General features: G+C 35.7%; 1 protein-coding gene across 9 annotated transcripts; it reads right to left on the bottom strand.

Annotated features, from left to right (window-relative positions):
* Positions 1 to 20,205: 20,205 nt before the first annotated feature.
* Positions 20,206 to 78,668, bottom strand: LOC149801482 (uncharacterized). Of its 9 annotated transcripts, XR_016420658.1 has the most exons (14): positions 77,783 to 78,483; positions 71,891 to 72,073; positions 71,103 to 71,187; positions 67,496 to 67,569; positions 59,951 to 60,010; positions 52,676 to 52,840; positions 49,408 to 49,593; positions 39,428 to 39,526; positions 38,838 to 38,966; positions 34,956 to 35,057; positions 34,038 to 34,107; positions 27,219 to 27,316; positions 22,072 to 22,279; positions 20,206 to 22,010 (listed from the first exon to the last, which is right to left on the bottom strand). XR_016420658.1 is itself a non-coding variant. In XM_089955632.1 (13 exons), exons 2-13 carry the CDS (start codon positions 72,059 to 72,061, stop codon positions 22,148 to 22,150), a joined length of 1,371 nt encoding a protein of 456 aa, XP_089811758.1. In that variant the 5' UTR covers positions 72,062 to 72,073; positions 78,601 to 78,668; the 3' UTR covers positions 20,206 to 22,147. The 9 variants fall into 9 exon arrangements, 8 of the variants coding, with proteins under 8 accessions (XP_089811758.1, XP_089811757.1, XP_089811759.1 ...); XM_089955632.1 differs by lacking the exon at positions 77,783 to 78,483 and adding an exon at positions 78,601 to 78,668 and having other exon boundaries at positions 20,206 to 22,279; XM_089955631.1 differs by lacking the exon at positions 77,783 to 78,483 and adding an exon at positions 78,527 to 78,636 and having other exon boundaries at positions 20,206 to 22,279.
* Between the last annotated feature and the right edge of the window lie 30,931 nt (positions 78,669 to 109,599).

Raw genomic sequence — 109,599 nt, 5'->3', positions numbered from 1 at the left:
CAATTTTCAGGCGAAAATGACAAAAAGCTTCAGGGGTTGATGTGTTAAACAGTGGATTTTGATGATGTCACCAAATTTGAATATCCCTTGCGTATTTAATCACTTGTGCATCGACACTGCACATAAATTACAAATTTAGCAATTCCTTGACGATTTGTAAAAAAAATATAAGAATCCTTGTTAAGATGTAAACAATTTTTTTTATGTTTTTTATTTCTTAGAGTAAAATGATTGGTTTTCGTCAGGGTCACACTGGGTAGATGTGATCTTTAACAAGTATGTAGTTTCTATAACCTTCCAAAAGATGATTATGTGACCCCTTGTTTTATGTTTTAGGATAAGACATAATCTCTATTTTGGAAAATTATTCTCAGTTGCAGCTGGGCCTTTTCCTACACTAGAAGTTGTATGTTGTGCTGTTTGGCGTTATTTCAGATTACATAGATTTAAAAGGATTAATTCAGTTATTTTTCTGGAAAATATGTGTGCTCATGTAAAACTGTTGAACAAGGACTTTTCAGCTATCAGAAACTGGAGTGATAATTCTTGTTTCTACAAGGAACTGTAGACTTCAACACTACAGATTGCAGCATACATCATCGTCTTCCATCTTGGATTCTTCGTCAGGATTCAAACGTGAAATCAGTAGAACATTTTATTACAAAAGGAACAAATAAAGTTACAATTGAGAGAGAGAGAGAGAGAGAGAGGAAAGAGAGAAGGAAAAATAAATGCATTTACAAGCGGAAGAAAGAGAAAGAAAGACAAATGCAGTTACAAAAAGAACACATGCAATAGGAAGAAAGAGAGAAAGAGAGATGCAAATGCAAAGAGAGAAGGAAGAGAGGGAATATCAATGTAGAATGAAAGAAATGGAACTGGCAAGTGAAAATCACATTCATACTTCAAATCCAAGTTTAAGTTTTGATCTTGCTAAGAATATTAGATTAGTGCCCCCTTTCAGAGAAAAAGAAGTAGACAAATATTTTCTTTATTTTGAAAATTTGAAATGGCCAGGGGAGCATTGGACTCAATTATTACAATGTGTACTCACTGGTAAAGCTAGTGTTATTTACCGTTCACTGTCAGTTCAACAAAGTGGTAACTATGATACAGTCAAAGAATGCATCTTAAGGGGTTAAAAGTTAGTCCCTGAAGCTTATTGGCAAAAATTCAGAAACTATAGAAAAGAAGCTGGACAGACTCATGTCGAATTTGCTGGAGAAAAAGAGCAGTTATTTGTATGATGGTGCTTAGTAAAGAAAGTTGAACAAGATTTTGAAAGTCTTAAACAACTTATATTACTTGAAGAGTTCAAAAACTGCGTACATAGTGACATTAAGTCTTATATTGACGAGCATCAGATTGAAACCTTGGAAAATGCTGCTCGAGCTGCTGATGAATATTCTTTAACTCATAAAGTTTCTTTTGTAAATAAGACTTCTATTCAACAGTCTTCTGGCAGAAACGTATTTCAGCCTAATAGAAGCCCTTCTAAAACTCAAACTGGCACAACTTCAAAAAATCAAATTTCAGAGAAGCTTGATTCAAGATCCTTTTTCTTCCTATGTGTACCTATTTCAGGAAAAAAGGACACATTATTTTCTGATTGCCACAAATTGAAAAATAGGCATCAGAATCAAGTCAGACCTATTTCAAATACTCTTATTTCTGAAAGGTCAAGGTCATGGTCATGTATTGAAAGCAATACATTTGTTGGGTTTAATAAACCCCAGTCTATTTTATTATGGAGAATTATGAACCATTCATATAAAAGGGTTCTATATACTTCTTGGGTGATTCAGCCAATCATATCCCTATTAAAATTTTAAGGGTCACAGGAGCTTCTCAGAGTCTTTTATTGTCAGGTACTTTGCCTTTTTCTGAGAAATCTTCTTCTAATGAGTGTTCTTATTCAGGGAGTAGAGTGCGGCTTTGTTAATGTTCCACACCACTGTGTAAATTTGTCATTAGACTTAGTCTCGGGACCCGTGACAGTCAGAACAGTCTCTGTTTTACCCGTTGAGGGCATTCATTTATTAGTAGGCAACAACCTAGCTAGAGACAAGGTTGTGGTTAATCCACTTGTAACTTACAAGCCTTGCTTGGATCAGAAAGTAGATCCAGTTGAAAAAGAATTCCCTCATGTATTTCCAGCTTGTGCAGTTACCAGAGCTATGGCAAAGAAAGTTCTTGAGAATGATGTAGATAAGGAAAGTTGACACATGTATTGGTCAGGCTTTTGATGAGGTCACTTCCACTCCTTGTTTTGGATCAATCAGAAGGCACTGATCACAGTTTTCCTCTTTTAACAACTCAATCTCTTTATCAGGGTGATAAACGACAATCACTTGTCATTGAACAGGAAAAAGATCCTGAGATCTCCTGTTTGTTTCAGAAGGCCATTAGTGAAACTGAAGCAACTGAAGTTCCTATTATTAAACATGGAATTCTTATGAGAAAATGGAGACCTCTGAGCTACCTGCTGATCATGATTGGTCAGTGAACTATCAAACTGTAGTTCCAAAACCTTACAGACAGGAATACTTAGCCTGGCCCATGAAACTCCATTGGCTGGTCATTTATGGGTCAATAAAACTTATCACAAGATCTTAACTCACTTCTATTGGCCAAAATTCAATAGTGATGTTGGTAAATACTGTCGATCTTGTCATACCTGTCAAATGGTAGGAAAACCAAATAAGAAAATTCCCAAGGCTCATCTAGAACCTATTCCTGCCTTTGTCGAACCATTCAGTAGATTTATGGTAGATTGTGATGGTCCCTTACCTAAGACGAAGTCAGGTAACCAATACCTGTTGACCATTATGTGTGTGTCAACAAGGTTTCCAGAGGCAATTCTCTTGAGGAATATAAAATCTAAAACAATAGTTACAGTGTAAAAGCTTTGATAAAGTTTTTCACTCAGTTTGGCCTTCCCAAGTCTGTACAGTCTGATCAAGGCTCAAATTTCATGTCTGTAATTTTCCAGCAAGTTTAGTTATGTATGAATTAGGCATTCAACAATTCCAATCTTCTGCCTATCACCCTGAGAGCCAAGTAGCATTATAAAGATTCAGTCGGGCTTTGAAAAATATGATTTGATCATATTGTTTTGATATGGGTAAAGATTGGGATGAAGGCATTCATTTACTATTGTTTGCTGTTAGGGAATCGGTTCAAGAATCTTTAGGTTTCAGTCTCTTTAAACTGGATTTTGGACACACTGTGCATGGACCATTGAAGTTATTGAAAGAGAAACTTCTTTTTAATGAAGATTCTGAAATTAATCTTCTTGATTATGTTTCTAATTTTAAATATATGTTGTAAAAGGCTTGTGAGGTTGCAAGAGCAAATCTGCACTCTACTCAATCCAAAATGAAGTCAATATATGATATAAACTAGAAGGAAATGAGCTTTCAGCCTGGTGATCAGAGTCCTGGCTCTCTTGCCGATACCACAAAATCCTCTTCAGGCCAAGTATTATGGTCCCTACACAGTTGACAGGAAAATAAATGGTTTAAATTATATCATAAATACTCCTGGGAGGCATAAACAAAAACAACTCTGCCATATTAACATGCTAAAAGAGTATATTGAAAGAGATAGCTAGGTTAAACATGCAATGAATTTAGTTGTACCTATCCCACTCAGTGAAGATTTAAGTGAAAGAATAGCATCGGATTCTACTGAGTCACATGGGAGTGACAAATCTTTGGAATTCAGAAATTATGAAAGATCTGGACCAGAAACTTTCACATTTGCAAGAGCAAGAAAGAAATGAACTTAAAGTTATTATTTGAATATGAGCACTTCATTCCAGATGCTAAAATAGATAGCATTATTATGATTATTATTATTGTAGATTTCATCAATGTGTAATAAATAAGTATTACAGCAGCAAGTTCATAAACATTTCTAAGCTGTCTTTGTCTGTTAGTTTACATAAGTATTATTACACTCTTTGTCTGTTAGTTTATATTAGTATTATTACACTCTTTGTCTGTTAGTTTATATTAGTATTATTACACTCTTTGTCTGTTAGTTTATATTAGTATTATTACACTCTTTTGTTTTAATAAATGTGTAAGCAATTATATAGTTCATAATTTATGTTTCATTTCATAGGAATTGTATTACAAATTGTAAATCCATGAATTGAGCAAGTGTTTTAGTTATATAATGATAAAATATAAAGAGTGTACACATAGTTATTATTCTAAACATCAGACCCCTATTAAAAACAGTTTCAATGAAGTAATTTATTTGTATGTAGTAGTATTTTACATCATCCAAGAACAATAATATGGTAATTTGTAGAAATGATCAGGTACTGACCAGGTTTCACGATATGAAGTACCTGCCCAGCTGGGTTTTAAGATAAAAATTTGATGTTACTGGTTTGGTCCCCCCACCTGTGCAGTAATAAAATATTTTTAAAAAATAACAAAGTTAATTTTATGATTGATGAAAATAGAGCAGTGAGAGGAGATGTGTGGGGAACAAAATGTAAATGAAGAAACTTGACCCTGCCGGGTACCTGGCAAATATTTTCCAACCTGTCGATCTCCAGTAATTTGTTACATGGGAGTAAAGATTTTAGGACATAGCACCAAATTTAGCACTACTTGACACAGACCAGGTGGGCTTATGTATGATATGTTGTACATTGTCTGTCCATCTGATAACTCTAGCTTGTTATTACTACTTCTCTTCAATTACTTAGACTACTGCATTGAACTTTTAACTTTTTTTTTAACCATTCTGGTGGCCTAGTGGTTAGAGCATCTGCCTTGGATGCAGGAGGTCGTGGGTTTGATCCCCGGCCAAGTCATACCAAAGACTTACAAAAATTATACTAACAGATGCCTCGCTTGGCACTCAGCATTGAGAGGTAAGTGTTGGGACAGGTCAGCTTGGTGTCGGGAGACTGTGACTGGGTGGGACATCATGCTACATGTCTGTGGTATGATGCCCCAGTGCTAGACATCACTATAAACTGCCACACTGCAGACATCATAGCGATATGACTGAATTTTTTTTTAAAGCCAGTTAAAAATCCAAATCACACACACACACACACACACACACACACACACATTGAACTTTTATGCATACACAAACACCCTATGGTCTAGTTGGTCCCAAAAATAATGGCATCCTGAAAGGCCTTTTTGAAATCTTGTTATTGCTACTTCTCCTGTATGGATGATCCTATCAGCATGAAGCTTTCACTTAAAGTGTTCTTATGATGTCCATCTGGTCCTAAAAAAGTGGTGCTAATCTCATGTCCAATATGGCTGCCACAGCAGTATCTTTAAAGTCTTGTTATGGCTAGTCCTTCTGAATGGTAACACACATTGCCATGGGAGTTTTACCAGAAGACTTATGATGTTGAGCTGAATGGTCACATCAGCATAGGGTTTTCACTGAAAGACTATGAAGTCTAGTTGGTCGTAAATGAAAATGGTGCCAATATGATATTCAGTATGGCCACCATGGCAGCCATCTTGAAAATAGAAAGTCACATCAACATGGAATTTCCATCACAAGACTTTTCATCTTGTCTTGTTGGTCCTAAATGATAATGATGCCAGTCTGTCTTCCAATATGTCCAACATAGCAGCTAAATTAAAAATCCTGTTATTGCTGTAGTATATCAGAGGTGGTTTCAACATTCAGTAGTTAAAATAAAGAAATGATCTTATCTTGAATTTCAGACCAAAATTGTCAGCATAAAAGGTGTTGTTGCCTTTGAGGGAATTTTGTTCTATTCTATTTACACATTTGTTTCCCTTTCGAAAATAATAATTTTTACAACAATGCTCTGGTGGCCTAGTGGTTAGAGTGCCTGCATCAGATGAGGGAGGTCACAGGTTTGAACCCAGATTGAGTCATACCAAAGACTAATAAAAAAATGTACTAACAGCTGACTCACTAGGTGCTCAGCATTAAAAGGTTAGTGTAGGACTGGTCAGCCTGGTGTCAGGATAATGTGATTGGGTGGGACATCATGATACATGTCTGCAGCATGATACCCCAGTGTTAGACATCACTATTAACTGCCACAATGCAGATATTTTAGTGATTTGATTGAAAAATTGTTAAAGCTTTGTTAAAAATCTGTATTACACATACACACACTTTTTAGAAGAAAATATTTTAGCTAGGTTAGTCAAAAAGAATTTAATTTTTTTATATTTTAAAATCCTTTTCAAATAATGTATTCTTAAATAAATTTGTTGCTTTGCTGGCTTTCAACTATCTGACAAAGAAAGCTTAAAATGAGATTAGTATCATTATTATTATTATTAGCAGTACCGGTAGTTGTAGTAATTTAAGTAGCAGACATATTATGTCATTTATATAATGCAACAAAGTTTTCCAACAACAATCAAGTCCTTTCACATTGTTTTGCACATGCACTGATGCCTTGAGGTTGTATGTTATTGTATCAGCTTTTGTGAGACAAGCATTGTGGGTGCAGTCAAGTCACTCTTACTACAAACATCAGTAAACTGGTCAAATCAAAACTATGGTATAATATATTTTTCAGGCTGAATAAAATAGGTGGGCACAATCATTGTGCAGCATATGGATGTAGACATCGACACGATTCAATTAATAACACTTGTGGATTTGATAAATTTCCCAGTCAAATCTTAAATCACTGTGGAGTCATGCCTCAAGTCATAATGATCTGATCTTGAAAAATGTCAATTCTGTATGACTGTCATATTGTATATAGAAAACCAAACAGGACAAATGAAGAAAGTATAGAATGTGTGCCAGGTGTCAAATTGCTCGAGATACATCTATGTTTTAGGAAAAAGTGGAAAACTCAAACAAAACAAAAAAAATATTGCATGACCATTACATTATATTATTATAAACTGTTTGCAGTCACATAGCTTATTATAGAAATTACATGTAAGATGTTTAGTGTTTATTTTATAAATTGTGTATTTTTCACTGCATATCCTTGTGTTCTTATCTACAATATGTGCATTTTCATAGGACATTGGGCAATATTATTTGGGCATGTTTTTACCATGTATGTATTTATGCAAAAAAAAACGTAACTAAATTGGCGAAATCAGTTTATTATATGACCATGATTATCTTGTTTCTGTAACATTGCTATATGAGCCATTGTAAAAGCCAAAACAGATATCTGTCTCAGGTTTGCAACCTTATGTTTTCCTTGCATGATTTTGTTTTGGTACAAACGAAGTAAATATGAACAGTCTCATTATATATCCCCGTTTGTTTGTATGCCCCCCCCCCCCACAGATTTCAATAACGAAAACGTTTAATGTGATAAAAAGTGACATAACTAAGTAAATTGATTTATAATTTCTAACCTGACTGTGACCAGAATGGCACTAATACTTGCATCCCCTTCACATTTCATGCTTAACGGACTTTCCATACAAACACGGCACCATATTACATACACTATGGGTTAGTTTATTTCCATCCGACAACATGTAGTCCATCCTGTAATTCCGTAAATTACCAGAACATTGAAAGTTTGGAATTATATCCCTTGGCCTTTGAACACATGAACATAAAAATAAACCCGCTTGTTAAATCCAAGTGAAAAGCAAATCTTTTGTTGTCATTCTATTCAACATTGTAAATATCGGAAGCAGACAACATATGAATGTGTCGTGTACACACCCCTTTGCTGAAAATGGGCTTGTCCAGGAACTGGAAATGTATATCCAGCATGTCTGTCTATTATATTGAAAACTTCTGTTAAACATGAAACGCGCAGTGGGTGACGGTGTTAGGGCCATTCTACTCAGAGTCAGGTTAGACATTATAAATCAGTGAATGAATTGACTAAGTTCCTTGCACTTTTTTTTATCACATTAAAGTTTTCCAATATTGAAATCGGTAGGGGGGTAAAAAACAAACGGGGATGTATAGTCAGACTTTTTTTTTTTTATTTATAATTTTTATTTGTCCTGATTACTTTCACTTACTGAACCTGAAACAAATATCTGTTTATGGACCTCGCATAAATATCATTTTCAAAAGCTGCTTGTATAAAATATTTTTACAACAAAAATGTGAACTTAAATAAAATGAAATTTCTTCTTGTAATATTGCCCTTAATCAACATAATTTTCATGGTACTAAATTCATATATATATATATATATATATATATATATATATATATATATATATATATATATATATATATATATATATATATCTTTATTTGGGCAGGTAGATTTGTATATTTGACAGTCATCAGTTTACAAATGGTGTGACTCCAGAAGTCGATTCATGACACTTAAGAGCGAATGAGTGTATAGAATGAAGAGAACAGGGCCGAGAAAGAGAGCCTTGTGGAATACCAAAACATAGATCAACTGGGCTGGAATGTTTTCCATTTATGGACACAAACTGTGTCCTGCTGACTAATTAGGACTTGAGCCATAGCAAGGCTGCATTTTAAATACCAAATACATGATGGAGATGATGAAGTAATATATCATAGTCTATGTTGCTGCAGACAAGTCAAGGAGGACAAGGACTGGCAGTAACCTGACTATCTTGAGCAGAGAGAAGGTCATTAACTACACTCAGAGGTGAAGTTTCAGTACTATGGTGAGGGCAATATGTAAAATGTACATTGCTAAAAAGATACAAGTTGGAATACAATATATAAGACATTGACCTGGCAAGAATATTTTAAAAATGACCTTTGGCTAAATTTTTAATGGTTTGGTCTAAAATTCTTGAAAATGACAATACATTAATCGCAAGTGCTGTCCGAGTCAACCTGGTATAATGCTAAAATCATGATTATGGTAATTTAGATGAGATACATGCTGGGATAGAGTAACCTTTTCTGAGATTTTTTAAATCAGTGAGAGGTTAGAAACAGGGTGATGGTTCTTTAAATCATTAGGGTCAAGTGTCAATTTTTTAACAGAAGTTTTACAATGGGAATTTTGAAAAATGATGAGAATTTCCTGGATGAGAGAGAAGTAGCAGCTGCAGTTAGTGAAGGCAATTTTGAATCTAAGCACTCAAGCATCAGTGGTGTCAGAGTCTGATTGAGTTCACATGACTTTGGGGCACTCTTCGTCACAAGGATTTTGGGTCCTCTCCATCGCATGGCCAAGAAATAAAAATGTTTCCGGTCGGGTGACTGTCCCTGTTGTTCATTGCTGACACAAGCACTTCTATCCTCCCCTTCACTGAGGTAAAAGAAAGTTTCCCAAAATTGATTTGTGCATCTAATTAAGCTGGTTTGTCCCAGTATTTAATGTGTTTAGTTCATTACATATACTACTCATTAATATATATATACATATATATATATATATATATATATATATATATATATATATATATATATATATATATATATATATATATAATGTTTAAGAAAAATATTGAAACAATTTTACCCCAAAAATCCAGATAATCATTTGTGCATCTAACTGAGCTGGTTTAGTCCAGTACATGAAGTGCTTAGAGTATTTTAAATACTAATCATTATAATATTTTTAACATTTAAAAACAAAAAATAATTTAAAAATATATAAATTCACAAGACTGATTTGTGTATCTAATTAAAGTGATTTAACCCAATACTTGAAGTACTTAGTACATTATAGATGCTAATCATTATATATATATACACACACCACACACAGACACACATATATATTATGTATATTTGATTTAATTGTGTCTGATTTGACATATATTTATTTCAATTTAATTGTTTGTTTGTCAGTTTAAATTTTTTTTATATTTTTCATTACATGCTATTGTAATGTAAATTTATTCACTGGAAGTGATACTTTTTCCAGAAAATAGTAGATCTTGACTGTTCATTTTGTAAACACCTGGTGTTGATCTAGATCCTGACCTTGATTCAAAATTAGTAGCAACCACGTAAATAAGTTCTATTTCTATTTTAAAATGATCGATTGTTGTCGAGGTCATGATGGGACTACAGGTTTAAGATGTAAACCATTTTTTAAAAATTTTATATCTTGGAATAAAATGTTTGGTTTTCATCAGGGCCACATTGTGTATACGTGATCTTTAACAAGTACATAATTTCGACAAGGTTCTTGAACATGATCATGTGACCCCCTTTTTGTGTTTTAGAATATGATATAACCTTTGTTTTGGAGAGATATTCTCAGTAGTAGTTGGGCTCTTACTCGGAAAGTTGTATGTTGTGCTATTTGGAGTTATTTCAAATTACTTGGATTCAAAAAGGATTAGTTTTTTTTTCCTGGAAAACATGTGTGCTCATGTGAAATTCTTGAACAAAGACAGCTCTTATAAAAAATTTATTCAGATTTCTAAAACCTTAGTGATATTTCTTGTTTCTACAAGGAACTGTACACTTCAACACTACAGATTACAGCATACATCATCATCTTCCATCTTGGATTCTTCGTCAGGACTCAACCTTGAAGTCATTAGAACATTTTATTATTAGGATTCCTAAAATTTTATTGGTGGATTATTCTTGGATTATTTTTGGATTTGATTCTTAAAACTGTAAGTTCATATATTTTCATTTTTTTCAGAATTTTTCCAGGGAAATAAATAATTTTATTTTTCAAAGCTTATCATTTTCACTCTTTCTTGTGTTTTTGTTTATTCGAGCCTAAACACATAACATAAATCTACCTACCTACCCTAATTTTAAAAACAGTGCAAAAGGAAACACGTCTTTTGGGTCAACTGTATGTACCAACTCCACAGAGACAGATTCAAATGCTGTTAAAGGTTGCTGTGTATAGTCTGTGTCACAACTGTATGGTGATAATGAGTCAACTGAAATTGTGTTGTCAGGCTTATCTCTTTGTCGTGAATGAAATGTGTCATGATGTCCTAAAGGTCGACCAGAGAGAGAAGCTTGTTGAAAGTGGTGTACATTTATTCCTTGACATAATCTTGATGTATACATAACCTTTGTCCATTTTGATAAGCATTGTTATTAATAAGCTTTAATAAAAGCATTGTGGCATGTTTTTGTTGGTTTGGGGATAAGGGATATGGTGGAGTTCATTGTACAAGGTGAAAAACCAAATTCTAATTTTCTGATATTTTTCCTTGATAACAGAGCATTATTATAAAAGGATTTTGAGGTTAAGAATGTAGAAATGTAACATTAACAAGTAACATGATAGCATATAGCAGTAAAGTTTGGACTTGTAGTACATGTAATACATGTAGTGACAACTAATGGTTTTGAAGATCAAAACAATGGTACTGAACTATTACGTTTGAAATAGGGTAATATTACTGCTACTATTTGATATGAACAAAGTAGTAAAGCATCATCAGCAAGAAATATTACTACAAGATGGGTTTCTGGAGTAACAATGTTGTTTATTAACAAAAATCATTAATGCATATTATTAAACTTTATCCTTGTCACCAAATTACTCCATCAGGTTTTTGAGAAGACAAAATCTCTCTCGCCTGGAAATGTATAGGGTCATGTTACTACATGGATTTGAGGCAATGTAGTATTATAACTATATCAAGCAGATCACATAATCAGTGATAAATGGTTACCTTGGAGACAGGATAATATTGCTACATGAGTTGTGTGATTACCAATGTAGTGTTAATTGTTACTACATTAGAATTTTGGAGGCCACAAAATGAGTGGTACACTTTCACATGGAAATAGAGAAATATTACTACATGATTTTGGTGTTTACCATTATGAAGTATTCTTACTACAGTAGGGTTTGGAGATCATGGATCACTGTAGCATTGTTCCCTGGGAACAGAACAATTTGTTTTACATGGGTTTGGCAATTAGCAATGCAGTATTGTTACTACATCAGGTTTTGGTGATCACAAAAGCAGTTTTACACTGTCACCTAGAAATAGAGTAATATTTCTACATGGGTTTGGGAGATAGCTATATAGTATAAGCAGATTGTGGAAATTGCAAATAATATTTTCACTGTCACCTGGAAATAGCAAAATATTTCTACATGGATTTGGGGGGATAACTAAGTACATGTATTGTTACTACATCAGGTATTGGTGGTCACAAAAGCAGTTTTACAATGCCACCTGGAAATTGGGTAATGTTACTACATGTGTTTGGAGGATTGCTATGTAGTATTGTTACCACATCAGGTATTGGTGATTACAAAATCAGTTTTACACTGTCCTCTGGAAATAGGGTATTATTACTATATGGGTTTAGAGATCAATGTAGTGTTATTACTACAACAGGTTTTGAAGATTATAAAATCACCAATTACCTTGAAACAGAGCAATGTTACTACTGGTACAGTACATGGGTTTGTTTGGTGATAGACAATGTAGTATTGCTACTACATCAGGTTTCAGAGATCACAAATCAGTGCCTGGATATAGGGTAATGTTACTCAATGGGTTTGGGGGGATGGCTATGTAGTACATCAATTGTAGCATTGTTACTACATCAGGTTTCAGAGATTACAAATCAGTGCATGGAAATAGGTTAATGTTATTACACGAGTTTTGGGGGATAGCAGGAGAGCAATGTAGTATTGTTACTACATCAGTTGTAGTATTGTTACATCATCAGGTTTTGGAGATTACCAAATCAGTGTCTGGATATATGGTAATGTTACTACATGTGTTTGGGGGGCTGCTATGTAGTAATGTTACTACATCATGTTTTGGAGATCACAAAACGTCCGTGCTTGAAAATAGAGTAATGTTACTAAATGGGTTTAGAATTAACCATAAGTATTGTTCTAGTAAAATTCCTTTAAAAAGGACAAGCAAGCAATTCCTTTTTTATTCTGACAGCCAACTGTCAGTTAAAAATACTTATCTTCTGCAGTTAGGTTGTCAAATAATAATGTTTCAATTGTCAGTGAACGGGAGTGATCGCTAAGATTTGAATATTTAGAATAGCCCAGAAGAAGGTGTTTTGCATTCTCAATTTCACCGCAGGAGCAATACTTATATTTAGATACATGGTTCGTATTTAAATCATAATTTAAATTACTACAATTTGTTCTTGGCTTAGCATACATAATCTGAGACATTCATTCACCAGTGTTAAGTAACATGGAGTGTTTTTTTTAATCATGTTTAAAATTGTGTATGGAAGTGTTGTTTCTTACTTCAGCAGGTAATTAGTTCCATATTCGAATTGTACATGGTAGAATCAAGATATTTTCCTCACACTGGAGATCATAGATCATCTGAAGATCGAGTGGAGTAGGTCTCCTGTTCTACAAATAAAGGTAATCAAATCTTGAAGATACATGTATGTGTAAGCAGTGTAAATAATTAAAGCAGTTTAGGCTCTCCGGGTTGGTTTCATGGTACAGTTGTGAATGTGATGTACTTTTGGTTGCACCTGTTATTATTCTCATAGCCTCAACATTTTTTTTTCTAGGAATTCTTTATCATGCATTGTACAATTGTCCCAAATGTGATCTGCTTAGTCAAAAATTGGAACAATTTAAGATTTGTACATTTTTTCCAATGATAATCAATCTAGTCTGAATTTGAGACATTTTAAACAATCTAATTTCTCCCAGACTTTGTCGAAAATATATTTAATACGTGTGTTCCAAGTAACATAACTGTTTAAAATAAGGCCCAAATGTTTGTGCAGAGTACTCTCTTGTTGGTTTGTTTTGGCCATGCATGGTATAGAATGGTTCTGGTTCCATTTTATTAGCAATGATTGAGTTAAATGTGACTAGCCAAAGTCTGGATCATTCCTGTATCTTTCGAAAATAACTGTTTAAGATTACACCAACTGCAATCTGATCGTTAACTACATGCATTATATATAATGCTGTATTGTCAGCAAAATAGTCTGACTGATGATTCTATGTTTTCTATAATACTGATGATGAAAATTACAAATAATAGGGGTCCCAAAATGGATCCCTGGGGGACTCCAACTTTAACGCATCTAATATCTGAGGATTTGGAATTTATAACTAGTTTTCTTGACAGTAAATAACTTTCTAACCTTAATAACAAATTCCCATGAGACCAATACATTTTAATTTTGAGAGCAAGCCTTTCTGCCAAACTCTATTGAAAGCTTTGCTTATATCGAAGAAAACTGTCCTGATCTCATTTGCTTGGTCTGGCACAGAACAAACTATATTATAAATGTCTCTTAACTGATGTCAAATCACCTGGTGAGAAACCTGACTGAATATGTGAAATTATATTGTGTTGAACAATGTAATTATATATATATATATATATATATATATATATATATATATATATACACACTTCTCAAAAACTTTCGATAAAGTACATAGTAAAGATATAGGGTGAAAGTTTGAAAGAAAAGTTTTAGAGCCTTTCTTATGCAGTGGCACTACGTTTGCTAATTTCCAGCGATCTGGAGTTTTGCAGTGAAATATTGAGCAAGCATCACAGTGGATATTTAATTAACTGTGTAATTTTTTACAGCAATTTAGGATGCAACAATTAAGGGATACATGCTTTCGATGGGTTTAAAAGTATTAAGACAGTATAAAATTCATCCTTGGTTATGGTAATCTCGTGAAGTACAGGATATGTTAAATCTTGTAGAGATAATGCATCATTTTAAGTAAATTTTAAGTTTCTATAGTTAAATGCTCACAAAAGAAATCATCATTTTAAGTAAATTTTAAGTTTCTCTAGTTAAATGCTCACAAAAGAAATCATTGAAAATGTTTGCTGATTATTTCGTCCTCACTTATAACCTTATCATTCACAATCAAATATTCGCACGGTTTCTTTTTAGACCTTCCTTGAATTTCTCTAATTAGTTTCAACCAGTCGCTTGGGTTTCCATGTAAATACCAGATTCTTTCCATCAGAGTGTTATAATAATTACATTTTCACTTCTTAATCCCGTTAATGACCATATTTCTTTTTTTGCCCATAGAAAAACCATTGCCTGCAATTATGTATACGGTTTGCTTGGTCACAAGATCTTTTTCTCTGCCTTATTAGTTTCCAAATTTCATTATGCTTCCAAGGTGGAGCATTATTGCAAACAGTAACATGCTTGTATGGTGCACATTTCCTCACTACATCCTGGATGATATCTATAAAATTCTCAACATCATTTTCGTTAATTATACTGTCCCAAGCAAAAGACATGAGTATTGAATTCAAAAGAGTATAATTCCCATTGCCAGATATCTCTCTCATAACATGGTAGTTTTGAGATGATAAATTTAAAAGTAACATGTATAGGACAGTGGTAACAAACACCTTCTGCATGCAGTGGGTCCAAACCACCTGCAGTGTATATCAAGTGAGGGTTTGATACCAAAACAAGATCAATCATGGTCTCTGAATACTGTAAAAAATTTTGGGTTGGTTATTATCTGACAAAAATTACGGACACAACAATGAAATTTTGTTATTTGGAAGGAGACAGTGTTCATTAAATTCTAGGATTAACCATTTCTTCCCTTTACTGTTTAATTCTATCCAAACACATTCAAAGTAAGGAAGGTCCAAGTTGGACCTTTAGATTGGCAGACGATTTTTTAATACATAAATAGAAACACCACCACCAGGGAGTAGCCCTATCCTTCCTAAATGGTTCCAGAAAGTTCAAAATAGCCATTTCACAATTCAAATTACATGTAGTTTGTTTTAGCAATGTCTCAGTGAATATCAAACTCATTCAGGATTACATTTATCAAATCAATTTTAGGTCTACGACTCTCAACATTAAGGTGCAAAATATTAAGATAATTTTTCCAGGTTTATGGACAGGGTTTGGTTCTATCTCTGATATCAATAATAGGATGCTTAACCAATACATTAATACAATTATTGAAAGCCATATTACTGGTAAATAACAATTTGCAACTAAATGGTGTAATTTAGTGTTACAGTGCATCAATTCATAAGAAGATAATAAACTATAGATAACAGCTGAACTTACATTGTACCGATTATGTCATTTATGTACTTAATAAGTCAAGACTACCACTTATGTTCACACAGAGGATGTAGAAAAACAAACCTAAGGCTAATCTATACTGTATAAATGAGATTGATAATAAGTTATGCCCTCAAGAGGTGAAAAATAGCCCATTTTCCATGGACATTTTCTGAATTTACATGCATAGACTTCATTGGTGAGTGTGAGTAATAGTAAAAAAGTGTAAAAACATCTGTATAAACATGGTGGCCCCGAGTGGCCGAGTGGTCTAAAGTGCTCTATGTTACGGATCACTGCCATCTCACCTCTGTCTGCGTGGGTACAAGTCTCGGATTCGGCCAATGTGGGTATGTGAGAAAGCTTGCCAGTAGCTTCTCGTTGGTCAGTGGTTCTTTCCGGGGGTTTTCCCGGGTTCTTCCTCCACCATTAATACTGGCCGCCATGTATAGCCTATTGTGTGCTGAAAAATGCCATTAAACCCCACAACAACAATAACAACATATAAACATATATGTAAATGACAATCAGCTTACTGCAGGAATATTTGGACTTGGTTATGAATATGTAGTTAACTAAACATAAGCAAACATAAACAAGCATATTGAGACAGTGCCCTTGAAAAAGATTCTAACCATCGTAGTTAGATAAATAAGTGGTAATAAGAGGAAATAAAATCCCACCATATTGGTAAAGCCCTCTTGGGCAACATTTTCTTATGGGATACAATCATCATAACTGGTATATAATTCAAGTCTATAACAGACATAGCTATTCAATTATATAAATGAAATATGTAACAAACATCAATACTTTTAGCTTCTGTCTGCTATCAAGTCTGAATGTATTTACAACATGCAAGTATTATATAGAAAATATTTATAACAACAAATAAGATGAAGCAGCAGGTGATTTATGCAATTCAGGGAGTTACGTCAGTGAGGATGTTGCTGTAGATTGTGTGCTGATATGAACTTTAAGGCTAATGTTGACCATCAAAGCATGCATTGCCACCCAAGATGTAACTCGAGTAACTGTTCATCTTACTTTTTTATGAAGACCACCCCATCCCACACCCAGGTGTCTTTGATTTTCACCATTTTTTTATATTCAGAATTCTTGCTTGTTTTGCTATCTTTGCTCTTGTTTGCATCAAGTCCGCGTTCTGGTATGTCTTAGATGGCAGTTTGCTCTTTTGATATTCTTCATTATCTTCACAATCTTCGTGTACATCGCTTACCGGGTCAGGGTTGAGGTGTGAATACTGATTATACTTGGGCACACCTATATGCGAATACTCTGCCAATGTCAGTATTGATGTAGGTTGTCTTACTGGTTATCGAGAGACTTGATCTTCTTTTTCTTATTTTTCAAGCTCTGCATAAGCTTTAGCAATTGTCAAACTCTGAATTTCACTTGAAAATTCTTCACATATTTTATCCACAACAATCCGCCCCATGGCTGTAGCAATAGATGCAGTAATTTCTGGTGTTTGAAGGACTAGTAACAAAATTATAAACAGAAAGTTTGCATAATGCCTTGCTGGATGCCATTTTAGGGATAATATAGTCAGTGGGAGATTCTAGAAATTTGAGTCCAAAGGTATCTTTAAAGAAATTTTACTTGTCTTATTTGCTTGGCCTTGCACAAGATCATCCAAACTACATCTCTTTTTAGGATCTTTCTTCTGACATGGCATGAATGTATATATGTCACAATAGAATAACATCCTTGCTCGCTTGCACACAACAATGCAGTAAACCAGAAACCTAAATCTCCTTCATTTCTTTTAACTTCAAGTTTGTTCACTCAATAGATTCTACAAAGGTATTTGTCAATTATTCATGGAAAAATGTTGATGATTTATTTTAAAGACATGCTGGAGCTTGTTTATGCTGGAAAATGCAATTTATCCCAAAGGTTTCACAAAACAGCCAGACATAAAAGCCACCATCAATTGCTATGGGCATGTAACTCAACAAATATCTACCATTTGTCTGGTTTTGTTTAAGAGGGCATTAAACAAACTGAACAAGAAATCACAAGTAATGGATAATTTGAAGTATTTTTTACATGCTATGTATAGATGCTTTCTTTTTAAGTATACCTGACAATCATATGACAACTCCATGGGTACTCAGGTTGAGTCACATGACAAAGCAGCTGAAACTTTCAAATGAGCAAAGGTCTCATCTAACAGGCTGCTGGATCTGACGGAAGAACTGGTTGTAGCCATGAAATTCGAATTGGTGACAGACGGTAGGATAGTATTACTCCATATGGATTTACAAGTTTTCAAACATAGGATTTTATCCAAAAATATTCTAAACATGTTGCCAAAAGGTCTTTTCACGAAACTGCAACTTGGATGCCATGAGAAATACAGGTATGTGTCTAACATGTATGCTAAGCCTTGCATACTGCTAACAGATTTGTCTGTGTCATTTTATGTAAAGGTGAGATCAGACTTAAACTATCAGTACAGGTTTGGAGACTGATTTATCGGATTACTCTTTGGCAACAACCTCAGTTGTGTGTAAAAAAGTGATGTGTAAAACAAATGTGTGAGCTCCAGGGTCTACATCGACCTATGACATGTATACATAGCTAAAAGTATAAACTGCTTTACAGTATCACTATGCATAGCCAAAAGGTATAAACTGCTTTACAGTATCACTATGCATAGCCAAAAGGTATAAACTGCTTTACAGTATCACTATGCATAGCTAAAAGGTGTAAACTGCTTTACAGTATCACTATGCACAGCTAAAAGGTATAAACTGCTTTACAGTATCACTATGCATAGCTAAAAGGTATAAACTGCTTTACAGTATCACTATGCATAGCCAAAAGGTATAAACTGCTTTACAGTATCACTATGCATAGCTAAAAGGTATAAACTGCTTTACAGTATCACTATGCATAGCTAAAAGGTATAAACTGCTTTACAGTATCACTATGCATAGCCAAAAGGTATAAACTGCTTTACAGTATCACTATGCATAGCTAAAAGGTATAAACTGCTTTACAGTATCACTATGCATAGCTAAAAGGTATAAACTGCTTTACAGTATCACTATGCATAGCTAAAAGGTATAAACTGCTTTACAGTATCACTATGCATAGCCAAAAGGTATAAACTGCTTTACAGTATCACTATGCATAGCGAAAAGGTATAAACTGCTTTACAGTATCACTATGCATAGCCAAAAGGTATAAACTGCTTTACAGTATCACTATGCATAGCCAAAAGGTATAAACTGCTTTACAGTATCACTATGCATAGCTAAAAGGTATAAACTGCTTTACAGTATCACTATGCATAGCCAAAAGGTATAAACTGCTTTACAGTATCACTATGCATAGCCAAAAGGTATAAACTGCTTTACAGTATCACTATGCATAGCTAAAAGGTATAAACTGCTTTACAGTATCACTATGCATAGCTAAAAGGTATAAACTGCTTTACAGTATCACTATGCATAGCCAAAAGGTATAAACTGCTTTACAGTATCACTATGCATAGCCAAAAGGTATAAACTGCTTTACAGTATCACTATGCATAGCTAAAAGGTATAAACTGCTTTACAGTATCACTATGCATAGCCAAAAGGTATAAACTGCTTTACAGTATCACTATGCATAGCTAAAAGGTATAAACTCTTTACAATATGACTATGCAGCTTAAAAAATTATCAAACCAAGCTAGGTACAAAATTTACATATGAAGCTAGTTGGGAATATGCATACACTTACTAGAGTACTCACTATTTGGTAGACAGTATTACCAGTTCAAAACATTCACTCACAACATTTTCTTTTGAATCCAGTCATGTGGACATCATGGCATTCATCACATTGAATACCTATGAGCTGTAACGAGCTGTTTTCAGTTTAACTGTTATCACTTGCTACTGACTGACTTTTTTATCTGCCACAAGGCATTTGTTCAAAACATTGTTGCAGCTAGCTACATATGACAAGGGTCCAGGTGGAACAAAGTGAATCAAAGTAAAAGCTGTGACTTTACAGAAAGCTTTGGAGCATACAATCAACAGTGTAGGGCTTGTCTCTTCCAGCCATAGAAATTGACATTTGTATGACATAAATTTAGTATCACTATCACAATTCAACACTCTCAAGACTCCACATGGGCCTTCCTAGTATGGACCTTTGTATGCCTGTATAGTAATAACAAATCAGAAACAACCAAGGTCAAAAAACTGAAATAAATTGACTTGCATTTAATAATATTACCAATAATAATAATAATAATAATCATCATCATCTTTATTTACCCAGGGTTACATTGTAAATTAAAAAGTTTTCATTATGGTCCTGCATCAAATATTTGTGGTAAAATTCCCCAGTATTACATGAGTTCATTAAAGAAAAAATTAAACATGCAATACAACAGTATATAATACATACACTAAACTGTACAATACAAAATCATGTCAGAGATATCACAGGGCAATGTCAAAGATATCACAGGGCAATGTCAAAGATATCACAGGACAATGTCAGAGATATCACAGGACAATGTCAAAGATATCAAAGGACAATGTGAAAGATATCACAGGACAATGTCAGAGATATCACAGGGCAATGTCAAAGATATCACAGGGCCATGTCAAAGATATCACAGGGCAATGTCAAAGATATCACAGGACAATCAAAGATATCACAGGACAATGTCAAAGATATCACAGGACAATGTCAAAGATATCAGGACAGTAAGACATTCTGCTAATGTGCTTACTGAGGTACAGCTTCTTACAAGCATAGATATTTACTGCTTTTTAAATTTTTTAAAATCCAAATTAGTCAAAGCTATGCTATAAAATGTTTCAAATGACAAATGGGTCAGCATATGTGTCACAGAATGAATTGTCTTAACTTGAAAATGTGTGAGCATGTGTGTCACAAATGTAATTGTCTTAGTTTGATAATGGGTGAGCATGCATGTCACAGAATTAATTGTCTTAGTTTGTCGGAACTGATGTAGAAGCTCTTTAACTTTCACATTTTAATGTAGGAACTAATGTAGAAACTACCTGGTAGTCACATTTTAATGTGGTATTGATGTAGAAACTACCAGGTAGTTTCTACATTAGTTCCTACATTAAAATGTGAAAGTTAAAGAGCTTCTACATCAGTTCACATTTTAATGTGGGAACTGATTTAGAAATTATCTGACTTTCACAAACTTTAACAAATAATATTAATGCTTCGGATGACACCACTGGAAGAGTAACTGTATCTAAACAGGCAAAGAAAAAATATTTGTTAATATTAATGATCTAATTTTTTAAAATAAAACGTTTCGTAATTTTTTTGTTCCAAAGCAATTGTTGCAAAATAGAAACTGCCTTAATTGAAACAGCCACCATACATATTTGAATTATAATTCATAGCTTTTTTTTTAGAACTTCCTTCTTTTGTTCAAAAATTTTAAAACTCTTTTTATCAGTTAGTATCTGTTTTTTAATATGTCTTTCATGTTTGCTTTTTCTTCCTTGAAACTGATGTATAAATACTTTTAGACTGTACAGAATGGCACTAAGTATATAACTATTTATACTCTTAGACTGTACACACTAAGTATATAACTATTTATACTCTGAAACTGTACAGAATGGCACTAAGTATATAACTATTTATACTCTTAGACTGTACAGAATGGCACTAAGTATATAACTATTTATACTCTTAGACTGTACAGAATGGCACTAAGTATATAACTATTTATACTCTGAAACTGTACAGAATGGCACTAAGTATTTGACAGTATGCAGAGGTAATCAGTGTCTCATAGACAGTATATAACATGGGCTAATCCAATGTGTATCTATTAATTCTCTTGACTATGAACAGTCTAAACAACATATATAAGACAAGTGCTGTCTTTGGAATGCAAACGATACCACTATAGGAAATTTGACATTCTTTGACCCCAACATGGATGTATAAAAAAAAATAATTCACAGTTCAGAAGGATATTTTTCATATCAAGTCCTTTTGTTCGTTCCACTGTGATAAATTATTGGTTCTTTTAGTTGCTATCATAACCATGTCTTCCACTCCAATAACTGAATGGTTCCATCAGCTGACATGGTAAAACTATCATAACCAAGTCTTTCACTCCAATTACTGAATGGTTCCATCAGCTGACATGGTAAAACTATCATAACCAAGTCTTTCACTCCAATTACTGAATGGATCCATCAGCTGCCATGGTAACCACCCTGTTTTCTTTCCTGGCTTTCTCTGCAGCAAATACTAGCAGGTGGCTGGCTAGAGTATCATCTGGACCAGTCAGGATCAGTGAGGGATCATTTTTCTGAAATTAAATTTTTTGCTATAATTCATCATTTCAAATGTGCAATTAATGTCAGAGTGCAAACTGGCAGAGAAAAAAACCCACACAAAACTCATTGCTGACATTATGACAAAAATGGTTAATGAAATTCTATGTTTAATAGGATTCAAACTAGTTAGTAAAAAAGTTACTTGAAATGCTTTTTTGGCAGAGAAGTTAACTTTGAATGGTTTCTATTTGTGATTGGAGATAATTATCCTATGAAAAATGACTTTTGAGTTCAGTTGTTGCTGTTGTTGTTATAGGGTTTAACACCATTTTTTCAGCACACGATAGGCTATACATGGCAGCCAGTATTAATGGTGGAGGAAGAACCCGAGAAAACCCTGGAAAGAACTACCGACCCTTGAGAAGCTACTGGCAAGCTTTCTCACATACCCACATTGGCCGAATCCGAGACTCGAACCTATGCAGACAAAGGTGAGACGGCAGTGATCCTTAACAGAGAGCGCTTTAGACCACTCGGCCACTCAGGGCCCCTCTTTGAGTTTTGAAATCTTACTCTGTACCACATTTCTCTTTGATCCATGGTCCCTGAAGCATCTTGTACAGATAACGATCCATGAGTGAATGCCCCTTTTGGTCCCTGTATAGGGCTCATGAGCTCCCACTAAAAAGCACTGCTGATGGACAGACTCACCTGCTAAACCCATTACAAAACTTGGGTTCCAAACATAACGCTCATGTGCTCTCCTTGATGTGTGTGATTGATGGACTGTTAAATAATCATAACATGTTGCACATGGCAAGGTGTCTTGAAAGATCAAATAGACTGCCACCAACTATGTTTTATTCCTAAAGACAACATGTTAAAAAACTGGAACAGTTGGCCAAATGCATTGTGATCCAGAGGGTATTCCAAAGGCACATCATACTGATTTAAATTAGCAGCCAAAACAGGATCAGGAAAAACCATGCACACAACAAACAAATTTGGGTGACAAGCAAAGAAGAAGAATAAAAAAGTATTAAAATATTAAGTAAATTAACAACAATATGAGGAAAAAATCAGAATAAATTTTGCATGATTCATAATGTTTTTTCTATGCACTGTATTTCTTCACCTGAGATAAACACCATTGTTATGCATACTGGAATCTTTATTAGCATTATAAACACAATTTTTTTTCTAGTAGATTCTCATTCTGGTCAAAAGACTTGAAGAGTACTGACAACTTTGCACATCTCTTTTCTGTGTTACTGTGTGATTCTACTCCTTCAGTAACAAAGAAAAAAGATGTGCAAAGTTGTCAGTACAGTAGTCCCCCTCTTATAAGGCCACCCCTATTGCAGCAGGGCAGTGGCCTTATAATGAGGGTGGCCTTTCTAGAGGGGGATGACAAATGTGAATAGTAAATACATATGAAGAAAGTCACAAGTATATTAAATTCTAAAACATTTAATATTTTCATTAAAACATCACATGCATGTTGTTAAATAAATGTAAAACAAACCATTTCATCATTTTCAAAAGAATGTTATGAATAACCATTGATACAGTTTTAAAACTGTCTTTATAATTATATTACAGATCACATCATCTGTCACTTTGTTGAACAGTCTAAAAAAAAAAAGTCTTGTCAAATTAAAATTATCCATGCTGTCATATCCCCTGCATCTTTGACAACTTCATTATTAACATCAGCTGATTCTCCACTAAGGACTGAACACTTAATATTGTGTTACACTTGAAATCTGTGCAACCATCTGTTACTTGTGGTAAAGTCATCATATCCCAATTCAACTGACAAAATTGTTGCTTTTTCTTGTCATTCAAGTCAGGATACAAACATCTCCTGGCTCAAACAATCTTCCTTTCTCCGTCCAGTTCACCTTCCCACTTCTGCAGAATTGTTTTCCTTATCTTTCACAATATTATTTATCTGAGTCTTACAACATCAGTTTTCTACAAGGATCCTTGCCTCCACCCCCCACCCCCTCTCGGTCAGTTGAATTAATTTCACTTTCTCTTCTAAACTGAGAATTTTTCTTTTCCTCGATGACATGTTGATCTTTTTGCAGTAAGCTATTTATATTGCCAACTAAAATAATGATAAAACAATTTTTCTTATGCATCTAAACAAATTGCAGCATTTTTAAAACAAAGTGATCTTGTCACATGATTCGTTAGTCACAGTCTGGTACCCTATTGTTTTTATACATTTCTTTACACTAAGTGAGAGAAGCCAAAACGGCTTCGATATGTACCATTAACGTCATGCATATCTGACCTTGTGGCTGTTAGGATTTGTAATTTTCACAATTAATGTCAGCAGTAATAGCCACTAATTATCAAAGGGAACAAGCTCAACATCTTACTAAGAGAAGCCATAAAGGCTATCAAACCATTTTCCTGCTGACTTGTGTATTGTACATCGATACTGCCACTTCTCAGCTGTTCAATAATTGTAATCTTAACAATTTTCAGAGTAACTAAACCAGACATCTTATGATAACACAGCAGTAAGGCTAATTGGATTACATGTACTTACCCTTTTGTATGGATTAAAATTTGAGCCTTTCTCGGCTTTATGGAATAAATGTGGCTTCTCATGAGGTGTAAATGATATAATATTAACCTTAGTGGTACATGTACTTTAGTCAACACTTCTTTCAGTAACGAAAACCTGACATGGGGAAACAGAAATCGGATGTCTTAACACACGTTATGAATAAAATACTGGTTCTGGATACATATTAAAATAAAATGCGGCCACATGTGAGGGATAAATTTTATATTATTGCACTAAAATGCTGGCTGCTGGTCACGTTAGCCAGGTGGCCTTTCGTGAGGGGTACTTTTGAACACAAACTCAATGGTGCCAATGGATTCTGGCCGTAAGGATCAGGTGGCCGCTGGTCAGGGGGGCTGTTCAAGAGGGGGACTACTGTACTGTTTTAAGCCTTAAAATGTTGCCAAATTATGAATGAGCCAGGAAATTCCCTTCCGTTGGTCAATGTATATTTATATACACTTTGGGGATCCCAAAGCAGCCCTATTTGGCAGATATGACAGACAAATGAGTTCAACTATGGACATTGGACATAAGTATTTACGTTTCCCCAAGCAACTGCTAAGTATTTACATCTGACAAAGACACTATATACAAAAGCACAAGATAAAAAGAGGCATGAAAGTCTATCTCCTGGACTTATCCCTACAACTAAATGATTGCCCCAAGGTCTGTTCTATTAGACATTACACAAGTCCCTTACATCATGTGATTTTTAATTGCCAAAATGTCTGTACTGTTAGACATTACATCAATCCCTCACATCATGTGATTTTTAATTGCCCCAGTCTTTGTACTATTAGACATTACATCAATCCCTCACATCATGTGATTTTGAATTGCCAAAATGTCTGTACTGTTAGACATTACATCAATCCCTCACATCATGTGATTTTTAATTGCTCCAGTCTTTGTACTATTAGACATTACATCAATCCCTCACAACATGTGATTTTTAATTGCCCAAAATGTCTGTACTATTAAACATGATATCAGTCCCTCACATCATGCATATTTTTAACTGCCCCCACTGTCTGTACTAAGGTACATTTAATAATTATGCAATATATGTCAATGTTCTATGGTACATTTAATAATTATGCAACATGTATCAATATTCTATAATATATTTAATAATTATGCAATCTATATCAATATTCTATAGTATATTTATTAATTATGCATTGTATATCAGTGTTCTATATTACATTTAATAATTATTCAATCTATATCAATGTATCTTATTTCTTACTAAACTGTATACCTCCTTTAAACGTTTCTTTATTAAATTTCACAAGTATCTGTCTGTCGCATTAATTTTAATGTACATATGCCTCACTAAATTTTAACGAACAATGTCTGGCAAGAGCAATTAGAACTTTGGGATCCCTTCTACCTTCTGTGTATAGACACAGATAGACACACACACATGCACGCACACACATAAATATAAAGAATGACTGCATGCATTCATTCTTTATACTACCCTCTTCTGCAAAACAATTTCACATCATATGACATAGTACTGAACTGTGATCAAGCAATGGACACCTGTACTGATTTCTAAAAGCCATCACAGTCAAAACAAAATAGAGAAGGAGCTTCAACTTCAATTAGAATCCTAAAATTAACAAGTGCTATTCTAACAATTGACATTTTGATATGTGATCACATGATACAAGATCACATGATACAAAGTGTACAGTTTTGTAATTGCACACAATAAATTACATTTTGTTATACTTTAAGTTACATCTGCTAATTTAGTGCAATTTAATTAATTACCCAGGGCAGCAAAATCCACAAACGTATGAAAGTATGAAAGATAATAACTTAGATAAATAAACATATCAGGAACTTTAAGGCAAAGGTTTACTTTTGTTCTTAAACTTCCAATATTGCAATCATCTTAATCTTTACAATGACACCAGGTATTAGCTTTGGCAGGACACTAATGACCTTATTCACAGGTTACATTTGATCTATAAATTGAGACAACCAAACAGTTGCAATGAAAACCAAATAGTTCCTGTGGAAACCAAACAGTTGCAATGGAAACCAAATAGTTAATATAAAACCAAACAAGTTCTATCTGAGGAAGATTCGCTCATCCTCATGCTAAATCTTCTCGAATGGCTCCAATGAGTGAGGAACTGACTTGTACTATGAAGACAAGTACCTGCTAATAGATAACTACATTTTAATCTTGTCAAGATATTCAATGTAAGCACAATGAACATAAGTCTGATGATATTACGTACTTTAGATACTGCATACACAAATTATTGTTAATGGATGCAGTAAACAGATGCAAGATGCAAGGTAAATCATAGGCCATATAACAAGCTCATTTGGCCTTTAACCAAGTGAGCTAAAAATTGCCTTACCGCCACGCCACTGACAAAGGTCTCTATCAGATGATAATCTGCACCTCCATGTCCTGACAACATCCCTTTTGGTGCCTCATCATCTACTCTGTAACATTCTGTAAAAAATGCAGCAATTACAATGGAATTCACCATTAATGAAGGAGAACCAATTTTGTGTGGATTCACTATTAATGAAGGAGTACCAATTTTGTGTGGATTCACTATTAATGAAGGAGTACCAATTTTGTGTGGATTCACTATTAATGAAGGAGTACCAATTTTGTGTGGATTCACTATTAATGAAGGAGTACCAATTTTGTGGATTCACTATTAATGCTGGAGTACCTATTAATGGGAATGAAATATTAATGAAGAAGTGCCATCTTCTGCGGATTCACTATTAATGAATGAATATGAGTACCATTTTCAGTGGATGATGGAGTACCAATTTTTGTGGATTCAGTGTTTTGCTATAAACCATGAATTTAAAGACACAACATACAATGGTCCATCTGTGGAGAGATCCAATCTAACCATGTCCAAATTTAAGTACAAAAATGAAATGTCCATTTGTTCGAAATCATGACAAGTGATACCCATGATAAACAGTATATTTATTACAAAATACTTGTTTTAAAAAGTGTTGGTAGTACATCCACTACTTAACAAATCCGGCTCTCAAAATTACAGTTACAGTGTCTTTTGACTTGTTTTAGCACAAAAAGTAACTTATTTGCCAAAGTGTCAGATGAGAGTAATCTCCCCTTGAATAGAGGAATTGGCATCATATCCTGTTAATTGTCAGTTATTACTGCAGCATATAAGCATGCTCTTCCAGGGATGTAAGCTGTGTCTATATTATAATCAGTTAAATGGCAAGCATTATCAACAGAACATTTTATTGTACCATAAAAACTGGTTCACTCGTCAAATTCATGTATGTTATACATCACAATGCATTAGCAGAATAGGCTTGAGGTGGAGGGAGTTATATCCCCTTACTTTAGAGTTTGACCCTGTCTTTTGTCTCCTGTTGTATGTTAATCAGTTTGGAGTTGTGTGATATAGTTTGGGTTAGCACATGGTTTATACATGGAAGCAGAGTGGAGGTGTGCGAAGTTTATACATGAAGCAGACTGGTGTTGTGTGAGATACTGGCTGAGTCAGAACATGGTTGATACATGGAAACAGTTTGGAAAAACAAACAGTTCATTCTCATAGAAAAACGGTTGAAGCTGAGTAACCCATGTAATTATAAAGATGCTGAAGAGTCCTCACCAGGTCAAACTTTGGGATTAAAATCTAGTGAATGTATCTCTAACCTTCATACCAAAGTGTGGGTGTTGTCAGTTTGGCAACATTTAGGAAAACATTATGTGCTAGTGGTAACCACTCTAACCTCATGAGTTGATGTACACAAAAACTTCATCTGGCCTTGGGTTGAATCCTAGTAGGTTGAACAGATAGCCAATCATACGTAGGATAACAGATACTGAGTAGAAATATTCCTTTTTTGAGTGATAAGAACAAGATCTCAGTCTTCTGATTAACAGCCTGCTTAGGTACCACTTCTAAGCCCTTAAGGGGTTCTGTAAACACCATTTCGGCCAATAAGGTCCAAAGAAGACAGCAGCTTCAAGAAAAGGGCTGATTACCATGTTTTTGACAATGAGGGCAGTTGCTGTCATAAATGAAACTGAACCATCATGGCAGAAGTGCAGATAATTTGGGTCAACCAACATAGTGTATCTCTCACTGATTCTGCCTGTAGCCAGAACAATTAGAAACAGGGTCTTTTATAACGTGCGAGTCATGAAGGCTCTGAAAAGTGATTTCAAGGGTGTGCTGTTGAACCATGTAAAGACCCCAGAGAGTTTGATCTGGCTTGTATCCTTCCTTTCATTATGTTGAAACAAGTCTGGAATGGTAGTCCTTGATTGTGATCATAACTAACCCATTCTCCTTAATGTGCTAAAGGATGAAGATAGCTAACTGTAGTAATGAGGCTTTTAAAAGCATGATGTGTTTCTGCTCACATCATTGTGTGGAAACTCACCCCCCCCCAGTTTTGAAAGTGGTGGGCCTATTTGCCAAAGCAATTCTGTCCACCATTTGTTTTGAGAACCATTTTATTTTGGGGGCTTATAAAGGAATGAATTTCCTATATACTAACCACCAGTACATTGTTCATGCCTTAATAATTATTAGCCACTACGATGAGGCCTTGCACGAAAAGCATGCAGCCCACTCATCTGCTTCTACCTGTTTACTTGTACAATACACATTTGACTTGTTGAAAGTAATCTATCCCAATATATAATGCTGTTTAATATTAAAATTTGACCACTAAATAAATATACCTATTTCTACTCTCAAAAAACCTGAACTAACTGGAGAAACTTAATGATGAATTTACAACTAATGTAAAGGTGCAAAGTTAGCTCCAACAGCCCCCACTCACTCCCAGGTAGTAGGTACAATGAAACCCATTCCAAACTGTTGCCTACAATGAAAGAGGCTACATGCATGTATAAGCTTTTATGTGTCTAGACACTAATGCCATCACCCAATGCCAGTGGCATTACAACAACTCTGCTTCCATGTGGGGAACTGAAAATGTTGACTCCTGTCAAGTCAACAATGTTTGGCTGTTCATGGTAAATGATACACCATGAGATGACTGACTTCATCCAAAAGTCTACTATGAATCATATTTCCCCATAAAACTCATATTGTTTACAGGGCAGAAAAAAATTGTTGTAAAATTAGGGAGACCATAATAGTGTGGTTTCCTGTGACCATTACATATATTGTAATAAGATGCACCCTGCTTAACCCCCTATATGCTGCTTTATTTCTGTAAGTTAAAATGAGAAAATAAAATGCAGTGAAACCCTGCAACTCAAACAATGATTACTCAAAACAATGCAGTGAAACCCTGTGACCAAACAATGATCATTCAAAACAATGCAGTGAAACCCTGTGACCAAACAATGATCATTCAAAACAATGCAGTTCAACCCTGCAACACAAACAATGATCACTCAAAAGGGGGAGGTCTTCTTGTATACATTAGGGAAGATGTAAATGCAGAAAGGCGACTTGACTTGGAGTCACATGAAATTGCAAGTATCTGGGTGGAAATTTCTCAAAATAATGCAAAATAATTTCTACTTGGTTTCATTTATAAGCCACCTTCCTCCAAAACAATCTGGAATGATACCTTTTTAAAACAAATGGAAAATGTTCTTGCACAGGAGAAAGAAACATATATACTTGGCAATATAAATAAGGACCTTCTCAATACTCAAATAAAGAACAACTGGATGGAATTTATTGAATCATTAGGCCTAGTCCAGCTGGTAAATAAGACCACAAGGGTAACAGAAAAATCAAGCACTCCTGTTGATCACATTTATACCAACCTACCAGACAATGTGGCTTGTGTTAATGTATCGAATGTTGGTCTTAGTGACCACTATCCTACTTTTTTTGACAAGAAAGGTTAAATGCATGAGAAATAAGAAAAATACACACAAAACTATCACTTACAGATCATTCAAAATTTTTAATGAAGAACAATTTCTCAATGACCTATACAAAGTTCCATAGAATATGATCCAAAATTTGGATGACATAGATGAAGCTCTGAGGGTGTGGACTGACTGACTTATTTATGGATGTAGTCTCTAAGCATGCACCACTGAAAGCACATTAAGTAAAGAATGAAATCCAACCTAATTGGCTTACTACTGAAATCCCTGACACTATGAAAACACGAGACCAATTCAAGGCTATGGGAAACCATGCACAATATCCATGCACAATATAAAGTATGGAGAAATAAGATAGCAAGTATGATTAAAAAAGCTAAAAAAACCAGTAATATCAATCATTGCTTGAAAACAAAAAAAGCAACACAAACTCCATTTGGAAAGTCTTCAATGAACTCACTGGAGAAACACACAGAGACCAGACAAATAAATTTCACTCAATTCTGGTAAATGACACCATAGTCACTGATAACACTGACATTGCAAATGCTTTCAATGATTTTTTTTCACCAATATTACCACAAAGTTAATTAAAAGAATCAGTGATAGAAAACAACTTTAATGAACTGAAAATGTTCTGCAGCAGCAAAATCTCTAAGGAGGTATGTTTCTCTATCCCACCAGTATCAAAAAACTTTGTTAAAAAATGTCTCAGTGAACTTGATACCAAGAAAGCTACACAACTTGATCAGATTGGTCCATGACTCATTAAATCTTCTGCCTCTGCTATTTTAGATAGCATAACATTCATAATCAATTTAAGTATTGCAACCTCATCTGTCACCAAAATATGGAAAACTGCAAAAGTAACTCCTAATAACAAATCTGGTTCTAAGGATGAAGTTGATAACTACTGGCCAATCTCAATACAACCAAACTTGTCAAAATTGATTGAAAAACATGTCCATGACTCATTCATGTCATATTGAACCAAACACTTGCTGTTACACCCTAATCAAACAGGCTTTAGACAGAAACATTCATGTGAGACTGCCTTGATCTCCCTAACTGATAAATGGCTTCTAGCACTTGACCAAGGTTGAATAATAGGATCTGTATTTGTAGATTTCAGGAAAGCTTTTGACATGGTGGATAATGAAATACTTTTGAAGAAACTGAAAATCTACCAATGTGATGAAAGCACAGTTAGATGGTTTACTTCATACTTAAGTGAGAGAACACAACATGTTTTATAAATAATGTTCTGTCTGAACCTGGAACAATCCACATGGCTCAATTCTAGGTTCATTACTATTTACTTTATTAATGACCTACCACTTTTACTAAGGGACTCAATATCATCTACAGATATCTATGCAGATGACACAACATTGTCAGACATCCAAAACACAAAGCATGAACTCGAAATTTCTGTACAGAATGCCCTAAACAAACTGGACAACTGGTGCACATATAATGGCATGATTGGTAAATACTGGTAAAACTAAAATATTACTTATCTCAACACGGCAAAAAAGGGCAAATCCTGATAGTGATGAACTATGTCTGACATGGAAGGATAAAAATTTGCTGTCATGATAGACTACTTGGTGTTTTGGAAGATAATAACCTATCATGGATTGAACATATCAAACATATCAGTAGAAAGTCAAATCAAGTTTATGGCTTCTCAGTAGGATAAGACATTTTCTCCCTGAAAGGCACAGAAAACTATTTTATAACAGTTACATACAACCCTATTTCGACTACTGTAATAAAGTATGGGGTAATTCAAATGATAAAAACATAGCAAAGCTGGCACATCTTCAAAAAAGAGCATTTGGGCTAATATCAATACAGAAAGAAAGCAAACAAAATTTAGCTGATAAGTTAAAATAACTACCAATTAAAGACCAAATCCATCTGAGAAAACCAAATTAATGTACAGGATATCCAATAATAGTACTCCTGAACATTTACAATCACTATTCCAGTATATGCTACCTGGCAGTACTCCCCACCTGTGATCCATGTCTACCAAACAGTATAAAATTCCCAAACCAAATAAGGAATTATTTAAAAAAGTTTCCAATACTCTGGAACTTTGTTCTGGAATAGTATTCCAGTTAAGATTAGAAATGCCCAATCTATTTCCTTCTTCCAAACCCAATATATCAAGTGGCATCAGAGATGCAGCTAAAATAACTAGATTCTTTTGTATGACGGCCTCAAGGTTGATTAGTTCTTAGCTAATTGTGTGGTACCCTCTTTAAATAAAGTCATTATTATTATTATTATTATTATTAAAATAATGCAGTGAAACCCTGTGACTCAAATATTGATCACTGAAAAAGAGGCAGTGAAACCCTGTGACTCGAACAATTATCACTCAAAACAATGCAGTGAAATCCTGTAAATCAAACAATGAATACTCAAAACAATGCAGTGAAACCCTGTGACTCAAACAGTGATAACTCAAAACAATGCAGTGAAAACCTGTGATGCAACAATGATCATTGAAAACAATGCAGTGCAACCCTGTAACACAAACAGTGATTGCTCAAAATGATGCAGTGAAACCCTGTGACTCAAACATTGCTCATTCAAAAGAATGCAGAGAAACTGTGACTCAAATGATGATCATTCAAAACAATGCAGTGAAACCATGTGACTCAAACAATGATTACTCAAAACAATGCAGTGAAAACCTATGACTCAAACAATGATCAGTCAAATAAATGCAGTGAAACCCTGTGACTCAAACAATGATCACTCAAAACAATGCAGTGAAACCCTGTGACTCAAACAATGATCACTCAAAACAATGCAGTGAAAACCTATGACTCAAACAATGATTACTCAAAACAATGCAGTGAAAACATTTGACTCAAACAATGATTACTCAAAACAATGCAGTGAAAACCTATGACTCAAACAATGATTACTCAAAACAATGCAGTGAAAACCTATGACTCAAACAATGATCACTCAAAACAATGCAGTGAAACCCTGTGACTCAAACAATGATCACTCAAAAGAATGCATTGATCACTCGCATATTTTGCATTAACTGCTGTTTTTCATTTGTGTGAATCATTCATTTTACTGCAAATTCAAAAACTTTGACAGCAAGAAATTCCCGCAAACTTTAGGACTTGCAGTTTTCCTGTGTTTAAAAAAATATCATCAAAGACATAAGTATTAAATATATGGAAGTCCCACCCAAATCTTGACTATGTCAAGAAAATGAGATTACACTTTGATTTTACTGAGAACTCATTATCTGTCACCCTATTCTTGATTAAGTCAAGGAAATTACATGACACATTATTTTAGCAAGTACCTGTTTTTCCAGTGACAAAGCTGAATACTTCTATATTCGTGGTATGGTCATTGTCAATTGTTATTTCTCCCTGGAGAAGAAATATTCAGTGTAAAGTTGAAAATGACAAATTTTTCCAAAATTATATAAACCTGTCTACATTATCAATTTATTTTATTTTTATATAGTACTTAAAACTACATTTACCACCTACATAAGATTTACTGATATAGTTGTTGTTGTTGTTGTTGTTGTAGGGCTTAACGCCATTTTTCAGCACAAGATAGGCCATACATGGCGGCCAGTATTAATGGTGGAGGAAGAACCCGGAAAACCCCCGGAAAGAACCACCGACCCACGAGAAGCTACTGGCAAGCTTTCTCACATAACCACATTAGCCGAATCCGAGACTCGAACCGACGCTGACAGAGGTGAGATGGCAGTGATCCGTAACAGTGAGCGCTTTAGACCACTCGGCCACTCGGGGCCCCCATTTACTGATATAGTGTGTAGGACTTAAAATTACTTTTATCATCTCCTTAACACTATATAAACCTTGTTTGTAAATTGCCATTTTACTGTTTTTTCACGTAATACTTACAACTTCATTTATCATCTCTATAATGTGAGAAAAACTTATCTACATGAGCATATTCATGTATTATTGTGTAGTACTTAAAATTACCATCTGAATAACATTCTATAGCTAGATATTAATCAAATTACTCTATTAATGTGTGAACTTTTAATATCACATTTACCATCTTCATAGCACAGGAAATAAAAAGAACCTCTCATTATAACTGATGCTATGATGTTTTTATGTTGATGTTAAATCTGAGGACTCTTCTTGTTGTATATCTTTTTACTTTTTTGTTCTGAAGCTTTCTTAGGAATAAAACCAGCAAGACTAAAGAACATATCATTTTGTAAATTTGCCTTTGTTCCATAGATTTTGGTCTCCCTGCTGCATAGTCGCTTGGTAAATGCCACCATCTGAAGTGTGGCAGTCTGTCCTTTCTCAAACTGCATATTCACAACCTAGAGAAAATTAATTATACAAAATTCATTAAAACACTGGTCTTATCATTCTAATTGTGGATAAATTTATGAAGTTATCATAACTCTCCAACACCATCCTATCACTGACATGTTAAGAGATATATAGGTATAACACTGATATGATCAAACACTATCCTATCACTGAAAGGGTAAGAGATATATAGATATTGTAACGTCCCGAGCTTTACTTCAGCACAAGGTCAGCTTTGACCTGACGTCAACTTGGGATTTTAATCACAAGACAGGAAAGCTATTTAAGTTTCAACAATTTAATAAACGCTAGTAATGCGCAATATGCATAAATGGATCAAGAATGAAATCGCAATGTTTCAGTCAAAACTCTGAAATAGGTCCAAACCAGTCGATAACACTTAAAATTCTTTCTTTACATATATGTGTGGTTCAGTGTAAAGTTAAGAAAGTACATAATAAAATAATCACTGAAAATGATTAATCTATTTCTCAGGGAAGAGTACAGCCCAAAACAAACTGAATTATAAAACACATGAAAAATGATAACACTTGAATGTGTTTCCCAGTGAGTTTAGTATTGTTATGGTCCAGAATGCTCTAATACTTTGAAATATAAATTTAGAATTGTTTTTCTTCTTTATGGCCAACTAAATGTCAAGCTAATGTAATATTGAAATAATTTATACTCCCTGTAGGATTATTACAATGAATGCTCCCTTCTATACATGTTTAGTTATTTACTGTAGCAACAGTACTGATATTTTAATATATGTATACACCGCTCCCTCAATAACTCGCGCACAACGGGGTCCAAAAACATCGACCGCACTATAAGCGAGGGCGCAAGTTACCGAGGGACCTATTAAAAAAACTAATAAAGAGATGGAGATCGACAGAGAGAGGCGAAGGGGGGGGTTGCATTGTTAAATACTCGTTTTATAATCATGCTGAAAATAACTGTGAATAAATATTTCTTTATAAAGGTGTTGTTCATTTTTCTTTATAAATTACCATTAATTTCTGGATAAAGTATCTTGAAAAGATCGTAAAAACAAACATTATTCCACGAGGTATCAGTACTCTTAACATGTGTATCGCTAAACACATTGTGTATTACGTCACTGCTTTTTGTGTTGATTTGGATACATTCTAGTTTTATTGTTTGTTCAAAATGAATCAAGATTTATTTTATCAAAAAAGATAATATTCATATCGAAAAACGACGTCGGAACTTGTGTTGCTCTAAAAAAAAAATCTGCTATCACTAGATAGTTAGATAGATAGATAGATAGATAGATAGATAGATAGACAGACAGATAGATAGATAGATAGAGTAAAATGTAAAAAAATAAATTCACAAAGATAAACCGTTACCAACCATGAATTTAATGGGTCTAAATGTCAGACATGTAAAAAAAAAAAAAAAAAAAAAAATATTTAAATACAAATACACGAGTGAGAATACAACAATATTTGCTGGGCAATTCTCTAATAGCAGTAGAGCTTTCTCCTCTAAGCCCCTGGATCGCAGGTGGTTTCTGACGGCAGGGAACAAACATCTTAGAAAACCACTCCGTAAATATTGTTGCAGTCATCCATGCATTTCCACTATTTCTGTATACAAATGGAAGGGTGTCCATATTCATGTGTTGAAAACAACGGGGAGACTTGTATTTGCCAACACATAATGGTTTCATTTTATGTGTGCCAGTTTTGTTAACACAAAACAAAAGTGTTAATCTCTCTTTGTTCAGCTTGAAACCCTCATTTTTGTGTGTATCATCTCTGGTAGCTAGAGTTTTGTCTGGCATCATCCGATAGCACAGACCAGCCTCATAACAATTATAAACTTGGTCATCTGTATATCCATCATGGGTCAGTATCTCTCGGAGTTGGTTGGGATAACTAGATGCGGCCGCCTAATTTGCTGAGCGTATCTCTCCCGACAACAAATTTTGTTTTATTCCATGTCAGCGCTGGAATCTCCAAAGTCATCCATGGCTTGCCATGAAATCTGAATCAGTATCCATAGCTTTGGCCATTTTCTCTGCCTGGGCCTTGAGAATTGTTCCCGAAATCGGAATTCACGTTGCTGTGTGAACCAGGTGTACACAGCATCATCTAATTCTGTGTCGTTTGCAGTGCGTGCCCATTTCCGTTTAAATCCATCATAAGAATCAACTTTATGCAAATAATCCCGAAATTTCTTCTCATCATTGAGCCAACCTCTGAGTGTCGACTCGGCAAGTTTAAGTTCACTACAAACTTTTGATCTTGATTCAGCATTACGAACCCTCTCTATGACAGTAAGCTTTTCATTCACCGAGTGCGCCTTTTGCTTGATTCCCTTGATCTCCATGATCACATTTACAAATGATTAGGATAAATTACTGATTAGTATATACTTTAATGACAATAAGTACATACTATTTGAAACCATGTTCGATTGGTCCAATTAAATTGATTGATGTTGAGACACGATATTGACCACAAGAGTTTATGCATGTAGGATTTGCATTCCTTTGAACTTTTGTATTTTTGTACGTCTTTTACCTGATTTGATACAAAAGACTGACTTAACGTGATAAAACAAAGCAGGTATATTTTAATTGATTTTTACAATGCAACATACACTTCCCCAAGTCATCGATCAAAACGCAGCCGGCACTTAATTAGGTTCTCACAGATGTGCTCGCAGGCATTGATGTGATGGTCAACTGACTCTTTTCATGTCTGAATAGAAGAGAACATGCAACGATTATACTGCTTACACTGCAACACAATGAAAAGATTAAAACACTAATTTCTCCTGACAAGACATATTTAATTAGTGTTCATTTCATTCAGTGTTTCCACCTGTTAGCATTTACTATAATTCATTGATCGCTGTTTTGCCGTATACATATACAGTATTATTATTTACAGTGAACTGAGAAAATATTTTTTCCGATAAAATCTAACAAGATATGTGATTCCTTATTAAAACCTGAAAATTTCACGATGTTGATTCTAACTTTTCGGGCACTAACTGCCATTTTCGACGATAAAACAGGCGATATATCAAGGTTTCATTCATCAGTTCTGATCATGATTTTCTTCATTTTTTAAAAATATTTTCTTTAAAAAAAAACGGGATCCACGCCGGACACCGCGTTATAAGTGGGTTCGTGAGTTATCAGGACGCGAGTTATCGAGGGAGTGGTGTATATTTGAATTTCCATAGCATCAATTATATAACATTTCATTGGTCACACCTGTCATCTGTGACATGAAACTGTCTCACACTCATACACAGAGTGGTCATATAAACCAGTCTACGATTCCTTGGTCACACCTGTAATCTGTGACATGAAACTGTCTCACACTCATACACACAGTGGTCATAGGGACTCGTCATCCATGTTCTGGTTGTACCTATATGTGACATCACTCTCATAATACAAAGAGAGAAGGTCATTTTGCACCTATATTCAGTCTCATGATCACACCAGAATCTGACCTGATGTAACATTATTACCCACCTGACAATGACCGAAAAGATCTGCATTAGTTATATACTAACCTTATGTGATATTCTCAAAAAACTGCCAAACACTAATGCTTTTCATTCACAAGGATCTGACTGCCTTTGTCACCCCCACCAAATGTGACATCTGTTAAACTTGTACTAAGAGTGGTCACATAATCTTTGATCACTGCTTTCATCACATGTACCTGACAGGACATAATATCATTATCACACTTGTACACACATCAGCCATATGGACAAGTCTTCATCAAACATACCTGATGTGACATGACATCATTGTCAGACTCATACACACAGCGGCCATATGGTCCTATCCTCAATGCGTTGGTCACATTCTCAATATCAACCACATCTGTTATGACACTCACAGGCCAACCTCTGTATCCCTGAAAATGTAAGTTTTAACCAGTTAATTTGCTTGCATCATTTGTTTGATTTGTCTCACTATAACCATAACCATTCATAAACTGAAATATATTTTGGTAGGCTGCATTTGATTCAATACCTATAATTACACCTGGCCACAATCATCAAACCACAAAAAAAAATCCCACGAGCAATAGCCAAGAGCACAGCAAAAGGTTTGTAAAGTTGCAACAATGAGCCACTCTGCCCCTAAAAGTCATCATTATAGTTTCATTTAACTTTCCATAGAACCTTCTACCACTAAAACAAAACAAGAAATGCTCCAAATGCTCATAAACAAAAAGTGTGCAGTACAATGAATCGGCAATTCCAGATCATTCCTGAATTTCTTGGTAGTTATGAACTCTCATTTTATGCAAGAAAATTCATGAATCCTCATTTTTCATTTACCAGTAACGAAATTAAAGAACTTCAGTCTTACTCCTTTTACACGATCCAGGTAGATTTTCTTGGCTGAATATGGGCAATTAGACTCTATGGCGTCTGGACAATCAAGACATCGACTAGCTGATCCTTTTGGCTGAAAAATATGAAGAAGAAAGATATGTAAATTAGAAGTTCCAACAAACATTTTTACATATCAAACCAGAATTTTGAATTTCATGCAAAAGATGTAACAAGAGATTGGAAATTTTCAATGACAAGCAAATTTCACCCATATGTAACAAGAGCTATTTCCCTTTTTTGCTATAAAATATAAGTTTCTTGTCAATACTTTAGACATTTCTTATTGAATTTCAAGAAAATTTAGTATGATGGTGTATCACAAAAAAAATTTCAGGTGCAGAGATGTTTCCAGGAGTTTTCTTAAGCAGAGGATGTCCCACAAAAATACATCTGGGTTGGGGGGACAATGCTTATTAGCAGCTGATGGATGACAACATTATTATAAGGTTCAAGAATACTTAACTTAAGACAGGCATTTAATGACTTTATATCACTTCTTTGACAACAAAGATGACCACTCCGGTGACCTAAGTGGCTTGAGTACCTGCCTCAGATGCAGGGTATGCGGGTTCTAACCCCGACCGAGTCATACCAAAGACTTCTAAAAATGGCACTAACAGCTGCCTCGCTAGGTGCATTAAGATGTTAGTGTCGATTGGTCGGCCTGGTGTCAGGATAATGTGACTGAGTGGGACATCATGTTCCATGTCTGCGGGATGATGCCTGATAACCAAGTGTTAGACATCAGTATAAACTGCCACACTGCAGACATTGTAGCAATATGACTGAAAAATTGTTAAAGCTATGGTAAAATTCCAAATCTCTATCTTCTCTCTATCTCTCTCTACATCTCTTCTCACAATCTGCTGTTTTTAATGGGAGAACCACTGCAATGTTGACCAATTTCAAGCAAACTGGGAAATGGTCTTCATATTTGAACATATTTTTCCACAACTCAACCATGTTGTCCCTATGTTATTTTTATAGCATGATCACATTTACTGAAAGGTTGTATTCAGCCAAAATTTCAGCCTCTGAAGAACATAGGTTAACCTCTGAAGCCATTTGCTAGTGAATGGATTATCTTTCTTGTACTCTTGACAGAAAACACATAGCACCCCTCCTTTTTTGTTTCTTTCCTGATTGAGCTGTAGGTAATTAACAATGTGTCTTGGAAATTTCAGTTCCTTTTCTTCTTTTTTTTCTCAGCCTCCAGTTCCACATGCTATGGACAATGTCATATTTCCATGCCATCAATCGATGCACAGTCTTCAGTTCACATTGGAACATGAGAGCTTTCCTCTTGTTCTATTGTATTAACTGTAACAGATGATCTTACTATAAAGAAATTGGTTACCTTCTGCTTCAACATTCATAAAACTCACTACTTGTCATGCTCTATCTAATTCTGTTAAACTGATGAATGGATCAGTTATACAACTCTAGGTGACAATTTAATTGGAACCCCTGGGTAGTTTCTGAAAACTGCAGCACATCTCGGTCATGTAAATGCTTGTATTCAAACACTAAATCTACCTTAGTGTAGCTTGACTAAGATCACTGGCAAAATGGATGACCAGGACATAATTTGACAAACAATTATTTTTAATTTTCATCTTTAATTCAAAAAAATAAAATAACCAGCAAGCATTAAGGACAACAAATTGTGGGAACCACAATTAAATTTTTTGACCATTCTCTCCTTGGGTTTGTGAAGTTGCATGACTAATGATGTTTTCTGTGAGAAACTCGCAATCCAGCAGCCTGGCAGGATCTCTTACAACCATCAATTCCTGTAACCCGAGTTACAACTCATTTCAATGCACCAAACAGTTCTAGTTAAAGCTTTACAATCCACTTTTCTTACCAGATTTCAATAAAATTTACATGAAAACATATCTTAACAAAATCTTATAGAAATCTGATAGCCAGCAATGTCTGTCAACAGTTACAGCCTTATTTGATACCAAATGCACCCAAATTATGTTTAACTTAACGTTATTGTACCTGTTGTCTGAGGTTATCTGCATGAAGTACATGATTGGATGTTTTCAAATTAATATCCCAACCTTATCAGCATTTTCAGTCAGTACTGGTGTCAATTACCACAGCCGATCAAACTAGTAATGGAAAAACCACATGTTATGGGGCCCCAGGTGGCCAAGTGGCCTAAGAGAGGACTTTACCGATCACTGCTATCTCACTTCTATTCACGTGAGTTTGAGTCACATGCTCTGCCAATGTGGGTATGTGAGAAATCTTGCCAGTAGCCTCCTGTGAGTCAGTAGTTCTTCCTGGCAATATCCCAGGTCTTCCTCCACCACTTATACTGGCCGCCATGTATAGCCTATCATGTGCTGAAAACTGGTACTAGCCCTATAATAACAAATCAACCAATAAGTGACTAAATCTAGTTTAAATCTAACTGTATAGTTTTCTTACATATAAGGATATCCATAAATTTACATCTAGTTTATGCCATGGTTTAGACCTTCAGCTCAAATATAAGTAAACAACTTATTTATAACTTACAAACATGATAGAAAACATGAGAATATTCATGTAGGCCAAACTTCTACTCTCAATTACAGATAAAGGTCAAAACACACAAAGTTAATTATATATACAATATCAGTATAGGGTAAAAATGGAAGTCAAATACTATTTACATGATACACAAATGTTCACTACTATAAGTTAATAGAAACTTTGGCCAAAAGCTATTATCACAATAGGGCCCAACAAAAAATGTCTTCACTCTGATGCACCCAAGGTCAAAGGTAAAAGGTAATAATAATGTGAGATCGCTAAATGGCAGCTCTCATAATATCATCCAAAGGGGATGACTCAAACAGGCCCAAAATATAGTAATAGCCCTAACTTCATGGGCTTTAATCATCATGAAAGATAGGTCCCTCTTAGTGAGGGACTGACAAGCTCTCTTCATAGTGAGGACGATCCACCTGGAAATGGGGCCACTGATATGTCAGAGGAACTCTTAGGAGAGAGAAAGAAATGCTTATGACCCTTCCTTCTCCCTTTAGAGAAAGATATATGAAACCTTTGAGCCCTAACTGAGCAACAGTCTATCTTTATCATTCCCAGTACAGATATGACTAAAGCAGGGAATCTTGGTAGAAGTGGAGTTACAGAAGGTATCTAATTCTTAGAAACCCAGGTTAGCAAAGAAGTGAAATTGACTCATAATTACAGCAATACAGCTAAATTGTCAACAACCCTTTTCAACTGACAAGGCATGAAGCTCACTTGCTGTTGCAGCACAGAGGATCTGTCTATAGATTATCTCCCTTAAGCTGCCTATCAGAAGAGGTTCCAGACTTCCACAGAGAAAAGGAGCATGTGTATCTCCTTGATGCCTCAGGTACACTATTACTGATGTGTTCTCTGAGGCAACCCTAATGTGATAACACTTTGCGAGGCTGCCACATCCATGTAAGACTAGGAACACTGCATGCATTTGCAAGTTGTTTATATGAAGAATCTTTTCTTCCTGGGACAAATATCCCTGGACAGCTACACCCTCTGCATTCAGATAAGCACTCCATCCTGGATACGATATGCTCATGTAAAAAAGAGGGTGGGTTTTGAGTAGTGTAAATTGGGATGCTGGTCAGAAGCCCACCACAATTTAGCCTCCAACTGCAGGTCATGGTAAATATTGAATCAAAGGGGATCCAAGCTGACAGAGGGTCTATGTATCTCCAGTTTACTAGAAGCAGGAACTGGAGAGATGTATATTTAATCTGCATTGTTTCTTAGTTAGTTTTTGTATTTCATTATAAGCTGTGGGTAAAATTGTACCTAACAGCTGACCATGTCTAAAATCAGTGACAGTTTTGTAAACATCATTGGATAATGATTAGGATTAATATCTTAAGCTGAGTCTATGACATTTTAATTTCTTTACATACACCACTCCTTTGATAACTCGCGCTCTGATAACTCGCAAACCCACTTATAATGCAGGGTGAGGCATGGATCCCATTTTTTAAACCAGAAAATACCCCAAACATTGATCCCTATTTGTTGAACTTGAAGAAAATTGCTATCAAATTGGTAATGGAAACTTTGACGTATCGCTCGTTTTATCATCGAAAACGGTAGATAGGACCTGGAAATTTGAATCAACACTATAAAATATCAAATTTAAAAATAGGTCTTACAATTTTTTACATTTTCTTTCCAAACAACATTCCTAGTACACTGCAATTAACGATAAGTAAAGAAATTTTGATCGATGAAAATGACACTTACGCCGAGTGGAGGCAGTACTTTAATAAATACAAATATTTTTTTATCAATTGAAATTTGTTTACTAGTTCTATCTTTTAGTTCCTTTTAAGTGTAATCGTCATAAATGCAATGTGTCCTCTTGTAATTAAACGTAAAATGCGCCAATCTACCGTAATAGCTATGTCCGTGAGTGTTTCTCTGAGAACCTAATTAAGTGCTGACCATTTTGATAATTGACTTCTGGAAATATTTGTTGTATTGTTGCACTGAATTAAAAGCTGGCTTCCTTTGTATTATCATGTTAATTATCTCTTTTGAATCAATAAAAGGAGGTGGAATAAAAGAATAGTTAAAAGGCATGAAAATCCTAAACTTTAAATCTAGCAGCCCTGGTCATATGTGGGATGAACTCACTTCATTTATCAATCAAACACTTTCAAATGTTTTTGTGTATGTAACATAAGCTACCTTAAATTAACTGACTCTTTCATAACTATGATCAAAGATAACAAGGCAGCCAAACGAAATGAATACTTTGCAAAATAAAGAGCTTGATTTCACAGATATGGACCATTGTGGGCAAGCAAGTTTCAGAGAATTCTTGAAGTGGCACTTAGAGATATCCTCAAGGATGACAATAAGTTTCATTATTACTTCCAATGAAATCACGACATTAATATTGTACTAATTGCACAACACAAAAACTGAGTTTCGACGTAGACGAATGTCTCACAAAATAAATGTTGCGTATTTTTGAAAAAAAAAGGAATCTTGTTTGGTGGTGTATAAACAGTTAGTCTAGTTCCCTGCTCTGGGGACTCCCAATTTGGTAGGTTAATATTAAATACCAGTATGGGAACCAGACTTAGCAAGAAAACAAAAAGCAGTGAGTCAGACGTAATACACAGATTTTTTTCACGTGCACGTGATGGTTTTTGAAACCAGTTGGAAAGATCTTTCATATGTTGGACATTCTGAAAATAAATGTTATTTAAACAGAATAATGAACAACTTCATTAAAAAATGTGCGTTATTAAAAATTATTCTCGATGTGATTGTAAAATGAGGATTCAGTCAATAAACAGCCCAGTTCCCTAATGCCACTCCCCCACCCCCAGTTTTCTTGATGTCAAAGCGATTTTTTCAATTTTTGGAGGTCCCTTGGTAAATTGCACCTTGCTTATAGTGTGGTCTATGTTTGTAGACCCCATTGTGTGCGAGTTATCGAGGGAGATGTGTAGCTAAATCTTGCATACGTGAGATATGTCACATACTTTATTGTAATAGACCTTCTAACTGTTCCAGAATAATGAACTTTTACCCTCATCTGGATTTTCTTTTTATGTCTTAGGATTTTATATAAATCTTTTTTATTGGAAAATTAGTCATTTGTGTGATAACATCTGTTAAGAATGAAGTTGTATTATTGTTGTGCATTATTTTCATTTGGGTGAAATTGTTTAATTCAAATTATTCTTCTCTGGAAATACAAAGTCCTCAAAATAATAATATTGGACATAGAAACTTGGATTTATACTGAAATTCAAAAAAGGATATATTCTTGGATTGTAATATTGTGATCCAACAGAAGACTTGGCACATCAACATGGCACAGGCCACACAGGCACATCAACACCTTCAACACTGGAAATTATTTGGAATACCACCAAAGTTTATTCAGAACTTTATTCATTAGGACTTGTGTTAGTAATTCTATGATTATTTGGGATTTAATTTGCAATAGCTTAAGTTTTTTTCTTTTCTTTTACATTTGCCCTTTGTATTCTAAGGAAATAAATTGTTGAATTTTACACAACTTGTAGGCTTTTGCTCTTTTCTGTTACTTTGTTTACGACTTAGAGTCATAACAGAGAACATAAGTGAAGTCTCCATTATGAAACCAAATTAACAGACTGAGTGGAGTTCAATGTTCTCAGGAAAGAGAGGCAAAGGTGAGCTGATGAGGTCTTGGCCAGAAGAGCTGTTATAACTGACAGTATTTGGATGATCTGGGGGAACAATAATCCTCCCTAGGCTGGTGAGGACATTGTTGCCACATATAATTAGTCCTAAGAAAGGATGAGATTTGACTTCTTAAGGTTGGGGATAGGACAGAGACAGGTCACATTCAACCAGCTGAGGGACAGGTCATTCTGAGGAGAATCTTTGCGGATGCTGTGCATCAAACAGTCCTCAAAATACTATCTCCATCACCCTGATAAAGGCTCCTAGGGAAAAAGGTTGGGCCAAACAGAAGAGCATAAAACTGGAATGCCCCCTGAATGAAAAAGAATCAGAGGGAAGGTCAGGGTGCCAAAGTACACTTCCTTTAGAGTGATTCAGACTCCCCAGTTGAATGGTCTTATGGCGTTCTTGACTGAGACAATAGTCTCCATCTCAAAGCATACTTCCTAAAAAAATCTGTCAATTACAAGCCGTGACTTTCTGTCATTAGAAAGATCCAGAAATAGAAAGCCGGAGTTTGGTCCACTTCTGCTGAGGGTTGTTTATCTATTCCCTTAAATGAGCCTTGATGAATTGGACAAGAAGGAGGGGGTCCATTACAGAAGAGGATGTTCCTGGCAATGAAGACCAGTAGCCATTCTTCAAGGCAGAAGGGACCCACACAGTCTAATGCCAGAATAAATCCCTTTAAAAAAGGCTAAACAACTACAATGATGCTGGAATAAGGAAGATGCTGCATGAGAGTGCAACTCCTTATGACCAACAGAGCAGGAGAAAGACCATCTGGCAAACTTTTTCCCCAGGAAAACTTGTGTGTTAGCTCTGAGACCAATGCTGAGTGAGGGAGCAACAGCAGATCAAGATGAAGCAGAAATCCTCTCCAGATTTGACAGAATCTTCTGGTCTTTGAAGCAAGAAGGCTTTAGACACATCTTAACAAACATCCATTTCTCATCTGACACCTGACCCAACAGGTGGGAAGAGCAGGGGACCCAATTTGAATCCATCAAATGGAAATAATATTTCCTGAGTGCACTCTGTAGGCATGACAGGACTGTGCCTTCCAATATCTCTTTCCAGAGACGGAAATGCCCTACCTTGAAACAAGAGACAACCATGTTGTCTGGGGAGGGGGGAAGGGGAGGAAAGGAAGACTCACTATCAAGAATGGGGATTCAATGGGAGCATATAATGGGGGGGGGTGCTGATCGATCAGATGATCTCCCTAGTTGGGTGAGTACAAGCCGACTTGATATCCCCATCAGCAACATAGGAATAGAGTGGGTGAGTATCAACCCAATCCCTGTCCTTAGACCGATAATCTAAACATAGTAAACAGTGTTTCAAGCCTACTGACCAGTAGATAACCAGTGCCCAGTGACAAACACAGGTGCCTGGTGCCCAGTGCCTGCCAACCAGTGACCAGATTGGTCCAGTGATGAAAACCTGATGGACAAGCCCACATCAAATTAATACATACAAAATCACTACTCTTCCAGAAGGTATGAGTCACTAACCTCAGTCAGCAGGACACCAACCTGAAGGCATGATTCACTAACCTCAGTCACCAGGATACCAACCAGAAGGTATGATTCACTAACCTCAGTCACCAGGACACCAACCTGAAGACATGATTCACTAACCTCAGTCACCAGGACACTAACCTGAAGGCATCATTCACTAACCTCAGTCACCAGGACACCAACCTGAAGGCATGATTCACTAACCTCTGTCACCAGGACACCAACCTGAAGGCATGATTCACTAATCTCAGTCACCTGGACACCAACCTGAGGGTATGATTCACTAACCTCAGTCACTTGGACACCAACCTGAAGGCATGATTCACTAACCTCAGTCACCAGGACACCAACCTGAAGGCATGATTCACTAACCTCAGTCACCAGGACACCAACCTGAGGGCATGATTCACTAACCTCAGTCACTTGGACACCAACCTGAAGGCATGATTCACTAACCTCAGTCACCAGGACACTAACCTGAAGGCATGATTCACTAACCTCAGTCACCAGAAAACCAACCTAAAGGCATGATTCACTAACCTCAGTCACCAGGACACCAACCTGAAAGCATGATTCACTAACCTCAGTCACCTGGACACTAACCTGAAGGCATGATTCACTAATCTCAGTCACCAGGACACCAACCTAAAGGGCTCTGCTCATCCTTGAAAAATTGCACACTTGCTCTCTAGTGTTCTTCCTCCACTGAGAGGCCCCAAGGATTGATCCCTCACTGGCAAAGAGGGCATCATAAAAAGTCAAGAATCTTTGGCTCTTACGTAATCTCTGAACCAAGGAAGTCACATATTATATGTGCCTCACAGAGGCAGCAGTCTTTCCCAGCACAAGAAGAGATCCAGACATCTGGAAACCAAACGGTCATCCAGTTAAGATGATGAGAAGAGAGTCCCTTCATCTTGCCTCTGTATGTGAAAACAACTTTCAAGGTATCTCACACCTGTTCAGACCATCAGTCCATTTGTGCACACCCAGCAGGTGAACTGCGAGTCCCATGGGGCTTTACTGTGCCCACACTTGCTCACACCTTGTAACATAAGAAATTCTAAAAGCTATAAATTCACACAAAACAAAAATCCAGAATAAAAAAGGGCAGACAATATATACTCTAACACTGGATCAATAATGGGGGATGTAATTTAATGAAGCATCATTTGCTAAGCAACATGCACAAATTTTAAAATTTACAAAAAGAACACAGATAATACGTTAAAAAAGCAAGAACCGAGGAGATAAATACTCAATCGATACAAACAAGTATGTGAAATGTCAAAAAAGCCATTTAATGATGAAAACAAAGGTAATTTTGATGAGCAATGTATAGCATGAATGCAGACTCAGATCTTCTTCTTTTCAATTTTGGCCCTCCATTACTGATTGGAGGAGATAATAACTTAGCGTGGACTGCAGACTAAGGGTCCCAGAAAGGAAAACAATGCTGTAGAGGCAGGTACTCTATTATTTTTTATTAAAAGATCTTTTACACATACAATTAAAGGTTTTCTGTTACAAACAGTGCTTAGGTTGTCCAATGCAGCAAATTATACTTTTTACTGGAACAGTGAATTTAAACTGTAAACTGGATATAAAAACTGCATGATACAGTGTACCTATCTCTGCAATCCTTAGCAAGAAGATTAAAATTGTTTTCCATAGATGCTATCTAAAAATAGGGGAATTGACACATTTACAAGTAAAAGAAGAAATAAAATATCACTGTCCTCCTATTCCTACTTTGTCTTCCTTTCTAACATTAGAGAGGTAAATGAATAATGACACTAAAATATAATACTGCTTTCCCATTGATGCATTAATTAGGTCAGTATCATGGCAACACTTTGCTAACCAGGAAAACCTCAATCTTCAAAAATGCCAACTATAACAAACACAGAAGTAAGCAATCAACCTGCAATGACATTAGACCATTTTTCCTAAAATATCAATTTCCATGGAATTTTCTTTGTTCTTTTACTCCAAAATGACTCAGGTTCGCAAAGGAGATTAATATGCACTTCTGATCCCCCATCCAAAAATGAATTAGATCAAAATAATGATAACATATGGCAAAAAGAGAACAAGTTGCTCTCATTTTCTGAACACCAATTGCCTCACACATAGGTGTGAGCAAAATGATAGTAACCAACCTGCAATGACTTTAAAAGATTTAGAAAATAAAATTTCTGGGGAAACTTACTTTATCCTCTTTTCCGAAATGACTCAGATTTCCAAAGGAAGAAACTCTTGTGCACTTCTGATCCCCCATCCAACAGCAGATCAGGTCAAAATCATGACAACACTTTGCAAGAAGGGAGAAGGTGCTCTCATTTTCTGAGCACCAATTGCCTCGAACAAAGGAGTGGGCAAAATGCCAATATCCTACCTGCAATTGTAAGCATAATGAAATGTGTCAACAGTAAGCATAATGGAATGTGTCTACAGCAAGCATATCGGAATATGTCAGCAGTAAGTATATTGGAATGTGTCATCAGTAAGCATACTGGAATGTGTCAACAGTAAGCATATTGGAATGTGTCAACTGTAAGTATACTGGAATGTGTCAACAGTTAGAATATTGGAATGTGTCAACTGTAAGTATGTTGGAATGTGTCAACAGTAAGAATATTGGAATGTGTCAACAGTAAGTATACTGGAATGTGTCTACAGCAAGCATATTGGACTGTGTCAGCAGTAAGTATATTGGAATGTGTCATCAGTAAGCATACTGGAATGTGTCAACAGTAAGCATATTGGAATGTGTCAACAGTAAGAATATTGGAATGTGTTAACTGTAAGTATGTTGGAATGTGTCAACTGTAAGCATATTGGAATGTGTCAACAGTAAGTATACTGGAATGTGTCAACAGTAAGAATATTGGAATGTGTCAACTGTAAGTATGTTAGAATGTGTCAACTGTAAGCATACTGGAATGTGTCAACAGTAAGTACACTAGAATGTGTCAACAGTACATATATTGGAATATGTCACATGTAAGTATACTGGAATGTGTCAGCTGTACGTATATTGGAATGTGTCAACTGTAAGCATATTGGAATGTGTCAACAGTAAGAATATTGAAATATGTCAACTGTAAGTATGCTGGAATGTGTCAACTGTAAGCATATTGGAATGTGTCAACAGTCAGTATACTGGAATGTGTCAACAGTAAACATATTGGAAGGTGTCAACAGTAAGTATATTGGAATATGTCAGAATATGAGCCTTAAAAGGCTCCTTAATAGGTCCCAAAATACTGTCAGCATTACTTTGTTACCATGCCTACCTAAAAATTATTAACATAATACTTCGTCCTTCTGTGCCCACCACATTTAGGTGTAGGAAGAAAATAATTTTAATGGATATTAATAAGGGGTGTTCCAGTAAAACTTGCACTAGACTCTGTCATGCATTTTCAAAGTTTAACAGTTACAACAAACAGCTGCAACTTAGAAGTTTCTACAATTTTATTTAGAACTGTGTGTAATCCTGGCAGATATTTAAATTAAACAAAATGCCTTCCTGGATACCATGGTAAAATGGACTGCTTTCTTTGGATACCATGGTAAAATGGACTGCCTTCCCTGGATACCATGATAAAGTAGACTGCCTTCCGGGACACTATGGTAAAACAGACTGTCTCCCCTGGATATCGTGATAAAGTGGACTGCCTTCTTTGTATATCATGGTAAAGTGGACTGCCTTCCCTGGATACCATGGTAAAGTAGACTGCCTTCTCTGGATACCATGGTAAAGTGGACAACACTCTAAGTACTTATAAAAATTTGCTAGCCACATGGAGATCTATTCTAAAATTTTACTGACCATTTCTCCATGCCCTATATAACTGGCTGCCATAGAAATGATGAGAAGAACTCGTCTAGAGAGAAGTATTATAGTGGATGGTTACAAAGTGAGGTTTAATGAGTAAGAAAGTACATTAAAAATCTGAACCATGTAAAAATTAAAACACATGGAAATTTTATATCAGGCTCTAATTATTTAAATTTTTCTGTTAATGTGAATGTCCATATTTAAAAAAAAAACAAACAAGATTTTCTAAAACTTCGGACATGTGTGTCAATCTAATTACAAAATCAGAGAGTAAGAGGACAGAATGAGAGAAAATTTAACTAATCAATTTTAAAAACCTTTGAAATATCTTAAGCAACAGCATGTGTGTGAGACACAGACAGATAAAGAGAATGAGATCATGTGTGAGACTGACAGTAGGAGAATTGGATCGTGTGTGAGACTGACAGACAGATAAAGAGAAAGAGATCATTTATCCATGTGAGATAGAATGAGATCATACATGTGTGTGAGATTGACAAACAGATGAAGAGAAAGAGATCATAAAGAGAATAAACAAAAAGCAAATTCAATGAATTCGGTAGGACCTTCAATGTGCAATCTTGTAGTGATGATACATGTAGCTATATCAAGTTTCATCCCTTCATGTCTAATAGTCCTAAATAAATTTAACAGAAAGGAGGGTGTAACAACAAAAAAATGTATGACACTGATGTTGAAGATAAACCCTGAATTTAGTACACAACACAACTGATAATGATAATAAATATTTATTGATCATGTTGCATACCTTGATCTCAAACAGCTTTAAAATTATGAATTGGAAATGTAAAAATGAATTGAGACATAACCCTGATCTCAAACAGCTTTAAAATTATGAATTGGAAATGTAAAAATGAATTGAGACATAACCTTGATCTCAAACAGCTTTAAAATTATGAATTGGAAATGTAAAAATGCATTGAGACATAACCTTGATCTCAAACAGCTTTAAAATTATGAACTGGAAATGTAAAAATGCATTGAGACATAACCTTGATCTCAAACAGCTTTAAAATTATGAACTGGAAATGTAAAAATGCATTGAGACATAACCTTGATCTCAAACAGTTTTAAAATTATGAATTGGAAATGTAAAAATGCATTGAGACATAACCTTGATCTCAAACAGCTTTAAAATTATGAATTGGAAATGTAAAAATGCATTGAGACATAACCTTGATCTCAAACAGCTTTAAAATTATGAATTGGAAATGTAAAAATGCATTGAGACATAACCATGATCTTTAAGATAGGCCCCTCAATGTTATAAACAACACATGTTCTAGTATTGATGTATAACACTATCTCAAATATTCGTTCAAATTATAAATTGGAAAATGATAAATGTTCATAAATACAAATTCCTAATGAAATTATCAGATAATAATTTCCATCCATTTGATAATGTGCTCAATTTTATTGGCAAGAACACTGATAATGAATGAAATACCAATTCAAGATAAATAAACAAAAGTTAGTGACACCATCTTTTCCTCTTAATTTCTTTTAAATTATTTGATAAGAGCATATTTTTTACTCTATGCAAATATAAACTCTTTATAACAGTCAGAGACAAACTGAAAAGCATGAACAGAATAATTAGAGAACTTACAGGTTCTGTATGGTTGATATTAACAACATCACCAATTACTCCACTGTCAATCAAACTCTTTACTTTTTGGCACCAAGGAGTGTAACGAAGAACATGACACACTGCTAAAATGATGTTGTTTTCTTTGCAAGTAGTAATAATTTCACGACAATCCTCTTCTGTAACCTATATGATTAAAATAAAAGCAACTATGAATGGTTTCAAAAGGCATCACAAATGGTACCTGGTATTGCATTAGAAATGTTTAAATTCAAATGGCTACAATAAAGACAGTTCCTTTTACACTGGCTTTAGTAATTTCATACCATTCCTTTCCTCATTAACATGGATAGTATGCATTCAACTTGCCCTCAAAGGGTCTAGGTCCTTGTAATATCACCAACGGAAGCAATGTTATAAAATGAATTGTCTTTGCACGAGTGTGCAAGCTACAACCTCTCAGCTAATACCCAGTCAGTATCTATTTCACTAACTGGCCTGAGGGGCCCTGAGTGGCCGAGTGGTCTAAAGCACTCTCCATCACGGATCACTGCCATCTCACCTCTGTCTCTGTGGGTTCGAGTCTCGGGCTTGGCCTAATGTGGATATGTGAGAAAGCTTGCTGGTAGCTTCTTGTGGGTCGGTGGTTCTTTCTGGGCTTTTCCTGGGTTCTTCCTCCACCATTAATACTGGCTGTCATGTATAGCCTATCTTGTGCTGAAAAATGGTGTTAAACTCTATAATAACAACAACAGCTAACTGGCCTGAACATTTGCTTTAGTTATATAAACATGTTTTCTTTTCTCTTGAAAGATCTTTTATTTATTATTACAAGAAACCATTTTTCCTAGTAAAATATGTTTCTTCTTCAAATACATTACCAAATCATAATACCTTAGGAGAACTACTACTACCTCACAAATCCAGCTCTCCCAGATACTACTTGTAGATAAAGGGATCTAAACGTTGTCTGCCAGCCTATATGGCGGTCAGGCAGAGTGATCTCCCCTTATGCATAAGACTAAGAAGAAATATGACTTCAGATTAGAAGCACTTTGTTGTTGTTGTTGTTGTGGGGTTTAACGCCATTTTTCAGCACGATAGGCTATACATGGTGGCCAGTATTAATGGTGGAGGAAGAACCCGGAAAACCCCGGAAAGAACCACCGACCCACGAGAAGCTACTGGCAAGCTTTCTCACGTGCCCACATTGGCTGAATCTTAGACTCGAACCGCCGCAGACAGAGGTGAGATGGCAGTGATCCATAACGTAGAGCGCTTTAGACCACTCGGCCACTCAGGGCCCCAGAAGCACTTTGTAATTAAAGTGAATGATAATATGAACAAATAAATCCATCCAAATTAAAAACTGAAAACAACAATAAGACTGATTCTGCTTTGGATGCTAAAGCAGGAATAAGAAATTCTTTGGTAAACAAGATAATATACCCCTCCTATATCATAGCTACCATTTTCAACTCAATGGGAAATTTCCATTCTGGATGTTTCTAAGGTCAGAATCAAGATTAACTCAAATTGAAGTAAACATTGTGTACAATTAATAATGATACGAGTCTTTAATCCACAATCACAAAGAAATATTATCTGTGTATGTATAATACTGTTTATAAAATAAATGTCACTGGCCAGGTACACCATCAACTTGATTTTGGAAAATGGTCAAGTATAAAATACAGATATGCATAACAGATAATCATGGAGAAAAAAAAAACCAACAATCAATACAAATTAAATATATATAACACCTACCAGCTAGGTGGCTACCATTTATACCTGGTTTAAACCAATTTTTTTTTCTTTTTTACTTTAGCATCACCTTAAAGGATGCATGTATTGGAGGGAAGAATGGGAGGGATTATTTGTGATGTGATGAGTTAAGTATTATAGGAGAAACACAATTTACAAACAAAATTTGCTTTCTCTGTTAAATACATTACCTGTTCATATTAAATTAGGAGAATAGGTAAGAGGAATGGAAAACACTGAGCATCCTACCTATACATAAGTGTTTGATGCATTGAGAATGGCTTTCATTTCCTGTAGGTTAATGTGAAGAGCCAACTCTCCAAGCATCCACATGCCACTGACCATCATAAAGTTTAGTAGCAAGTGTGTTCTCTCCCTTGACAGATGGGCATTTGTACATATCATTATTTCCGGTTGTTGGTTTTTGAGGGGTATTCCTGACACAAGTCAATTCCTGTCTTGCCATTGAAGAAGTAAGTTTTTGACGTGGGTCCTGATTATAATGTTCTGATCCAGACAGCCTGTGAAAGGTCATCATTGGGTTAGAAGGGCCATTTGTAATGGGCGAATGTAAAGTACAAAAAGGTTATTCATATCTTGGACCAAAACTGCTTTTGAAGGATGCCATCCAGGTATGCTTCTGTCACTGTAAAGGAGGTCATCCTAATCAAAGGTATTAAATTGTCTAAAGTTTTCATGAAGGCCCAATTGCTGAGATTAAGGTCAAAGGGAAGAGCATGAAATTAATATAATTTGCGTTAATATGTGACATGAAGATATTTGCACAATGTCATATGGATTGGAATGTTTAAATATGCACTGGAAAGATCTAGGCTGATTGTATAGTCATCACACTTAGATGCATGGACTTTGCTGTCTCCATCTTGAATTCTGGGGGTCCAAAATGAATCAGTTGAGCTTACTAAGGCCTATCACATGTCCCAATTTTCCACTGGAATTTGTCAAATCAAAATGTCCATTATTTATTTTCTCTCAGTGTAAATCCTACTCACTGGCAACAGGTCAACCCTTACAAAAAAATATCATTTGCATGCAAAATTTTAATTATATTTCAGCACCCCCCCCCCCCAAGACTTGTCTAAATATCTGCTTATGTCAACAATATTACCTCAAGCCCAAGGAAACATGTATTACTGTAATAATTTGCCACCAGATGGAAAGATCTAAAACATTTAGAAAAGAAAGAACACAGACCCAGTCTGACTTCCATGTCATAGAAAGAACACAGACCCAGTCTGACTCCCTTGTCATAGATCCATGCAGGATACCCTTACTCTTTTACTTGGACCCAGAATGCATCTTAGGACATCATTGAAGGGTATGATGAGAAAAGTCTTGCAAAAGTGTCAGGTAAGCTTCACATAATCAAAAATTAGTTTTACCCTCATAAACTACATTTTGATGGCAGTAATACAATATATGATGCTGACATCTTACTGAATTGGCCAGCATGAAGCAAGCCTGATGGCTTCAAACAAACCCATGATATACTGATCCCAATAAGAGTATCCACTACTGTAGGCTGGCATTCGATTTGGGTCATGTTTTGTACCATAGTCATTGGACCCAAGGAAAATAAAGAGCCTCCACTTGAATGCAAATGAGATTGAAGGTTCAAGGAGGAAAAAGTCATGTGGCAGCCAAAATGTGGCTCTCAAAACATCCTCCAAAGACAATCGATTAGCTTCATGGGTTTTAATTTCCATGACTGAAGGGTCCCTCTCAGTAATGGACTGTCATGGGCATTAATTTCTGTGACTAAAGGGTCCGTCTCAGTTATGGACTGATAAGCTCTCTTAAAAGTGAGGACAATCAACCTGGAGATGGAGGATACCAAGAAATCATTAAAACCCTCTAACACATATGAAGTGATGCTGCCAGCCCTTCCATTTCTATAAGGTGGCTAAATAGAACCATACAGCCATATCTGGGTGGAGAAATCTAACTGGATCATCCCCAGGACAAACATGACTGAGACTAGGGATATAGATTGGAGCTACTGAAGAAAGCTGGGTTTTTTGCACACTAAGCAAGTTGAAAAAATAAAGATATAGACTCATAATTCAAGATGAGTTGTAAAAAACTTTTTCTATATATAATGCATGAAGCTCACTCTTTAAATGTTTTTGAGTTTCAGCATCAGTCTCCCCAACCAATATATAAATTTACAACTTGTTGCCATGGCAGTATAAAAAAATAATGATGATGAAAATTGTTTTCTTACATAGGTACCCTCTGCTCTAATGGTCACATATTTGCCAAGTTTCACAATCACATCTTAAAAGACTTTTTAGTTGTGTTTCAGAAACAAGAGCGTAATCATTGTCACAAATGTACAACTTGTTTTCCTGGCAAAATCAAATCAGCAAATCTGGCAGATCCTTATTGTGGCCTATATCCCACCTCCTAAGATGTCTCTCTCAGAAGCACAGAGCAGTAACTTTTTCTTGGTTAGCCAGATAAAAATGTTAACAAGTTGTGAAATTGGGTTTGAAAAGGGATTGATGCCATTGTCCTTGTAAGAGTCCATGAAAACATGGCAGTTTCTGTCCTATGCCTTCAAAGTGGAGGGCCTTCTAGCTCACTCTATTATTCCATAACTGTTGTCCTTGTAAGAGTCCATGAAAACATGACAGTTTCTGTCCTATGCCTTCAAAGTGGAGGGCCTTCTAGCTCACTCTATTATTCCATAACTGTTGTCCTTGTAAGAGTCCATGAAAACATGACAGTTTCTGTCCTATGCCTTCAAAGTGAAGGGCCTTCTAGCTCACTCTATTATTCCATAACTGTTGTCCTTGTAAGAGTCCATGAAAACATGACAGTTTCTGTCCTATGCCTTCAAAGTGGAGGGCCTTCTAGCTCACTCTATTATTCCATAACTGTTGTCCTTGTAAGAGTCCACGAAAACATGACAGTTTCTGTCCTATGCCTTCAAAGTGGAGGGCCTTCTAGCTCACTCTATTATTCCATAACTGTTGTCCTTGTAAGAGTCCATGAAAACATGACAGTTTCTGTCCTATGCCTTCAAAGTGAAGGGCCTTCTAGCTCACTCTATTATTCCATAACTGATGAGCTGAATCCTTTCTGCACAAATCATTCCTGTCAAAAAATAAGCATGTAGGAAGGGACTATCTGTGTAGGGATGGAAAACCTGGGGCTGCTTGAACAGGTTGGGTCATCAGTATTTGTGAGGCTGGCTCTTTATAACTAAATTAAGCAGTCAGTTCACCCACAGCCCCTTTGAAGATCTGTCCACTTCTGGATTATTTTCTGTGTCAGTACAGCTGGAGAAAAGGTGTGTCCCCCAAAACACATCCCAACTAACTGAGAGCTTCCAGGCCCCAGGCCTTGGGGTCAGGGATTGGACAGATTAAGGTGGGCAGACTGTGGTTCCAACCTGTCAGGAAAATACCCATGAATACCCATTGTGTTTAAATTTGATTAAAGGCTAACAAGTGAAGGGGCAAACAAGAATTAAGAGTCTGGCCCCTTTACAATAGTGAATTGGTCAAGAGAGAATAAGGTAGACAGTTTGTGATTCTTTCTTGTACAAACAGATAAATCACTGACCATCACCACCCCATGATGTGCAAGGACAATCTGCATCTCATAAGAAGACATTTTTGTAATGACAACACATCAAGATGACCATCCAACCAGGTCAAGAAGCAGAAGATTTCCAAAATGGTGCGCCATACTGCATACCTGATGGATACTGCTTTCATTGGGAACAACTAGACCACATGATGAAACTGTGTACTAAGTTGTACGACTTTCCACCCAATAGTATAGGAGTAGTAGCTTTAACAAACTGGTGCTGAAGGCCAGAAGGATGATGGACAGCTAAAGAACATCAGGTTATCACATAATGTTCTTCAGAATTTTAACCAGCAGAGTTAAATACTTGCATATGAAAGAAAATTTCTTGCAAACTATGCAACTATTCTGACAGGTGTGTCAAGTTTCATTTACATATATCAAACTGTAAAAGTGGGATCGACTAACAGACAGGATGGATGGAACCTATTTCTCTATTTCTTCTGCCAACTTTGCTGGGCAGGAATAATGGGCTAACTGCAAAACTATAAGAGCCACAGTGACCTAAATTTATCAAAAGATTATAGCGCTGTTCAAGACACATCTGCATGTCAAGTTACATTACACTGCATGGAACAGGATCAGTGGAACTATGTTAAACACCAAGCTAAGCACAAATATCTGGATTACAGTGACCAATTTTGTCTGAAATGGGCAGTACTTCTTATTATACATGACTTTGCAGGCAGAAGTATCTGAGAAACTGTGCTCACTGATGCGGAATAGATAGACTGACAACAAACCGATATCAAGGGTCATTAGGCCTGACATTCTTTGCAATCCAGCAATAAAAAAGAGAAGTATGTGGTGAAATTTGTTACATGAAATTCTAGAATTTATAAACAGACCTAACCACATTCTAATGTAAATATGTATGTACACAGTTTAACAGTACATCACCACAATCCTGGTTATACAGTGCAAACTAATTTTAATCCTCCCCAACAAGGCTGGGGGGATTTTCAACACAATACTGGAAACATCAAGCTGAATAATTGGGAGCATTGTGTCTTTTCCAACGATACAATGAAGCAACCAACCAAGGATGGCTTTGGCAGACATCAAACCCATGACCCTCTGATGCTCTGCACCTGAGCTATATGGATCAGGCATCAAAGACTAAATCCTTAAAATATAGTTTGAGTTGTTTATATCTAAGCTGGAACATCACAAGGCAGCTGGAACATCACAAAAGAGCTGGAACATCACAAGCTGGAACATAACATGAGAGCTGGAACATCAGAAGATGGAACATCACAAGGCAGCTGGAACATCACAAAAGAGCTGGAACATCACAAGCTGGAACATCACATGAGAGCTGGAATATCTCAAGAGAGCTGGAACATCACAAGGCAGCTGGAACATCACATGAGAGCTGGAATATCACAAGGCAGCTGGAACATCACAAGAGAGCTAGAGCTGAAACATCACAAGATGGAACATCATCATGAGAGCTGGAACATCACATGTGAGCTGGAACATCACAAGATCGAACATCACAAGGCAGCTGGAACATTGCAAGAGAGCTGGAACACCACAAGACAGCTGGAACATCACAAGAGAGCTGGAACACCACAAGAGAGCTGGAACATCATATGAGAGCTGGAACATCACAAGATCGAACATCACAAGGCAGCTGGAACATCACAAGAGAGCTGGAACACCACAAGAGAGCTGGAACATCACAAGAGAGCTGGAACACCACAAGAGAGCTGGAACATCACATGAGAGCTGGAACATCACAAGGCAGCTGGAACACCACAAGAGAGCTGGAACATCACAAGATGCAGTTGTCTAATGACATGCTGATGGGAACAAAGTGATTATTACTTTTGCATTTGATTTTGGTAATGTTGGATTGGTGGTGTAGATGTTCTAAAAGATGGAATATAAAAGGTATTAATAACTTACGGCCATTGGTTTTTCCAAGAGAATGTGATAACCTTGTTTGGCAAAAGCGATGGCTGGGTCCTGAAAATATAGTTAAAAACAAAGACATAAAAACACGACCATCCGATTATCAGAAATGCACATTTGATCTGATAACAGTTTCTGAATTTTGCTGTTTCTTATTTTCATCTTTCTTGCAATTTGCACATGTAAATCACACATGTAAATCACACATTTGAATCACACATGTAAGTCACACATAAATTATACAAGTAAATCACATATCCAAATCACACATTTAAATCAAACATGTAAATCACATGTTAATCACACATAAATCACAAATGCAAATCACATATAAATCACACAAGTAAACGACATGAAAATCACATCTAAATCACACATGTAAATTACACAAGTAAATCACACATTTAAATCACATATAAATCACACGGACATGTAAATTATATATGTAATTCACATTTTCAGTAACATACCATTTAGCAAATTCAGTAAGCAAACTAATTCCAGGTAATATTTTATACTTGCTAAACTTAGAAGAAACTCAACAATAACACAGTGGTAAAAGTCCACAAAGTCCCATGATGTTAAGCAACAATAACACAATGGTAAAAGTTCACATAGTGCCATGATGTTATGAAAAAAACACAGTGTTGAAAGTACATAGAGTGCCATCATGTTATGCAGCAATAACACAATGGCAAAATAACATGATGGTAAAAGTCCATAATGCCATCATGTTATGCAACATAACAAAGTGTTAAAGTCCACAGAGCAAATTCATGTAATGCAACATATCAAAAATGGTAAAAGTCCAGAGCACCATCATGTTATGCAGCAATAACACAATGGTAAAAGTCCACAGAGTGAAAAAATGTAATGCAACATAACACAATGGAAAAAGTCCACAGAGTGAAATCATGTAATGCAACATAACACAATGGTAAAAATGCTGAGTGAAATCATGTAATGTAACAATAACACAATGGAAAAAGTCCACAGAGTGCCATCATGCAATGCAACAATAACACAATGGAAAACGTCCACAGTGAAATCATGTAATGCAACATAACACAATGGTACTCCACATCTTGAAACTTGCACTCCTCTTCCAACACTTGTTGTTGTTATAGGGTTTAATGCCATTTTTCAGCACAAGATAGGCTGTACATGGTGGCCAGAATAAATGGTGGAGGAAGATACCGGGAAAACCCTGGAAAGAACCACTGACCCACGAGAAGCTACTGGTAAGCTTTCACACATACCCACACTGGTCAAGCCTGAGACTCGAACCCACACAGGCAGAGGTGAGATGGCAGTGATCTGTAACAGTGAGCACTTTAGACCACTCTGCCATTTGGGGCCACCCTTCCGACACTTGTATTCTCATTGTTTCCCCCTGCTAAAATAAATTGATATGGACAATGTTCTTTTGCGTACCAGGGCCCAGCTATGTGAAATGAATTACCCATAAATCTTAGACACAAGGACACTGTGTTCTCATTCATAAGTACTCTTAAAACTCACCTATTTTGACTACAAGAACAGACTTGAAGACTTAATAATATTTACTTCCTTAATCATTGTAAGCATGCTTTTGTTTTGTAAATTTATAGTGTTTATTTTTGTAAGCTGCTTGTTGATGTTTATATTTTTATGTGTTATCTAATATGCTAGAGCTTAAAAATATTAGGCACTTTACTAAGTCCACATTATTATTATTATTATTATTATTATTTCTTCTAGCCTTCTAAATATGGCTATTGCAGGAATTACATGAAGAAATTATTGAGAGCTGTTAATATATCAACAATAACTGACATCATACCTTTGTATATGATGATGAAAAGAAGAGTTAAGTTGATAAATGTATCATGTGCATTGTGTCCACATTCTTTATTTTTTAGGCTTGAAATGCATGCTAGAACTGAAAACTACAAACTGATAAACAATTACTGATTTGTTTTGATGTGAGTATGCTAATAGGTGACAAAATAGTGACACAAGAAGATCCATAAAAAATTTACACATAGCTAGAAATACAAAAATCATTATTTCACATGACCTTTGACTTTATTATCCTGGTCAAATAGCAAATGATAACAAATTTGAATCAGAAGTGGGATATTGGAAAGTCCTGTAAATGACCGCTCCAGTGGCCTAGTCGTTAGAGTGTCTGCCTCGATGTGGGAGGTCATGGGTTTGATCCCCGGCCAAGTCAAACCAAAGACTTACAAAAATGGTACTAACAGCTGCCTCGGCTGATGCTCAGCATTAAGAGGACTGGTCAGCCTGGTGTCAGAATAATGTGACTGGGTGGGACATCATGCTACATGTCTGTGGCATGATGCCTGAGTGCTAGACATCACTATAAACTGACACACTGCCAACATTGTAGCGATATGACTGAAAAGTTGTTAAAGCTACATTAATAAAATCCTAATCCACAGAGTGCCATCATGTTATGCAACATAACACAATGGCAAAAGTCCACAGAATGCCATCATGTTATGTAACATAACACAATGGTAAAAGTCCACAGAGTGTCATCACGTAATGCAACATAACATAATGGTAAAAGTCCACAGAGTGCCATCATGTAATGCAACATAACAATAAAAGTCCACAATGCCATCATGTAATGCAACATAACACAATGGTAAAAGTCCACAGAATGCCATCATGCAATGCAACAATAACACAATGGAAAACGTCCACAGTGAAATCATGTAATGCAACATAACACAATGGTAAAAGTCCACAGTGTGCCATCATGCAATGCAACAAAACACAATGGTAAAAGTCCATAGAGTGTCATCATGTAATGCAACATCCTTAGGATACAAAAAAAAAAAAGAGCACACCTCCCCTGTGCTCTGTAGCCTTCACTGGCTACCCATTCAATCCAGAATCAAAAACAAAATGTGTTCAGTATGCTACATTTCATTTACTAGCTCCTGTCCAATATACATATCTGACCTCACCCATGTGTACTCCACATCTTGAAACTTGCACTCCTCTTCCAACACTTGTTGTTGTTATAGGGTTTAATGCCATTTTTCAGCACAAGATAGGCTGTACATGGTGGCCAGAATAAATGGTGGAGGAAGATACTGGGAAAACCCAGGAAAGAACCACTGACCCACGAGAAGCTACTGGTAAGCTTTCACACATACCCACACTGGTCAAGCCTGAGACTCGAACCCACACAGGCAGAGGTGAGATGGCAGTGATCTGTAACGGTGAGCACTTTAGACCACTCTGCCATTTGGGGCCACCCTTCCGACACTTGTATTCTCATTGTTTCCCCCTGCTAAAATAAACTGATATGGACAATGTTCTTTTGTGTACCAGGGCCCAGCTATGTGAAATGAACTGCCCATAGATCTTAGACACAAGGACACTGTGTTCTCATTCATAAGTACTCTTAAAACTCACCTATTTTGACTACAAGAACAGACTTGAAGACTTAATAATATTTACTTCCTTAATCATTGTAAGCATGCTTTTGTTTTGTAAATGTATAGTGTTTATTTTTGTAAGCTGCTTGTTGATGTTTATATTTTTATGTGTTATCTAATATGCTAGAGCTTAAAAATATTAGGCACTTTACTAAGTCCACATTATTATTATTATTATTATTATTATTATTATTATTATTTCTTCTAGCCTTCTAAATATGGCTATTGCAGGAATTACCTGAAGAAATTATTGAGAGCTGTTAATACATCAACAATAACTGACATCATACCTTTTTATATGATGATGAAAAGAAGAGTTAAGTTGATAAATGTATCATGTGCATTGTGTCCACATTCTTTATTTTTTAGGCTTGAAATGCATGCTAGAACTGAAAACTACAAACTGATAAACAATTACTGATTTGTTTTGATGTGAGTATGCTAATAGGTGACAAAATAGTGACACAAGAAGATCCATAAAAAATTTACACATAGCTAGAAATACAAAAATCATTATTTCACATGACCTTTGACTTTATTATCCTGGTCAAATAGCAAATGATAACAAATTTGAATCAGAAGTGGGATATTGTAAAGTCCTGTAAATGACCGCTCCAGTGGCCTAGTCGTTAGAGTGTCTGCCTCGATGTGGGAGGTCATGGGTTTGATCCCCGGCCAAGTCAAACCAAAGACTTACAAAAATGGTACTAACAGCTGCCTCGGCTGATGCTCAGCATTAAGAGGACTGGTCAGCCTGGTGTCAGAATAATGTGACTGGGTGGGACATCATGCTACGTGTCTGTGGCATGATGCCTGAGTGCTAGACATCACTATAAACTGACACACTGCCAACATTGTAGCGATATGACTGAAAAATGGTTAAAGCTACATTAATAAAATCCTAATCCACAGAGTACCATCATGTTATGCAACATAACACAATGGTAAAAGTCCACAGAGTGCCATCATGTTATGCAACATAACACAATGGCAAAAGTTCACAGAATGCCATCATGTTATGCAACATAACACAATGGTAAAAGTCCACAGAGTGTCATCATGTAATGCAACATAACATAATGGTAAAAGTCCACAGAGTACCATCATGTAATGCAACATAACATAACAGTAAAAGTCCACAATGCCATCATGTAATGCAACATAACACAATGGTAAAAGTCCACAGAATGCCATCATGTAATGCAACATAACACAACGGTAAAAGTCCACAGAGTGCCATCATGTAATGCAACATAGCACAATGGTAAAAGTCCACAGAGTGCCATCATGTTATGCAACATAGCACAAAGGTAAAAGTCCACAGAGTGCTGACTGGTCCGGTGGCCTAGTGGTAAGAGCATCCATCTTGGAAGTGGGAGGTTGTGGGTTCAAACCCTGGCCGAGTCATACCAAAGACTTACAAAACTGGTAATTACAGATGCCTCGCTATGTGCTCAGCATTAAGGTGAGTGTTAGGACTGGTAGGCCTGGTGTTAGGATAATGTGTAATGTGACTGGGTGGGACATCATTCTACATGTCTGCGGCATGATGCCTCAGTGCTAGACATCATTATAAACTGCCACACTGCTGACATCGTAGCCATATGACTGAAAAACTGTTAAAGCTACATTAAAAAAATCCTAATCCTAATCCACAGAGTGCCTCATGTTATGCAACATAACACAATGGTAAAAGTCCATAGAGTGCCATCATGTTATGCAACATAACACAATGGTAAAAGTCCACAGAGTGCCAACCACTCCAGTGGCCTAGTGGAAAGAGTATCCGCCTTGGAAACGAGAGGTCATGGGTTTGAACCCCAGCCGAGTCATACCAAAGACTTACAAAAATGGTACTAACAGCCGCCTTGCTATGTGCTCAGCATTAAGAGGTTAGTGTTAGGACTGGTCGGCCTGGTGTCAGGATAATGTGACTGGGTGGGACATCATGCTACATGTCTGCGGCATGATGCCCCAGTGCTAGACATTACTATAAACTGCCACACTGCAGACATCGTAGCAATATGACTGAAAAATTGTTAAAGCTATGTTAAAAAAATCCTAATTGTAATCCACAGAGTGCCATCATGTTATACAACATAACACAATGGTAAAAGTCCACAGAGTGCCATCATGTTATGCAACATAACACAATGGTAAAAGTCCACAGAGTGCCATCATGTTATGCAACATAACATTTGACTGAGGTGGTAGTAAAAGTTCAGGCTTCAATGATGCACTTACCAACTTATGTTGATCCAAATAAATGAGAAACAATGAAAAATCAGTAATTAAATATTAAATATTTAAGTTTCAGCAAAGAACCATGCTTTGGTACATACATGCATAAGAAAATTGGTTACTAAATAACATAAAGTACATGTGTACAGAAAACTGATATGCTGCAACTATAACAGTGAATCCATAACAATGCTATCATAAATGTGCACAAGGAAGCATATTTCTTCATCATTAACACATCAATAATGATTTGTTTGAATTTCATGCAAACTAAATGAATGGTGAGCAAATTACTCAGTTAAATATACTGCCATAGATCCTGCATTCCATCCCTATCCAATGATGGAGATAAATCTATAGTAAAATACAACAACACATAACTGTTATAAAAACAATGGGATCACAATGATTTGTTAATATGCATATTTTATGATGATGATCATAATATGAACTAGTTTTAACAGTAATCCACTAAAAACTACAAAAGTAGTGACATTCACAATGTTCTGTCATACACTGCATTCAGCTAAAGTCAAAAAGGGCAAGAACTCTTACAAAAGCATGGGAACACAACTTTATTATAAAAAGAGAATCAAGACAAGATATGGAACCAGTTGTGCTAATAAGCATAAAAAAATCTGTGGAACACATTAAGCTACAAGACAAAAATGGCAATAACTCCAAGAGAACTGCAGGAGGAAAGTCAATTGTCCATATCTGCACATTTCTATCATGATCTTAATATTTACTAAATTTCATGTTAATCTATCAAAAACTGCAGAACTGGTAGTCATAACAACATTAATACACTGCATTGAGCTACAAGACAAAACGGGCAATAACTCAAAACAGAACTGCAGGAACAAACTTACTTGACCATACTTGCATTTACTAAGTTTCATGCTAATTGATCAAAACCTGTGGGACTAATTGTGCTAATAAGATTGTGTAATACAATACATTAAGCTACAAGACAAAACTGTCAATTACTCAAACACAAATTCCAGGAGCAAAGTGACTTGTACTTTGTGAATCACCATGTAATAACCGTGATAATTACCAAGAGTTTTTGCATTCATCTTCAGGCGATTACAATAATATTTCCCATGTTTTATGACAATCCATCAAGAATACAATTTACCCCCAGAGGTATACAAATTGATCATAGGTTAATGTAATGAAATACAGCACAACCCAGTTTCAATATGCACATATCTGTTTCAAGGTCACTATGTGACATACATTTAAAACCACTAACATTTTCTCCTATATTCTGTTCAAATCTGAATATTTATTTCCTAGCAAAAACAAATACAAACTTATGAAACAATGTATACATACAAAAAATATCTAATACCTGCCATTCATAAAGGGATAAAAGTCTGCAACAGAGTTTGTTGTTGTTCAATAAACTAATGACCATTATATTTACCAAGTTTCACTCTAATCCATGAAAACCTGCAGGACTAGAGAGAGATTGCGAGTATTTGCTACACTTGCTAACCCATTACTGTATGATCTGTACACTATATGATCTGCACACTATATGATCTGTACACTATATGATCTGTACACTATATGATCTGTACACTATATGACCTGTGCACTATATGACCTGAATACTCTGACTTGTACACCATCTGCTCTGTACATTATATGACCTGTACACAAAATGACGTGCACTATATGACCTCTATGCAAACTGTTCCATACACTATATGTCCTGTATAATTTATGACCTGTACACTATATGACCTTTATACTATATGACCTGTACAGAAAATGACTTGTATACTATATGACCTGTACATTAAATGACCTGTACACTAAAGTTAATTTTTACCTTATGAAGTTTATCTGGGGTACATATGATGACACAATCAGCAAGCTTTCCTCTGTTAGCGACTTCTTTCCAGTCTGAAGGTAACAAATGTTCGGTTCATAAAAATATAAAAAAGATCATGCTTTAAACATCCCATGGTAACTTATCATTTCTCTTCACAATCTTTAAATAAAATCCTTGCAACATGATACCAGTTCCCCGTCCCACCCAATGAAAATATAAACACAACACCATCTGATTCCCCCTACCTAATACACACAACACCAGAAAAGCATATATTTATAAAGAAAGAAAGACAACAGACAAACATGTGATTACTAGGTAGATTTAATTGATGTAAGTGCATATCTACCAACCTCCCATACACTGTTTGGTTTGTTTTTTTCTGGCCAGGTTGGGTGGTGGGTAAGTCTCAAAAAGCACATTTTGAGGTCCCAAGAGCACCCAGTGTAAGTGACTCCTGCAAAGCAACACTTAAAAATTGAAAATAAATTATCTACTCATATAAGATTGTTGTTGTTGTTGTTGTAGGGTTTAACGCCATTTTTCAGCACACGATAGGCTATACATGGCGGCCAGTATTAATGGTGGAGGAAGAACCCGGGAAAACCCCGGAAAGAACCACCGACCCATGAGAACCTACTGGCAAGCTTTCTCACATACCCACATTGGCTGAATCCGAGACTAGAACCTACGCAGACAGAGGTGAGATGGCAGTGATCCGTAACGGACAGCACTTTAGACCACTCGGCCACTCGGGGCCCCCTCATATAAGATTGAAGAAAATGACTGAAAATTCAAATGTGAATTTAGAAACAACAATGTATTTTTTTTCTTTGAAGTATTTAATACACTTGCCATACAGAAAATGCTTAATGAACTTAGCAATGTACAATGCACATGCCCACATTCATAATTACACAGACATTAAACAAAAAGATACACCATGTTTCTGTCTACTAAAGAGAAGAAACAGTCTTAATTAGATGCAGTCTTTGCTGCCCTCGATAGCTCAATCATGGTTTGAAGGTAAAGCAAGTGTCATTTGTGTCTGCACTCATTCCAAAATTGTTGTTCAGACTTCTCTGAAGATACTGTTTAATTTTTCTCAGCATAGAATATCATCTTTCTGCATTGCTGTGAGGGAGAATCAAGCATGAAGATCTTAAACATTACCAGTTATTGCAAACAACAAATTGGGCTCCAGAACGAAATTGCAGAAATGTACTTCATTTCTTGTGACATCATCTGTCGACTGTTGATGATTGTTTAAACATGATGACATGGTATGTTGATGATTGTTTAAATATGATGATATAGTCTGTTGATGATTGTTTAAACATGATGACATGGTCTGTTGATGATTATTTAAACATAATTACATGGTCTGTTAATGATTGTTTAAACATGATGACATGGCATGTTGATGACTGTTTAAATATGATGATATGGTCTGTTGATGACTGTTTAAACATTATCGCTATTGCAATTCACCTCTGCAATTATGCATTGTCCTGATACATGGTGGTGCTGCTATGTTGATGTATGTCATAGAATATTGAATGACTAATGTTGATGGTGTTCACAGAATGTGCAAAGAATAAAATCCTTCCCCTTGCCACTGTCTTCTCAAATTCAACCTCCATTAATGATGAACTTTAGTATTGCTGGGAATTGCTCACCTCACAGATGGCTCATCCTTCCCTAAAATCACAACTGCATTTCAACATTTTGTCTTCAAAAATGAACCTCACCTGTACACTATTCCAACTTCCTAAAAAAAAAGAAGTTCTGCATTTCATGAATGCAACAAGATATTGCTTCAAAGAAATGCTGCTGATTACAAACTGGCCAATAATCTTTGATAAAGATGTCTTATACAATTCATTCAAGGCAATTATGTATCAACTTTACTTATGCAAATTAGCCTAATGAGCTCTCCCACAACTGTACTCAAAGAACTTAACATCAGGCTAGCTATTTTCAGCCAATTATATAAGCTATTGTCAGCCAATTAAGTTATCTGTGAAATGGTGGTTGTTTAATTGCCTCAATAATAATGAACCGAATAAACTTCTCTGAAGATAGTTTTACATGAATGCTAAGAAGAATTGTCTACAAAGGTTAACAATCAAATGTATATATCATGGTGGTAATGGAAGGCCTTATCTGTCTGGGGGATATATTTTTTCGTTATTGTTGCTTAGATTACGGAAAAAATTTCAAATCATGACCATGTTGGAAAATTTTGGGATTAAAATATTGTGTTTTTCAAATGACACATTGTGTTATTGCAAGTATGCATGAGATCCATTCATAAATAACACAGTTCCATATCTGGCACTACATTCATAGAATCAAGGCCATATAGTTTGTTCAATTTATAATTCCATAGCTACAGTGCAAACACTGATCTGTCTCCACAATAAACAACGGCAGATCCAGCCTACAGCTATGAAATTTTCCCCACTCAGATTCCAGGATGATCTTTGATCTGTAATTTGATGTTAGTGTGTGTGGTTTGCATTTTTAACATAGTCTGCAGTGTGGCAGCTTATAGTGATGTCGAGCACTGAGGCATCATGCCACAGATATAGAGCATTTTGTCCCATCCAGTCACATTATCCTGATGCCAGGCCAACAAGTCCTAACACCAACCTCTTAATGCTGAGAACCAAGCAAGGCAGCTGCTAGTACCATTTTTATAAATCTCTGATATGACTCTGCCAGGGTTTGAACCCGTTACCTCCCGCATTTAAGGCAGATGCTCTAACCACTTAGGCCACCATAGAGCAGTCTATAACCAGATAAACTTGGTATGAATTATTTTGTTTGATATTATAGAGACTGCTTCTTTTACTACCAAGGAATTTCCTCCTCACTATAAGTTTTTGTTAAAAAATACATAGTAAAACATAACTTTTTTTATAATCTTTAGTTTGTAGTTTGAAAATAAATACAATATAATATAAGCTGATATGTGTGTACTTTGGGTCTGTGAATCACATTGGATGTGGCACCAAGCCCCCGCATCCGATCAAAATTAAGTTGTTAAGATTTGAACACAGCTCCTACATGATCAAAACAAAGGGAGCACACAACTCCAATGGACTCATAAATAAGCAATTTTCCACTGCTGGTCTGTGTTTGTACAAATACCTTTTGCTCAAATACACATACAATAGCTTATCTATGGTATGTAGTCATACTCATACTTTTGATGTTAAAATTACAAAGTACCATTTTCGGCCACTGTTACAAGCCATAGGTTAGTTTGCATTACATGCAAAAGGAGGTAACTCATGAAATCCAATAGATGTTGCTAAGACAAAGCACTAAAATATCTGCTCAATTCACCAAGGTGTACAAAGGGTTAACATATCAGAACCTTGGGGAGCAAAGATGAGCTATGAGACTGCAAAAGAAACCCACCACCAATGGATGACATCATGTTTGATCTCTCATTTCTCTTAGAAAAAGGCAAGATGAGACAAGATGCTTCTTCTGCTAGATACCCTATCATAAAATACCTACAAATGGAAGGGCATACCAAATTATAAGGGAGGTAACTCATACAACATACAAACAGGGAACTGCCCATCCTTACCTGTGAACACCATGTCATTGGGAATGTTGTGTCTCTGAACCTCTATGTAACGGTGATACTCCCTTGGATCACACACACCAACAACCTGCCAACAAGATTAATCATTCTTTAAATCTGACACATCATCTGTGAGGAGAATACTAGGAAAATAGCTGTGTGCAACATCTGCCTCAATTCAGTAAAGTCATTTAATACTGTGGCATCAAGTCCAATATAAACTATTTAACATTTTCTGTACAGCATCAAGTTCAATATTTACCACTTAACTTTCCCAGCTATTACCATTTCTATAAAATGTTAACTAAATAAATCCAGTCAAAGAAATGAGCAGTATAACATCAACATTAATGGATTACACATTACACCATCCTTGACCATAATAATGTCTTTATTATATTGTGAACTGTAAGTCTTATATGGTCTAACAATCGTAATGGCTCATATATCCTGCACATCAATATAACCATATATATTTAAGTAAGACTCCACACCTAACAATAAAGTTTTCAGGTTTTTTTTCCCAGATTAATATATTAAAATGAGGGTAGTGGAGCTACAAATACTGGTCATGCTGCTGGAAAACATACCAGAATATTTGTATATAAAAAAATACACCCCTGGAATGCCAATTTTTTTAAAATGGAAGTAACTGAAGAGAAACATTAGGCAAGGATACATTTTAGTCTTTGCTAGAAAAACAAGGTTGTCCATAGCATACAAAATGTATACTGTTCTGGGTAATAAAATCTAGGAAAATGTTGACTTGGAACTTTGTTTGAAATACAGACCTTGAACTTATTGGGATAATACATGCCAAAGGAAGAGTATCCATGACCTCTCTGACCTGCCCCAATAACGATGGCTGTAACACATCTCTCTTCTGTCTCACCTAGCCCTCTACTCTCTTTTGTTTCCGCTTGCTCGTGACTCTCTTCTGGTTTTCCTTCCTCTTTATTCATCTTGTTTCCCTGCTGAGGAAAGAAAACTGTTAATTGTATCTGGCTAACATATATGAGTTTTAGGCATAAATTAAATAATCAAATGTTTTAGGCAGAATGGTGTCACAAATAATCCCAAGCAATAAATTAAATTTAATGGAGACAGTTGGTACTTATCTATATTCATACCCACAACATGGCTTCAGTTTGGACAACTGACAACTCCTCAAACTAGATACATGTATAATCAATCAAACCTGATACAGTGTACAACCAATCTAACTACTAATTAGTAAAGTAATTCCTTCTACCAATCTTACTACTAATTAGTGAAGTAATTCCTTCTACCAATCTTACTACTAATTAGTGAAGCAATTCCTTCTACCAATCTAACTACTAATTAGTGAAGTAATTCCTTCTACCAATCTAACTACTAATTAGTGAAGTAATTCCTTCTACCAATCTAACTACTAATTAGTGAAGTAATTCCTTCTACCAATCTTACTACTAATTAGTAAAGTAATTCCTTCTACCAATCTTACTACTAATTAGTGAAGTAATTCCTTCTACCAATCTTACTACTAATTAGTAAAGTAATTCCTTCTACCAATCTAACTACTAATTAGTGAAGTAATTCCTTCTACCAATCTAACTACTAATTAGTGAAGTAATTCCTTCTACCAATCTAACTACTAATTAGTGAAGTAATTCCTTCTACCAATCTTACTACTAATTAGTGAAGTAATTCCTTCTACCAATCTTACTACTAATTAGTAAAGTAATTCCTTCTACCAATCTTACTACTAATTAGTGAAGTAATTCCTTCTACCAATCTTACTACTAATTAGTAAAGTAATTCCTTCTACCAATCTAACTACTAATTAGTGAAGTAATTCCTTTTAAATCAAATATTTTAATCTTTCAAAAAACAAAATCAATATTTTATTTGCAAGTAATATTTATGTTCAAGAACAAAGATACAGAAGTAATAACACCCTGAATTTATACGTGTTATTCAGCCAAAGTGACATCCTGTTAACCAAGAAAGTGTTACCACTCCGGTGGCCTAGTGGTTAGAGCGTCCGCCTCGGACGTAGGAGGTCGTGGGTTCAATCCCTGACAGAGTCATACCAAAGACTTACAAAAATGGTACTAACAGCTGTCTCGCTTTGGCATTCAGCATTAAGTGGTTAGTGTTAGGACTTGTCGCCCTGGTGTCAGGATAACGTGACTGGGTGGGACATCATGCTATATGTCTGCGGCATGATGCCCCAGTGCTAGACACCACTATAAACTGCCAAATTGCAGACATCGTAGCAATATGACTGAAAAATTGTTAAAGCTACGTTAAATATCAAAATCACATCACATCACCAAGAAAGCTTAGCATCCCAAATGCTATTTCAGACAACACTTAACATGATTGTTAGGTCAAAGGACTTCTCTCCCCTACCTGAACTGGAGAAGAGGTGGCAACATTGGACTTGCTTCCTCCCACAAGAACATGGCCAGTGGTGGGAAAATAAGACTCCTCTCCACAACCAGAACTGTTCAAAGTGGTGATCAGGCTACATGTGCATGGAATTTCACTAACTTCTTCAGGCTCATGTGTGAACTTTTGGCACGAATAACACAGATTAAACATGATTGCAGACAATAAGAATTTAAAATTTATACAAATCAAAATTTCGGAAACATTTCCCTCTAAATTGAAAAGACAAGAGTTGATACTATACTAAAAATACAAAAGCATCCAATGGCCAAAAAGACGTGTGTGTGATTTAGATTTTTAATGTAGCTTTAAAAATTTTCCAGTCATATCGCTATGATGTCTGCAGTATGGCAGTTAAAAGTGATGCCTAGCACTGAGGCATCATGCCGCAGACATGTAGCATGATGTCCCATCCAGTCACATTATCCTGACACCAGGCTAACCAGTCCTAACACTAACTTCTTAATGCTGAGTGCCTAGCTGTTAGTATCATTTTTAGAAGTCTTTGGTATGACGAGCCAGGGTTTGAACCCACAACCTCCCGCATCCGGGGCAGATGCTCTAACCACTAGGCCACTGGAGTGGTCCAAAAAGACATTCTATTACAGTAAAAATATCAAAAAACATTCAATGACGGAATGACAAAAATTGATACTATACTAAAGATATAAAAGCATTCAATGGTCTGTTTCTCTCTCTCTTTCTCTCTCTGTCTCTGTCTCTTTAGACACAATATTTATGATCATTACTTTCAGAATTCTGCACATAGCAGGATAGCTTATGATCTAATTCCAGTTTTCCACCATAACTATGGATTTGTCAGTTCTGGGAAGATGACCCCATTTATTGATTCCACAGACCTGATTACACATTGACAATTGATATATATATATATATATATATATATATATATATATATATATATATATATATATATATATATATATGTACATACATATATATATTTTTATATGAAATAATATTAATATGTAGTCATGACATGTGTAGTTAAAAGTAACAATAACTGAATCAGGCATGAAAGAAAGGCATTAAGAAAATGGCTTAAATTAGTGCCATTTTAAGGAAACTGGACAATTCAGATCAGGGAAGATTCATCCCAAGCCAATTCAATTCTGCTCCATGAACTTTGAAAATGAACAACTCAGGACAAATCATTAAATACAAATGAGACCAACTTTTAAGACAAGCTGGACAATTTTAAGGGCATCGCAAACGGAATTATTCAACAGAAGGGAGACAACTACATAATTCTTGTTCAGGACATCTGAGACTATACTGAAGCCCAATTAAGCAGATGCCAGGTCATTTCATTAGAGAGACATAGGGATGTTTAATGCAAGATTTAGTCATATCAATTGGGAAGTTGCTTAACAGATCTGCTCACTGCTGTTATCATATCTTTTCATTGCTGCTTAACAGAGGTTTTCTTTACTGAAAGTCAGTCTGAGTAGGCTTTGTAAGCACTTAGCTTCTTTGAGTATTCACCAAGATGTTCAAAAAAGATATGAACAGCCTAAGTCTCATCTAATCCAACTTGCTGGTGGCCCCATGAGATCTTCGACATAAGTGTTTGGCAAAACGACTCAATGATCATTGTTACTGATAGCAAGTGCTTTGGCAGAACTTTGCAGAAGTGAAACAAGAAAGACACCTCACACTCACTCCAATTTAAAAAAAAAATTCTGAAATCATTCAAACCAAAATAATATATTGACAATTTGAAAAAGATACAATTTAACACCATAACTGATGCTGGAGGTATGTCCCAAACAGCCAATGAAAATATCTAGGTTTAGGAAAAACATGACATCTTTTTATCACAGTGGCACAAGACATCATCTCATCTCATTGGCCAATGAACTACTTTTCCACATGTCATACTACCATGCTACTAATTACAAAACATGGCCAAATTTTTTTACAGTATACTTATTTAGTCATTTTAACTGCATCAGTAATCAATGTTTCAGGCACTTGTTATGGTGAATGGGTATTATTAATTCCGATCAACGGCTACACCAAGATGCTGCATATTCCAAGGTGACCTCAGACGGAATGCACTCTAAGGAGAATTGCCTATTACCAAAAAGACATTCTAATATAGTAATAATACAAAAAACATTCAATGACACAAAGACAAAAGTTGATACTATACTAAAGATATAAAATCATTCAATGGTCTCTTTCTCATGGCAGTTATGTGAATAGACATTTCCAGGAATGAATAGGTTTTTGGCACTTATTTAAATGTATACACGTAAAGAAAATTGATTTTTAGAGTTTTTCTTCAAGCTTTTTATTTTCACAGCTATATGAACTTCCTGACATTAAGTTTACATACAAGTTATTCAGATGTGAGGCATGATGATGAAGACATTACTCCTGGTCTCACAGGTTCTCTAGTCTCACAGCATGGACTGTTTCCCTTCTGAATAGATACCTGCACCATCTGCCAGTCACTTAAATTCCAGCTTAGTTAAATCTTGTCATAGCAACCCACTGGAACACAGCGGCTCATCAAAAATAAAATTAAGAGTATCAGTCAATGGATTCAGGCTTGGGAGGTCCCGACCTAGAGGAGTATTGCTTCAGGTCTGGACCCCCACCCAGCCCTCTATCCATTAACCAATACTCTTAATAATTTCATTTGTAACAAGTCCCTGTGCATTGGAAGCTGAAATGATGTCTGCTGCCCTATCTATGAATGCTGACTGATTTAGACCAAACTATGGGCTGAATCATCCCAAATTATTGGTTTATTTGGCCCAAATGCCAGGCTGATTTGGACCATGTAAAATATTATGAGAAAAGCAAAGGAACACACATACCTGATTTATAATAGTAACTATTACTGCTTTTGCAAATATAGTTAAAAAGTGTACAAGGTTAATTTTCAGCTCTTAAATTTATGTAAGACATCTACTAACAAATCTGTAGTCCTAACCAGAACATAATAGATATGAGCTATCACAATTAAATTTTTTTAAACAAAGTAACTTTTCAGTGTTATTCGCTATTAATGCTTTCAATTAAATTAATTAAGCTAACACTGGGCAAACAAATTATTAAACAAATAGTTATAATATGATGTTTAATTACAGCAGTATTAATCAAACAGGTCTTGTACATTGCTGGTCAGTTGCCTGAATTTTGCTTCCAATAATAATATGCTAATTTGTATTGCTGCTCTTATAGTTTCTATAATAATGTGCATACAATGAATTCATTATAAATTCAGTTACTACAAATACCTTATGGTGCTCATTGTTTTAATATGAGACATTAACATACTCAGACTAGTATATATAGACAAAACAAATCTACAACATCAGCATACTGAGACCGAGAGACGAGAGCAAATTAAATACATGGACACTGTTTTTTCTAATTTTTTTCCAATGTTTGTAATTTGCAAAACATTATATGACACAATAAAAATTTAGCTTACAAAAATTACCAAATGGTACTTTCAACAATGATTATTAAAATATTCGTCTACTTATGAGGTCCACAAAATAAAGAGAATGTAAATATATGATACTGTATGGAACTAAATCATAAATTCGACTGGACCCCTCTTTCATGTTTTAGAATATAAGCTTTATTCTGCACTAATGGTATATAGTTCCAGGAAAAAGATAAATTCTAAATAAATCCAATATATATATATATATATATATATATATATATATATATATATATATATATATATATATATATGACGAAATAAATGTTACTGTATAAGTACTGTTTTCACAATTGCTTTAAATGTTATCAATTTTATTATTTCCATATATAAGAAACTATTTATTTTGAACAAAACTGAACAAATGGCTTTGAAACTATGTCACTATTAAATTGTTGACGCAAGGAAAACAGAGCTGCATCATTTCACTTCATTAATATAACAACATTACATAGATAAAAGTTTTGTCTGTGTTTTCTTCTGCTATTTCCGTCTTTAAAGGCATACGACCATAGTCTATGGCTTGTTTTACTCCTGAGATATTTTTCTATTCATCAAGCCATCATTGACTCTTCTGCTTAGTACCAAACTGAAGTTATGGGCTCTGAAATGTGCACTTTTTGTGAATTTTGTCTATTGTGACAAGTGCAAGTTCATGTGACAACCAGTGAAAAGAGCTACATGCACCATGTTTGCGACTCTACGATACATCTCTTCTTTAGTTACAGAACAGTGGTAAATGCAAAAGTAAGTTTTTACTTACCATTAACTAGATTCAACTTTAGGAATCCTGTTCCATCTAAGAATTAGACATTGCCTTTTTCACTGCACACATCATAAACAAGTGACTATCATTTTTTTTTAAATGTCCACTACGTGGTACACACATAAATGGTGAAATATGATTGGCACAAAAGGTTATACTTAAATAACATCCATGCATCAGAGAACCGTTTCACGATAATAAAGACTATTTGTACCCAGGCAAAAATAGGTAATAACAAGATTGCATCATGTTATGAATCATTTGAATGTGTTAAATTAACGAGAGTATGCATTAAAGTATAACCTTTTGAGCCAATCTTATTTCGCCATTGACGTGTGTTGCATAAAAAAACACTTGCACCCCTTGTGTTCATTTATATTACCGATAAAGTGATTTCATGTCAGAGATTTTGCCGTACTTTATTGATAAACGTCAGACTCCTGTGTTGGAAGTTAAGTACCTTCTCTCTTATATCGCATGATAGAGAGGGGCCTATGTCAGACTCAGAACGGGCCGTGGGGGTTATCTAAGGTACTTTTGTCACCCTGTATGATTTTTATCCCTTCAGATTATTGTTGTTTTTTTTTTTTTGCGTCGAGCACCTGTGCTCGTAATTTTGGATTCAACAAGCCTGGTCCGAATCTGCCTGTTGAATTATGGCCTACCTATGGCGAATAATTCAGGGTGACAACTGTTTTACATTACACTAGTATCGAAAAAATGTACATATTCATCACATACCAGCTTTATATATTAAAAACCTTGCCAATATTTATAAAATAATGTCTTATACAAAAAACCCTCAGTATCAAAACAGTCAACGCCCGTTTATAGTACACTTCCGCTCTTCCCAAGTATTATAAAACAACGGTTTAATTAGAATTACAGACGCTCAATGTTAAATCGCTACGATAATAAACGTCTGAATGACTATGATGTTTGCGTCTACGTTTCCGTCACACCTCATGTTGGGGATTGTTTCAAAATGAAATTTTTCATAATATTGTTATTTTGATTTTGTAAACACACATAATGCACAGCGAATAGTTCACAGTGAGAATATATTAAATATTAGGATCATAATCAACGGATGTAAACATGTTTATCGTAATATGAATCTAAGACATTAGAATTCCCACATGAAAAATCTGGTCTATCTAATGTTTGCCATTTTCATTATTATGATTTTAGTAATAGACCTTCTCTTTTTAACAACATAGAAATGAATTTTCTTCCCTACTCCTGGTTCTACTTTTGTGTCTTAGCCTTTCTATATTTTTTTTAACCTGATAAATTTCTGGTTCTTGCATTGACATCTTTAGCAGAGTCAGTCTTGTTGTTGTGTTCGGTATTTTATTTGAGTGATCTATTTATTCCAGTCATCATTCACTGGAAAAACAAAGTGCTCAGCAATAATATTCTTTGACAGAAACACGAATTTGGAATTATAGTGAACTCAGACAAGAACATATTTGGACAAAATTATTGTGATACATCAAAAGAGTGTTAGTAGATCATCACACTACAGGCCACAGGCACAATCCCACATTGGAGACTACAAGCACGTCAATACATTCAATATTCGAATTTACTTGGAATACCACTGGAATTCAGTTGGGAATTTATAAATTTGGAATTTTAAGTTCATTTTCAATTTTCAATTTGTATTATCAGGAAATAATATTTTATATAAAAAAAATACAATACTTGTGTGTTTTTTCTCTTTTCTGTAAATTAGTTTAAGACCATAAACTCGTATCACTATATAAAAACGGGTAAATTCGCTTAAGTGTAGGACAACTTCGAACTGATACTGGGTAACTTCGGACAAGTGAGGGGAAATTTTGAAGATGTACAACAGTAATCATACTAATGCTGCTACTAATTATAATAGCAACAACAATCATAGTAATGTTGGTGATGATGATGGTGAAGAGAAGAAAAAGATAATAATAACAATAATATTAATAATAATAATAATTGTCTCTTAACCGAAAATTTTATAAAGACCTACACGATATCGAGACCAAGGATCATGCAAATTTATCGTGATAAATCCATGAGGAATCACTTGAGAGTGTGAAAAGATGCTTTTAAATTTGATCATATCCATGTCCCTTGAACATCAAGTATGGTGGATGTTTTGCAGAGCATGTGTATCGACTCCATTAAACACAACGAAAATATTACACTTATCTCTGATCACTTTAGGTATTTGTGTATATCGCTGAATAACATAAATCATGTATGTGTTTATGTGTCTGCCTTGAGAAAATATCCGAGCTGGATTTGATTGTTTATCAAGCATCACGTCATCATATACTACAAGATTATTAATAAATCCATCGAGGTCATCCACAGATGGGGCTTCATCAATATCGGTGATAAAATCAATAATATTATTACCATCCACGTGCAACAATTTTGCGTTTTTATTAAAATCCTTGAGCATATCGTAGAATATCTGATCATCTACAGATGGTGTCACTAAATATAACTTTTCCCACTTGAGATATATCATTATCAGATTAAGCAACAATTGCGTCTTACCAGACCCGGATGGACCTATGATAATTGCTCTGATAGAATTTGGTAGCGATGGATGATGGCTCTTGCTTTCTTATCGCTCTGAAATCAGTGAAATCCACATTGTACAAATAAAATAAATAATATGAATTTATGTTGTGTTCGATGCAGAGCACCCACCCCCACAAGGGTATTAACTACAATAATAGCAAAACATAAAAAAGCGCGCACTTGCAGGCAAGTGTGTGAAATGTGGTACAAAAAATATAGATTTATCTCTGGACACAAAGTGCCTGGTGGTGTTATAGCAGATTCACTGGGAAATGTACCAGGAGCTCCACGAGCTAAATACCCAGAATAAAAACATTTTCATGGATATAATTATTGTGGTCCTGGAACCGATATCAGACCTGACAAGAAAGAATAACCAAGACCCGGAGAGTATCCAATAAATGCGACGGATCAAGTGATCCACGTTCATGATGTAGGGTATAAAAATAAGGATTTACAACAACGACATATTGAAAATGTGAAGTTGATTCACTTGTTAAATTCCATAAAAAATGAATCTCTCAGAGAAAAACCTCCTAGCTTCCTAGTAAAATCTGCGATGAAAGGTAAACTAGTGCTAGGGGCTGCTAACTAGTCGGCCGATTATTGTGATAATAATGGAATCAATAATGGAATCAATTTGTTATAGCCCAAGAGGATATTCAATGCGTATAGCAGCGATTAGTAAACTTGCTGATGAAGCAAATGTCACGCGGTCTGTTCCTGCAGATTGGTTAGTACGACAGGCAATATGGCAAATTTATATACCACCACCTAAAAAAATTCAGTACGCAATACGATTATCAACAATCGAAATATTAGCATCCGTAATAGTTAATCCTTGTGAATCGTTATGGTATATCCAAGCGTCCATGGAATTTTGTCCATCATTAACTCGCTCTCAATAACACTGACAGGAACTAAAACAATATCATTTAACACAATATTTTGTTTACCACAGCAACCTGGAATTTCAGCATCGATATTTTGCCGTCAAGTATCTGCTGCGCGATAACACAATGGTACAGGAAGAGTTGAAAGCTTTACTGTATGTTACAGAAATAATTGTTGTTGAAGTGTATCACGAACTATCTTTCCACATATTCTTAAAATCATTCATAGGAGTTTCTGAAATTATCTCACGCATTATTTCACACGGAATTTTATTTGGTTGTAGTCTGATTAATTTCTTAAGCTCTCTTAATTCTGGATCAAGCGCTCTACGATCATCAGTTATCTCCTCATAATAATATACGAACTTTTGCAGCCATTCATGCAGGGACAATCCAACAAAATGGGATGGTTGAGCATGATCACCGCACATGATAATAGCTGTATTTTTTGTCAATAGCCAGTTTAAAAATATTTTTAATATCTCAAGCGGCACTATGCATATTTCATCCCAGATAATAATCTTTGGAATATATTTTTCACCCATTCGTTCAGAAGTCCATTTATCTCACTTCCACCGGAAGAAGCTGTGATAAGTGTGAGATTTAACTCCTCGTTCGTTCATTTCTCTGGCGAGTCTATGTGTGGGTGTCAAAACAACCTTTTTTGAACAGCTGTTCAGGAACAATTCGATTTCAAGTGTTGTTTTATCAGAACATCCCAGTGCATTAAGATAAACAGTCATATGTCTGGTCGCAGGATCATATACCGATGGTGCTGATGAAAGTTTTGACATTTTTCGACGTCGGCGGATTCAGAATAACTAAATATCTTTTCTTGTTTTATTCTCCATTCGCACCATGACGCATCAGCGCTTATATGTAATTGTTCTAGCAATCCTGTATTTGTTATCGATATAAAATGAATATATGGCGACTCTAACAGCGGCATCAGGAAATCTGTTTATCATCGATAATAGGGTTACCGAAACGTACGCGAGTATCGAAGATCTTAAATGAGTAAATTGTGGTGATTCACCATCAATATAGCTCACAACTGTACCTAATTTACTTCCGTCTGACAAGTTAACATTACTTCGACTTATAAATATGTTTCTCTTCGTTGTATAAGCAATTATAAAATAGAACTCAGCACCGTCTATACTTAATTTTGTACATTGTCGTGTATGATCATATGATCCCCTTGCGTAAATTTACCAATTATTTTTCTGTCAAGATCTTTCGCGAGTTTATTCTCAAAATCAGTTATATCAGGATTTTCATCATCGGCTTATTTTATTTTTGTTGTGGTAACCAAACGTGCCTCTGCGAAACAATAATACATCAAGCATATACCGTCATAATACTGTTGGTGCCAACATTTGTTTCTGAAAAGTGTTTACCAAACCAGACATACCAAATCGGATGAAGATCTTCAGCAAACTTAAATTATGTAATTCGTGCAAATCCAGTTAAATAAAAATCTGGTAAGGGCCCATTTATCGCAACTCTGGTGATCTCGTGTGTTGGCCGTCCAAATCTCATAAAGTCTTTAGAACATTCTCCCATTCAAAGAAAACTTCCAGGATAACATGCAAACATATCAAGCGATATTATGTCTCTGGAATTATATTTCGTATTCCATAATCCGCCTTGACCATATTCGACACAACTGCGTTGGACGTCTTCAAGAATTTTCAACCGTGTTGGTTTCCATGAATGTTCCTTCTGAGCGAAATGAGCAGCAACTGACGGAACGGCAAAACAATTACTCAGCAATTGTTCAACATCATCGCTATATTTCAACGCAAGATTTTTCATTTTTTCTTGGAGAGTTTCTGTACGATAAATATGTCCATTAGGTCGTACAAATTGATCATAGTTTCCATCATCGGAACTTTGAAACAGCCACACGGATACAGGATCGCTTTTATTGATATATCTGATAAAATCGAACATATCACCGTCATAGAATTTAACAACTCGATTTTGTGGAAATATTGTTATACACGAAGTCCACTCATGTGCCTGGTGATCAATAATATCGATCGATGCTTTATTTTTTATATTTCGATTCGTACAAAATCTCTCTGGTGAATGTCTTAACATTCTGGAAATCTTAATTGTTTTCCAGTTCAGCAACACATTTGATAGACGCTACGGTATCTTTAACTCTTTCTGCCCTCTCATTTAATTTTTAACTTCGTAAATCCGTTAAACCGTTTCCATGTATCGCGCTTGTAAAGTATTCTGTAATTCGCTCAGCTACGCAATTTAGCCTTGAGAGTTTCATCGGTTTGAGATCATCGACGCACGTTAGGTTTATCATTCAGAGGATATATCGCATAAACAACTGCCGTCACAAGAATAGCTAGTTCATAATATAGTCTGTCAATACCAGTCAACATTCCTGGTTTGGAATTTTTAGTTAACGTAACAATATTTCCAGTGTGTGATGTAATCGAACAGGGTCACGGTTGACACGGATAATCCAAGTATCGTCTAGCTCCGCAATACATTTTATTCTAAAAAATATCTTTGATTGTCGAGATAATTAATAATCATCGCTGCTCGTTGGTCATTCATTGTAGCATCGATGCGACGTTTGTCAACGTTGTGCATAATTCCGAATGTTGACCACATATGAACCGCGCCATCGACGCGAAATTCTTTCTAGGCGCCACCAATACTTTTGATCAGAGTTTTATTTGACGGATTAACCAGAGCTCGCCTCGGTAAGTCAAGGGATATTCTGTCAATATCGAATCTAGCTTGAGAAGGCTTGACTGTAGATAAAAATCTCAAACGCCTCCATATTATAAAAGGCAAATATATATTTAGATTGAAGTAGAATTATATATATAGTTATAAATATGATGAATCAAGCAGAGAATAAATACATATGGTTAATGATCAGTTCTTTAGTTCCTTGCAACAAAACCTGCGTAAACGAATTCTGTGGATACCACATGCAAAGCGTGCAAAGAGAGTCTAGGACCAAAACCGTGTTTAAAATGTAGCAAAGGAGTTGGAGGAGAAACACAGTTGTGTGTGCAATATGGTGGCAAAAAATACAGACAGCTAAAACGATATTATGATAAAAAATAACTTCAATGAATCTCCCATAAAATAACGCCGAAGATTATCTCGATAGATTTTCAAATATTTATTTAAACAAATAATATTATTATATAAATGGAGCGAAATGAATTTGTGAAACGTCCCATCATCAAGAATTATGAGGCATCTCGAGATGGTATCATCAGGCACTGTCAATTAAAAAAACCAGTCGGTTATGTCATTAATACTGGGAATCTCTTATTCAGTGCGGGTAGGGTGGGGGGGGGGTATAACATATATCTTTGTCATAAATTCATAAATTTGTGTACGAGTCTATTCATGGATTAATAAAAAATGGACTTGTGATTGACCACTTTAATTCAGATCCGAAAGATAATTTTGTAAATAATTTACGAACTATTACACAGGGTCAAACTTGCATATATGGAAAAACCGGAAAACACAAGAAAGGCTCTTATATCAGTAAATACAGAGACTACCGAAGAAATAATATGTCAATCAATGAAACCAGCTGGCAAATATTTTGATATTTGCAGGCCTTTGGTACAACATGTCGCGGATTAAATATACAAATCGGCATATTCAAAGAAATACAAACAAAAACAAATAACATTTCAGTATTACACACCACAATAAATATGAAGGGAGATAACTCTGTCAAACAAAGCTCTTTCCGGTAGAGTAATTAAACAGTTTCCCTGCTTGTTACTGCGTAATATTAGATGACTACCGCAATTAATTTTTTGTGTCATCGTAGGCGTATAACGCTTATAAAAGGCAACCAGAAATTGTATTCTTAATCATTCTGCAATTGTATTTGTGGGAGGGAACAGGTAAGTTAAACATTCATTTAGTAATCTAGGGGTTGTGTTTGCGCTATACTGTAAAAATGTTTATCGTCATGATCAAGGAGTACAATTTAAATATATATTTATTATATAATGAATTTTGAAAATATGAATGCTTCTATTTATGAAATTAAAAAAGTACTAAACAGTGATATAAAAATTTCTTATCTTGAAAAAATTATTTGTGATTTTGAATCATTACAACAACGAAATGTTGAAGATATATATATATATATATATATATATATATATATATATATATATATATATATATATATATATATATATATATATATATATATATATATATATATATATATATATATTTCCAGCAGAACACCAATTCATTAAATTGATTCAACAGTCTATGTTACAATCCTTAACGGCAGTCAAAGATACACAATTTGAACAATTCATTTCACTCACTAACACGATTGAAAAAATTAGATCACATTTGTCTAACGAATACGAAACAAAAAAGATTGTTAATACGCGTGTAAGACAACTGAGAAAGATGATGTCTGCAAGTAACTCTGTTACTGGTGAGTGTGAAAATGAATGCGCTGTCATCAGTGACCGTAGGGAATGTGAAAGCACTGTCGGTAACAGCTAAATAATGTCAAAGTATTAACGGATTGTGAAAATGAAAGTGATAACACCGAATAATAACGTGTGTAATATTTATTCTGATTCAGATTATAATATTTATTTGTTGTTTTTTGAAATTATTTTTATGTAATTTTTACTTTTTTCTGTTTTCGATGAAATTTTTTAAATTATTTTGAATTCCATTTACCCCAGCAAATTATGAAATCTAACTGATAATTACGATTTTGAGTAACATTTATCCCAGCAAATTATGAAATCTAAACGAGAATCAGTTTAAAAAAATTGTTATAATATTTATTTGTTATTTGCAAGAACATTATTGGAACATGGAGTAATAAGACCACTTCCTCAAGTAACAAGACCACTTCCAGTTGTTTCTTTTGCTTCTTTCTTACTTGGTGACCGTAATTCCCTCCTTCTTCTAATTTCCTCAAATTCAAATCTTCTTCTTCTTCTTTTTCCTTGTTCGTTCAACCTCTTTTAATTTCGGCTTCATTCCTTTTCGTTTCCTTTCTTCTTTTGCTTTTTCAAATTGCTGCTCCATTTCTACGTATCTTTGTCCCCTTTTCTGCATTGCTTGTCTAATATGCTCATCTAATGCCTGGTTAAAAATATTAAACTGATTAACATCTCTTTCAGAGCTAATCTGTGGAGTATTAGTGGCGATGCGATATACATCCCTAATCCAATCGGCAGCTTTTAGAATTTTAACATATTGTTTTTACATACATATCTCTATCACGATATCCAAACGCGGCAATGTTAATTATTTGGTCTGGGTCATAGATAGCGTCAATACCTTCTGGCGTAAAATTTTCAGTAATGCTAATTCTAACTCTTGGCAGAGGTTGTGGTTGAAAAGGTTGTGGTTGAGGAGGTTGCTGAAGAGCACTGGTTTAACTGCTTGAAGACGGCCAGCAATATCAACAGGCAATGTTTCAAGAGTTTTTATGAGCCGCCTCAGTTGATGTAACAATTTTCTTTGTTTGTTCAAACAATTGGTTTAAATAACTGTCCTGTACCTTTATAAATTCCACTTGAGACTCCTGACGCGCTTGTAATTTTTGACTGACAGAATCAAGGACTGGAATATATTTTTTAATTGCCTACAGTCGCTCTTCCGCCAGTCTAGCTGTGCGAGATTCAATAGTACAATCGCTCGTCATTATTGAAATAATGATTTAATTATACCACACTATATCAGCATGAAGGGTGGATGACCAACAGTGAGTATCCGGGTGGGTAAACGAACACGCATACAAATTTGTTGTTGTTGTTGTTGTTTTAGGGTTTAACGCCATTTTTCAGCACACGATAGGCTATACATGGCGGCCAGTATTAATGGTGGAGGAAGAACCCGGGAAAACCCCTAAAAGAACCACCAGAACATAACAATTTGAAAACACAAACATAAAAAAGTAACAAAATGAGCTAACCCAGCTAGAGAAATCTCGGTCAGTTAGAGGCTTCGGTTTGGTGTTATTGACTTTGTAGTTTTAGTTTTCGTAGGAAGTTTTATTTTCAAAAATAGACCCTTCTAAACCTTGTAGGGTTCACCCTCCCTGCTGCTAATGTTAATGAGAGAGGATATATATATATGCATATATATCTATATACATATATATATACATGTATATAGATATATATATCTATATACATATATATATACATGTATATATATATATATATATATATATATATATATATATATATATATATATATATATATATATATATATATATATATATATATATATATATATATATATATATATATATACATGTATATACATATATATATATATATATATATATATATATATATATATATATATATATATATATATATATATATATATATATATATATATATATATATATATATATATATATTTGCGCAAGATGTAAAGGGAACACTTATGTATGCAGTTTGGTAGTTTATAGTGATGTCTAGCGCTGGGTCATCATGCTGCAGACATGTAGAGTGATGTCGCACCCAGTCATTTTATCCTGACACCTTAAATAAACAATGATGAATAAACGAGGAATTACTGAAAGCTATCATGTCCACTAAAGGAAAAGAAAAAAGTATCCTATACGGAATAAAAAGTGACGTATACATTGTCATTAAAGCACCTGATCATGATAATGGTGCCAAAAACTTCTCAGGTGACTGTGGTGTTTGGGAATGGAAAACTGCTCCAACAGTTAATCAGACTTTTGTTGTCACCGATTCTGCTGACAAATCACGCAGCGTGTATATGAAAAACCTTATTTCCGAGAAATTTCAATATTCAAAGCATACTGGCAGAGGTTTTTGTTGGAAAAAATCAGCAATAAGTTTACCGTCCATTAAGCGACTGATTAATCAGTGCACCGTGAACAAACAACAACAGCGAGTCAATGAATCATAAGTTAAAGGCGGCTTTCAATTAGGATAGAAACAAGCTCCCATAAATTTTTGAAGCGATTGGAAATATAATAAAAAATCAAATTCTGCATCTCCGATGTGCCATTTATAGCAATGGAGATAGGCGTCTAGCGCCTTCAATAGATCAGTCACACTGGTCAATCAAGCAGTCAGTATTCCAGGCAGTCACCAACCACCATTCAGTTCCTTGGTCAATCAAGCAATCAGCGCCCACGAATCAGTCAGCAACGTCCGATCACCTGCTACACGACCAGCAACACTGTTCACTCAGCTCTACGGTTGCTATGGTTCAGACTTACAGCTGCTATGGTCAACTTCTATGGTTAGCTCTACAGCTGGTACCACGTCGACTCCGATCAGCTGAAATTAAATCTAACACCGTGTACCAAGAATGACATGGGCATAAATGATAACACGTAATGACGTTATATACGGTAAGCTATACAAATCACATTATTGGCACGACATTACAAAGCAATAAACAGTTCAGAAGTGAATATACTAGTGTCAGATAAGAATCCTATGGTACTAAACGTTTCTTAATAAAATGCAATTTGATATTGCTAATATAAATCTCTTGCTAAGTCACAAACAAGAATTGAAAATATTTGCATTATACTACGTAAGCCGAAGCTACATAAAAAATATACCAAAATAAACGTGGTAGTACAATAGTTATAACTTATACACAAGAAATTAATAAATAACTCACATACCTTTACAGCTGAAGATGTGCAAGTCCTTAAGTAGACCGCTCACTGACAAGACGTTCCGTAATTTGAAGATTTAGTCTTACGTTGAGGAATTTATACACAGACGATGCAGCCATACACCGTCTGTGCGCTGGAAGCATTCGGTTTTTCCCATCGAAAGCACTTCGCACGTGCGGCATAGGATGAACCGAACTCAATGTTTCGAAATATTGTACAATATACATACATCACCCTCGGGAATCGTTGTACAGAAAAAAGGGTGGTTTCACGCAGCCAAGAGCAATCGAAGTTCGCAAAATAAAACCCTGATTTGATAGCCTTAGAGTCAGTAAGACCTTGGGTCAGTCTAATTAGAATCCAGTTAGTTCCATCATTAATGATGGCGTAATCATTGCATAATATCCACCTTTATAGTCATTTTATGTTGGGCCTTCGTTTACTTAATATGTTTATAAATATTAAATAATACAAGTTTTATAGAGAATATCTTGCGTTTGTTACTACACACTCACACGACATGGTGTCAGGAGCATCCCAAAAAGCTGGGTTGAACCAGATAGACGAATGTGAGTATGACGTCACCTGTTCATTCAAATGTATAATTTTGCTGTATACAGATTTGTCCGAAGCTCACCAGCGTACAGTTTAGACACAGACCGGTATTTGATAACAGTCGTATTTAGCCGCGAAAGTCAGAATGGTAATAGGGCATAGGGTTGTGTTATTCCACGTGGATTTACAAATCGTCAAACGTAGAATTTGATCAGGAAATGGCCTGTATATATCGCAAAAGGGCCCTTCAACCGACTGCTGAACAAGAGACTCAAGAAATACCGGTAAGTGTCTAGAATGTACACAGATGTGTTTTGGACAAGACTGTCAGCAAATAGTTCTTCGATTTTATGAATGGGCGAATTCAGACCCACAAATCGTCCATCAGTATCAACACTGGTTTGAGGGATGATTTGCAGGACTTGCCGAAGCCTCTGTGAATTATTAGGGCTAACTGGATATAAATCGAACTGAAAATCATTTCATTTAGGTTCAAATCAACAAATAGTTTCCAGAAACGGGGCCATTCCAAATTCCAAGCCAAAATGTTAGTTAAAGTGGATATAGAGATTGGAACGGTTTCGAATTGCTTCTGGATTGATTGAAAAGGAATAATAAACGCTAATAACCACTCTAATTTATAATATGTGGGGCCTTAAGTGGATAATATATTTTCTTTGCTTGGCTTAATAGATGACGACAAAAAGAAATATGAAGTTGTTAGTGAGAAATTCGAATGATATTTCATTACGAAAGGAAATGTTATTTTAGAAAGAGCTAAACTTAACCAGCGAAGACAAAAGAAAAGTGAATCTGTCTATTGTATATTCATTTAATTGTTACGTAATTACACCGTCAAACAGAATATTTAAAAGAAATCTTAAGGATGAATTGATTCAAGATAGAATTATTGTCGGACGGTGATATATGCACTTATCAGATAAAGTCCAAATTGACAGCAAACTTAGCTTAAAAAAGGCAATCATTTTCTCTAGAGGGAGAGTGAGACAGCGAAAAAAAACCCCCAAAAAACAAAAACAAAAAAAAAAAAAGCAGCAGCAACCTCCGATCCACAGGAAGAGATACTCGTAAATTATAATTTGAATGCTGTTTTAATAAAGTAAATTAAAGGAAAGTATCAAAATTTAGTTCATATCCACAAAAGGTGAGCCGTATTGCTTCGAAGAAACCCAGTTGTATACAGTTATGGCATATTGAACTACAGTACCGATAGTATGCGGACATGTGAAAGAGGCGGGAAAATATATACAGTACATATAAATATCCTGGAAGAAAATCAACATGCAAGAAACGTTGAAAGATGTCAGTCACGGAGCAAAGATATGCCCAAATGGAGAAAGAGATTTGGCTCCCACTTGGGTTTGTGAAAAATTATGTATTTATTAGGTCGCAAGTTTCACATAAAAACTGACCACAAAATACTCGCTCCAAATGAAATTAACGCGGTATCTCTTTACAATATTCAATTTTCCTGGGGACGAAAAATATTGTAACTGCTGATGTATTTTCACATGCTCCAACCAATCATGGCGTCCAAGTTGACACTCAATTGGAACATAAAACTAGGGCATATGTTAATCGGGCTCTCTCCTAACTACCTGCCTCATACCAAAGGATGTATCAGATGCAAGCTCATGATTTAGGCTCTATTTTCAGCATAATTGTGGTTAATGCAGAAGAAAGTTGGACTCACAAGTTGCAACTGTACTAGAACCTGCAACCATACTAGCTATTATGTGATGTTGTCACAGTCAAGATGGATTGTTGATGAAGGGTTGTCGTTTGATTATTCCGTCAATAATGCTTTAATAAATAATTGATCAATTACATGTAAATCACAAAGGTATTTGGAAGTGCGTTGAGTTGGGAAAGGCGTTCGTTTAGTTGATGGGGCTGTCAGAATGGCTTGAGGCAAGGATCAAAGGTGATGAACTTGCGTAATGCATAGTCGAACATCCAGAATCGTTAATGCCTTCCAAAATTCCAGATAGGCTATGACAAAAATGTTCTTCTGATTTGTGTGAGTTAAAAGGTCAGCGATATTTGCTTGTTTTAGATTATTTTTTCAAGAGTTTATTTGTCTACAATAGTTCCTTGCTTCAAGCTCATGAGCTGTAATCAGTCACCTCAAGTCTTGTGTGTGTGTGTGGTTTTTTTTCCCCCTAGATATGGGATACATGATATTCTTATATCAGATAATGGAACTCAATTTACTTCCGCTGATTTGCAAATTTTGCGAAAACCATTGGGCTTGTGCATACAAGTTGCAGCCAACATACCCGCAAAGAAACAGCGTGGAAGAAAGGTGTGAACAAATGTCATGATTGAATTTTTCAGCAAATTATATTAAAGCAATTTTTATCACTGTAAAGCAAATGCGTATAATTTCTATAAAGATTGTGCTTTTTATGTGTGCATTGTAAAATACCTCGCATTGCATAGCACATTTCTTCTTATATTCTAAGTCAGCAAATTTCGACTCAGTAACATAAATAGAAGGTGTGCTTGAGCAAGCAAAATTTCTTTCTGCTGACGGTATCAGTTAAAGTGATGTGTTTTATGGAAAAAGCTGTTGCAGCAAAGTTGTATTTAATGACATATACAGACGCAGAGAACAGACAGTAGAAAGGTCGTGAACCCTGGAGTCTGACGGAAATTGAAACGTGTACAGTTAGCAATGAAAAGATGAACAAGTATCCAAATGTATGTCCTTATTTGGTTTTTATGGTGCCATCCCAAGTCGCATATGGCTCTGCCTAGCCAGTTCGTTCCGCCAGAACTCATGGAATCCACCTTCCTTGCAGGTAAGAAACTGTCTATATTTGTAAGATTTTCTTGTTGTTGTATTAGTCTGAAATATTGAATTTTTGCACACTTTACCTATTGTTAAATTATTCGATATTTAATGATTTACATTATACTTTAAATGACAGAAGTTCCAGTCTTGTAAGAATTTGGTAAGATTATAGCAATATTTTAATTTTATATGTATTTCTTATATCTAAATTGTGAAGTTTATGCAGCTGTATTTCTATATCTAGAATGTAATACATTATATCGATAATTGCAACAAAGTTCGTTCCGTCAGAACTCATGGAGTTCACCTTTCTTACAACGATCCCGCAACTCACTTTCAGCCTTCCCCAATGATATAGGAAAGATCTACTCTGTTAAGGGTAACACCCTTTAATGGGGGCGTGAACTCTCTCACTCTCTCTGTGTGTAAAAGACAAAACAATTAACAATATGAACTGGTAGGGGCGAAAGACATTTTGTAAAACGTTATGAGAATCATCTCATAATATAAACAATAAAGAAGATGTTACAATAAATATCATAAAATTTAAGTATTTGTGTAACTTGAGTCCTACCCACTTTATCTTCCCCTATTATGAAGTATGTACATAAAACTGGGACGATGGTGTGGGGTTTAGAATGGGTTCTATTTTTCAGTACAATTGAGTCTTGGGAGAGAACGATTCTAATTCTTGAATTCGTGCTTTACCTATTCTTGAATCAGTGCAATTATTGGAATATGTCAGTGGTTCTCAAACTTTTTGGAGCCACCGCCCTCTTGGTTATCCTCAGCGTCTGTTATCTTACCCCGTAAAAAGCATTATTCATCATTAGCCCCCCCCCCCCCCCCCCCCCCCAGTCATCCCGCTGTCGGGGGTGGGGGCAGGTCGACTTTGGGAAACTCTGAGATATATCATTATATAAAGGGAAATAACTTGCAGAATAACTGTTTATAAATTGTAAAAGAGTTATGTCCCTTGACATTATGCTCTGATTACTGTTTGATCTTCTATATGCATCTTGAGAAACAATGTTAGACAAATTCATAGAAGTTCATGAAATTGATTTGAAAAAATATACTTATTTAGTGATCACAATTACATTTCTTTTGTGAAACAATCGTGATATAAGGAGAGAAAGATTATATTGCATCTTGTATAATTCATAAGAGTAAAGTGTGGTAAGTGACGAGAAAATCTACTCGTTAAATGACGACGCACACATATGAATAAGAACGAGTTGATATGTTGTAACAAATATCGCCAGTTATTAAGCAAACAAGAAAATGTAACTGCAGTGTACCCTGATGTCAAGGCGAACGAGTCTACATTTGCAAAACTTGCAAATAAACCTTCCCAGAAGAATGGAATTAGATCTTCATTCTTCATAAAATAAACATTGTGAAGGTCAGTGAAATATATTCTAGATGAAATATACCCCCCCCCCCAAAAAAAAATCCTTAATTTATTACTGTCAAGAAAATTGAAGTTTTAAATTCAATTGATAATTAAACTACCGAGAATGTAGTTCAGACTAGCTAAATAGATTTTAAAGATGCCAAATGCTTTAATCGAAACATCTAAAAAAATAATTTCAGGAGGCCAAGGGTCTATCTCCAGAGCGAATCAAACAAATTCTGCGTGAATCTGGATTTTAAATCTATGTTCCCTCATTATCAAGGATATCAAGATATCAAGATAATGGTCGTTATTAACTAAAGGGTTTTTAAACGCGTAAATCTAATCACTTAATTACCATACACGACGAACCTCTAATTTCACACTTGCATGGTTTTTCTTGCCTCGCATTTATAGGATTCGCCAGTAAACCTTTTCAAGTTCAATATTGGTACTTCACGCCATACAACACAAAATACGACCGAAATTCATAATAATAAAAATTATTCCTATCTTAGATTACTAAACACGTATAACTAAAAATATCCAAAAATATGCTCTATGTTAAGAAATTAGGGATATTCCATTATACGAAACTAATACATGCTGTCAGAAAGTCTCGTGAATACTATACATTACAGCTTTTGTTACTAGAAATTGTCTAATTATTCCGGCTGAGAAATATCTTCCCAACATCTACTCCCCATCATCAACTTAATTGTAACAAACCTATAAACGGATACATAATACAAATAGCACTTACCTTAAGTTTATTACAATTTACTAAGTAGCCAAAATCTAAAATTGAAGTTATAAAAACTATGCCAGTCTATTTTCTGAGGATCTTAGTTGTTACATGAAGCTGTTCATACCCAAGGAATTTGGCTATTGGAAGCTTTAGAGTCTTGTTGTGCGCGAAAATTGGTTTGTTGGATGCGAATTAAAAAATGTGCGGGCCGTAAAAACCATTTAATTGGAAGTTAGTTTTAAAAACAGCTGGGAGCTGTGATGTTGGAAAGTTTAGAAAGTTTACTAAGTTACTGCATTTGGAAGATCTGCCAAAAATGGTTTAGTCCCAACGTTTCCAATTGAACAACAATTTACCCTAGCACAAAAACTCAGTTACACAAGAGTTATTACTATTTTTACTTATAACCACTGTGTCTTGTTTTATTTGAAGACGAAGGAAAAACCAACACATGACAATAGCTCATACAGACAGTACATTAAAATATGAGCTAAAGTACTACTAGGCATTCAGTTTGAAATCAGAAGAAAAGAAAATGTAGATGCTCAGAAAGTATACATTTATGTCAGATACTCTGGTGAGCATTTAATGAATTAGCTAAAATCATCTGTGTTGTTGTTGTTGTAGGGTTTAACGCCATTTTTCAGCACACGATAGGCTATACATGGCGGCCAGTATTAATGGTGGAGGAAGAACCCGGGGAAACCTCGGAAAGAACCACCGACCCACGAGAAGCTACTGGCAAGCTTTCTCACATACCCACATTGGCCGAATCCGAGACTCGAACCCACGCAGACAGAGGTGAGATGGCAGTGATCCGTAACGGAGAGCGCTTTAGACCACTCGGCCACTCTGGACCCCCTCAACTGTGTTTGTGGTGTAGATACGTGTATATTTTTCATATTATGTTAATGTATGGAGTGAATGATAGTGAAATGATTGTTTGCACTTGATCTGATGGAAACTGAATGCATCGACCTTTTCCATTTCATTGTTATTATATGTCCAGCCTTTTCAGCGAACAAGGCTTACAGAAGAAATTGTTACACAATGACGAGAAGGTGATCCGATCGATAGCTCCTGGGGATAAGTTGGATAAGTGATAAGGATTACTGGTAGATGTCGAGCAAGCTACTAGACTGTTTTCGATTTCTGAGCGGCAATCCTGACGATGAAAAAAGAAATCAACTAAACGATCCAAGCAAACTTTTAGCGGTAGACATTTTTAAATATCAGCAGGAGTGACTGTCAAGCAGTACAACTCTGAAATCAAAGATTTTAAAGAGAATATACGTTTTGGTAGTGTTTAACAGTAAGGATAAAAAGAAAATGAAAATTATCTTCACTGAAAAATGCATAGACAATGCTACGTATCGTTTCAATTTGATTTTATACACGAAACGATGCCTCATCTGAGTAAATTCATTGCAATTTTAATTATTTTGGATCAGATTTTTCATTCATTGACACAGTCTCTTTTTCTCTTTATCAGTCCTAAAGGAATAGACATGTGACCTTAACACACAACACTCTAACTGGAATACCACTCCTTAGAAAGTCCAGGAAATTCTTATACATGTTTTTGAATAATAAATAAGCCATCCTTTCACTAGTGCCGTAGAATTTAATGTAACCATCTTGTAACTATAAAAGCCTTTTGTCTCAATGTAGATCCACGATGAATTAATATTGGATATTAACACTTTCATTCTATCAGCGTGTGTCTTTTTTCAAGTTACAGTAAAATGCATGCATAATTTGCTGATTTGAATATTCTGACACTGCCCCGTTTTGTTCATTTGATATTCTTGCTTTACTAAGCAATACTAAATTGCATATTATAAATCTTTCTGATATTTGAATAAACAATATCATTATCTGAAGATAATTTAATTATCGTTCCTTGTATCGAGTCCTCCATTGTTTACCAAAACTGACTTTTATTCATAGATATGTAATAATAATTTCATCGACTTAACTTGTTGTTTTTATCTCTTATTTATATTAAGTTATTTTAAATACAGGAAATAAACCAAAACAATTATTCAAACACGACAACTCTGTGTTACGTTTCCAGTTTTAAACCTAATTATATGTAAAGATAACAGTATTTTAGTGAATGGCATGTTTCCCTTTGTATTTCAAGGTACACGTCAGGTTGTTGTACAGTTGGTCTTGGACTTTCTTGTCATATGTCAATTTCTTTTGGAACTTTGATGAATCACTTTTTTCTGGACATTATTTCTCTTGCTCTAACGGGCTGTTAAAATAGTTGTGCAACTGTAACGAAAACTATCCAATTCTAAAATACCATCAGGCTCTTAATCTTCTGGTATCTCCAACAGATGCTACTTTGATTTGTTTCATCGGGGGTGGGGGTGGGGGGCATTTTTGTTCATCAGTTGCCAATCTAGAACATTTTGCCTCTCTCTCTCTCTCTCTCTCTCTCTCTCTCTCTCTCTCTATATATATATATATATATATATATATATATATATATATATATATATATATATATATATATATATATATATATATATATATATAATACTATCATACAGGTTAGAATTTTTTTAATTCGTATTCTATGGAGATTCGAACCCAGGAGTAGTGAATGGGGTGAGATTAGCGACAATGGGAATTAGCATTAAAAACACCCCCTGGGTAAGATTAGCGACAATGGAAATTTAACATTAACCACCCTGGGTAAGATTAGCGACAATGGAAAAAAACATGGGCAAAAAACCCTGGGTAACATTAGCGACAATGGGAAATAACATGGGGAATATATTTTCGGCCTGTCTAGCGACAAGGGGTAATTAACATGGGGAATAGAGTTTGGGCTTGTCTAGGGACAAGGGGAATTGAACATGGGGAATAGAGTTTGGGCTTGTTTAGGGACAAGGGGAATTGAACATGGGAATAGAGTTTGGGCTTGTCTAAGGACAAGGGAATTGAACATGGGGAATAGAGTTTGGGTCTGTCTAGGGACAAGGGGAATTGAACAGGGGAATAGATCGTGGGACTGTCTAGGGACAAGGGGAAATTGAACATGGGAATAAATCGTGGGACTGTCTAGCGTCAAGGGGAATTTAACATATAGAAATTGAACATGGTGGGTCTGTATAGCGTCAAGGAGAATTGAACATGGTGGGATTGTCTAGGGACAATGATGGTAGAGGGTCAAACACAACAGAGACAGAGACATACATACACTAGCACAAGCGTGAGATTTATATATAAAGCATTACCAAGACCTGAAATCTTGCTGGGGTGTTCAAAAATTTGCATAATTGTAATGATGCTATAAATTGTTGTTGTAGTTGTTGTAGGGTTTAACGCCATTTTTCAGCACACGATAGGCTATACATGGCGGCCAGTATTAATGGTGGAGGAAGAACCCGGGAAAACACCGGAAAGAACCACCGACCCTCGAGAAGCTACTGGCAAGCTTTCTCACATACCCACATTGGCTGAATCCGAGACTCGAACCTACGCAGACAGAGGTGAGATGGCAGTGATCCGTAACGGAGAGCGCTTTAGACCACTCGGCCACTCGGGGCCCCGATGCTATAAATAGCTATAATCAAGGAAATGCTCAACGACAAAATGGATGTGACTAAAAGTAACGCTAAAATGACGAAATTGTCCCAGAATTTAAAAGAAAATAAACATATCCCCGAAAATTAAGTTACAATGGTTTAGACTAAAATGGATAAAATTAGTAACTACGTACAATATCAACTTGTGTGACGATCGTGGATAAACACCCATGTATCTATTTATAGCTATAATCAGCTTAAATTCATGTGAAATCCCACTATCTATTTATACTACAACTTGTGGGTTATTCCTTTGGAAAATCTCACTATCTTTTTATAGCCTCAGCTTGAGTGACGTTCCTGTTTACGAACTCTAGTACATATGTATAGCTACAACCTATGGAAATCCCCAAGTCCATATTTATAGTCTCGAAATTTCCAGCGTCAGTGACGTCACTGTACTGAACACTAGGGGATAAATGTCAACAGTGTTGCAAGTGGCTGACCTGAATACACACTACTGCAGGTAGGTAGGTAGAGTGTATCTGATAGGGATAAAGTGAGTTTTATAGGGACAAACAGAGACCAATACACACCCACCCACACACACACAACGTACGCGCGCAGACATACACACACACACACACACACACACACACACACACACACACAGACACAGAGGGAAGAGGAAAAAACAAACCCCAAATATACTATCATCATAGAAGGGAGATAATACAAACCCCAAATAAACTATCCACACAACGTCGCTAACACATACAAACCCCAAATATGCTATCCACACTCGGGAGGAAGAAGAAAAAAACAACCAAATATACGATCTACACAACGTACGCGAACACACACACATACACACACACACACACACACACACACACAGAGGGAAGAGGAAAAAACAAACCCCAAATATACTATCAACACAGAAGGGAGATAATACAAACCCCAAATAAACAATCAACACAAACGTACGCGAACGCATACAAACCCCAAATATACTATCAACACAGAAGGGAGATAATACAAACCCCAAATAAACTATCCACACAAACGTACGCGAACGCATACAAACCCCAAATGTACTATCCACACAACGTCGCTAACGCATACAAACCCCAAATATGCTATCCACACTCGGGAGGAAGAAGAAAAAGACAACCAAATATACGATCTACACAAAGTACGCGAACACACACACACACACACACACACACACACACAGGGAAGAGGAAAAAACAAACCCCAAATAGACTATCAACACAGAAGGGAGATAATACAAACCCCAAATAAACTATCCACACAAACGTACGCGAACGCATACAAACCCTAAATATACTATCCACACAACGTCGCTAACGCATACAAACCCCAAATATGCTATCCACGCTCGGGAGGAAGAAGGAAAAAAACAACCAAATATACGATCTACACAACGTACGCGAACACACACACACACACACACACACACACACACACACACACACACACACAGGGAAGAGGAAAAAACACACCCCAAATATGCTATCAACACAGAAGGGAGATAATACAAACCCCAAATAAACTATCCACACAAACGTACGCAAACGCATACAAACCCCAAATATACTATCAACACAGAAGGGAGATAATACAAACCCCAAATAAACTATCCACACAAACGTACGCGAACGCATACAAACCCCAAATATACTATCAACACAGAAGGGAGATAATACAAACTCCAAATAAACTATCCACACAAACGTACGCGAACGCATACAAACCCCAAATATACTATCCACACAACGTCGCTAATGCATACAAACCCCAAATATGCTATCCACACTCGGGAGGAAGAAGAAAAAGACAACCAAATATACGATCTACACAACGTACGCGAACACACACACACACACACACACACACAGGGAAGAGGAAAAAACAAACTCCAAATATACTATCAACACAGAAGGGAGAAAATACAAACCCCAAATAAACTATCCACACAAACGTACGCGAACGCATACAAACCCCAAATATACTATCAGCACAGAAGGGAGATAATACAAACTCCAAATAAACTATCCACACAAACGTACGCGAAGGCATACAAACCCCAAATATACTATCAACACAGAAGGGAGATAATACAAACCCCAAATAAACTATCCACACAAACGTACGCAAACGCATACAAACCCAAAATATACTATCCACACAAATTCGCTAAGGCATACAAACCGCAAATATACTATCCACACTCGGGAGGAAGAAAAAAAAAACAACCAAATATGCGATCTACACAACGTACGCGAACACACACACACACACACACACACACACACACACACACCCCTCAGAGGGAAGAAGAAGAAAACCATTATACACTATCCACACGCAGTGAAGAAATAACCCTTTATATATATATATACTATCAACAGAGAGTGAAGAAAATAACCCATTATATTCCATCAACACAGAGTGAAGAAGAAAAAGTTTTTTGAAAGCACCTAAGCCCTCACCTGCAATGACCAACTCTGCCAAACACCTACACCCCACCCCCCACTCCCAACACTACAAAACCCAATTAACCCATTATTTTATGGCATCAGCGTGTGATTTAGGAAACATCAAGACACAAAATGATGGATGAATAGACTGACTATTGTTTACCGACTTGCATGCCTAAAGAGCGTGCGTGAAGGAAAACATCCTTCCATTTCAATTCTAACTAAAACATGATCCAGAGGGATTGAGAGAGGTAAAAGAGCACAATTTCATAAAGTGTGAGTAAAAACAAAACACGCCATCCTTATTATACAATGTCAAGACCAAGAGACACTTACGTTTTCTTTCTAATCTATTCTCTTTTAGAAGGTAGTATGAAATTTCACATCAGGGCCAACGCATCGGCTCACATTGTCAATTTTTCTATTTTCATGTCTTTACTGGCACAAGTTCTTCATCATCTTCAATTTCTTCTTCTTCTGAATCCCTCTTCTCTGTTTCGTCTTGTTTTTGTTTCTTCTCTTTTCTCGTAGAGCACTCTGAATTCCAGTGTCCTTTCTCCTGACAACGATATTAGGTATCTTGACTTTTGTCTCTCTTTCTTAGACGAAGCAGGTATTCTGGAGACAAATACGCATTTACCTTTGCAGATATAGCAAACTTCATTAGCACTTACACACTTTCGTATGACTCTCATCAAATCAACGACCAAAAGAGTAAGTTTTGTTGCCACTTTCGCATGTGAATTATGCTTTCGTATGACTTTTAGCAAATATTTGACCAGCAGGTCGATCTGTGCTGACTCTTCCATCTTCTTGATCGTTTGAGAGTGGAATGAATACTCTGACGCTAAGACACTCTCCTTATATACAGGGACCTGCTGCGTATGAAACCTAGTCAAATGTAATTTTGCAATAAGATGAAACGATTTCATTGAGGAAGTAAAAAGCAATGATGTACCGTATCGCCTCACACAAAACCTGAAGTGTTAGTTCAAATCCGTGTCAGCGATTTCGAAGACGACATAAATGAGCTTTAATCAATGCTCTCCAATTATGCCACAAAACCACGAGTCCTGATTCACGCCAAAAGAAATTTCGTTCGGTCCATAAAAAATAGTATCACATCTGAGAAACGCAAAAACGAACTTCCAGAAAACTGAGAACGACGGCTTACACCTACAACGTAAATGTATGAGTTCAAGTAGTGTGTAAAACTTAGTCAAATTAAATTTTTATAGTCAAGACGAAACGATCTCTTTTCGAACAAGAAAGCAGACACCAAGCGACAATGGCGATCCGTGTCACACAACACTTTTCAAAATGTATATTATCAGAGGTTTGTTCTAGCGATCTGCACGGTTAAATTAAATGTTGATGTATTTTGCAATAAGACGGACACAATTTCCATGGGATCGCCCATGGTACGATTGTTCGTGCATTAGTTTAATTTTTAAAAATATTTTTTTATATAAATCGCCTATAGGATAGACCCAGTAAAGCATGGCCATTCTCGTCACTGTCTGAATAGCTACTCAAGTCAATTCGAAGCGAACGCGGTAATATTTGTGTAAAAATGTTGAGAATCATGAGGGCAATTCATAATGATGTCAAAGCATGTTTTAAGTCCAGCAATCCTTTTACCCAAGTTGTTTATCTGTCCAATCGGCGTACGCCAAGGTTGTGTTTTATCGCCTGTACTCTTTTCCTTATTTTTGAGCGATTTGAAATGCATTTTACTGAATTTGGCTCAAAATGCCAAAATATTATGTTCTATTACTTAAAGAATATTTTATTTATAAATTAAGTATTACTGAACATGAAATTGGTAGTAACTCGTCGTTTACAATAAACAATAGCATGATGAAGTAAATATAAATTCTTAACACAGTTGAACTTTCCAATACATTGTAATAAAGAATAATAAAAGGGTATTGAAAGAAGACATAACTGCTGCAAACATGTCGATACCAGACTGAGCTGTTACCTAACACCTATCACCATAACAATTTAAAACATTAAAAATCCTTATACCCTTGAGAAAATCTTACAAATACAGGCAGTTGTTTATATGTAACAAAATGAATAAATAAATAAATAAATAAATAAATAAATAAATAAATAAATAAATTTAAAAGACAAACAAACAAAGACAGCTGTGAGTTCTGGCGAACGAACTAATATTCGAAAAACCGCATCTCCCTTATATGCTGTTTGGGTGAATACCAAGTAAGGACATGTATCTTGTAATAATGTTACTGAGTCTAAATTTGCTGACTTAGAATATGAGAAGAAATCCGTTATGCAGTGCAAGTGATTTTACAATTCTCACATAAAAAGCACCATCTTTTTTAAATAATGCATCTCTGAATTTACAATAACCAAAGACGATTGCTTTTAATATAATTTGCTGAAATATTTGATCAACACAGGTAGTATTTAACAAAAGCATGAGACTCCATTTAGTTAGTATTCATTTTTCCTTAATACAAAGTCTGATTATTTCTTTATGAGAAAATGATAGCTCGCCTTTATGAAAGCCCATCAAAGAAGAAATAAATCTAAACCCTTCCTAAAAAGTTTTAAAATTTCGTGATAATTCCTAGAATGGGAAAAAGTGCCAAATTTAAATAACATTTGTTTTTATATGCAGAAGCTGTAACTAAAATGGAGACTGTATTGAACTGGACAATTATTTATCAAAAAAAGTAACGGTATTATGTAAGAAAAACTTCTACTTGGAAAAGCTTCTATTATCCTCTATAATTTTGTGCTTGAATTGAATATTGCTATTAATGTAAGAATATACTCTGTTATATTTTACAAAAATTAGTTGACCGCTCTGGTGGCATAGTGGTTAGAACGTCCGCATCGGATGTGGGAGGTCGTGGGTTCGATCCCTGGCCGAATCATGCCAAATACTTATAAAAAATGGTACTAACAGCTGCATCGCTTGGCGCTCAGCATTAACAGGTTAGTGTTACGACTGGTTTCCTAGAGTCAGGATAATGTGACTTGGTGGGACATCATGCTACATGTCTGAGATAAGATGCCCCAGTGCTAGGCATCACTATAAACTGTCACACTGCAGATATCGTAGCGATATGAATGAAAAAATTGTTAAAGCTACGTTAAAATTCCAAACCACACACACACACACACACACACACACACACACATCAGCTTTCTTTATTTTCTTTATTTCCCCATTACAACTCATTTTGACTTCAGTATCAGCTGTAATTAACCCATATAGAAATTTACGAGAGTTAATGCAAGAATTAGTGCAGGGCATTTTTATTGCAATAAAAATGACTGCTTCATTCAAGCTTCTCAAGCGATTTCGGCTGCATGCACTCAGGGGAATTAACTATGGATAATCTTTTTTCCAGCAGGTCATAGAACACAATTAATTTTACTAAATGTTTTCTAGATTTGTTTCTCAGTACTGACTTTTCCACTGTGTGACAATCAATACAAATGATATGTTAATCTAAAATACCTTCAATGATGACTTCACGGTGAAGTTCTTGTCAAAGGTTAACCTGCTCTTTTTTGAGATGCTAAACTGTCAACAGAGCAGCATGTAAACAGAAAACAGATTTCACTTCCGGATCATCGCCAATGCCTTATTACTCACTGTGCACTGTCGCCGAAATACACATATACAACCACACCCTGAAATCATATTCTCAAGAATAAACAATTACCTTTAAATCCCTACCAAAACTGCATAAATAAAACTCTTCTATCACCAACAAAATGAGAGAGGAAAAAATGTTCTAAAAATAGACTAGAACTACATTCGTGGGTACTGAACTGGAAGTATTAATTGTGGCCTGATTCCAGCAGCCTGCACTCAGGGGAATGCACTCTAGATAATCTATTACTCCTGCTGCCGGCACTCGAATCAATTCTGAATAATCTGGTCATCTTAGGGGCCCATCCCTTAAAATTAAATAAAGAAAAAGTGCAAGCAAAAGGCATGCGCACATAACAACAGCACGAACAAAAAGGAATACCAACCTTACAAAATAACCCTTACAGGTAAAGGGTACAAAAATGGGTTACAGTTTCTTCTGCTCGGATATTGAATTAGCACGCCATGAACACTAAAAATGGAATGCCTGGCAAATATAGATCTAGCAAATATTAGGTACACAATAATCTTATACACAATTACATGGCATATGAGCAAGGGTACCACGTTTTAAACACTATCATGCACATACCAAATATAAAGACATGTACCTAATTCGTTTATTTTAGGGCATATTAATTCGTAACTTGACATAATATGACCCATTTAGTGCCAACTACCTGACAACAACAGCGGGACAAAAAAAATACAAACAACAAATTTGCACACAGAAATGCGTCCCGCCACTTTTCAGCATATGCTAGGCTGACTATTCATGTCGGTCAGTAAATTTTGTAAAGGAGGAAACTCTGGGAAGAACCACCGACCCACTAGAAGCTACTAACAAAGTTTCTCACATACCCACATTGATCGGGTGGAGTAAGAAAAATTCAGTGAAGACTCGAACCCACTTGAAAAGAGATGGGAGGAGGGAGTGATCTGTAATGGAGAGCGCCTTAGACCAATCGGCCACCCTGTAACCTCACAAAACAATAATCTTAGTGTCTGTCATTCAAGCATAAAACGATGATAGCGGGCTGTGAGCTGCAGCAGGAAGGAGAGGGTTGCTATCGGAGTAACAGAAAGTTGGGGTAGCGACATACAAGAATACAAGACAAGGAAACTCGGATAGATCACATGCCCCAACCGAGCAGGAAATGGTAGGTGGTATGACACTAGCTCAGAAAAACAAAAATTTGGCAAAACATTTAGATTTAGAAAGAAATGAAGGAGATGAAACTCAACAAAGTACATCGTTCAAAACAAAACAAAAAATAATAACTTACATCAAAATTATGATTTTGTTTTGATTGCCCAATGCAGAAAAAGCCTGGGATGGGACAGAGACAGCAAACATAGAACGCTTTATATTTCAGAAAAAGTGGATCAAGTTCCAACAAGTGAAAATATGCTAGGACGGGACTGTGAGGTGAACAAAAATAAGAAAACAAATCCTATTACTATCACACTCTCCGACCATATTAATCTGTTGTAGCACTTTACATCGAGTTTGTGAATGTATTGATATTTGCTTTGTGTAAACTCTACTGATTCAGTGAAGGCGTCCGATTCTAATTGGATGATCAGTTACAAGTCGCCCCTGGCGTCTCTCTCTTCAAAAGATACCCCAGTCGAGAAATACAAGATTCTAGCTGTTTTATATTATTGCACAGTGAAAAATGTGCAAATATGGTCTATGGTATGGCTTCTTTCCCACTCACAATTTATTTGTTTCCTAGTTCACATGTCTATCACGTCTTCTGCAGAGAATAGCAACACAGTATAGAACAGTTAGATTCAAATAAACGAAAAGCGTATGCATAACACAACACAACACAACACAAAACAACACAACACAAAAACACAACACAAGATAACACAAAACAACGCAACACAACATAACATAACACAACATAACATAACATAACACAATATAACATAACATAATTAGGTCACACGGAGTTAGAAAAGTTCAAATTAATTTCAATGTCATTTTCTGAAATAAATTGCAGATCTTTTCGTCAAATATGTGACACAATATAGTAAAAATATAATATAAACTATTCAGAGTGACTCTACTAAGTATAGACATGATATGTTCTTAACTGTACCTACCTCATATTTGAAGCACTAGTTAACCACTAAATGTCACTAATAATTGCCAACGATGTGTTGTTGCTGACAGTACACAATGATAAGCGATCATAAAATAACGATTGATACTGTAGAACACATGTTTAACATTTAACATTAACCAATTTACGTAAAACACGGATAGACGATTGACCACGCACATCTTCGAGAGCTGGAGAGATCGGAGATCGATCGATCGAGACAGCGTTCTTTATTTTTTTTTTTCTTTTTGGGTTGGTTGGATTAAGGGGATAACTTCATGGGTTGATTTATTTTGCTTGCTTAGAAAATATGTATTTGTATTTATCGCTGAAATTAGTACAATATTCACCGGAAACGTGTGCTTGTTCCGGCCCAAACACACTCCGTGTTTGATACGAGGGATGAGGTAGGGGAAGTGTGTGTGTGTGCGTGTGTGTGTGGGAGATGTGCAAAAAAAAGATCTCATTCTAATGCAGAGACTGCATTATGTTATTTATAAAACTTGTGTAAATGACAAGTATAATGGCTAAAAATTTATATATCTGACACAGTGTAGTGCAACAGATGGTAACGTCCATTAATGCTCTTCCGTCACCCCTAAGATTCAAATTTAATTTATACTTTTCAAGATAAAAAACACGTAATTTTGTCAGCCTGTCGGTTTCAGATGCAGCGATATTTCAGTGACACGTGAGGAGCTAGATCCTTTCTTACTTCCGCAATTCGATTCCGCCCCTACCCACCTTTTTTAATAATTTCACTTAGGACGAATTATAGCTCTCCCAAATGAAAACAAAATTGAGTGCATGCATATTTCTTATGTAATTATGTACACGCATCAGATCATCATTTGGTAAAAGTGAAAAACTCAGTTATAATATAAATCTATCATTTTCTTTCTTCACGAATTTTTTTAAGTATCTCCTTCTGTACTCACTGGTACAAGACTGTACTTGCCTGAAAAAGAATTTCGCAAGAAGATGCTATCAGATGGACGAATGGATAAACTAAAGTCATAAGGTGTACCACAAAACAAAAATAATCTGCGTCATTGATTGAAATCTATAAAATATGTGCAATCTACAATTTCCATAGATACCAATAAACCGACGCAGGAAAGCATTCTCCAGGTTAGGTTAACTTGGTGATTTAATCAAATGCCGAGCTTAAACTGTTTCTATGATACAAAAATATCACTATGGCTGATAGATTTGTCTAAGAGCCATTTTCCTGGCATTCATTATCCGCAACAATACATTTCGCTTCGTCGCCACATATTGTATTGCTTCATCTTTCAAAATAATAACATTCTTGATTATTTTGGGAAGAATATACATGTCACAACAGGCTGATGTTTTAGCTGTATTGTTCTTAGATATTTTGGAATTCTTTTTGATTGAAGTCGCGGTAAGGATATCCGGTAATATAAATTGCAAAGATTTTGTGTGTCGCCCCTCAAATAATCAGGTAGCATCCTTTATCCAACATCACTCGCTATCACTTGTTCATGTCTGTCTGTCTGTCTGTATGCATGCATGCATGTATGTATGTATGTATGTATGTATGTATGTATGTATGTATGTATGTATGTATGCATGTATGTATGCATGTATGTATGTATGTATGTATGTATGTATGTATGTAAGGGTATAGATGGCCAATGTATGCATGAGGTATATGCAATTAAAGATAAAGTTACAAGGCATAAAATCCTTATAATACATTATAATTTATTTATATAAACCGCATTCCATAACGAAGTCAGTCACGTCTCTGCTGGTGCAGCATCATGAAGTCTCTTAATGTTGTTTTCACAAAAAAAACACCATGAAATTGCAAAACAAAAACGTGCGCTGAAAATTAGTAATGAAGTAAACATTATTAGGTCTTTAAGTCTATTCTTGTAGTCGAAATAGGTGAGATCAAAGTGTTTTAGTGCCTAAGATATATGGCAATTTGTTTCACATAGTTGGGCCCTGGTTGGCAAATAACGTTGTCAGTAAGACTTCGTTTTAACAGTGGGAACAATGAGAAAGTGAGTGTCGGAAGAGGAGCGTAAGTTTCTCAATGGGGTTTACATATGGGTGAGGTCAGACTGGTATGTTAGACTGGAGCCAGTCAACGCAATTTAGCATAGTGAACAGATTTTGTGTTTCATTTGGATCAAGTGGGTAGCCAGGTGAAGGTTACAGAACAGGGGGAGGTTTTTCTCATTTCTTCGTACTTTAGGATGATTCGAGCAGCAGTGTTGTGAACTTTCTGAAGCATATATAGTAAATACTGAGAAAAACCAGATAGAAGTGAAATACAATAGTCCAGTCTTGAAAGTGCTAAGGAACACAGAAGTGTTTTGGTTGCATAATCGGAAAGAAAATTGCGAATGAAGCTGATGCATCTCAGCTCCAGACACTCAGCTTTCCCATGTGTTCATTACAGGTTTGTGTAATAAGAGTGTATTGTCGAGAGTGACACCTATGCTTCGTACTGACTATATAAATTTAATGTTGATACCTCTGGTGCTTGTCGTTTGAGGCAAAGGATATGAACGAGAAAGTGGTTGCGTGCTGATCAGGATGACTTCAGTTTTATCATCATTCATCTGCAGCTTGTTACATGTCACCCATATAAAAATGCATCTCTCTATGTCTTGGATGGGAGCCTCAGCTTAAGCTTGAGAGCTAGATTTGTATATTTGAGAGTCATCATAGAACAGTTGGAAAGACATCGGATGTCACTCTGTGACACTTGAAAACGGTTGTGTATATACAATGAAGAGAACTGGGTCCAAAAAAGAGCCTTGTGGAACACCCAAAAACATAGAGCAACTGGGCTGGAATGTTTTCCATTTACGGATATAATTTGTGTCCTGTTGACTAAGTCGGACTTGCACCATAGCAAGGCAGTGTCGGGAATACTAAATGCATGCTGGAGACGGTGAAGTAATATATCATATTCCATAATGTCAAATGCCGTAGACAAGTTAAGGAGGGTGAGGACTGTAATCTTTTCACTATCCAAAGCAGAGTGAACGTCGTTAACTACTATCAGAAGGACAGTTCCAGTACTATGACGAGGGCGATATGCAGACTGTACATTCTTAAAAGGACTGTTTTTATTCAGATGAGAAGCGAGTTAGGGTAGAACAACTTCTTCTAAGATTTGTTTTAAACGAATGAAAGGTTAGAAACAGATCGTTAGTTCTTGAGATCGTTAGGGTCAAGTGTCAGTTTTTTTCAGCAAAGGCTTGACAATGACAGTCTTGAAAAAATGATGGGAATTCCTCGGATGCAAGAGAAATACTGATAATATCAGTTAGTGAAGGCAATATTGAATCTGAGCTCTGAGCACTCGAG

Source organism: Sinohyriopsis cumingii, chromosome 4 (genome assembly GCF_028554795.1).
Source record: "Sinohyriopsis cumingii isolate HCF-2022 chromosome 4, ASM2855479v2, whole genome shotgun sequence".
Classification (NCBI taxonomy): Eukaryota; Metazoa; Mollusca; class Bivalvia; order Unionida; family Unionidae; genus Sinohyriopsis; species Sinohyriopsis cumingii.
This window is presented reverse-complemented; position numbering and strand designations above follow the sequence as displayed.

Bases quoted from the DNA above. Each gene is read 5' to 3' on its own strand.
- LOC149801482 (XM_089955629.1), bottom strand. The intron at 39,527-49,407 runs GTAAGTTTCCCC...CATATTTTTCAG, and splicing joins ATTTCGGAAAAGAGGATAAA to CCAAAAGGATCAGCTAGTCG. The intron at 22,280-27,218 runs GTAAGGCAATTT...ATTTAATTTCAG, and splicing joins CCTTTGTCAGTGGCGTGGCG to AAAAATGATCCCTCACTGAT.